Raw genomic sequence first — 144,179 nt, forward strand, 5'->3', positions numbered from 1 at the left:
TTGGAAAGTGAGATTCATTCATGTATCCATGTTATTTATGTTAACATCAATTCTTGGTTGAACTTTCATTTGGGAAATGTCATGAACATTAATTGTCCGTTATGTTGTCTGCTTATGAGGCAAAATCTTGTGCAAGTAATGCCAAAGTCGTTGAGGTAATTATGTCAACATTTGGTATATCATCGAAACATTTAGTATGTATTGTGAGATTTATTTTCATAATTTATTCTCTCTAAAATAACATCATATAAACTTTTACATATGAAATGGCTTTCTTGAAGTTCACTTGTTTGTCTTGTATGTTTCGATATTTGTTACTCAAAGTTAATATGTAGTCCATCTTAATGGCTATTTTATTTTAAACAATAATGCATATTATTTATTCTCTATGGTAATTTGGATGAAACTTGTGTAATTAGATAGTAAAAAAATATATGCTAGATCACTGGAAAAAGAAAAAGAAAAAGAAAAAGATATTGTGCAAGATGTTTGTGATGTGGCCCAATGGCTCTAGGATTATTCTCGCTTGACTTTGTCCCACTTAGAAGTCAGCCAATAAGGTAGTAGCCAAATTTTATTGTTCCCATTCTCAAGTTTTGTATTCATGATCCAACAAGATTCTTGGAGCGTGTATGGCTCATAATAACGTGTTGATATAGATGGATATGAGTAGGGATGTAACTAGTCCGATTCGGTCCAGTTTTGTACACTTTTTAGAATTGAACCGGTATATACCAGTTTTGAAATTTCAAGAATCGATACTAAACTAATTCATTACTGAAATTGGACATTTTGATTTTCCTAATTTCGATCAAGTCTGGTTTATTTTTTCAGTTTTATAGATTATCTATGTTGGTAATAATATAAACTTTATATATACTAAACTATTAGTCTATTTATATTATAGTACAAGTATATTATTTTATAATAATTAACACATTTATTATGTCAAAAATGTATTTATCATATATATAAATATATATATATCAAAATTAAGTTTATATTAATAACTTAATATTAATGTCTATATTTAATTTTAAAATTTCATGTTATATTATAAGATTAACAGACGTGAATAATAAGATTAGAATTTTATATTATATTAACTATCAATTTAACATATAAATATATATACCTGTCCGGTTTGGTTTGAACCTGTTTTCAAAATATGAAAATTGGTATCCTATAGGTTTAAGACCAATTTTTATTATTCGGTACCGCTTTCTATTCGGTCTAGTCCCGTTCAACTAATTTTTCGGTTTCTTTTTACATCTCTAAATATGAGAGTGTTAGATATTTTATTAGATCATATCATTTATGAGGTTTTACTTGTACGTTCTTGCAAGCATGGGACCACAATCTTTATATTTTTGAATTTTAACCATATAAATAAGCTTGTCACTTAATTGGGCCTAAGATTGGGCCAGCATTGACAACCGAAAGTTTTTAAGAACATGTAATTTGTTTTTGATGAAATAGAACTTCAAAGGGTGATCTATTATTTAAAGTGAGATTAGGGAGTCTGTTGATGAGGAAAACCACAATGACAAAAGCATCGGACTAGTAAGAATGAGGTAAAGAAGAGTAAGCAAGAAATGCAAGACCTGTTTCCATAATATGTCTGTGTTTTCTTTCTACTGATCTATCTTGGGATTGAGCATATAGACAAGAAATTCGATGAGAAATACCAAAAGATTGTAACATGTGATTAAGAGATTGTAACAGGTGATCTAAAGGAAGTTTGACTATACGGAAGTTGATGGAGGTTGGCCTTGCAACATGAGGAACATAAACCCAAGGAAGAAGATGACTTTATAGGAAGAGATACTTGTGAAATTATTTTGTCAGCTAGTTGCATGGAGGGATGACCTAGCCGAATATGTCATTGGAAAGAGGAAACACGTTTACCAACATTAGCTCAAGGAGATGGAGATGTTTGAGGTAACGTATACATTCCATCTTTAGTAGGGCTTTGAAAAAGAACTTTCTTAGTTCATGAATCATTCACACAAAAAAATGAAGAGTGAAATTCAAAAAATATATAATTATCTTCACAAAACTTTCTGACAGAAATTAAATTCTTGGGAATTGAAGGGACATGATATGGTTTTGAGAAAATAAGATTTCCAAAGTGGAAGAGATGGTGGAACTGCCGACATGCTAAATTGGAAGAGAAGTACCGTCACCTACATGGACTTGTTCATCACCTTTATACTTAGATGGGTTAAAAGAAATGTTAGAAAAATTATATGTGAAATGATGTGTAGCTGCGGAATCAGGATACCAGTTAGGATCTGTAGGAGTAGAAGTTGGTTGAGTGTAGTGTGGTCCTGAGGTGCAATGTGTGGATAGGGAGGATTGAGGAGGGGATTGAAAACTGAAATCAAACTTGTGATAGCATGTGTTGGCCGTATGGCCTTGCTTATGACACACTTGACAAGTGGGTCGGTTAGTGTAAAGAAGGGTGGGGAAGGGGGAAAACTACGACCACCATTCCTGCCACGACTACCACACCTTCTGAAACTTCCCTTGCCATGAGAGAAACCGTAACCTCGAGATGAATTGTTGCTTGAGTGTTTCTAAGTGGTGTTAGCTGAGAATTCAGGAGATGCCGTAAGAGCAGTGCTTTGATGATTTAATCCGAACTCATGAGTAAGGAGATGACTATAGACTTAAGCTAGGGTGAGGGGATCCACAAGAGTTGTAATGGAAGTAACTACTGAATCGTAGTCTATGCCTAAGCCTGCCAAGAGAAAAGTGATAAATTTAGAGGGTGGTAAGATTTTGCCAGCCATGGCAAGAGTGTCTTGAAGAAGCTTGGCACGTCTATAGTATTCTGCAATAGAGTCTGAACGCTTTTTAACGGTAGTGAGTTGCAGCTGCACTTGCATGATGCGAGCTTGTGATTTTCCAGCAAATAGTTTTTTGAGAATATCCCATATTTCACGAGAAGATGATGCCCCGAGAACATGTGCAATTAAAGGTTCAGATAGAGAGGAAATAAGGATACTCATGATAGCTTGATCATGTTGTTACCAAGCTAGAAATGCTAGTTTGGAACTTTCATCGAGCAGTTGAGGGGGAACGATAGTCCCATCAACATACTCGAATAGGTTTTGTCCTCTCAGATAAGGCATGATTTGTGCCTTTCACAAAATATAATTTTCATTGTTTAATTTGACAGTAATCAAGTTGGGAGAGGAAGGGGAGGAAAGGGCAACATTAGAAGGTTGTTTTGGAGAGAGTGGTGCGACAGGGGTTACTTTAGGTATTTCAGCCATGAGAACAAAAGCGTGGAAAGCTTGTGAACCGAAAACCCAAGAAGATGGAGTCCTTAAAAGCTCTAATTACCATAATAAAAATAGAATATACGCAAAGAGTAGAAATGGAATTGATTGTTTTCTTCATTGATTTTGTATTCGGTACAGGTTGTTATTTATACACATAAAATAGAATATTCTTTTTGTAATAGATTTTATCACTACAAATAGAAGCATTACACGTGTACAACAAAAAATCATTCTTGAACATTCTGGCTTGGCACATCTTCAATATTTCTTGATGAGGTATCCTTTGAGAGCTGATCATGTGTGGTAGTATTGCTAATATCCCCCACCTTTGTTGCTGGGTGGGCGCCCACCCGTTTGATGCGGGCGAGTAACCCATGCCTACGATTTTGACTAGTATGACTTATACTCTTAAGATTAATCGAGACATCCAGTGTTAATAAAAAAAAAATCATAAAATAAGAATTATCTTTTGATTAATATTTGAGTACAATATTTATTGCAGAGTTTGTTTTCTAATGATTTACCATCTTTAATATATTTTTGCTATTTGAGTTTAGGGATAAGCAATGCTTTCTTCTGGTTCACTTGAGTTTAGTGACCGGTGCAAAACTGCAAGTGCACAGTATCGTAGTTTTATAGTAAAGTAATAAGTAGAGTATCGTCCTCAGGGATTGGTACCTTACTCTTGCCAAATACCAAAATTATACTAATCTCAATTTTATCTAGAGGAATCACTAAGGTTTTTGTAGTTTCAAATAAACTTAGATCAACTCAAAGAGAAATAAGCAAAGAAAATAAAACTGACTTTCAAAGATCAAATTCAATAGGGAAGAAAACTTCTAGGAAATCGATTTCACCATAATTCTTCACTATGCTTTTCTAATCCAGCTAATTTAACTTAAACCTCTTTTGTCTATTAGCAAATCTCTAATTCATCCAAAAGCCTCTTTTGATAGTCAATTGGAAGTAATTCTAGTTTATCAATTCACACAAGAGTATGCAAATTAAATAATCAAGAACGCAATAAGACCAATAATTTAATTACTACACAGGTTCATACAAGTCTTTCGATCTCTATACTTACCTATGCTGAAATATCCAAGATCTACCCTATGACTCCCTCTTTCGATAGCAAATCACAAGATTAATAATCATCTAATCAATGGCCAGTTAACTAGAAGCATTAAACTCAGAATAAATCAGATAAACAAAGAGAGAATTGCATTAAATTAGCATGGACAAACAAGCATAGTTCGGAATTATGTTACATCGTTTTCCTAGAAAGAAGAAAATTTAGCTCATGCTAGAAATTGAATTCAACATAAACGAATTCACCATAATTGTTCTGAGAAGATGGGAAGAAGAAAATAAACACTGAAAAATCCTCCTTGCAGCCTCAACTCGTCGTCAAAAGCTCAAGGGAACGATTCAACGCTTTTCTCCCGTCCGTGCTCGTGTATGAATCCAACGTACGTGCAATAAATTGGAATTCCGTCTCCAAAACAAATGATTTGAATCCCTCTAACTATGTTTTGCTCTCCCAAAGAGTGTTCTCCAGTCAAAACTCGCGGCTCTAGAGTGAAAAATGGCTTTTATATGGTCCCACGGCGGAAAACCTAAAATCTGTCAAAATACGATGTTCGCTCGAGCGAGGTGTCGAGCGCGCGTCGAGCGTTCGACTCTGCCTGATTTCGCTCGAGCGTCCTATCGAGCGCACATCGAGCGTTCGACTCTGCCTGATTTCGCTCAAGCGGCCAATGTCTCTGCTCGAGCGATCTTCGTTTTTCAGCAACCCGCTCGAGCTCCCTGTCGAGCGGCAGTCGAGCGTTTGAATCTGCCTGAATTCGCTCGAGCGGCCAAAAGCCTCCGCTCTAGCGAACTTGTAAAATCTGCAATATGAAATTTTGCAAGCCATCATTTAGATACCAAATCTAAATAGTTTCTAAACTATTAGTGTCCACACATCTTGAAACCAATCAATACCGACTGTTGAATTCCGGCTGGTTCTCTCTCTCTCCCTGTCAGCCAATTTCGATTAGTACTAGCATCCTAAAAATATGTTGGTACAGTTTCAGTTTTGGACCAAAACCGCACCGATACATTCAATTTTCAACCCTAATTCTTTGACTAGAGTTATTTTATTATCAAAATAGTTTGTAGAGCACATCATCAACATTACTTAAAGGATCAAATTTGATTTATAAAATTTAGATTTTAAAATTTTAAATCAAGTCATATTAGGTAAGTAGTGTGTGATATAGAGACCCTAGAGTACTCATTTGACAATCTTTTCAAATCATAAGATGTTGAAATTACTTATTGATAGATATTTATGGAAGTAATTGATCCGTCTACAAATATATACTCAACTTTTTAAACAATTTTCAACTAAATAAGACAACAAACCAATGGTCTTCACTCTTCTATCCGCATGGCACCACCCATGTCCCTTAGATCGATAAATATATTACTTAATGTTACGGCTCATGTCCCTTAAAAAAATTGCACAAATGAAAAACCTCAAATCAACAAATTAATCAAAAGAAAACAATTACAAAGAGTGGAATTGACAGTTGTATTAGAACCGCATACTGAGGAAGGACAGCTCATATTTAAACTAATTCCCCAACTATTTAAATTACGCTCTTAACCCTCTTGACTTCTAGTTATTACATCACCACCCCTGCACAGGCCACCGCTTTTGAGGATCGGGAAGCCACGATGACCGTTTCTTCTTCTTCTTGACATTCTCCGGCCCCCGTTTGGCTTCTACGTTGGCGAAGGCTTTTCTGAAGCTGAAGACCTTGCCGAGAAGCCCCCAATCTTTGTCTTTTTTATTATTTTGGCCTGTACTGTACTCGTTACTCAGCCTCATGGAATTTGAGAGCCTCTCGTAGCTGGCGTTCTCGACACATTCCGGCGGTATAGTCTCCGACACTAGCGCTGAGCTGTACGACCTCACGATTCGTAAGGAAGATCCTCTCTGGAGCCTGAAACTTCTGCTAGGCTCCATTTAGCCACCAGCCTCGTCGTTTCGTTTGGTTTGAGTTTCTAGTATTGCGGTGAAGTACGATTTGAGGGAGGGGGGCCTTTGGTTGTTATGGAAGCCGGGATAGGTTCGTGAGTTATCTTTCTTGATACACGAGTGGGGTCATCTAGTTCAGGAGAATGAAATCCTACAGGGTGTCGCGCAACATAAACTTGAAGAAAATACTGCACGGATGGTGACGGATCTCGCTTACCATTTTTTTGTTTTTTTAAAAGAGAAATTATAATCTTTTCACACCATATATCATATTTTATTTTATTTTTAATCTTTTTATTTTATTCATATTAAATTAATTAAATTCTTTTACTCATCATTTATATGTCACATATTTGATAAAATAATATAGTGTATGAGGATAATGAATAGAATTTTTCAAATTATAAACTGATATAATTTTGTATTATAGATTATGAAAAATAATATTATGTCCTCTAAGTTTGTCCCTTCAATTTGATCCCTCATATATTTTATTTAATAATTAAGAAAGTGATTATTAATCTATTGATTTTTTTAAATATTTAAAAAAAAAGTAAAAAAATATATAATTTGCACTAAGGGCACACCAAGTAGATAAGTTTAGGTGGCATAGTAGCACTGCTTATAGATTATATCTACTTTATAATAAAATAATTTTATAATTTAATATATTATATCAAGTCAAATCGATTTATAAATTTTTTTTCTCTAAAGTTGTCACGTATAGAAATTGTCAATATTTTCTCATTCTCACCTCTAAAAGGAAGGTGGAAAATTTCTTAAAAAGTTGAAAATATAGGAAAGTTTTTTATAAAGGGTTAATATATTCTGAAGTTGGTGTATGAAGTATATTATCTACATGACTTAAACAATAATATTTTATTGGTAAGATTTAGATTTTAAAACTTATTTTATAAATTAAATTATGCAATATAAATATTTTATTAGGTAAGTTATCCATACCGTCTTACAAATAGAATATTTATTCTCTAAAATGATAAAAATCTGGTGTTGATTTTGTAAGTAGTTCAAAATATAAAGACAATAATTTTTTATTGCTCAAGTTTTGTTCGATACATAGAAGGAGGATTTCACTAGATTCGCACGGGCTCCCATTGATCGTGAGGGAGCATGTGTGAATTCAATGAAATCTTCCAATGCTTTATGAGCTCGCAGTCGCACATATCGATAATATTGTAGCTTTTGTTCACAAACTTAGCTATGTTAACACTGTGTTTTGTATGTCTGAACAAGGCTCTAGCAATTCGGGTCGGAATTTTCACCCATGAATGCAAAGAAGAGTGTGGACTTAGAATGGTCTGGCAAACCTCCAATACTTAAGTCAGTCTTTCATATTTTTGGATATTAGCTTTAGAATAATTGAGTTTAGAGAGCTTTTTCTATACCTGGAATGTGGCTTTTATATGAAGTCTCCAAGAAATATTTTGTTTCATGTGTCAGGGTTAAGTCGTCAGGCCTGCATCTGTATTAATTTAGGCATTTAATGTGATCTGGTCTTTTGAGGCAAAGCCATCCATGTGGCGTGGCTCTTGGGATGATGCTTTTAATGGCATGGCTCCCAAGATGTCTCGACAGTGGGTGAATGGCACAATTACTTCTGGTCCCTTCCGTCAGAGAATGGAGGGTCGTCCGCATCTTTCTTTTATCTACTGACGTAATTTCTTGATGCTAGGTGTAATAGGGGATGCCAGAGTCGGCAAGTTCCTCCCATCTATTCCTTCTATATGGCTTCTCGCGTCTTGCATTATTCTTTATCTAATGTGATCTTGAGGGTTAGACCCTTCTGATGTGATCTAGGGCCTCAGAATGGTGAGACTCAGGCTAGATTGGGACCCAATGTTAGTCTCAGGCCCAATTAAAATGGGTTGAGTGGAAAATACCCATCCCAGTTAGCATATCAGTTAATGCCATTGAAGTCTAATTAAGTAAACTAAAAATAGTGGTGTAGTTGAGTTCAGAAAATAATCAAGTATGGAAGTTAACATGATGCTCCACCCATGCATTCCTTTTTCAATTCTCATTCACACTAACACACTTTTTCAACGTTATTTGGGCATGCATCATCCTTAAATTTGAATTTTAAGTTTATCTCCTTGTACACATGGAGACTGATTTGTAGAAACTCGGAGTACATGGCACTACCACCCATGGCCATAGAAGGTTGCTCAGCCTCAAACAGCCACTCTCGTGGGCTTTTATAGGCGGCTGCGTGCCACTTACTGTTAGTCGGTCGGTCACGTTATTTTTAAAAACATTTAAGTTTCACCAGCCGAAGGAACTTAAAAATTAGTTTGGTCCAAGATTGATAGAATTTCTTGGTACCGACAGTTAAAAAATACTAATCTTGAACAAAAAAAAAAAAAAAACACTATAAAATTCGACTCATTAAATTTAAAATAATGATCAATATGGAGTTTTTAAAGTAATAATGTGTTGTGGAGTTCCTAAAATCTGACGCGTCATTTTTAAGTTTAATGTTTAAGATATAAACACCCACCAAATCTTCTTTATAATACTTATCAGTTTAATTATTTATTTAACATGTTTGGTAAAGTCATGAATACTCGTATACTTAAAATAAAAGTCACATCTCAATCACTCAATTTGAATATATATTATATATGCCGGTGAGCATATTGAAACCATCCAATTTGAAACTAGAAGGTAATATATCTTAATAATTGATCTAAAAAATTATTGATTAATATGCTCATCTCAACCAAAAACTCGTCTATAGATGACCCAAAGCCTATGCCCAACAAGTATTTATATAAGAACCTTCAATATTAGAAAGGTACGTTCGTGAAGATATAGATTCCTATAAATTATATCTCGACTCTTAGGTCTTGAGTAAAAAGCTCTTACACATATAAAGTGGGTTCCACGTTATTAATTGAGCATTTGATATTATTTAAAGAATTTATTCAAATTTATAAATATCATGGAATTATTTATCTCTATCGCTCAACTTTTTTTTTAAATAAAATATATTGCATTAATTAATAACATACATTACAATTTTGACCTAAAATATACATTACAAGTCAGTTACAATATTAATAGCTTTCCAGTACACAACTATAACTGATATAGTCTAATCCATGCTGCAAAACCTTTACAGACCATCGTTTGAGAGACAACTATGTCTAAGACATAGTTAATAAACTCATACTCTGTCTAAGACGAAATAGATGACACACTCTATGGACAAAAGTCCAAAAGATTATATGTTTTTTCTCTAAAACAAAAGATATAATAGAAATTAAAGATACATAGAAAAAAATGAATTACAACTTAGAAAGATATAGATTCGCATTTTTAACTTTGGAGGAAAAAAATTACAAATAAAGAGATTGTGATGGTGCGTGAGAGCCATACGCCATCCTGGGAGTATGACAGCAGTCAAGTTTTAAGTAACTGATGGTCCTAGACTTAGAAAAGTAGTGCGTAACGGTAGAAGAGTACCCTTAGCAGTGGTGCGTGGATTTCACGCACCCACATTGGACCACGCTTGTAGCTCACACGCAACGCTATTTGGAGAAATTCTGTGCTCATTTGAAGGATTTGCGTCTTGGAAAACTTGCAATAGGGTGTGTGGTGGTCGCCAGATGCCGAAGAGCAACAGCTTGGCCTTCCGCCATACTTAGCCCTGAAAAAACAACCAAAGGAAAAAACTAGAGAGGAGATGGAGGAGGGATGGAGGAGAAAGGGTTTCAAGGGAAGGTTTTGAAACTAGGTTTTGATTTGGTAGTGATTTCTAGAAAAAATGAGGAGTCTCTCTCTCTAAACTAGGGTCGCATCCTCTATCACTCAACTTAGTTGTGCTTGTAGCGGCACGATTTAATAATCCGACTTGATAAGGGTTTCAATTTTTAGTACATTTTCAATAAGACTTGAGTCATAAAGCTGAAGCTTGGGCTCATTACCCCAAGTCGGAGTGAAATGTTAATTAGGGTTTACTATGTATTATATTAATTGACTCATGTACCTTTGTCGTATTGTATGATATTTGATTTTCATATAAATAAAATCATCCATAGATATGTGAATATAGGCATATTGCTTAACGACATACACCATATGTTGTGTGCCATTGATTTTATCTTTTTGTTTCCGTTTTTCCGTTATCATTTCTGCTAACAAGATATACGACTATAAAACCAAGCACATGTGTGACATTCGAAATAGAGACGAAAGGAGTAACAAGTAGAGGCAAAGGAATAAGCCATCTGATATTCTTTCCTTAAGTACTCCTTGAAAGAGCAAGTCAGATGATCGTCACCGTAACTTGGGTAAACAACATTTGGTATATTGTATATTTTTTATTTTAGGGGTGTGCATATGGGTCCGAATTTGGACATCTGAAAATATTCAGATTTAGATTCGATTTTGTAAAAACGGATGGATATCCATCCAGATAGACTTGATTAAAACATGCGCGGATGTCTAGATTTCAGCCTAATTTAAATGGGTATCCGGGAATTTTATATCCAATTTTTTATTTTAAGTTTTTTATTTTAAATTTTTTTAAACAATTTTAAAAGAACTTTTAAAAAAAGGACACATAAATCAGGAACAGGCCAATACAAGTTTGAAATATCAGGGCCATCATTGATCATACTTCTACCTGAACACGTTATCGCTACATATCAAAATAGAAACTAAAATATCCAGAATAATAAGATCGTCTTCCTATAGTAGGAAAATCAAAGCTTTGCCATAGGATTTGACCATGTGGATCTTTTTACAGCAAGGTTTCCAGTATCCAAGAGCTCAGCACTCCCAACATCAGCGGAGCTGGCCGGTGTTTGTCTCCCACACCTTCAAGTCGTCGACATCGGTAAGGACGAATGCTCCGTCTCGCTGCAATGAAATTTTGGATCCTTGGCCATTGACGAGTCTATCTTTGTTGGCCATCCAAACGAGTTTTGAATTTTGTACCGTACCAGCCGATACGGCTTGTATTTCTTGTACTGGAATTGTGAGCAGTACAGAAAATGTATTTATTTTGTATCCGGTCAAATACCGGCTATACCGGTACATTTTGGTCAATACCGACTGATTTTCAATGTACCAATCGTACTAGTACAGGTTAAAATTAGTAAATTTTTGTAATTAATATAAAAATTTTAATTTTTTCTTAATCTTCATTCCAATTCTCACGTGTAAAGACTATTTTCTTAAATTAGAAGTATTATTGAGTTTTATAAATATGTGTTTTAACTTTTTAGAGCTTGTATAGATATATTTTGAAATATAATTTATACTTATATAATTAAATAATTTATTATATATAGACTATTCTAAAATAGTACCGATATCGAATTATTTCGTTCCAGTGCCTTAACTGAAACCGCTACCAAAATGGTATTCAAAACATTGAGATTCCAAACAACGTTTCTCTCCCATTTTCTCCCACCTCATAGAAGCCACAGGTAAATGACTTGTCTTGGGAGGTTAGGAGGTCTGTTGCAACCTCAACTGTGTAAGAAGACCCTCCTTGCAAAAATTCATGGTTTGCTAAAGTTGCAAAAGAGAAGAAGAAAATGGAAATAAGAAAATTGACGAATAAAAGAAGATGATGATGAGAAAGATGATGGTCTCTGAGATTGAGATGAAGATTGGAGATTTGTGCGGTTTGGATAGTGAAATAAAATAACATAGTTTTAAATAAAAATTAAAAGTTTAATAAAATATTATTAGAAAATTATTTTTTAATGTTATTATTATTTTAAAATTTGAAAATGTTAAATTATTTATTATATTTTGTATAAAAATTTAAAAAATTATAATAATAAAATAAAATGAGATAAAATAATTTTGCCATCTAAACGGGCCTTCAACCTTGATGCTAACAATGAATTCAGACCCTTAGAATTATTCTACCTTTACAATTGAGCGTACCTAGAGAATTGGTTTTGATTACTTTTGTTCTATACGAGGAAATTCTATTTGTTGCTTTGTTTAATCAAATAGGAGGAAGAAGGTAAAGAATGCTGCTTTCTTCGCTTGCAAAAGATTTCATTCCCATTCTCATAAGCTATTACAAATATAAAAACTAGAACCAAAGACAACGTGGAGTGGTGGCGGAGTCGCAAAGGAGTGCTGCTGACCTTCTTATGTGACGAGGAGGTGGGTCGCAAAGAAAGAATCTCGTCTTCCCTTCTCTGTGAAGGATCTGACACTTTGGTTAGAGGTGGGTTTGTAGTTTGCACATTGAAATAGAGTAACAAAGAAACACCTTCGGCAAGTCGATTGGATCTGGGTTGAAGTTTGCACACGGGTTTCTCACTGGAGCAGTCATGTTTTTTCTTCTTCGTGTTTTTCTCCTCTTCTTTTTTAATAAAATAAGTGTTGACGTGCCACGTCATATTCCTGCACATCTTTCGTGCACAAAATTGCTTTTAAACGAAATTATAACCGTTAAATTATTTTAGAAATCAAATATTATGATGTTTGGAAACTTTATCCTCTTTACCGATTGATATGACATGTTTTCCATATTTGTAGACTCTATTACATCAATAGTTTATTTAATAGGTCAATAATCAGCGTTGCAAATATTTATATTTTCCTTGCTTAAAAACAATTAAGACAGCCAACGAATTTGTTGGCAAGAGCATCAATCCTTTCCCACGTTGACAGCCAACTTTAGCCATGAACGATACTCATGATTTGAAGATAGAAATCTCAACTTATTTAGAAATAGAAAAATAAAATAAAAAAAACAAGATCATACGAATCACATACAATATTGTTGGTACGTAGAGCAACACTGTCCACGCCTCCCATGATCATGAGGCTTGCTGGCGCCAGATCATATGATGATAATTATACGTTTTCCATCTTTGGTCAACGCCTAAATTGGATCAATTGGAATCAAGTGTTCGCTTGCTTTGCTGGACAATTTGCATAACCGAGACTTTGTGTTCAAACTAATCCCTCTAAATCACTTTGTCAAAGTTTTTGGACTAAAAGTGAGATGAAAATGATTTGAAATGGATTTATAACTTTCATAACAAATTAAGTATGACTTATTGTTGGAGTAAGTAATGGTGAAATCTCAATATGCCAAACCTAAATATATTAGGTTCAAAGATACAGATTCTCTAAGATTTATGGAAAGTTAAAAAATTAGTAAATCTTATTAATGATTAATTTGAAATGAGTTTAAGATGAAAACCTAATACTAAAACAGTATCCAAACCATCTATCGTACGACCGAATTTAAGTCGCTAAGATTTTGGACTCCCTCATGAATCATGAGTTCTGAGTATGAATACAAAATTAACGCATGACGATGCTTGTAGGGCCCAATGTAAGGATTGTATATGAGCCCAATAAGAGAAGAAAAATGATATTTGCAGTCGTGATTGTGTAAGCGGCATGCAGTCACTTTGCAAAAAATGAATTAATATGGGACCCACATGAAAAAAAAAACTAACTTTTTAATCGTGGACCTCACTCTTTTTCAAAGCGATTACGCGGCATTTGCAATTCTACGACTATATGTAGCATTGCTCATAAGAGAATAAGCACGCGATGATGCATATATGTCGTACAGGGAACATCACGAGAATATTAATTAATAAAGAACTGTTGTATACATAAATAGATTATATAAAATAAATTTATAAATTGACGTGATTTATAAAATTTATAAAATTTATTTTATAATAAAAATAATTTTATAATTGGACATACCATATCAAATCATATTAATTTGTATATTTATTTTTGTGTAATTCTTTTATAGTTAAAATATTTTCTTTATTGAGATGATTGACGTGGAAGGCTTCATATTAATGGCGTTTTAAATATTTTAAAAAAATAAACTTGCAAATAGATTATTTTTACTTAAAAATGCTCACTTTCTAATTTGATTAAAAGTAAAATTTAAAAACATTGCATACTGACAAAGCACTAACAATGATATTACTGTAAACAAGAAATCATTGAGTCCGAAAAATTCTTCAAATTTATGAATGGAAAATGCTAGGATAACTCTTAAATGTGACTACTAAATATACTAACTTATATATTTTAATTTTTTGAAAATTTTTTTCTTAACAGTTAAGAAAGTAATTATTAATAAATTTATATTTTATTTATTTATTTTTAATGTTTATAGATATTTAAAATAAAAAGAAAAAGACCATTTACACTAAACATGCAATAAAATGTTTAAAAACCATCGTGCTTTATGAATTTGAGAGTCTTGATTAAAAGAGAACATGGGTGAAAACCAACCATTTGGCGCGGTTTTCGACCAAAATTAACGTCAATTGATGGAAGGGATTTGCATGGAACAACCAACTATACCGATTGATGAAGAGGAGAAATATCGGCCGTATCAACTCCGACAGTTCTCTGTCTCTCTAACTGTGAGGTTTGTCTGAGAGGGTAAAGAGAGAGTGTTGCAGAGGAGAGAGATAGAGAATGAGAGAAATTGAGAGGAGGGGAAGAAGACGATCTCATCTCAAAACGACATCGTTTGATTTAAAATCAATGAACGTCATTCTATTTATATTTTTTATAATACATTATGTATAAAACAAAGCCGTTTGGTTTAAGACCAAATGGCGTTGTTTCACTTGTGTTTTTTTTTTGTATATTTAAGGTATAAAATGATGTCATTTTATTTAAATTTAAATGAAATGATGTTATTTTAACTACGGTATATATATTTATTTAATCGATCAATTCAATTAGTTCAACCCGGAATTGAATCGTCCAACATCGATTTTATTTATTTTCTATCCCAACCGGCCATTTTTCCCTTGATTTTGGCTTGTTACTAACTCTATCGGCGTAGGTTAATCTAATCGTTTCTGTTCACCTCTAAAAGAGAAATAGATATATAAAAATAATATTTAATATTCAATAAAATATTGTATCACTCCGTTGACTGAGGAGGTAGAGACTCAGTTTTTGTCCCAACTCCTGAGAGAATCTTAACAATAATCACCCGAATCTGAACTAGTGAACTTTATATGCAATAGGTCCTAAATAATTGTTGTGTGTAGTTGAAAGACGATATAATATTGACAGTATGGATTAAATTTTTGCAAGATTATTGGTGGAATACGGCATGCAGTAATATATATATATACATATATATATATATATATATATATATATATATTTATTATTCAACAGAAGTGGAGAGTTTTAAATCCAAAATATTCATCTTGGAGAACCGGACTGTAGGCAGTCAACCTATTCGCCGCTACTACTTCTTAACCTTACCTAATACGCATTAAAAATGAAAGAGTACTGAAGTTATTCTTAGAATTCTTTTTTATTTTTGACGAAGTGCAATAAAAAAAAATTAAATTAATTATAAATCGAAAATATGGGTTTCCACGTATACAATAAAATTATGAATTATGGTATTTCGCGTGCCATTCAGAATCTGCCAATATATTCTAGATGAACTGTTAAGAAGAACAATCAGAACTCGTTTTTACTTTTTGATCGCTAATGTGCCAACAATTTTTTTTGTTTTGTTTTTTAACTTCTGATAATTTATAAATATTTTTATAAAGAGACTTGCTACTTATAATCATTTCTACACACACCATATGCTTTACATTATAATTATTTTTATTTAATTTTTAATTTTTTTGTCTTAGTTTTTAAATTAATTGAATTCTTCTTTTCTTTATCTATACAGTATATTAAGAAAAAAAATTGAAAAATGATACGTGGTGTGAGATAATTTGAATACTAAACAAAGAAGAATAAATACGAAGAAAATTAATAAATGCTCGTGGCTCTGAATTAATGTGCATGTTTGACTGGGTTTATTGATTTCTGACAACTGGATAATGAAGATTGTGGCTGCTCCGTTATTGGACCTTAGAGGAAGAGCACTAACATTGGCTTCATCAAAAGTCAATGCATTTTTAAATTTTGATGAATTTATTTAAAATAAACCTACATTGGATTCATCAAATAGGTATTTGGGAACCTTTGAGCTACAGTAATTGTTGCTCTTCCTTCAAATTTGAAGGTCTACTATTCCACATTCAAACTAATATTTTATTCTAATTTTAATATGTAATGGTTTTATTTTATTTTATTCTAAATTAGTTGGAAATAAATTATTTAAGTACTAAATTAAACTATTAATGTCCATATGGCTAGTATAATTACAAAATATGAAGAAAAAAAATTAAAAATATTATTATTAAGAAAATAATATTATATTATTATTTTGATGAATTTAATGGCTAATCCAATGTGGAATTATAGATATGAAGGTTTTGAATTTATGAAAAATGTGTACTTTTCATCAAATTTTGAAGATAAATTTGATGAGTCCAATGCTAATGCTCTTAGGACCGAGCGAAAAAAAAAAGAGAAGAAGAAGAAAACAAAAAAAGCCGGCATTAGAAATATCTTCACGTTTCTTGAATCTCTTGTTGCGTTTCATTTTATCAATACCATGCTATCTAATGAAAAAGTACATGGAAATAAAAGAAAACAAAATTAACAAATTAAATGCAATTCGACAATTAGCTCATGTTCACAGATCTTGAGTAACAAATTTAAATAATTTAATTGGCCCATCGTTTTGAGATCTTTTATAATCTTTTATTCACATGTTTTGTTAAGACTGTTTAAAGCAATAGAGTCCACATGTTGTTTTTATTTATTTTAGAATTATAAAAAGTGTTTGAGTTAATAAAGTTATAGAAAATCATAAGTTGTCTTACAATAATAATTTATTTTTATTTTTAATTTTTTCCTTTTTACAAAAGGGGAGTTGGGGGCAGTTAACATGGTAACTCTCATTAGGCGTGACTATAGGAACTATTTATTATTTTAAAATATCCCATCTTCAAAATATTCAGTTAGTCCAAAACTCATCTCATAATAAAAAAATCAAGTTTTACTATCATAAGTGATTTTAATGTATGTTCTAATTTGAACACTTAAAATATCAACTCAGTAAAATTGAACTATAACCTTGTTGGCAATTACTTTTATTTCTTACACAAGCACAGTTGAATGACTTAATTAATTTTCAATATCACGAAATGAGTTCAAAATATTTTAGGATGTTTTTGTTTTGGTTATATCATGATCAAGATTTCTTATAATTCTTTAACTTGATAATTTCATTAATTCCAATAGTAGTATTTGAAACAATATTTAATGACGTGAAATCTAAATAATTTATTTATCTCCCTTTAAACTGTAGAACATATTTGTGAGAAGGGACATGCTACGCCCACCGTTGGGGCTCCTATTAAGTAATTTCCAAATTTTTTATTTTTATTTTTTATATCATTTGTTAAATATTTTTAAATATTTTTTCCAATCATCACATGTTACAGAATAGTTTAGGGTCCACCCAAAGAGACCTGACTTCGAGGGAAGAGCTTGGAAAACGAGGCTTCGAGTTGCTTTCCTTCGGGAATATGGTCATATTTTTGCAGCTACGCTAATTCAAAGTTGCAACAAGGCCACTTTCAACCGAAGTGACCCTAAATCAATTTTCTTTTATTATTTTCTTGTTCGGGTAACGTAATCGACACATCCCTTAAAATAACTGAAACGTTGGCAGCTAATGACTTACAAATTCTTTTCATTAGTCAATCCTGATGTTCCAGGGTAAAACAGATGAGAATTCCCACGAGGTAATGGGGGAATTCCGTATTATAATGGTTGTTGAGTTCTGCGTGAGACATATGTTTGTAGGAGTCTAGTGCACGCTGGACATATTGGAGATCTCGAGATGTCATGACTCATGGAATGTGAAAACCTCTAGTAATCTCAATAATGGAAGACGACGTTTTTTTTCTTTTTCTTTTTCTTTTTCTTTTTTTTAATAATAATAATAATAATAATAATAACAGAGACGTCTAGAGAACTCTTCACCTGCTTTGATTCTAGACGCATTGAATATTTGATCACTCGGAGAAAAAGCCTCCAGAATCTAGAAAGGTTAAAGTTGATTTTTCTTTTTTTTTTTTTCCTAAGCAAATTTGGATTTAAATTAAAATAGAAAATATGAAACGAGTGCGAATCCCAATAAAAATTATATATCAGTCCATATATAACGCGAAAAAGATAAATAATGAAGGAAATTGAGTTGTAAATATTTTAAATATGGTATATTTATTTTTTATTAAAATGTGCAAAGAAAATTACTTTGTTAGTGAAATCTACTTTTTTCTTTTTTTAAGTAAAAGATAGAGTTACATACTTTAAACTTATAACTAAATTCTCGTTTTGATAATGAGATGAGTTAAAATAAAAATTAAATGTTAAATAAAATATTATTAAAATATTATTTTTAATATTATTATCATTTAAAAAATTTTAAAAAGTTATTATATTTTATATAAAAATTAAAAAAAATTATAATAATAAGATAAGATAAGATAAAATGAAATAATTCTTTTATCCAAATTCCAAATGGACCTAATATTACTCATAAATTTGATCTATGATTCCAAACAGCTGAACGAAACCAAAAATAGATTCTGGTTTTTGAATCTCTTCGAGCGTCAAACACTTTAGCTTTATGACACCGAGCTAAATGAAAGATGACGAAATGCTGATCAATCAAAGTGAAAAACACAGTTAAAAAACTAATAAGTCTTATGTGCAAGAACAAAAAATCCATTAAAGAAATTCATAAATTAATAATCATCTTTTTTATATTAAAATACAATTTAGTGTATCATAATGTGTATGAATTTATCCCATAATCTCCAAAACTTATCCTATAGTCAAAAGGCCAAACTTTACTGTCACAAATAGTTTAACTTATATTATGATTTAAACTCTTGAAATATTAATTGGTAAAACTGAATTGCCACCTTGTGGCAATTCCAATAGTAATATTTGATACAATATTTAATGACGCAAAATATAAATATTTTATTTATTTATCTCTATTCAAACTGTAAAACAAATTTGTGAGAAATTCCAATCGTCACATATTACATAATAGTTTAGGGTCGACGCAAAGAGGATTTGACTTCGAGGAAACAGCTGGAAAAACGAGGCTTCGAGTTGCTTTCTTTCGGGAATTTGGTCATATTTTTGCAGTTAATTCAAAGTTGCAGCCAGCCCACTTTCAACCGAAGTGGCCATAAATCAATTTTTTAGAATTTTATTATGTATAAATACAGTCGTGTATTAATTTATATATTAATATTAATTTATTTATATTTAAAATTTAAATTAATATTATTTTTAATAAAATTTATTTTTTGACTAATCATATCACATTAATATATAAATTAATACATAATTATACTTACAACTATATTTTTCCTTTCTTTTATTATTTTCTTATTCGGGTAACGTAATCGACACATACATAACAGAAACCTTGGCAGCTAATGACTGATTCAAATTCTTTCGTTAGTCAATCCTGACGTTCCACGTAAAAGATAAGGGAATTCTCTTCTTTTTCGATTTTTGATTATTTTCTTTTAAATATTTTTTTAATATCTTTAATCATTAAGTAAAAATTAAAAAAAATAAAAAATTTATTAATAATTAATTCTTTAATCATTAAGTAAAAAATTGAAAAACATTAAAAAAATAATAAAATAATAAAAAGAATGAAAATAGGATAGCAAGCGGAATTCCTTATTATAATGTTTGTTGAGTTCTGCGTGAAACATAGTTTGTAGGAGTCTAGGACACGCGGGAGATAATGGAGATCTTGAGATGTCGTGACTTGGAAAGTAAAACCCTCTATATCAATAAAGAAAAATTTAAAATATAAGTCTATATACTACACATTATATATATATATATATAAATTAAATATTTAATATATAGATAATAAATAAAAAAATTCAATTAATTTAAGAATAAAAAATTTTAAAAAATATAATATATAATGTGTAGATTTATATGTAACAAAGCTCCTCTTAAAAGTTTTTTTTTTAAGACAATAATAATAATAATAATAATAATAATAATAGAGCATGTTTAGAAAACTCAATTGAGTAAAGCTACAGCTATCCAAAAAAATTACCGAAAAAGTTATCAATTGCAGTATTTTTTTATTTTTTATTTTTTATTCAATTTTTTAAATTCTTAAATATTTTTTTCCTAAAAAGAGTTTACAACATTACTTAAAAAAATTTACTTAAACACTAAATAAAAAAATAAATTCGGTAAAAAAAACACTTCCCGAATTCGGTAACTTTAGCATTTCTCAACTCAATAATAAAGTGCACATCTAGAAAACTCCTCACCTGCTTTGTTGCTAGACGCGTTGAATATTGATCACTCAGAGAAAAAGTCTCCAAAAAAGGGAGCCGTTCATCATTTTTCCTGTCCTCAAGTTTGGATTTAAATTAAAATAGAAAAGATGAGGGAGTGAGAATCCCAATAAAAATTCTCTATCAGTCCATACATAACGCGAAAAACATAAATAATGAAAGAAGTTGACATTAGTAATGAGTTGTAAACATTTTAAATATAGTATATTTATTTTTTTATTAAAAAGTTTAAAGAAAATTACTTTTTTAATGAAATCTATTTTTTATTTTTTTTATAAAATTAAAATATTATTTTTAATATTATTGTTATTTAAAGATTTAAAAAAATTAAATTATTGATTATATTTTATAAAAAAATTTAAAAAACTTATAATAATAATATAAGATAAGATAAAATGAAATAATTCTTTTATCTAAATTCCAAATGGACCTAATATTACTCATAAATTTGATCTATGATCCCAAACAGCTTAACGAAACCAAAAATAAATTCTGGTTTTTGAATATATTCGAGCATCAAACACTTTAGCTTTATCAAAGAAAAAACGCTTTCCATTATTATCTTTTATTTTCAGACTAGTCGTTATTTATAATAAAGTCCATTCATTTGCTCTACTTTTAAATTAATATTCTTTTATCAAAACGTAGTTGTCGCTTGCTTCTTAATTTCCATATTTTTTTCCTAACAATATTCCTTCTTGTAGTTTTAGTGCTTGACACTTGTGTGATTTGTATTTAATTTTGGTTGACGTTGATGCGGTAGTTGACACCGAGCTAAATGAAAGATGACGAAATACTGATCAATCAAAGTGAAAAACACAATTAAAATACTAATAAGTCTTATGTGCAAAAACAAAAAATCCATAAAAGAAATTCATAAATTAATAATCATCTTTTTTATATTAAAATACAATTTAATGTATCACATTAGGAAATTAATTTATTTTAATAAAATCTATTTGTGAACGAAACATTAAACAAGTAGTTTATGTTTAACATCCTAAACAAAGGGGGCATGAAATAAAAACAATAATATTTTCTTAAATAATTTTATATATAATTTTAAAATGTGTAAGATTCATATATTCGAATTGAAAAGAAAAACATTTTAAAAAAATAATTTTTCATATGAACTCAAGTTTACCCAATCGGAAAGAAAAAAGTTTTGTTACATATATTTATTTATATATATTTTTTATATATTTTTAATGTAATTGATTAAAATAATTATTTTAAATTAAAAAATAATGTAACTAATTATATTAGTAGAATGCATAAAAATGACGTGAAAGTTAGAATACATAATTATTATTATTATTATTTTTTTTTTAATTTTTTTTTTTTTAAATATGGCGAAGCTTGCACACAAATATCAGTTTCTATTTTCTTTCCTCCCTTTTGTATTTTCGTGTGCAATCGGAGACGAGAGGAGGTTAAGCTAAAAAAAACTTAAAAGCCTACGTTGAAGTCTGACATAGAGAACCAGTATTGTCCCTGCTTTCCCACCCACGCTATAAATCAAAAGCAAGACCTATGCAAAATGATCTCCCTCTCCGCTCCTCTCACGAGCCACGCCCCTAGCTAGCTCGGCGAGAGAATTCAATGCCGGTGTCACCCTCGTGAGGATAAAAATTATCCAAGAAAGAAGCGCGCGGGACGCACCCCCCGCCTTTCTCTGATCTTCTCGTACAAAATAAAGTTTTCGTAAGCAGCTAGCTAGCTCTCAGTCTCCTCTGCTTCGCAGGCCAGGTACGTTACCAGCTACCAGTTTCGTATTGAAAAAGCATATACATACACAATCCTTTGAGCCTTTTCCTGTTTGTTAATCTGCATGCGCACCTCTTGTCTCTGTGTTCGGAATGGATCTTTCACTTCTCTCGTGTCCTTGCCTTTTCTGGATCATTATTTATATGTTGTTTCTCTGATCAAGCATAGAGTTGAAAGTTTTACGTTTTATGGGTTAGATCTTGTGAATCTTTTCTTAGTTGTCAGGAAGTTGCTTAAGCACCTGTTTTTGGTGCTCAAGGATGTCTATATATTTCTTTAAGAATTGGATTTCAAAAGTCTCTGTTGAGTCGGAAAGCGTCTTTGTTATTTGATGAATAAGCAGGAAAGGTTTGGTTTCGTGTGATTCTCATGGCTGTATTTTTTTGAATCTGGTCAACTTTGGGATAGTTTTGGGGGTTTAAGAAAGTCCGTCTGACAAATTATTAGTTGCGTTTCTGGTTCTCGCTTTGCGATCCTTGATTGTTAACTTAAGGATCTTTGTGATCATTGTTTTCTCGAGAGACAGAGGCCGGAATGGCACTACTGGATTCGCTGCAATGAAGCAAAACCAAATTCTGTGACCCATATGGATTCAATTCGAGTAGGCTGATAAACTAATTAGTAAAAGAACTAGCCCTGATTAGTATATTACAATAATTAGAAAGAAGAAAGAAAGATTGAACGAAGAGACCTTAAAATAATCACAGCCAGTGGATTGCTTTCGGATGTGGCCAGTCAGGATAGGGGGCTGGTAATACCTAGACCGTGTTCTCACCAACTTCCTTCTTTCCTTATGCGTGGTTGATGACTTTAGGACTTATATTTGGACAGACGCAAAAATTGTGGTCTAATCCCAAATAATGTTATATGGACAACATTGAGGGAAATGCGGTGGAAAAAGAATGATACCAGAAAGTGTGTTCTGTGCACATGGTTAATGGAGATATAGAATTTCGCTAGATAAGATATTTCAGTTTCTGGCAGCTTTTTGCTTACAGCTAACACTTTCTTATGTTGTTTAAGCTTCTGGCTTCAGTACTCTCTCCAACTCAAAGTCCCAAATACAATTTTGCTGCTGATTTTCTGTATATTGTGGACACAATGATTACATTGGCCAAAGACAGTAAAAATATTTGTACAGGAGCATTTTATGTTGACTTGTTCAAATGTTATTTCCTGTAGGTGAACTCCTTTGGCTGTCAGCATGTATCTGCTGCGAAGGCAATCTCAGACTCATCAGGAGAATGACTCTTCACAGAAAGATGCCAAAGTAATCTTCTACTTGGACAGACATTCTAGGGCAGAACGCAATTTTTTAAGATAGAACTTATTTTATTTTTCTTGTTCCTTTTTATTGAAATGACCAAGTTTTCTCTCTACTATGGCGCTTCTATCCAAAAAGAGTGCAATTGCTTCTTAACGTATTGAAAATAGACTTACTGAGGCATATTTACGAACAGGTCAGTGAACTCAGGGATGCTCTTGGACCTCTATCTGGACGTAGTTTGAAGTTCTGCACTGATGCATGCCTGAGGAGATATTTAGAAGCTCGGAACTGGAATGTTGATAAGGCAAAGAAAATGTTGGAAGAGACACTCAAGTGGAGATCTACTTATAAGCCTGAAGAAATTCGTTGGGTAAGAATGATAAATTATTGACTAAATGTTTTCGATAACATGGAAAAACTAGAAGAACATCTAATGCCATTTTATGATATTTATTTTAATTACTTCTACTTTGACTTGGTGTGTTTTGTGTTCTTGGCTAATTGATAATCAATGTTAGAGTGTCCTGGCATATAGATGTTGTTATCTTCCACTTCTAATCATAAATTTGCGGACAGAATTATTTCAAAACCAGATGTTTGCTCCCGGCAATCTTGTTTACTGGTTCATTAATCTCAGTATTGTTGGTTTCTAAAAAATTATTTGCCCTGGAGATAGGCCTTTCCCTGCTCGAGGTGTAAAACGTTTATGCTGGAATTAATTTTAATACTGTTTCAAGTTCAACATTGGTATACACGTCAGTTCCAAAATGGCACAATTCAGATGAAAAATGTATTTAAATCGTGGTTGCGATAACCAGTAATTATTACCTTTAATACATGTATCACCTTCTGCACGACATGTATGTGATGACTGAGGCTAGACTCGTAGCACTTAATAATGTTATCATGTTAATATTTTCACGACCTTTCATTTTGTTTAAGCCTCCCCTTACATTAGAAAGATGTCATTGTGCAGCATGAAGTAGCCCATGAAGGTGAGACTGGCAAGGTGTCCAGAGCAGATTTTCATGATCGAGATGGAAGGACTGTTCTTATAATGAGGCCAGGGATGCAGGTTGGGACCACAATTTCTTTCATAAGGTGTGCCATTATCTCTTGGTTTTTTGTGAATCAATCTCTTAACCATTTTTTTTCCCATTGGTCAGAACACCCCATCAGGAGAAGATAATGTTCGCCACCTAGTCTATCTTTTGGAAAATTCTATCCTTAACCTTCCTGAAAGTCAAGAACAAATGTCGTGGTTGATAGATTTCACTGGATTCTCATTGAACACCAATGTCACTGTCAAAACAGCCCGTGACATTATTTACGTTTTGCAAAACCACTATCCGGAGAGGCTTGCTGTTGTATTTCTGTACAGTCCACCAAGGATTTTTCAGGCATTTTGGAAGGTTTGATCACCTGCTTTGTTTTCATTTCGTTTTCCATTACATAGATGCTTCGTTTTTGGTATCTTTGGATTGAAGTGTGACAATCACTGCTTCTTATTTCTTTCATGAAAAACTAAGACATGCCCATTCAATCATTGCATGGAAGCAAAGCCAATATATAAATTTATTGTCATTCTCGGAGAACTTCTCTTTAATCTTGGGCGAAGTACATTTTGCATTTGGCATTGCCCCTCCTCCCTTTGGCAGCATCCACTAATTCGTATCATACTCGGATTGATTAGAACCTGCATTACTTGTGTTGCTTTAGCTCGGACTTAATTTCTCTACTTATGCACTTAGTGTGCCATACCTAATTGTTGTGTTGACAAAGAATCTCCTACTATCAATCTACTAGCCACTCCATCCGTTGGAACAGTTTTTTTTTTTTCACTATTGTTCTCTCTGAGAGTAATTTTTCCTCTCTTTTCCCTTTTTCATTCTCCTTTTTTTCTAAGTGCAATTCTGGACCTGAATCTGCTAATTCCTTTTTTGAGGAGATATTCATAGCTTGCAGAATGACTAGATGCTGTTGTACCTTCAATTTTATCTTATTTATTGCATTGATTAAATTTGTGCTTTTTAATCTTTATAGGCTGTCAGGTACTTCGTGGATCCAAAGACATCTCAGAAGGTGAAGTTTGTATACCCCAAAATTAAAGACAGTATAGAGCTCATGAAGACATTTTTTGATATAGAAAACCTTCCGAGTGAGTTTGGAGGAAAAGCCACCCTAAAATATGACCACGAGGAGTTCTCCCGATTGATGGCCCAGGATGATGTAAAAACTGCTAAGTTCTGGGGTTTTGATGAGGAGCCCAACCACATCATCGATGCCAATGAGGAGCGCACACGCATTGCATCTCCAGCTAGCTGACTTTCTATAGATGAAGACTTTGGTATCAACCTTATGCCGGGAACAGGAATGATGCTCTTGTTCCTTCCTTGGGCTTGATAAAAATGTCGTTTTTTCTATTTCTAATCTTGTTCCTAATGTTACCAACCTCCAAAACAGCAAACTGACGTTTTATCATTTCCTATAATACAAATCTATTAGTTACTATTGTCTCGCTGAAAGATCTTTCTGGTCATATTTTCGACTCATCGACACGAGTATTGGCTCATGACAATCGTTGACACGAGCTACAAAATATATTGGATATCGCTTGTTTCTTGATGCATGTATTTTTTGGCAGAAACCTTGGGATTTTACTTGTGAATTATAGATCACGCGGTGTTTTATAAAGGTCATTATGTACTGCAAAACTTTAAGGCATTCATATTTACAATCTGAGTAGAAAGCTGTATCAGTAAAATCATGTTGGGGCTTAAAGAGACTAAGAGGAGCACAGCAAGTGTATGAAGAATTGCCTCTTAAGGGCTTGACATTTCTAAACGTAAATATTTTCCATGAATAGTTACAAGAGTTTGAGGCCCTATTTATACAACTCCAATCAGTGCATTTATCACTACATTTGAAGAGAATTTCACGTGAATTTGATAACAAACTGGGACCACTCTATTTGTTTAGGCATGAGCACGTCCAGAGGCACCTTCAGTGCCTTCTGGAATATTCTCTTTGGTCATTTGTTGAGGCAGCTTAGTTGTGGCCTTAATACTCTCCCGCGATCCAAGCATTAGTGGAACGATTGTGAGATTGGATCGAAGTTGAGCAAACCGAGAGGAAGAGAGGGGCTTGGTAAACACATATGCAACCTGATCTTTAGATGAGACAAAGGAGACTTGAAGAGATTTGTTAGCCACACGTTCTCGAACAAAATGATAATCAAGTTTAATGTGTATAGTTCTAGCATGAAGAACTGGATTATGAGAAAGATATGCGGCCCCTAAATTATCACACCAGAGTGTGGGGGCAGCCTTAAGGCTCACACCAAGCTCTTTGAAAAGAGATTGTAGCCAAATGAGTTCAGATGCAGTATTGGAAACTTTTTTGTATTCGGCCTTGGTTGAGGAACGTGCAATTGTTGGTTGTTTCTTAGAGCTCCAAGAAAGGAGGTGGGTACCAAAGAAAATGCAAAAACCTCCCGTAGATCGACGATCATCAGGGCAACCAGCCCAATCAGCATCAGAGAAAACATTTAAGTGGAAGGAAGACTGCGGACTGAAATGAAGACCATAATGCTGAGTATGATTAAGATAACGCAGAATTCTTTTAACGGCTTGCCAGTGGGGTAGTTGTGGATAATGCATATATTGGCAGACCCTATTGACAACAAAAGAGATATTTGGCCTAGTAAATGCAAGATACTGAAGACTGCCTACCACACTGCGATAAAGATGAGGATCCTCAAAAGAGGAACCGTCCAGTGAATTGAGTTTAGTCGATGAACACATAGGGGTAGACACGGCTTTAGCTTGATGCATATTAGTTCGGACAAGGAGATCAGCAATATATTTAGATTAAGAGAGATATAAGCCAGATGGCTTTCAGGTGACTTCTATGCCCAAAAAATAACGCAACGGTCCAAGGTCTTTAACAGGAAACGTAGTACCAAGTTCAGAGATACATTTAGTGATCAAATGCATTAGAACAGGTGACTACAATGTCATTTACGTAGATTAAGACATACATGGAAACAGAGGCAGCACACCGTATGAACAATGAAGAGTCAGATTTTGAACAGTGAAAACCAAGTGAAAACAAACGATCAGTGAGTTTAGAGAACCAAGCTCGAGGGGCTTGTTTCAACCCATAAATAGATTTGGTTAACTTACATATATGAGTGGGGAGGTCTGGATTCACGAACCCGGATGGCTGTTGCATGTAAACATCTTCTTCGAGGTCACCATGCAAAAATGCATTCTGAATGTCCAGTTGATGCATCACCCAATTGGAAGTCACGGCCAGAGAAAGGATTAACCGAATCGTGACAGGCTTTACTACGGGACTGAAGGTCTCCGAGTAATCAATTCCAGGTTGCTAATGGAAGCCCTTAGCCACCAAACGAGCCTTCCGTCATTCTAGGGTTTCATCATCTCTTCATTTGGTCTTTAAGACCCATTTAGAGCCAAGGACATTTGTAGAGGAAGATTTAGGAACAAGAACCCAAGTATTGTTGGCTAGAAGAACTTGAAATTCGGCAGCCATCGTAGCTCGCCATTTAGGATATTTGGAAGCTTTAGTATATGAGGAAGGTTCTTCAGGAACCACTGGAGATGAGGACAGAGTGAGAGAAGCCGATGGCTTTTTGGGCGGCCAGGGAACGGTGCCATCTGTTCAGATTAGAGGGCAGTGAATGGAAGATTTCGATCGGGTTACCATAGGATGCAGGGATGAGTTTGAACGGTGAGAAGAAGATTCAGAAAGGATCGGGATTGAAGAGACATTTTCGGAGGGATGTAGCGTGGAACAGAGAGGCGACGTGGGAGAGTTAAGTATGTTAGGGTTGGGAATCAAAGGAGACGAGGAGGAGGCACTAAGTGGAGGTTGAAGTATGGGCAATGGGTCTGGTATTAGAGGCTGAGTCCGAGTGAGATGGGCTTAAGGGGGAATCTGGAGTGGAGGAATCTGAGAGGGATTGGGATGGACCAATATCTAGAGAAGGGCCTGGGCATGTGTTTAAGGTTGGGTCCGAATGAGAGTGGTCAGGTAAAATAAAAGGAGATGAGGGAGCGGGTGGGCTAGACGTAGAGAGGGCCGATTATGAGCTGAGTGTTGCGAAAGGAAATTCAGTTTCAGAAAATACAACATCACGAGATATATAGGTCCGGCCTGTAGGCAAGTGAAGACAAATATACCCTTTATGATCTAGGCTATAGCCCATGAAGACATAACGTTGAGAGCGAAGGTCCATTTTATGTTTATTGAAGGGTCGAAGATTGGGCCAGCGTGCCACACCAAAGACTCGTAAGAAGGTATAATCTGGAATTTTTTGAAACAATTTTTGAAAAGGGGATGAGTGATTAAGAATAGGTGATGGCATGCGATTAATTAAATAGACTGCTGTTTGAAACGCTTCGACCCAAAATTTTTGTGGAATAAAAGCATGAGCCATTAGAGATAATCCCGTCTCAACAATGTGACGGTAGCGTCTCTCAACGGTGCCATTTTGAGCATGAGAGTAGGGACAAGTGACTCTATGCGAAATTCCAAGAGAATGAAGGACAGATTTGAGAGGGTGAAATTCGCCCCCCCAATCTGATTGGACAACATAGATATTAGTAGAGAAAGTATTAGTAACATACTTGAGAAAAGCAAGAAAAATAGAGGGAACACTAGATTTGGTTTAAAGAGGAAACATCCAAATATATTTGCTAAAGTCATCCACTATTGAAAAATAAAAGCAACATCCTAAGGAGGAAATCACAAGCGCTGGTCCCCACAAATCTAAGAACAATAATTCAAAAGGCTTGGTAGAAACAGAGGGTGAAGGGGGATGAGGAAGATTGTGACTCTTAGCTTGAATTCATGAAGGGCAAGGGGAGATGAGGGAGCTGTGAGTAAAAGGAAGATGAAAGTGACTCAAGGTATATTGAGTAGTCTTATAGTTAGGATGTCTGAGACGAGCGTGCCAAATGGAGGAGGTGGTTCCTTCGCCCAAGTAGGCCATAGGAGAAGAAGTGACTTCCAATTTGGGTGACGGCACCGGTAGAACATAGAGTCCATTATCCACATTGCCCCGAAGAAGTTTCACCCGAGTACGAGAGTCCTTCACAACAAAAAAATGAGCATGAAATTCAAAGTAAATAGGATTGTCAAGACAAAATTGACACACGGAGAGAAGATTTTTAGTAATAGAGGGAACATGAAGTATTTTATTGAGAAAATACGTGCCAGAAGAAGTAAGAAATTGACTAGAACTAGTGTTATGAATCGGAAGTGATGAGCCATCCCCGATGCTGACACTGTCTGGACCACTGTATGGAGTCGATTCCAGGGAGAGATTAGCAAAATCAGAGGTGAAATGGTTGGTAGTAGCCGTGCTTGGGAACCAAGAATTTATGGAGGGTGACGGGTTGAAAGAAGTGGTGGTGAGATTGGCTATATAAGTGGAGGATGGCAGGACATTTCCTTCATACCGATGATAGCATGTGGCAGCAGTATGGCCTTGCTTGTAACAGACTTGACATGTTGGGCATGAGGAATTGAAAAATTGACCATTCCGCCCTCGGCCTCATTGACCACCTCTATTGGAAGTAGAATTTCGTCCATGGTTAGAGGAACGAAAGGATGTAGCATTAGCAGAAATAGAGGAACTAGAAAGTATTGTGTTGATGAGTCAAACGGGCTTCATGGTTCAGAAGATAGCTGTATATTTATTGTGGAGAAAGGGGGTCTGGTCGAGTGGTTATAGCAGAAACTACAGACTCATAATCGGAGCCAAGTCCTGCTAAAAGATATAAAGAAAATTGAGAGGGAGAAAGGGGGTGACCGGCCGCTGCAAGAGAAGCAACCATAGATATAGCTCGATTATAATAATCAGTAATGGATTTAGGGCCCTTCTTAAGAGTAGCTAATTGAAATTAGGTTTGGATCACATGGGCAGAGGACTGGGCAGCATAGAGATCCTGGAGAGTGAGCCAAATATGATGAGAAGAAGTGCAATCAAGCACATGGGAGAGAACAGAGTCTGTAGGGGAAGAGTAAAGGGCCGAAATTATAAGTTGATTGTGGTGGAGCCAACAAGCATGATGGGGATTAGGAGCATCATTAACAATGGGGGGTGGGGGTGGAATCGAGCCATCAATATGGGAATAAAGCTGATGAGCTTTGAGGAAGGCAACGACCTGCGCATGCCAGAGAAGGTAATTGTGATTAGATAACTTAATAGTTATGAAATGGGTAGCAGAAGAGACAATGGAGGAAGGGATAGAATCGGTGGTTGTTTTGGAGGTCATGTTGTAAAAAAAAAAAAAAAAAAAAATTGGACGTTTGTCCTAAGGGGCTCTAGATACCATAAAGAGACTAAGAGGAGCACAACAAGTGTATGAAGAATTGCCTCTTAAGGGCTTGACATTTCTAAACATAAATATTTTCCATGAATAGTTACAAGAGCCGGAAACCCTATTTATACAACTCAATCAGTGCATTTATTACTACATTTGAAGAGAATTTCATGTGAATTTGATAACAAACTGAGACCACTCTATTTATTTAGGCATGAGCACGTCCAGAGGCACCTTCAGTGTATTTTGGAATATTCTCTTTGGTCATTTTTGAGGTAGCTCAGTTGTTGCCTTAATAGGGCTTTAGCTGCTTGTTAAATTACAAACGACCTTAAAACTGACGCGAAAACGAAATCTTAAGGTATAGACTTCTGCAACGTGTAGAGTCTAGAATGATCTTATTTGCAATTGAAGATGGCCAACCACTTAGGATAATCAGAGTCTTATATTGATAGGGGCTTTGTGCATTAAGGAGTCTGCTATCAGCATGCAGTTCTAGGTACATCCATCGGTCCCAACAAATAGTAAGCACATACGCAAAGAGCTTCTAACATTAAGTAAATGTAGTTCATAATACAGAAAGAAAGAACAGTTCTTATTGCATTTGGCAACTGGTGAAGTTCACCCTGTACAGTGCAAAAGTGAACTTGGTCAAAGTTCATTGGAGTAGAGACACTCATCCACAAGTTGGCGAAGGTTGGGATTCTCCAAGGCAGCAGCAACTCGTTCCTTATCATTTAACTGCTTATTAACTACCACAAGGACATATTACACAATATCTGTATTAGCTATGGGGATTGGAGATTAAAATAACAGAGGAAATCATAATAACACTCAGGATTGAATATTAATTCTCTTGCAGCATAAACACTAAAAAATGAAGTAATAATGCATGATTTTTCAGTGAAGGTTGAATATATGTCACAATCGCATCTGAGCAAAGACATCTTCAGGGACAATATGTAGTCTGAGCAAAAAAAAAGGTTGATTATATGGATTGACAAATTCCACTATGACCTTGAGGGTTTCTCAATGGAATTTTTGGTTTCCTGCAATGATACAACACAGGATGCCAGATTTATAAAATATAGGAGCGTTTGCATGTCAATAAGCCCTTCAAGGTAGAATGGCTAGATTTCCATAGCACCTGACTTCTTGGAGAACAAAATTTTATTTAAATCTGAATAACATGATGTCCAGCAATCACCTGATTCTTCATTTGCATGAGATCCAGGAGATACTTTGATGTCTACCTGAAAATATGTATTGTCAACCAAATGATGAGAGAATAGCAAGAATAATATATCAGATGGTGATATTGCAAGTCAGGAAGAAAGACTGTGATTATATGATCCTTTATTATCATTCCAACTCTCTCTCAAAAGAAACCCAATGCTAAAAGCACATTGCTTTGAGACATGCAGATGATACCCCATCAGTTCTCTTGATTATTAATTCCAAACTATTCTCTCAAAAATTACCATAGCTTCAACATTATGTCTGAAACAGCAATCGGAGGACAAAAATAAAAAAAATAAATAAGACAGGACTTTCCACAATCAGTGTCAGATAAGAGGCCATTTACCTGTACATTATATAAAGATGATCTAACGAAAGCTGTAATCTTCTACTTCTGTAAGTAAAGTCGGAAGACATACTTGCATTCAAAGAACTTGTATATATTGCATTTAAGATTGCAATAAAGAGATTGTATTTGTCGAAAGGAGGCCGTGTGACCCAGATTAAGAGTACTCTTTCTAACTTACCTACATATTTCCTATCTTTATTCCCTATTCCAGCTTTCGTGGCAGTTCGGATAGAAAGATTGTACCGTGATTTCCTGTGGAGTGGGATGGGAGATGAATTCAAGTTTCACTTAATCAGTTGGGATAAGGTTTGCAGACCTATTTCCTCAGGTGGGTTGGGGATAAAGAACCTAAGAACTTTCAATTGAGCATTGCTCGGGAAATGGTTATGAGGATACAATATGGAACCGGAAGCATTATGGAAATTAGTTGTTGAGAGCAAACATGGCAGCCTATGGGGGGGATGGTGCACTAGAGAGGGGACTGGGCCTTGTGGGGTGGGGATTTGGAAGCATATAAGAAGAGGGTGGGGGGTTTTTGCCAACCATACGAAACTTTTGGTGGGGCAGGGCACACATATAAAATTTTGGAGAGATATATGGTGCGGGGAGGAGGCTTTGAAGGATTCCTTTATGTCGGTATTCCGAGTGGCTTGTGACCCAGAAGCTTCAGTGGCGGATCTTCTGGTTCGTTCTGCGGACCAAGTCCATTGGAATGTCATTTTTTGTAGAACAGCACAGGATTGGGAAGTAAACAGCTTCGCGGATTTTTTCAACCTAGTGTACTCTATGAAGATGAACGGAAGGCATGAAGATAAGCTGTGGTGGAAACCTGTGGATAAGGGTACTTTCTCGGTTCGCTCTTTTTATAATGCCCTTACAACTATACCAAATCCTCATTTCCCATGGAAAAGCTTGTGGAGGAATAAGGCACCTCCCAAATCACTTTTCTTCACTTGGACAACAGCGTTAGGAAAGATTTTGACTACCGATAATTTGCGTAAGTGTCGGATTATCATTAACAATTGGTGTTGTATGTGTAAGAAATTTGGTGAGTCAGTGAACCATCTCCTGTTACATTGTGAGACAAATAGAGCTTTGTGGTATGAAGTTTTCAGTCGAGTAGGGCTAAGCTAGGTAATGCCGGAGTCAGTGGTTGAGTTATTGGCCAGTTGGGGGGCGGAGACTCACAAATCAAAGCAATGTGGAAGATGATCCCTATTTGTACTATGTGGTGCATTTGGCAAGAGCGCAATGAGAGAACATTCGAAGATAAGGAGCGGACATCAGAGGAGCTTCGTTTCTATTTTTTCAGTACTTTATTCCTGTGGACTTTAGCTATAGACTTTAATGGATTAAATATTCGTGATTTCCTTGCGACTTCTATAGCAACCTAGATAGGTCTTATCTCTTGTATACCATCTTGTGTACTTGGACTATGCCTATTATTATTAATACTACCTTTTTGCTTATAAAAAAAAAAAAAAAAGATTTCAATAAACATATCACGAACCACCCACTACTATTAAAACTAGGGACAAGTAAAGAGAAAGGGTACAATGACTATAAAAAATCAACAAAATGTTCTTATGTTCTCAAAAGTGGTAAAAATCTTACAAAAAGCAGAGAAATTTGAGTTCGCCTCGGCAATTGAATATTCAAACAGACCTTATAATGCGGAGGGAAACAATGCTGCAGTTTCACTCTCAGGCATAGACCAATTACAGTTGCCATACTGCAGTGCTGGATGGTTGGTGTGAAAGTTATACTAAAATACACAATAAATAAATAAATTTCAGTCAATAAAGTAGTTTAAATTCACCAAAACTCAAAAAACAACAAGGTACAAATAATATCAGTGGAATCCCATTCCTCCCCGAAATTGACTTTCGCCATCAAAATATGATCAAATTGGAAATCAGAGAAATGCTTACAGAATTCGACCGAGCTTCTCATCGACGGTGATCGATTCCTCTGAAAGAACACTGAGCTGTTCCAAGGAGTATGGATGCTCTGGATCTCTTATATCCCTCACGAAATTTACCAATCGCAGTCAAAGATTCCAAATTTTTCTTTCCATATAAAAAAATCACAGAACCGATCCCAATACCTTGAGCCCAGCTACTAAATGGAAACCCAAGAGAAAACCCAGTAAAAAAAAAAAAAGCGAGAGAGAAAGAAAAAAGGATATCATAAATTTCAAGAGGATCAACGGCATCGTCTCCATGAGGATCTTCGGTACGAGCGACCCGTTCCTTCTTAGCGTGAACAACGGGGTTGGCGTTGATCAGACCCAGCGTCATCTTCTCTCTCTCTCTCACGGTCTCTCTCTTCTTTTTCTGTCTGTGTTTCTTCGTTGAAGCGTTCACGGACCAAGTGGTCTAGTCACTCGAGTTTCCCAACGGCGAATTACAATGTGAGTAATTTTACACCACTTTTTTTAAAGTTTCCTCAGAGAGACCGACACGTGTACATTCTTCTGGAGATCGCCATTGAGAACGCAGCACGTGTTGCTCGTTCGTGTACTGCGGCAGTGCCAAAATAAAAAGTAAAAAAAGACAGGCGGCGTCTTAACCTCAACAAGTGGCGGTGGCTTGTCGGATTAGGATTTCCATTAGCTGCAAATATTGCACGTTATCACGTAGTTGTGATGGTTTTGGTTGGCCCAAGATTCATAAAACCAGCAATGGGCTTCAAGCAACGATACTTCGGCTTTTATCTGTTCAACTAATATCATATATCATACCATATTGGTAAGTTTTGTTGTCCTTACTTTCTCCAATAATAAATTCATTATAAAACTATAAAGATTAAATAGATTATTATTTTAAGTCTTTTTATTTTCCCCTAACGTCAATATAGCATGCCTATTATATATATATATATATATATATTATATACTTATCATTGAAACAAAATTTTTTATATTTGAAGAAAGCTCAATCTTGTACTTCGATAGGCAAAAGAAGGTCTGTATTTTTAAAAAATACACAACGATAATTTCCATAAATTTGATGAACACATTCTTGACGATCAAACAGGCGATCAAAAATTGTTTGGTTGCCGATAATGTACTTAACATGTTCATACACTTGAGAAGGATTGATTGAAAATTTGTCATTGTATTGAACTTATAATATAAGGTCATTGAAATATTATGTCATATAAATGGTATGTGTTGTAAAAGCTTTCAAATAACACCGCCTAACTTTTGAATATATAATAAGGATCAGTTTTACCGGGAAGCTTAGTTATGAACTTGGTTTGAGAAAGATAAGGCGTCGTGATCGGACTCATGATCATCACCACGGCCGCATGCGGATACATGATTAATGCAACGCCTTCATGCATGAATTAAGGACTCCTCATGTCCTTTGAGCTTCCAATTAATATCTAATAAATTACAGTGCAAAATAGAATCAAATTACAGTAATGACTCGAGATCAATATAAACAAGCAAGTCATCTTCTTCTCCTTGTTCTGCGGTTACTGTTACAACTTTCGAGGCTCCAGATCATGAATCCGATGATCATCACTCCACCCCAGGGCTTCCAGCAAGTAAACTGCTCTGATCTCTATATAATACAACCCTTTCAGCTTCAATCTCTTTAATTGATCCCACAAATTATAAGTCTCTCAGAACTACTTCATTTCAAAACCATTAATTATTATTCAATGTACAAGCATGCGCGTACGCCCGGCCTCTATGAGTCCAGCTCGAACTCCAGTGCTGTTAATTAATATATCAGTTGATCTGCTTTAATTTCTCCCCTCGAGCTTTACGAGAGATATAACACAAAAGGCCATCCAGTACCCACACCCATATAAATAATAAACTACTTTCTTCATGCATAACGGGTCATTTTCTTTTGAGCTTCCTCAAAATATCAGACGAGTTCTCCTATTCAACTGACCACAAAGAAAAATAGGAGTTCACGCGCAGAACATTATGGAAGATAAAAGTTGCCATTCAACTAGCCATGCCGATATTGATTCAAATGGTGCTAGCTCTCTCTCTCTCTCTCTCTCTCTCTACAAATGTACATATATATGTATTTTTGTAAAGCGAATTAAATGTATAAGTTTTAGCATGCTTGATTCTTTAAAAAAAAAAAAAAGCATGCTTGATGTATATCTCAAGGAAACATGTTTTCTTAAATTTTGTTTTTGCAAGAATGATTTGTTTAGCCTCTGTTCGTGTTCATGTCATTACGTGCATGCATGTAAACTACGTACACAAAATCAAAATCTTACTCAATTTTTTATGTATCTTACATAGATATGCTAATTAATACGGAATAGATTATTATTCTAATCACTGCCAAGACATTTCAACTCTGTTTTGGACATTGATTGGAACCTCTTTAACCTTTGGTTAAATTGAGGATTCAATCACAGATCTGCTTTCTAACTCTGACGTCCGGTAGATGATCAATATAATGTTATTGGACATAGAATTATCGGAATAATTAGCATATATACTTATTTTTGCATGCCAATGTTCTTTTTTCTGTGTCTTAGGAATAGTAAGATCAGCTACTAGAAATCTTCCGCCAGCGCATTATACATTTCAAGTCAAGAATTTTTCCATAGTAAAGACTATTGATAAATGTGAATCAGCCCAGTTCGAAGTTGGCGGCTACCAATGGTGCGTTAATTTTGTAGATTCTCTGATCTCTTCTCAGTTATTAACTGTTTTCATTTTTTTGTTGGGTTTTAGAGTAAAAAAGATGGTACCATTTTTTTTTTTTTCTAGGAAATTGGTACTCCACCCAAATCAGAATAGAAATGGTAAAGACCAGAACGGTCATATCTCTTTGTACCTGTCTATTGAAGATACAGATGAGCTTTCACATGGCTGGGAGGTTAACACGTACATAAAATTCTTTGTGTTTGATCAAATCAGAGACAAGTACTTGTGTATCCAAGGTAACCTTACCCAAAGCTAATGATATAATTTTGGAATATTTAAATTTCGTTCATTTTTTTAAAAATAAAATAGATATATCATTAAAAAAATAATTTTTGTTATGTAATTTCAAAATTGCTTATTTTTTTAAGAGTAATACGTGAAACTTGCATACCTTTTCTCAATCTTTATTTGTCATGTATTATTCTATATATATTTTGTGCGAATATCATTAGAGGTTACAAATAATTTTAAAGCTCGATCCTCGTGCGTGCGGTTTTTGCATATATATTATGAATTGGGATTTGTTTTTTAACTACTGTCACTGCTAGCTGCTGATCAATTTTGATGACCTATATATAGATGCACATGGCAGTGTAAGACGCTTTCATAAGTTGAAGACTGAATGGGGTTTTGCACATCTATTTTCGCATGATACTCTGAATGATCCTTCAAATGGTTATCTTGTTGGTGACACTTGTGTTTTTGTTGGGAGCTGTTCTGACACAGAGACGATTCTAAATAAAGGAGGGACGAAATTTAACGTGGTTCGGCAATTGCCTACGTCCACAGCTGCTGTAATTTCACTATAAAACGATTTTTACAGAAAACTCTCTCACCCACTCTCTACACTGTCTGCACACACACGCAGCACACACCTTATTTTCACTCTGTTGCCCTCTCTGATGCTTAAGCTCTCCTATTTATAGGAGAGCAGATCAGTACTATGCAGCAAATTGCTGCATGATTTTTGGGAGGTGGGGAGGTGCCTAACAAAAGCACCGAACGGTGCCTTCGGTGCCTAATTTGCCAAAATAGTAAACGGTGAGCCATGCACCGTTTACTTCTTTGTCTCCATCTGCAACAATCTCCCACTTGGAGACAAATGAGTCTACATATCTTCATAGCAATTATCACAGCAACTTCAAATCATGCCTTTAAGTACGAAGGCCAACTGAAGCTATACACAGCTTCAGTTTGTCAGCAGTAACTACTTTTGTAAACATGTCTGCTGGGTTTTCTGCTCCTCGAATCTTCTCAAGTATCAGCTGTCCACTATCGAGAAGAGATCGGATAAAATGGTATCGCAATTGTATGTGTTTTGTTCTGGAATGAAAGGCTGGATTCTTTGCAAGAAAAATAGCACTCTGACTATCACTGTGCAAAATGCCTTTTTCATTCTTCTTTCCCAATTCCTCCAAGAATGACTGCAACCAAACCATTTCCTTCCCTGCTTCAGTTATAGCAACGTATTCAGCTTCTGTAGTTGAGAGAGCAACAATCTTCTGTAACTTAGAAGCCCACGATACAGCTGTACCACCCAGCGTATACACAAATCCAGTAGTACTTTTTCTGCTGTCAACGTCACCTGCTAAATCAGCATCTACATATCCCTGTAGCTTTAAACCTGTTTTCGTAAAGCATAGTGACATATCTGAAGAGCCTTGTAGATATCTCAAAATCCACTTAACTGCTTCCCAATGCTGCTTTCCTGGATTACTCATGTACCTGCTCACAGCTCCCACTGCTTGTGCAATATCTGGCCTTGTACAGACCATGGCGTACATAAGACTACCAATAGCAGATGCATAGGGTATTCTGTTTATGCATTCTTGCTCTTCCTCCGTCTTTGGCGACTGATCCTTAGTTAGTCGAAAGTGACTAGCTAAGGGTGTGCTCACTGGTTTCGCCTTGTCCATGTTAAACCTTTTGAGCACCTTCTTCACATACTCCTCCTGCGAGAGCTTGAGAGTATCATTAGACCTGTCTCTAATAATTCTCATACCAGGGATTTGTTTTGCAGCACCCAAATCCTTCATCTCAAATTGCTTTGACAACTGCTTCTTCAGTTTATTGATCTCCTCGATGCTTGACCCTGCAACGAGCATATCATCCACATACAACAGTAGGATAATATAAGAGTTGTCAAAGTTCTTCATATAGCAACAATGGTCAGCCTGCAGTCTTGTAAATCCATTACTGCACATGAAGTTGTCAAACTTCCGGTACCATTGTCGTGGAGCTTGTTTTAGGCCATACAAGCTCTTTTTCAGTTTGCAAACTAGATTCTCTTTTCCCTTCACTGAGAATCCTTGTGGCTGGTGCATATAAATATCTTCCTCCAAATCACCATGAAGGAATGCAGTCTTCACATCTAACTACTCAAGATGTAGATTCTCTGCAGCCACAATTGCCAACACTAGCCTGATCGTTGTTAATTTTACAACTGGGGAGAAAATGTCTGTGTAGTCGACACCTTCTTTTTGTTGAAACCCCTTCACGACCATTCTGGCTTTGTAGCGCTTGCTACCATTGTGCTCTTCCTTAATTCTGTACACCCATTTATTGTGCAAAGCCTTCTTGCCTTTTGGAAGCTTAGTTAGCTCCCATGTCTGATTTGACATCAGTGACTCCATCTCATCTTGCATGGCTTTCTCCTACTTGATCGAATCTTCAATTCGTAGAGCTTCATCATAACTTTCCGGTTCACCACTATCTGTTAGCAAGATGTAGTATAGAGATGGTGAGAACCGCTGTGGTGGCCTGATTGTCCTTGAAGATCTTCGAAAAACAGTGAGTGGTGTACGTTGTTCGATCTGTGGATCATCATTCTCTTGATCCTCGTTCTGATCAGTGTTGACTCGAGTAACATCAAAGTCAACAACCTCAGGTTTCTTTGGCTGCTCCTCAGGTTCAGCTTGTGACCTGGCTTTGTACAGAATCTGCTCATTGAAAATCACATTTCTACTTCTGATGATTTTACGATTTTTATCATCCCAAAATCGATAGCCAAATTCTTTATCACCATAACCGATGAAAAAACATTTTCTAGATTTGGCTTCTAACTTGTTACGATTAGTAGAATCTATGTGAACATATGATAAACAGCCAAAAACTTTCAAATGGGAAAGATTTACCTTCTTTCCGCTCCAGACTTCCTCTGGTAGATCGAACTTTAGGGGAACTGAAGGTCCCCGATTAATCAAATAGGCTGCAGTGTTAATTGCATCAGCCCAAAAACATTCAGGCAATCCTGAATTCAGCCTCATGCTTCTGGCACGTTCGTTGAGAGTTCTGTTCATGCGTTCAGCTATGCCATTCTGCTGCGGTGTCCCGGGAATAGTCTTCTGAAATCTAATCCCATTTGCAGCACAGAATTCTTTGAACCCTCCGTCGATGTACTCTCCTCCATTGTCTGACCTCAGACATTTTAACTTCAAGCCTGTTTCATTTTCAACCATGGCTTTCCACTTCTTGAAAGTATCAAATGTGTCAGATTTATTTTTCAAAAAATAAACCCATACTTTCCTGCTTGAGTCATCAATAAATGAAACATAGTACCGTGATCCTCCAAGAGAAGCGACTGGAGATGGCCCCCACAAATCTGTGTGCACTAACTCCAACTTTGTAGACTTTGGAGTTCTGCCATTTTTCAGGAAACTAACATTTTTTTGTTTCCCAAAAATGCAACCTTCACACATGTCGAAATCAGTTGATTCCAACTTTGGTAACTTCCCCTTGGATAATAGTACTTTCATTCATTTCTCACTCATGTGACCAAGCCTTTGATGCCATAGGTTGGCATTTGCATCAGCAATTGCAATAGTATCTCTAATACTTGAAGTCATGTATAGAGTACCTGTTTTTGTGCCTCGAGCTACTACCATAGCTCCTTTTGTTATCTTCCACGTGCCACCGGTAAATAGTACCGAATGCCCATCAGCGTCAAGTTGTCCTACAGAAAATTAGGTTCCTCATGAGCTTGGGAACATGTCGCACCTTCTGTAACAACCATGCACTTCCATTGGGCAGATTGATTGGTACATCTCCCATGCCTTCGATTTCCAACGCTTCACCATCTGCTAAGTACACCTTCCCGAAATCACCAGTGACATAATTCTGCATGATTTCTCGGTGTGCTGTAGTGTGGAACGAGGCTCCTGAATCTAACACCCAAGATTCAATTTGATTGTCGACTGAAAGAAGTAAGGCATCTTGGAGATCTTCTGTTGTGGCATTAACAGAGTCATGCTCATTCTTCTTCTTTGCTTCCTTGCAATTATTTTTGAAGTGGCCAATCTTGCCACAATTCCAGCACTGTACTTGTTTTCCGGACCTAGATTTGCTTCTGCCTCTTCGGGACTTCGATCTGCCCCGATTTGAACTTCTACTAGCTCCTCTACCTCTCGTCTCGAGGTTTAAGGCAGAATTGGAAGTTGATGCTTCTCCTGTATCTCTTCTGCGAACTTCCTCGCTAAGAATATGGTCCCGGATTTCTTGATACTTCATCTTTGTTTTGCCATAAGAATTGCTAATAGCTGTTCTCATGGCCTCCCAGCTTTTTGGCAATTGAGCCAGAGCAATCAGTGCACGTACTTCATCATCAAATTCAATCCCCACTGAAGCTAATTGATTGATGATGGTGTTGAACTCATTCAGATGCTGAATAACTGGAGTTCCTTCTGCCATTCTCAAGTAGAATAGCTTATACATCAAATGCACTTTGTTATTGGCTGATGGCTGCTCGTACATGTTCGATAGAGCTTTCATCAAATCTGCCGTGGTCTTTTCCTTTCCCACATTGTGTGCAACTGATCTTGACAGTGTTAGTCGAATGACTCCCAACACTTGTCTATCAAGGAGACTCCAATCTTCATTGCTCATGTCATCTGGCTTTCTTCCTAGGAGTGGAAGATGTAGTTTCTTCCCATAGAGATAATCCTCTATCTGCATTCTCCAGTAGCCAAAGTCTGTACCGTCAAATTTCTCGATACCAGCACCTTTAGCTTCTTCTCCAGCCATAACTTTATAAATGAGTTCAAATTTAAACAAACAAAGATTACCGCTGCGTCTGAAACACTCGAATTAGCTGGAAACGAGTCCGGAATGATCCAAATAGTTTGTCAGCACTATTTGATCGTCGCGATAGAACTCCAATTGGCGTGATCTAGCCCAAAATGATCTGCAACACGTGGATGGTTCAGATCCAATGTACTGATGCCGAATCTCAAATTTTCGACCGTACGGATGAGTCCGGAATGATCCAAATAGTTGGAAACCACTATTTGATCATCGAAATCGGACTCCGAATGGCTTAGATCTAGCCAAAAACAGATCTGAAAAAACGGACGGTTCTGATCTGTCTGGCGCGTGAGATACACGCGCTGTACAGTGCTAATGGCAAGCGCGTGGCGCGTGAGATGCACGCGCCTACAGTACTGTGCGCGTGGGGGAGCGTGTAGCGCGTGTGTTACACGCGCCGAACCTCTCTAGGGCGCGTGTGGGCGCTGGGCGCGTGTCCCTCACGCGTCTTCAACCTCTGGCGCGCGTGGGGGAGCGTGAGCGCGTGTGGTACACGCGTCTTCAACCTCTGGAGCGCGTGGGGGCGCATGAGTTGCAGCAGATGCACGCGCCGGTCTTCTAGGGGCGCGTGTAGCCTCGTCCGACCTCCGTTTTCGATTCCGTTTGCGGCAACGGATTCGTCTCGACGCGGGGAACACCGTGGAGTTGTCAAAAATTGATTTTGAACAACTTGAATTTTCAGACAGCTCGAACCGGTGCTCTGATACCAGTTGTTGGGAGCTGTTCTGACACAGAGACAATTCTAAATAAAGGAGGGACGAAATTTAACGTGGTTCGGCAATTGCCTACGTCCACAGCTGCTGTAATTTCACTATAAAACAATTTTTACAGAAAACTCTCTCACCCACTCTCTACACTGTCTGCACACACACGCAGCACACACCTTATTTTCACTCTGTTGCCCTCTCTGATGCTTAAGCTCTCCTATTTATAGGAGAGCAGATTAGTACTATGCAGCAAATTGCTGCATGATTTTTGGGAGGTGGGGAGGTGCCTAACAAAAGCACCAAACGGTGCCTTCGGTGCCTAATCTGCCAAAATAGTAAACGGTGAGCCATGCACCGTTTACTTCTTTGTCTCCATCTGCAACAGTTTTTGGGGTTGAAGTTTTTGTTATCAAAGGAACTTTCATGGGAGAGTGTTTTTCAATGATAAATGAACCTCAAATCAATTATTTCACATGGAGGATTTGGAAGTATTCAGCCCTGAAAGATGAGGAAAAACACTACTCCGATCAGTTCGTTGTTGGGGTGCATAAATGGTACGTACATTGTTGGCCGGAGTTCTGCAACGTGTATATATATATATATATTTATATATATATATATATATATATATATATATATATATATATATCAGTTGTAAGTACGTTGGCTTGTATCTAACAAGCTTTATATATACTTTGGATATAGGAGGTTGGTGCTCGTCAAAGAGACATGCCTAGATGAAAGGTATGGATCACAAATCACAAGCTTGTCTCTCTTCCTCAAATTTGATGGTTCAGATACTCTATTTTCTAAGAGAGGAGTGTATGCAAAATTCAAGCGCGCTGAGGATAAGGGATCAAGTAAACGGCCTCAAACACTGCGAACAAACATGTATGTCTGTTCTGTTTGTTTTCAGTAATATCAGCTTGGATTTACTTTTCCTTGCTTCGAGCACGAACAGGGAAAAAAAAAAATTCTCTCGATACATACATGTTAGTATTATTTTATGAAATCTGAAAGTTTGCATTTGTATTTATATTTAAATTTGATTTCCAAATTAACCATGATTTTAAAGATTTAAACCTAATTCTTCCTCTCTAAATTATTAATATTTTCTTGAAGTTGAGTCGAAATACCAACTGATCTTTGTCTTGCAGGTGGGTGTTGGTTCTCTGATCGCGTTACGTCAGGCATTCGAAAATTTCTCTCGCTGGGACATTTTTCGAGTTCCTTATCAAAGACCTACCTGGTGGGTGATTGTTTGATCGTGGAATGCAAAATTGATGTCGTATCTACAACGAAGGATTTTATCGTCGGCTAATATTAGTTATAATTATGCGCAAGTGGAGTTTTTGAATCTGAGGAGCTTGAACTAGTTGCAGTGTAAAAGAGCATATTTTGCGCTCACTTTGATATATATTAGTGAAAACAGTCAAATATTAACAGGAAAACGTGGTGCACATTGATATTGAAAGTCGTTAATTATCTTATTCCTTTTTTTCCGTCTATAATGGGAGTCAGTTGGGATCTCGCTTTGAGTCTTGCGCAGATGGCATAGTACATGTTTACAAAACAGAATCATATGATTTTTACTTGTCACATAGCTTCCTTAAACTCAACTTTGATGTGGTCATACCATTCCTACGCGCACTCAGTTATGGTTGCAGTTCATTGAACATGTTTTTTTTTTTCATCGACCTTTGATCTGTTAATCCTCTTTTGCTGTATTTTTTCCATATCTTCTCTATAATGAAAGCTTTTGGTAATGAACCAAAAATCCTTTGTTCAAGAGGAAAATCATTACTCCTGTTTCGTGAGATTCTCCTTTTTTTTTTTTCTTTTTTTTTCCAAATATCATTGATTAATTGCAAATGTGTCGTATGTTGATCGATATATATGTTCACAATTTTTTTCCCAGCTTGCAGTTATGATAATTTTATCTATGTATTTAGCTAAATATAGAAAAGTAACCATTTCTAAATTTATCATTGATAGTAACTTCAAATATCATATATAACACAATCTATACCATCCTTGATTGATCTGTAGTGATATAAATATTATGAGGTATGTTATATTCATTACGTACTATGATTTGATCACTTTCTTCTTATTTTGTAAATCATGTGACACTTTGTATTAATCTTTTAGATTATTTCTTAATGAATAATGCTAGGTTGATGGACATCAATGCCCGAGAGACATTTTGCGCATGTGTTTTTTTTTTTTTTTTTTTAAATGTTAAAAAAAAACACCAAATGGTCTATCGGGCACTTCATCAGACACTAGTGTCGGGCATATATATTGTAGCAGTGCCCTTTCTTAATTAAAGAAAAAATAATTTAAAAGTCAATCGGTAATGTCATTTTATTTTAACCGAACAAGAATATGAGATGATGGTATATTATATAGAATTTTTTTATTTAAAAAATTACAGTATTTTAACAATTTTTAATGTTATCTTTATGATTTGCCCAAATGTTTTTGTGTGCATGACATGTAAAAAAAATTGTAGGTCAGGCAACTTAGATCTACTTAATCTTGAAAATAGACACGAATTTTTTTATAGTAATATATCTTTATGGTATGGTTAAAAAATGGTTAAAACCGAACTAATAATTTAAGTGTTGTATTAATCGTTTATAAAATTTGGTTGGACCGGTACTGATCTATTTAATTCATGAAACCAGTCCAAACTGATTCAAAATGTATTTTTCTTAATTGAATTTGTCAAACAAATATTTTTTTCTTCTAAGAAAACCCTCGTGTTCGGTAAGAATGTAATTAGATTGATACTGCTCTTTTAGCTGAACTTATGCAGCCATGATGGCAGCTAGTACTTTCAGTGAAGATCCCGGGCTCCGGCACATGATCATTTTGGAAGGGGATGCACTTCAAGTTAAATAGCTTCCTCAAAAGAGTCCAAAAGCATTGGTAGTAGTTTATGCATTTTTATATACAAAATCATATTTTTTAAAAATTAATTTTGCATATGAAAAAAAAAACTCACATATTGAATTATGTATTTTTTTTAATCAAATAATAATAAAATATTAATTATTTTATAAATTTTTTTCCTATAAATTTGGATAGTCTATTTATGCATCTAGATGGTCTATTGTTAATCTGGATGGTCCAATAAATTCAAGTCAAATTCCACTACCAAGTCCAATAAATTCAATAGACCATCCAACTCAAATAAATTCAACCCCAAGTCCAATTAATTTCATACAAATTCAAAACTTAATATAATATAATTCCATACAAATTCAACTGCCAACTAAAATAAATTCAATACAGATTTAAATAAATCTCATGTATCAAAATCAACTTAAAATTCACAAAGTTGATTTTAATACAACTTGAGTTACATAAAGTTGGACTTGGCAGCTCCACAGCAGCAACCACCAGCTCTACAGCAGCTCTCAACAGTTTTCATATCATTGATAACAACTAGCAGTACAAAAAAATGATGAAATTTGGTACAACTAGCAGTATAAAAAGATCCAAAATATGTCACCACAGTAAAAAAATTTACAAAATACCCAAAATATGTTACCACAATTGGGGTGCTACCCGCATATGTGGGGGCAGGGGCACCCCTTCCCCGCATCCCGCCCCCTGCATATGCGCAGGGGGGTTGGTGTTTCCACCCTGCACCCCGCCCCGATGTTGGGTGCCGGGGCGAACATCCCATCCGCCCCACCTCCCGCCCACTTCAAGAACACTAATGCCTCATTGGGCCTAAAAATTATTTTTGAGTTTAAAAATATTTTTTTAAACCCAAATTATTATATAATTAAATCGTAAATTAAAACTTATATATATAATAATAATTTAAAAACTTATAACATAAAAATTATGTTATTAATTTTTAAATTTGTTAAATTTGTTCACAAGAATCACAAGAGTGTGAGTCTTTTTCACAATATCATACATGGTATGGGCACTCTAAGCCAACCTTATATAAACTCCAAGGCCATATAAGAGTTTTACTTGAGCAATGTGGGACTTAATGTAGTACGAGATATGGCTTTATTCTTTTGCTCCTCAATGATCTCCATTTGAAGATTATAGAAATACTTTTGTTGCATACCATTTATGGAATCAATATCCAATTTCATAATTTTCATATCAAATTTTCTCTTTTTAAGAGCTACTAAGTCAGATCTATATTTTTCAACCTTAATTTCCAAATCAAGTTCTCTTCTTAAGAAGTAGTAATTCAGATATTTCATTCTCATACTTAAATTGTTATTCTCTTCTTTCCATCATACAAGTTCTCCTATGTTATTCTCTTCTTTCCATCATACAAGTTCTCCTATCATCTGTCATTTGGATTAAGACCTCCTTAATTATTATATTTTATCTTTTGTTACATTTTCTTTCTTTCTATCTTGCTTTTTCAACCTTCTTATCCGGAGGTTTCTCACAATTAACGGACACATTTTCCATGTCTTCCCTTAAAGATATTGAGTTTGGAGTAATATCTGAACTTGACACATTTTTCTTTTTTATGAGGTACATGTGTGCTTGTCATTTCAGTTGGTGCCTCAATAGATTTCAACAATAATCCATGATAAAGTTATGTTTTTGGTTCTCTACATTTATGTGGATGATTGGTTCGTCCCTCGTATGGAGTCCATTCTAATGTTAAGTCAAGCTGAAACGATAAAAGTATCATCCTTTACATTAAATGACACATCCTACTAGGATTTTTGTTTCATTTTTTCTGTTGGGATTGTGTTGCTTGGACATCAACACTTGCATTGCCCATAGGGGGTTGTGAATATCATCTTCACCACTTTCCAACATTGTGGTAAAGAAAGGATCCTCATCAATTAAATAGTTCATTTTTCAACAAAATATTAAAAGATAAAGTGTTACTAAAACCACAAATGGGAAAAGCATGTATGCAGTACACATGGGAAAAACAAAATATATGGTACTGCATGCTGAATATTTTTGGAGATTATATTTTGTTTGGCAAGTGATGTGCATCTAGTACATTCTAAAGGCATACATAAATGTGCCTACCTTTTATTTGTATGCATCTAGTCTAAGGGCATACATAAACACGTTGTGCATATAGTCTAAAGGCAGACAAAAATATGGTTGCATACCTGCTGATTTTTTATTTATCTATTATAAGCTATTGAGTTTTAGATCTTCAAAAGGGAATGAATTGCCAATGTTTTGGCTGATTTTTATAGGAAGCTTTGCTTGTCATGGACAAAAATGTCTCAAATAACATTTTCACAAGATCAATTCACATTTGCTCTATGTATCTAGTCTAAAGGCATATACAAGATCATGAGAAATAAAAAAAAGCCGAAGAATCAAACCAGACTGCTCTATGTATCCCTATTCTTAGTTCAATATTAGGGGAAATCATATAAAAAAAATCCTAAAAACTTCTAATGAGGAGAAATTACACAAGAAAAATTTGTGAAATCAAAACAAGTGGCCAGCTTGCACGAAATCACATTTTCTAAGATTTTCAAATAGCCACATGAAATGGAGTGCCGGGCGAGAGAAGATGCCATCTTTGATGAAGGATTTGCTAGAAACTTGTGGGTGGTGCAGTTGAGTGAAGCTTTGGGCGATGGTGTAGTAGAGTAAAGAGATAAGGCGAGCGTAGTGTTTCTAAAATATTGTTGGTGTTGAAGAGAGCAGAGAGAGCAACGAGAGCAAACTTTTGAATACGAGAGAGAGAGAGCCATTTGGATAGAGAGAAAAAAAATATTAAAAATATTATTTGGAGAGTGAAAAGTACTTTTTCAAACTTGAAGAATCATTGTTTATGGTTATGCAAAAATTTAGAAATATATAAACCAATATAGATGATTTTAAAGACATATTATTCAAATTTAAATATGAAAATAAAGATAAATAAGTCAATACTAGTTGAGAGAGGGTTGTACTCAATTCATCATCCCACTGGTCAATTGATCAGCATGTCAAACGTGAAACTAATTGTGCTGCATGCTCATAATCTTGCAAAGATGCCCTATCTCTTCTTGCAGACTTGATAGAAAATGAGGATATTCTTTATTGTATTCTTTCAATTGTTTTGAAATTAGGAATGATGTAATCCTCTTTTTGAGCAATAATACTATCCCTCTATCAAAAAAGAAAAGAAAAGAAAGAATGATAGAAAAATTGAAAGATAAAATTTGGAACTCTTTACTTTATTTAGTCAAAGAAAAACTCTTTACTTTATGTTGTTTTGAAATTTGTGACTATATTCTTTTTAAAAAATTTTATGTGTAATTATTTTTACGTATTTTTTATACACTATATTGATATGATTGGTTGTATAATTCTTTTTTAATATAAATAACTATTTTAGCCAATCACATCAGTGGAGTGTGTAAAAAATATATAAAAATGACTCTATATAACATAATTTAAATACATGAATTATATGTTTATTAAAACTACTAGATTTATTTTATTAAAATAAATTCATATTTTAAATTATTTACATATAATTTTAAGTGCTTGAATTATAATTTATATTTATATAAATATATTTTCCTAACACTAAAATCACATTAATATAGTGTGTAAAAAATACGTAAAAATAATTATATGTAAGATAATTTAGATACATGAATTATACGTTTATTAAAACTACTAGATTTATTTTATTAAAATAAAATCATATTTTAAATTATTTACATATAATTTTAAGTGCTCGAATTATAATTTATATATATTTTACAAACACTAAAATATCTGAAGATTGGACAAATTAAATTATAAAATCCCTTGAATTGATTTTTATCTGATTGCAAATCTAGTTTTCGTATTTCCAACGTTAGTTTATTGTAGGTTTTGTAGGTTGTTCCTACACAGTTGAGACAAAAAAGGAAAAAGCCTGGGAAATAAAAGGACAGAAAAAAGAGGAAAAGAAGGAGCAAGCGGTGTCGTATTGCTTCAATAATAACATTCGTTACTGCTCGTTATTATAATAGGAAATTCCGATCGGAAAACGTCCGAGAGGGATTGACGACGAGAAGATGGTACACAGTGCCTATGATTCCTTCGAGCTCCTCAACAATTGCCCTTTCAAAATCGACGCCGTCGAATCCTATGGCTCAAAGCTCCTCCTCGGCTGCTCCGATGGATCCCTTAAGATCTACGTTCCCGAATACTCCGTGTCCGACCGCTCTCCACCGTCCGATTACCACTTACATGCCCATGAGCTGCGAAAGGAACCGTACGCACTAGAGAGAAACTTGTCTGGGTTCTCCAGGAGGCCCCTGCTCGCGATGGAGGTCTTGGAGTCGAGGGAGCTCCTTCTTTCGCTCTCGGAGTCGATCGCCTTCCATAAGCTCCCAAACTTGGAGACCAACGCTGTCATCACCAAGGCAAAGGGCGCGAATGTGTATTCTTGGGACGATCGGAGAGGGTTCTTGTGCTTCGCGAGGCAAAAGAGGGTCTGTATTTTCAGACACGACGGTAATTCCATGAATTCATGTTATCTCTTTCTCGGAATTAATTGCTTAAGTTATGTTTAAATTTTATTTTTGTTGTGTATCCGAGAAAGTGCGAGAAAGGATGTGAGAACATGCCAATTCTATGGAATTTTAGGTGGTCAGCGTGTTGTGGAAATTACGATCCCATATTGTAGAAAAATACAAAAACATGGCCTTTAATAACTTTATTTTTGTGTGCTGATTAGGCGGTCGAGGATTTGTAGAGGTGAAAGAATATAATGTGCCGGATACGGTAAAGTCGATGTCATGGTGCGGTGAGAATATATGTTTGGGTATTAGAAAAGAATACATGATATTGAACGCAACAAATGGTGCGTTGTCTGAAGTATTTCCTTCTGGGAGGCTGGCCCCGCCTTTGGTGATCTCTCTTCCCTCAGGAGAACTTCTTCTTGGGAAGGTATTCTTTTCTGTGTTGCCGTTTATATTCTGCTTTCCTGGACATGCATTGATAATTGAATGCATATTTTATAGTTGTTACACACATTTACACTAACAGACCCGTAAGGATACAAGCTCGTAGTCAATGGGAGGGCTTGGGATGAGCTGTAAACTCAGACATCTTTGGTTCAATTCTACACTAGGAGTTTTCCTGGATTATCACTGATGCACGGTTCTGACGGGTGGGGTTGCGAACCCAGGGTTTACTCCCCAAGGGTGTGTCCAAAAGGCCCTGCCTCAGTGAGGTTCCACGTCATTAGAAGAACATACATTACACTTTCTGATAAATAAGGATCATACATTTACACAAATCAAATGCTAAAGACAAAATATTTTCATGGAGGGAAATTATTTCCTTTGTGTGAATGCCACATTTATGTTGTGATGATCATATTCTTACTCCTATTTTCGAATGCTGCAAATGCAACTTGCTGCCTATAGGAGAACATTGGTGTCTTTGTGGACCAAAATGGGAAGCTGCTTCAGGAAGGTAGAATTTGTTGGTCAGAGGCCCCTGCAGAAGTTGTCATTCAGAAGCCATATGCAATAGCTTTATTACCAAGATATGTTGAGGTAACCTGAACATTTGCTAAGGAAGATCAACTTACCGATGTTTCTGAATTTAGTTGTGCCATATTCAGTTTCTTCTACTTTTGTTGTTCAGATTCGATCTCTTCGAGATCCATATCCATTGATACAGACTGTTGTTCTACGAAATGCCCGTCATCTTGGCCAAAGCAACAATTCCATAATCGTAGCATTAGAAAATTCTGTTTATGGGCTCTTCCCTGTTCCTCTTGGTGCACAGGTATTGATGCTGCATAGTTAGATATGAAGCTTCCTCTTATTTACTAATTAAAAAAAGAAGAAGAAGCTAGATATGAAGCTTCCTCTTTGGAAGCCTAAACTAGAGCAAGACCAAGCAAGATGCCGTTTTGGTCCAAGAACAAGTGTCAATTCTTGTTAATTAGGTCATTATTATTTTATGATCAATTGTGGCTTTCTCCTTGCTTCTTTGCAGCCCCAATTGAAGCCTTTCCCTTATGCTATTAAAACCCTGTGCAAGGAGGTCTTTCAATTCAGTCCTAATTCTCAGTTCCCGCAAATTTTACCCCACCAAGTTGCAAAGTTACAGTAGTTATTAATCTAACTTGAACTACAAACGTTAAATACCATTCAAGAGTATACATGGGCAGATTTGTAAAATAAGTCATGTGCAGGAAAATTTCTAAACCTGCCGTATGTGAGGCTGATTTCTAAATACCAATAAGTCTACATGCATTGCCTTCTTTTGAAGTGTATGCATGAGTTAGACATGTTGACACAAAATTTATCCATTCTTAATATTCCAGATGAATCATGTAGATCTATTATGTCCTGTTTCTTTTTGTCATTATATTATGCCCATAGATAGGTTTAATTGCATCATGCTTTCAGCAATGATATATGCCTAACTTAAAAAGCACATGATAATTTTATGCATTGGAAGTTTTTCAGCAATGATATATGCCTAACTTAAAAAACACATGATAATTTTATGCATTGGAAGTTTTGTGAGAGTTTTCAACTGTATTGCAGATTGTACAACTAACAGCATCTGGCAATTTTGATGAAGCCTTGGCGTTGTGTAAGCTGCTTCCCCCAGAAGATTCAAACCTTCGAGCTGCAAAGGAGGGATCGATTCATATAAGGTGGATGTTTTCCATAAAATAATCTAATCCTCTACTAATTCATTAAACAGATATTAATTTATGATCAGAACTTCTTTGGAGTTAATTTATATACGTCATGCAAGCATTTATGTAGAACTCACTTACTTAAGAATTTATATCATGAATTCAATATAACCTTTAGCGTGTATATAGTCTAAGTTTCATGTGGATGTTTAGGGCACGCTTTGGTGTAAGCAAATTTCTACTGGGCTTGATGTATGTAGAGGCCTAATAAAGTCTTGTGCCTATTTTGGTTCGTTAAATTTAGGTCTAGGTTGATAATGCTGAAGTAATTTAACTAGTGGCTTGTTGATGTTACCCTCTTCAACATGAAGCATTGACTTGCAACTTCCAGCTGTATTCAATATATGTGTGATGCTATTCATAGTTACTTAACAAGATGATAGAATGTTGTAAACTTACTTATAATGACCTTTGTTTCTAGTTTTTGTTTTGTGCAAGTTTTTGTTATATTAACCAGCCAGCGGATTTAAAGAATTCTCAATGGCCATAAGTCAATATGCATTGTATGCATAATTTAATCTAAAATATTTTTGTTGATAAGTATAAATTAATCAAGTATTTGATTTCAATGAGTTTGTCTCACTATGTTTCAGATACGCTCACTACCTATTTGATAATGAAAGCTATGAGGAGGCGATGGAGCATTTCTTGGCATCTCAGATAGATATGACCTATGTGCTTTCGTTGTATCCATCTATTATCCTTCCTAAAACAACCATGATTCCCGAGCCAGAAAAGCTGGTGGACATTTCTTGGGATGCTTCATATCTCTCAAGAGGTTCATCTGGTTTATCAGATGATATGGAAGCCTTACCATCACCACAACTATCAGAATCTGATGAGCATGCAGCACTTGAGTCCAAGAAAATGAGCCACAATACTCTCATGGCTCTGATTAAGTTCTTGCAGAAGAAAAGATATGGTATAATTGAAAAGGCCACTGCCGAGGGAACAGAAGAAGTTGTTTTAGATGCCGTTGGAGATAATTTTGCATCGTATGACTCTAGTAGGTTCAAGAAAACGACCAAGGTAGACTGATATTTTTCTTTTCTAGGTCTCAACTATTTTGGTGTAATGGGATCTATAGGGATTTAGACCCTTGTTTAATATGTTTGCATGGTCATAAGGATTGTACTTAATATTGAACTTAAACTTTTAGATTTTCTACGTTTATTGGACTCTATGTTATAGACTTTGAATGAGCTGCAAAATACTTGTTATTGAAAAATTGTTATTTAATATGGGTTACTTCTTTTTCTAAGGTGGGGATTTTTGTGTTATGCTGATTTTTTGTTTATATATTAAATAAATTTGATATTGCTCAAAAACTAGTTGGGTAATTTAACTAACGTGTTTGGATGGATAGGGTTTGATTAATGTATTGTGACCTCAGATGGTGAAATTCTATTTGTATGTGTTCTTATTTGATTCAATATTGTTTGCTCCTCAGGGGCGTGGTAACATCTCCATTAGCTCTGGTGCTCGGGAGATGGCAGCAATACTTGACACAGCACTACTCCAAGCTCTGCTTCTTACTGGACAGTCTTCAGTGGCTTTAGAGTTACTAAAAGGTCTTAACTATTGTGATGTGAAAATATGTGAGGAAATTATTCGAAAAAGAAATCATTATGCTGCTTTGTTAGAACTTTACAAGTGCAATTCAATGCACCGTGAAGCCCTTAAACTTCTACATCAATTGGTAGAAGAGTCAAAGGCAAACCAATCACTAGCAGAGCTTACCCAAAGGTTTGAGCCTGTGTCAATTATTGAATATCTCAAGGTAAGTTTTCTTACCTAATGCAATACTTATAAAAAAAAAAGTTTTCTTACCTATAGCCTTTTTATTTTCTCAATTTCTGTAAAGATAGTTATCCTTATGTTGTAGAAACCTGTATTATGTTTATTGATGATATGGAAGCATTCAACTACTGATTTTTCTGCATACTCTAATCTGGATGAACCATATAGTAGCTCTATGCACTGTTCTCCTGTGTATATTATTACTGTGAAGAGAAGTCGCGCTTTCCTCCAGACTAGGTTTTTTGATAAGTAGCCTTCCTCCAGAGTCCTTTCAATTTGTTGGCTAAAACTTTAATATCTAAGTTCTGAAAGTAATTTCTTCCATGGTCCTTGCCAAGTTCAGTGCTTGTTGGCATTTATTACTTAAGTTTTTACTTGCTTTTCCTTATGCCATTTACCTAAAACTGAAGAAGGTGATCCAGGGATTTTCTGGCTGGATTCTACTAAAGAATGCCCTAGTTAGATACAGCACTACTTTTTAGCATCCAGTGTAGAATTGCTTTATTCCAGGGGAAAATAGAGAAGTTGAAGTTTTGGTTAAGAGTTAATAGAGCTGGTGTGTTATACACCCAGTAAGATTTGATGAATGTACTCTATTCTTTTTCAGCCTCTCTGTGGGACTGATCCCATGCTTGTCCTTGAGTGCTCAATGCTGGTTCTTGAAAGCTGTCCAACACAAACTATTGAGCTGTATTTGTCTGGAAATATTCCGTCAGACTTGGTCAACTCTTATTTGAAGCAACATGCTCCAAGCATGCAGGCCAAGTACTTGGAGCTCATGCTTGCTATGAATGAGAATGGGATCTCAGGAAATCTGCAAAATGAAATGGTGAAGATCTTTTGCATTTCTTTCTGTAATGTTAAGGAACAGATATTTGTCACTTGAGAGTCACCAATAAAAATTAAACATAAATGAAAAGGATTGAAAATAAAAAGACTTGACAGAACAGATCTTTTTTTTTTTGGTAAGTAAAATAAATTATATTATCAAAAGAAGGCAAAAGCCTGATACAAAGATTAGAGACCACATCTAGGTATGAACAATGGATATAAGGAACTCATGTAGCCCCAACCCATTAAAATCAACCGACTTGACAGAACAGATCTGTTCTGCCAAATCAAATAACTTCATTGTTGTTATGGGTAGTGTAGGTGGTGATGGTAGTTTGGCTGATTTTACTGATAAATCCTTTTTACTTGTCATTTTTGTGCATGGTAGATACAAATATATCTCTCGGAAGTGCTTGATTGGTATTCAGATTTAGGCACTCAACAAAAATGGGACGAGAAAGCTTATTCCCCAACAAGGAAGAAATTATTGTCTGCTTTAGAGAGTATCTCAGGATATAATCCAGATGCTTTGTTGAAACGTCTTCCACCAGATGCGTTATATGAAGAGCGTGCAATATTGTTGGGTAAAATGAACCAACATGAGCTTGCCTTGTCTCTATATGTTCATAAGGTACTTTCTTACATTAATCAACATTTTTTCCTTTTTGTTATAAAATCTGCTGGCAAGGTGACATGAAACTGATTGGGAAAGTTGTTCAGTAGCCCTAGCCACCACAAAGTGCATTTGGTGAGGATATGCATAATAAGATAATATTGAATTAAGCTGTGCATTGTAACCAGGAAATGCTGTCAATTGGGCGGTTTTTTTGTTAATATATATGGGCAATTGAACAGGCTATTTCAATATGAGAGTCTTACGGGAAGGTGGAAAACCAGGGCTGGTATACTTGCTGTGTACACAGACTATGCATTTTGAGATTTTTTAATAACATCACGATTGCCGTGCTCGCATCTTGATCATATCCTCATTCTGGAGTGGTAGGTTTATGTGTGGTACCGGCATTGATAATGAATGCACTTATCAATTTTTTTTTTTTTTAATAAAATTTTCAATTGCTTATTAAAAAAATGCAATGGTGGAAAACCTTGATAGACCCTTCATATTTCCATCCTTCCAGTTTATTATATTTGGCTTAGAGTCATTTGAACTGGGTTTTAATCTTGTTGTTTAAGTTTAGTTATCTGTAGTAAAATTATAATGGCATACTATAATTTTACCATTCTTTTTCACATGCATGATCAGAAATGTTTTTACAGGCCTTGGATCTGTACCAGTTTTTTTCTATTTTATAAATAGTTGAATGACGGATATATGGTTCTCTGGAGTGAGTTTCATACTTCTTTTTTTTATTCTAAATATAAACAAAAACGAACTTAATAAATTTAGTGAATTTTTGCATGTCAATACTGGGACATTGGCTTTTACAAATGGATTGAATTTGGGATTGACTTTTTCCACCTCTTTTACATGTAGCCACTACTATTAGTGCTCCTTATGCAATTATGTACTCTTGTTATATGGTAATTATTTTAGTATGTAAGATAAGATACGCTGCTGTTCTGTGTTAAAAAATGCTCATCATTTTTGTTGTTTTCTATTGTTTATATTATTTGTATTACTTATAAAACAAAAAATGTTTGTCTTATTCGTCCATTGATTCTTATGAATACTCTCTGAGCATATCAATTTCTGTTGCATTTGTAGCTTCACGTTCCTGAACTTGCACTGGCCTATTGTGATCGGGTATATGAGTCTGTAGTTCATCAACCATCTATAAAATCCTCTGGCAATATATACCTTACTCTTTTGCAAATTTATCTTAATCCTCGGAGGACAACCAAGAATTTTGAGCAGCGAATCACCAATCTAGTATCACCTCATCATACGAGTATTCCAAAGGTTGGCTCAGGGTCTTCGATTAAAGCTAGAGGAGGCCGTGGAAGTAAGAAAATTGCTTCAATAGAGGGTGCAGAGGACATGAGAGTAAGTCAGAGTGGCACCGACAGTAGCCGGAGTGACGGTGATGCAGATGAATCTATTGGGGAAGGAGGTTCCACTATTATGCTTGATGAGATTCTTGACTTATTGAGCCAAAGGTGGGATAGATTAAATGGAGCTCAAGCTCTCAAACTCTTACCAAGGGAAACCAAACTACAGGTATCAACTATATTGATCGGGGACTAAAAAACTTCAAAAGAACTAGTTGTATTTTTTTTTGAGATAAAAAGGTAGTTATATTGATATCACACCCAAATAAAACTAGTGGTAATTACTAGGCTGTCTTGGAGAATGAACACATTGTATTCTCACCCTATCAAGATGCCATGCCATTAAAAACGGATGGTTATATAAGCAGTTTCAATGATATGGCATCATGTGATAGTGTAGGTGTATCGTATTGCCTCATCCGTACTTCAGGACTACCCAATATTTAGTTCCAAACTAGGTATCTTGATTGTCTACATGGTTATGCATATCCTTGCTACTGATGTCTGATCTACTTAAGGTATACTTCGTTTGTTATTTGCTTATTCTGATATACTCACTTCAACTTTTCCCTTCTCCCTGGTGTGAGAGAGTCTGGGAATTGAGGATATACGTATATGCCTGTTCTTGGTTTCATGCTAGTTCGTCAACATCATTGTGTTTTCTTTTCTTTGTTTGCCATCAGAATATCGGCTGTAAGTTGCTTTTCTAATGTTTGTTATTTTAACTGTTATTTGAAGAACTTGCTTCCATTTCTCGGACCTCTTCTGCGGAAATCCAGTGAAGCATACAGAAATCTTTCAGTGATCAAAAGTTTGAGACAGAGTGAAAACTTGCAGGTATGGTTTATTGTGTGTGGGACTTTTTAAGGCATGAACCTTAGCCTAAAACTCATTGCGACCCCAATCTGCAAATATCTCACATAGTATATTTTGCTGCCCATTTGTGTGTAATCTACTCTAATTACACATATATCAACAACTTTATGTTGCAATACAAGAATCCATAATCTAATTATCGAAAATAGTAGTCATAATAATTTCATGAAACAGGTGAAGGATGAACTCTACAACCAAAGACAAACAGTGGTGAAGATCACCAGCGATAGCATGTGCTCTCTTTGCAATAAGAAGATAGGGACAAGTGTTTTTGCTGTCTACCCAAATGGGAAGACACTCGTGCACTTTGTTTGCTTTAGAGACTCCCAGACTATGAAAGTTGTGGCCAAGGGCTCACCACGAAGGAAGCGATGATAATCAGTATCATGGTGGTTTGAACAAGATGTGCATTCCAGTTAAACCTAGCACATGACGATTTTTGTTTGACAATTTTGAGGTGTAAAAACAGGTACTAAAGGCACTTCTTCCAGCATCCAGAGATGGTAATGGTCTAATAGAGATGTAAAAAAGTGTGGCCCTGGGGTGAAATGCAAAACTGCTACAGAGATCCCAGAGATGACTGAAGACAATACAGGGTGTGATTTATCCACCTCTTGCCACAAGCGCACCGACGGAATCGAACTGGCAATTTTTGCCTTCGTGAAGATTGCTTTTATTAGGTTGATGATCATCTATATCAATTTGTGATCGTGTGGATGTGAGGTTAACTTTTGGTTTGAGTCTCTTTGTTTGTGAGGGTATCAATCAGGACACATGGTCTTGATTGCGTGTATAAGAAAATGTGATATTCCGCGTAATTTTTGCCTTAATTATATTAATATATTATGATCCAATTTCTGAAAGATTCATATACTTGGATCATCTCCACTCTAGAAATTGTATAACCATTCTATGATTCGTTAATTATTTCAGCCTCAAAAATCTTGAAAATTCAATATATGGCGACGACACGCGGAGGTGAGAATTTCTTGGCAAACAAACAAGCGAAACATTCTTGATCATGAAGAATTGCTTGCCGAGCTACCAGAATTCGAATTCATAAGCTTCTCAACAAACCGGTAAACAACCACTCCAACCCTACATCCCTCGGATGGACTATCCACGTGGAGAACCTCAACCTGAAACCGCTTCTTGGCTTTCTTGAAGAAAGCCGAGTCCTTCTTCCACCTCCTCAAATGGGCCATCACGAACGCCTTTGCTCTTCCGTTTTCACCCTCGCTGTCCAACAGCAACAGGCGCATTGTTTCGAGCAACGGATCGTACAAGTGATCATGGTAAACTACATCCGAGGCCAGAATTAGATCGAAATCCCGCCCAATCAGCTTCACGTCATCGGCCTCTCCCCACCTTAACGGCTCCACGCGTATGGCCCCTCCGTTCGCGGTTATAACGTCGGCGTTTGCCTCCGCATTGAACAGGAGGTTCGGAATGACGTGTGGGAGGTCGGTGACCGTGACATTAGCGCCGAGAGTGGCCGCGGCGGCGATCCCGACGAGACCGGTTCCGGAGCCGAGCTCGAGGATGTTGAGAGGGCGGCAATGACCGAGCAGGGTGGGAGATAGGGGGTTATTGGTAGGCTGACAGCGGTGTTGATCGAGTAGAGTGACAAGAGTGGTAGCGGCGGGCCAGAGCTGGAAGGAGAGGCCTTGGGAAGGGAGCTGCCTGATGAACAACGTTGAGTCGATTGAACGGACGTAATGCTGCTGTAGATGTTGCTCCGATACAACCTCTTGTATTGTACGGAATATCTTTGCATCGTCTTGCTCATCTGGTAGTATCATCGTGACGGGGTTTATGTCGTCTTCGTCATCGTCGTCGTGAGTAGCCATGTTCCCTTCTTCGTGTATATTTCCGCCGGCATCGAGCGAAGTTTTCGGCGTTTAGCCATTCCTTATAAAGGCCTAGTTTGACTTAGGGCTAGTTTGGCGCCGCATGTCATACGTTTTGTTTATGGGAAACGACAGCGTTTTCTAATGACCCGCTGTAAAAGAAATATACAACGACAACGGTGCAAAAAATTTGAGACTACTAAACGGCGACTCGTTAAATGCAAAATATAATGTGTATAGTAATATTGTATAAGCCTGTCGATTTGGAATTCGAGACCCTTCGATGCGTGTGGGTAAATTGAGCCGGTGAGCAAGATGATACGAGCGGTGATGGTGATGAATACGCAGGGCAAGCCCCGCCTTGCCAAATTTTACGATTCCGTGGTCTCTCTCTCCTCTCATTTTATACTTGTCTTGAATTCTAATTCTTGAAGATCATGGTACAACTCGTTGTAGGGGCTCCGATTGAATTAAATTCTTTGATTTCAGCCTGTCGACAAGCAGCAGGAGCTTATCCGCAGCGTTTTTGGAGGTTCTCCCTCTCTCTCACGCTCTCTCATGCATACCATACGCACAACATTTTTTTCTTGATTGGATCTCAGTATCACACTGACGTCGGTTCGACCACACAGTTCTAACTAAAATATTATCTATTTTTTTTTTTGGGTGCAATTACCATATTGAGCTCTTTTTGAGGTTTCGTTTGTTTTTGTTGTTCTTTACCCCTGAAATTTTGATTTGGTGCAGTCTTATGCAGTAGAGCTGAGAACGTAAGCAATTTTGTGGAGGCCGACTCTATTTTCGGTCCGGTAATATATTTTTTTCTCAGCTCTTACTTCCTCGTTCCTGTACTGTTGGGGTCCTTTTTACAAAAAGACATAGATATTTTGATAGCGACAGAGTTATTTCCTTTTCATAATCCGAATAATATTCATTACTAGAAGGGGTGCTTTTGTGCAATTATTCAGGCGCTTTCTTCAATTACTGTCTTAGTTCTCTTAAATGATATTCAATATTCATGTTATCCACAAAAGACTTCTAGGAGTTGCTGTGAAGGTATGCATTCCAGTCTGTTCCATTGTAGAACTCTCTATTTTAACTTTTATCTCTCCCTGCAGGATAGTCGCCTTGTATACAAGCACTATGCAACACTATACTTTGTTTTAGTATTTGATAGTTCTGAAAATGAGCTTGCCATGCTCGACTTGATACAAGGTACATTTTTTTAATAATTCACCTCTCTATTCTATACTATCTCTAGCGTTGAATGGTAGGGACAATGTGGCATGCTTGAGAAACAGGGTAGTAGTAAATGGATGTTGTAGCTTTGTTACAAATTATTTATTGCAAATGTATGCTTAAATACCATAGATAGGAGAAAATGATATTGCTGAAACATGTGAAGCAGATTGATTACAATGTAATCAATTATGATGGAACCAATATCCATCTTTGTGAATTTACCTAATTTTCAAGCTTTTCTGTACCTTCACTTGCTGCTTGATGACACATCAGACAAACTGAGCATTATTATTAAAGGTTAATTTGTGAAAATTTATCTAAGAATAAGTTAATAACGTATTGTTGTCTGAGGTTAGATTTGCTGATTTTAAGCTTTAGCACCTATCAAAAAAGCTTTAGCATCATGATTATGAAGGTCATTTGCCTCTTGGCCATGTTTAAATTATCATAAATTTATGCTGATGGATTGTGTTTGTCATGTATGCTGTATGTCATTGATAACTAAATGAGCTGAATGTAACAGTAAATAACCGATTTTATTTTTTATTTTTAATGAGTAAATAACTGATTTACGTAGTATACTCATATTACTTGTTTCTCATGAATTTTTTATTTAATTGGTATTCACTTACTTCTACCTTTGTGCCTTCAGTTCTTGTGGAAACGTTGGACAAATGCTTTAAAAATGTATGCGAGCTTGACTTGGTGTTCAACTATAGCAAGGTTTGTATCTCTTTAAAATGCTTGATATGGATGTATCAGAAGTTAGAATATGGAATCGGCAAATGGTATCTTATCTGTCTTCTTAGGCATGTGCCTTGGAGAAGTTGGTTATTTAACTTAATCACTGGGCTTCAGAAGATGTAGTCGGAAAAGCTCTTGTTTTGATATTTAGAAGTATCTTTTATCGGTATTTTAGACAACCTGATTAGGTCTTATAATCTACAACTCTACATTTTTGAAAAAGCACCATCTGATTGAAAGGTTCTTTATGGTGGGGAGGTGTCATTTGAGTTACATGAGCTAGTGAACATACCACTGGCAGTTTGTCATGCTGAGCATTGCCATTATGTAATATCTTCTCAGAATATTTTTAAGTCGACTTGGAGGTCAATCATTTCCTCTCTGAGTTAACCAATTTGATTATTTCTGTGGTTCTTGCTTCAACCTCCAACCTGATATAATGATGTTTTACTGAGATGCTATCTCTCCAATGTGCCTGAAATATGGTGATCTCTCAGAGTAGCCAGAGGGTTTCATTGAAGGGATCGAGGATACCTTCATTTACTACTCACAAATTGAACCGAGATGAGTTTAAGTTCTACTGAATCAGCATATTTATAATTATTGCAGACCGTTGCTTTTGTTTGTTAGCCTCATGTTTTCCCATAAATAAATACGCTCAAAATCTCCACCAGACTAGGCTTCAAACTTTTTTCTTTTCCTCTGTTTTGGGTAGATTCATACTATTCTGGATGAGATATTTTTTGGAGGCCAAGTGCTGGAAACAAGTTCTACAGAAGTCATGAAAGCTGTTGAAGAAATATCAAAGTGCGCTCTCTCTCTCTCTCTCTCTCTCTCTCTCTCTCTCTCTCTCTCTCTCTCTCTCTCTCTCTGTGTGGGTGGCTGGGGTTCTGAGTGGTGCATGCCTGTATCTCTGCATATGCATATTGATTAGTGGAAGCCGTTTACACATGATGCAGGTTGGAAAGTGCCTCCAATTCTATCAACCTTGTCCCCAAGTCTGTTTCTGGTTGGCGGGGTCGATAGCTTGTGGTTTTCAGATGAGTTGTTGAAATGATCACGATATTGAACTGTTACATTATCACTGTAAATCATCCGGCGGAAGATGTTTCAGCTATGAGCTCATAAAGATACCCCGTGAGTGGACGATCCCATTTAATCCATATTGTTTTTAGGATTTGGCATATAACAAATTATAAAACATCATATTGGCTTCTTGAAATCGATGAAGGTTGTATATTCTAAACTGCCACGGGCTGGGACCAAATTTCTGTTATCTTTCCATCTCTAACCAACTCTTGATTCTTTCTGACTAGGAATGATTTATCTCTTTCGGGATGAATACATTTTCCACCCTCAAATTATTAGAGATTTTAAAATCTAAGTTATTGAAACTAACACATTGCGTCCTTAAATTATAAGTAAAGAAATAAATACTTGTGTTCAATCGTCAAGATTGATCCAGGATGCAAACTATAGATATTTGATAGATGAGAAAATGTTATACATTTAGGTTCAGCTTTAATAGTTCAGGATGTAAAGCAATATTGTGAATTCCGTTCCGGTGTAGTGTCCGGTACATTATACCACTTTGATCTGTTTCATACCAATTCTGGCAATTCTAATCTCATTTCGTGAGTGTTTTGTTCCTCATTCCGTTTTAGATTATTTTTGTAATTTTCTTTTATGTAATTAGAATTTTTTAAAATTTTAAATCCAGATAGTATTTAATTAATTTTAGAATATAAAATATATTTATATAATTTTAATTTTTTTTGTAAATTTAAATATATGATATATCCCCTCATTCTCTTTTTTCAAATATCATTATTTTTAATAATTTATCTATTCTTTTAATTTATTTTATTTTATTTTTGTTTATGTGTCTCAACTCAAATTTGTGATTTTTTTAAAATATCTATTCATTTTATAACTTTTCAATTCTTCCAGACATGATACACACATTTATGTATCTATTCTATTAATTGTTAGTTTATATATAGGTATAAATATTTATATATAATATATAATTAATTCCGAAACGATACTAATACTGAAATATTTCGTTTTAGTGCTTTAATCAAAATGCTACCAAAGTATTCAAAACTTTGATGTAAAGTGCAAAATCTTTGATGGTTAAAAAATGCAAGTATGCTACTCCCTTCTCTTTAACAGCAAGGAAAAGATGCATGCAAATCCGGAAGCGTGTTGGTTGAGATTTGAAGTTCAAAGCCAATTTGGAAAACATGCTCACAAGTTAAGACGATCCTGGGTGACGCTGGAATGGTATTTATTTATATTTCTATTGATCGAAGATCAGTAGAAGATAAAATCCAACCCGCTTGAATCCTTTCACGCGGGGTTTGTATTTCTCTCTCTCTTGTTCCAGGATTTCACACTCGAGTCTAGCTTCTGAAAACCAGTTAGTCTAATGCCGAATGCAATTTGATCCGACCTTATTATTCTGTTGTATTAAAATACGCCGACAAAATTGACAGTCGATAGAATGCAACAGAAATCCTACAACAGGATAAAAGGAAATTGGTAACTTAAAAGCCTTCGGCTTCAGGACATATGGCTGAGTTACCGTGTTTCAATTCAATGGTGTCTTGACATCTTCAAGAATTAGACGAGCCGAATTACGTCCCGGTGCGCCCATCACGCCACCCCCCGGATGGGTCCCGCTTCCGCACAAGTACAGCCCTCGGAGTGGAGTCCTATGATTTGACCTTTGTTCCCAAAATAACATAAATCACATTGGATTTTAGTACTTTAACAAAGTAATGAAGATGGTAAGAAACGTCAAAATTAACAAATTTCTATGACGATCCCAATTGTAAAAACATTGTGTGCTTTATGAATTACCATCCTTTAACCGGTCGCATGAGGAAGAGAGAATCCAATCCCATAGCACCATGGAAGATATTCCCTCCTGTTGAGAATCATTTGTGTCAGGTATTTTCATGAGAGAATATATGATATTAGAATTTTTTAAGAAATAGAAACTTCGTGAAAATGTGTGATGAGCATATTTGGTAATCACACTTCTTAACCTTATTAGCTGGTTCAATTGAAGGTAACTTTTGGAGTAATGCTATACACCATACTTTCATAATATTTTTATCCTACTAAGTAAGATGTGACATATTCATCACCATTGGATCATAAGGAAGCATCCAATAAATGATCATTCAATAGTGATAAATGTGCCACATTTTACTTAAATGGGATGAAAGTAGGATGGTAGTGCGAAGTACAGAATTTTCCTTCCGTATATAGAAAAACTAACATTTTTTTGGAGGATTCTGACACTGAAAACATATATTTACGTAACCCAACCACCAGAAGTATAAACTTATCCCAATTCCAACATCCTGCCTAAGTTCCTAGCGTTATGATACCTGTCAGACCAATTTCCCTTTCAAGATCAGGCGGAGTCAACATGTCATAGCCAATGACTGATGAGCTGAATGCAGGGGCATATTCATCAATCAAGGCGAAACATTTTTTAGCAAATGATTCCTGCAATGAATATAATAATTACCCAGTTTTTCCAGGATTAATCAGACCAATGAAGATCTGCCATATTAGAGATATATAGAGACAAATTTAACTAGTGGGTACAAGAAAAGAACAACTGACTGCTGAATCATAGAGAAGTTTTATGTAAAAAGCAATACAATGCCAATGCATCAGTTACTAAAGTATAGCTTACTCTATAAGCAAGATCTCCCCAGCTACCATCCAATGGACTATAGGGTGTGTATTGAATAAATAGGTTGATCACATGCTTACCTATCAAAAACAACATGTTACTGAACTCCAATCTTATAAAGATTAAAGCTTTCCAAGCTGATACGGTAAAGAGATTTGGATGTCTGGCGGAAAAAGTAAATAGAAAGTCTATGATAATAAAAGATAATTAAAAAAAGAAGAAACGTAAAGGGAAAAATGAGCAAGCAGGAGAGTTAGCATGAAAACAGCTATGGATCCTGCCCAACTCCTAGTTTGTTACATCAAGGAACATCATTGAAAGAAACAAAAGCAAAAATAAATGGAAAGCATCATGGAAAAGGAAGCAAAATACTTATATGGCCTTTTTCTAACTGTAGTTGACAAGTGCAGTTAGGTTTTAACACAAAATAGCTTGTAGGCAACATCCTAACAACTTAATCTATTCATTTTATTTTTTATTTAAGAACCTCGGGTTTATTCTGTGACAACATCTAACTTTGAATGTCTGAACGAAGAAAAAAAAAGGTACAATGACCTGACAACACCTGACAGAAAGTTTGAGTGAAAATTACAAGGCAAAAACACATAAATCATTATTACTTATGAAAGAGTGAGATATGCGTTTTGCACATTAATGTAACACAGGCTAAAGAGGAAATATCTCTTCATGTGTGTGTGCATTAACTGCTGGAACAATAAGAGTTCTAAAATCAGTTTGGAGGACATACTTTCCATGAGCAATATGAAGAAGAATGACAAATTAGAGTTTCAGTTCACTTTCTATGCCTTTGGAAAAGAAAACCTTGAATGTGATCAGAACCCATCAACTTAACTACATATAAAAAAAAAAAAAACACACCAAGGAATAAGAAACCACAGATGCATCAAAGAAAAAGTAAGTACCAGGTGGGGATATAGTCTTGTCAAGAACAGAGGGGATTGTCATTTCAATAATTGGTCTTCGTGATGGTAATCCATTGGCAGCATCTTGAGATGCTGAGTGAATCTCTTCCATGCTTAAAAGGGTGACAGAACACAAAGAAGATTGCATTGGATTGTATTCAAATGGTAGAAGTTGAAAATAGAAGTTTAGGTGCAGAACTGAAATCTAAAGTTAAAACTGGAAGCCTGTTCCATTATAGTTTGCAAGAATTATACAACTTTGAAGGTTGTCCACCATGAAATGATAATATATCAAACAATTCAATAAAATCTGTTGTTGTAGTGAAAGGTAAGTAAAATCATGTTAAGAAAGTTAAACCAAACTGGTCAACAAAAGTTGATACCACAACGACTCTGTCTATTGGCATGCCGTAAGCACAACTCCTAAAGTTGTTTGTTGTAATGGGATAGAATCTAAAAGGATACCATCGTCATCAATAATTTGGTCAGCTATTCATATTCAGATATGCCTTTCACTCTATTCAAACAAATGGCCAAAGAATACCATAACCTTTTATTTCACTAGATACTTTATGGTTCATCTACTCTATTCGGTCTTGGGCTTGATCCTATGATTAAATATCAACAATCTTGACACCCAGACAAACTTTTAGCTGTCTTGTCTCGAAGAATTTACAAGAAAAAACTTGTGGACCGGAGCTTATATATTGTTAATACTGAGATAAAAGCATACCTTTCAGAACCAATATGAATGGTGCCAACATGCTGAGGACCAGCTTCAGGATGGCCTAATTTGCAACATTCAAACTGGGGCAATTTATCAACTGCTAAGTTTATTTTTGTAGTTCCCTGAGAGCCACATACAGAGGAAACCTTAAACTGCAGAGAAATAAATCCTACAATTTGCAGTTCATTTTTCTATGCTCCTTGTTACGAAGTGCTGTAAACTTTCAGTGTTTTTTTAACCTATCAAAAACTTTCAGTGTTTTTTTTTATACTTGCTAGAATTATAGAATATTACAGAGCTTGACTTTCATGTCTATTAGGTGACCTGAGGGATACTACCAGATAATTTTATGCAGGATGGCGAAAAACTAAAGCGCACAGAGTCCAGAAAGATTTTGTCAACTTATGTTTCTTGTGATCTTTATTTACTCTATCCTCATTCATTCAGTACACTTGCATGGTTTCTGTCAATCCGATGGATTGCAATTTCTTTCTTATTATAAAGTAATACAATGGCTTTCATACTGATAGGATCAATCAAGCCACAATATGCTGAAGGCAATCACCTCAAGTCTTTTCCAATGATCATGGTCATGTCATAACTAGCAATGTTTTATAGTTGGACCAAGTTTCATGTGATTTTGTAATGCCAGCTATCACACACGCTGGGCATTCTTCTTCATTAGACTACACACTACATAAGAATCTGGTTATGTATATGCATTATGCCTAAGTCTCCCAGTATATAGCAAATGAAGTGACACAGAATAGAAGGTGCGTGCTCTAGAGTGTCTAATGGTAAATAAGGTTGTATAGGGTGCTTACAGAACTGTAGTCAGAGTACTTAATAGCTCGGATGAAATCATCAGGAAGGACATTTTTAGGGACTAAATCCTGTGTCACATGAGCAAATACTAGAATCAACATTAAAATCCACATAGAATAGAGGGTGGAGAAATTTAACCTAAATGCATTTATATAATTGCAAAACGACTTGCGCACTCTTTCTGTAATTTCAAAATAAATCAGCAGTGTCCAATTTATACCATGAAAGTTCTATGAGGGGTTGCATTCGATAAAACAATTGAAGAATGCACCACTGTACCATCAGCCAGCGATACCTACATGATATTAGCCGTGTACAGAATAATTAGTTTAAACATACTTTGAAACCTGCTTCATTGAGGAAACCATGTAGCAACACTAACCCCGTCCACTGCACCAGAGTCTCCAATCAACAATTGTGAGACCTAATGTCAAAAGTAAAAAAAATCAAAGGTAGCAAAAGACAACTGAATAAAGTACAAAGGCAACAACTGAAGGATATAAAGAAAATCAATGAAGAAATAAAAATCAGATGAATTACTCCAAGTCTATTTTACAGTGATCCCTGAATTAAAAAAATAAATAAATAGAGAATGTTGTCTAAACTCATTATTACATCATTATCATCAGAATTCTTTAGGCGTTTGATGTGCTATTGTCTACATTATTTTGACCAGAAGCAATAAGAGACATACTTGAAGCTCATATCTCCCCTTTCTAAAGTGATCGATTGCATATGGTGAATGGTTAGAAAAAACTCTCAAGCTCAAGGTATTTCCTCTGTAGACACTCTGAGTCATAAGAGCACTTGGAATGTGCCTCTGCATCAGGGGCAAAGCTGGGCTGGGCCAAGTGGTGGAGGGAAGCAAGTGGGGAGGGAGCTATACCTCTGTCAGCATGTCGATGATATTTACTAGCACAAATTCAAAAAATATATTCTGCATAGTATTTTCATGACCTCGTAACTGCCAATCCATTTGAAAACATTTCATTGTCTCAATTGATTTGAACCAAGTACACAAATCTTTCAAAATTAGAAACAGTTTCTAGAATCTAAGATTTCCATGCCTATCTCAGTTGTACCTGAATCCAAAATGAAATCAAATAAATAGAATAATGACTAATTACTTCATAATGAGGGAGATGCACAATGGAAAGCTATTGAAGTGATTCCATAGAAATTTACCTCCGCACTCGTGACAATATGGGCCCCAGCTTCCCTAGCAGCATTACTGATAGCCATGGAAACTGAGCCCATCCCACCTTCCACATACCTACAAGAAATAATGGTGTTTTTAGTCCACCAGTACTCTACTAGGGAGGTTAAAGAAATAAGTCATACTAGTATAAATCTAAATGCACAATGGCTAACTCAATAACACCAAGCTAAGAAGGAAGTATTAATTTGGATTTTTAAAGGTCCTAAACCAATCTTGACCAACATATGAACTTAAGTAAATATATAAACCTTTAAATAAGCATAATGCTAGTGTTTCATCAAACTCAACTCTAAATTTGAATTTTGCCAAAGTCAATGGAAGTCACAAACCAATAATTATCACATATATTTTTGGAATCAAATTTATAAAGTTGATTTTTCATTGAGTTATTAAAGGATGTGCCATCCTTTCTTCTGCTTTCCAAAAGTAATGATGACATTGCTATTCTGTACTAGGCCATATTTTCTTGCCTTATATCATAGTGAAAACTGAAGAATTCTAGATTCCTTTTAAACAGGAAAGGGATCAGAGGCAATGTACAGTGCTGCTTCTTTGATGAACAAATACTCATCAAGCCATCATTAGAGATACATACGACCAAATTCCGCGATCGCCATCCATTTCGCCCATCACGTGATGAAGTAAAACATATCCACTTCCGGGTGTATGTACACTAGCCTATGGTACAGATTTTAGGAAGTCAAATGTCGATACCTATAATGTAGTAGAAAACGAGCCATATAGTTTTTGGGTTGTGTGTGTGTCTCTGTATTTGTGCCACATAAAAGGATTCTGCACTCAAATTAATGCTCCCCCACAAAATCTAACAATACTTACCGTAGTTCCTATTACAGCATCTGTTCCAAGGGTTGCTTTGAGAACATCTGTCTGTAAATATCAAAGATGTTGATAGAAATTCAATAAACTGTTGACCATAAAACTTCATTACTTTTACCGTTATAACCCTATCATAAGTATAGCCCCAAAAGCAGTATATTCCAATCACTGGGAGAATGGTTTGATTAATAGTGGTGAAACATAAGATGCAGAAATCACATAAATGGAACTAAATATGACTTCACTTTCATCACAAATGGAAATGATATATCTATTCAATAACTACAGTCCACAAATTCAAAGGATAAAATGAAAAGAAATCAAGATTTTAATGACAACCTCAAACCAGGTATTCAAAACCTTTGAAGCAGGTGACAATAAAAGGTCCATGAACTCCCTGTCAAGAGTCGACAAATACAAACCATTAAAAGGTTGAGACCGTAATTCACCATTTTTACATCATTCAAATGGACTTGGTTAGGGTAAATAACTCTAATATGCCACCTCCAGTTAAACGTAACGGTATAAACAAAGCAGCGCTTTAACGCAACAGGAAACAACTACACATCAAGATGAAAAACTCTTACACAATATCTTTTTGGCCTAACGTCATCGCCTGCCGCAGAAAACGAGCCCAAAAAGCTGATTTGTGCATTCTGTCCTTCAACTGATTCTTCAAAGAGAAAACTCCTTGCAAAGATTCAGGAGGCGCCGAATCCAACAGTGGATCCATGAATTTACAGAAGGTCTCTAGCTGATTTTCATATCTGTAAATTAAAGAGGAAAAATGCACAGAAATAATATAAGTTTTGACGTAACTGAATCGAATACCTACACCAGACATTTATTTTTGTAAGAAGCATGATTGGAGAACATTTAAAAAAAAAAAGACGCGCACGACTTTTATTAGAAGATTTATAAGACAATTCCAATTTGTTACTCTCAAAAAGTTGGATTCAATTTGACACTCAAATTATCAACATCAAAATCTTATGATCGCTTACACGATTACATCCTCTTCAAACTACCATCATGCAACTGAGCGGGCCATACAGTTCGTTGAGAAAGAAAAATGAAGGAGATCATGGCATAAACCTTGGATAGGCATCGGCATCTCGTTTAGAGAACTTGGAAATCTCCGAACGATTAAGGTCCTTATCAGGTCCCAGTAGAAGATAGCGTCCGTCCAAACAAGGCGTAAACGAAGAAGGACTCCTCTTCAACAGCCTCAATCCATGACGCCCTAGCTCTAACTCCCTTTGCATCCAACAAAAAAATAGAAAATAAAAAAATCAGGAAATAAAAACAGTTGCGAAATTTATTACTGATCGTTAAACGAAAAACACACACTCACTGATGACTCACAAGCACAGAGCTGGGGAATTAGATGGAACTGTGGGAACTACCTGATGATGGAGGGGCGGAGGAGGCTTTGGAGGTAGCTGCAGCGGGAGAATTTGAAGCCCGGGATCAGTTCTTCGGTAACTGCGGCGCCGCCGATCAAGTGACGGCGCTCGAGAACAGCGACGGAGAGGCCAGCGCGTGCGAGGTACGCGGCGGCCGTCAAGCCGTTATGGCCTCCGCCGATGATCAGAGCGTCCCATTTCTTGTCCTTCAACGCGCTCGTGGTGCTGCTAAAGCTTCTTCGCCACATTCTTCACTCTTATTCCTTACTCTGTCAGCATCTTCTATTGAGATCCAGGGAACGTCTAATATCAATCCAACAGTTGAAGTAAAAAAAATTTACTTGTACACCAGTAAAATCACGAATTAATCTATATTAATATTAATTTTTTTATATTTAAAATTTAAATTTATACAATTTTTAATAAAATCTATATGAGTCCACACTAACTCACAATTTCAAACGAAAAGAGAGGACATTTGGAGACCCACGCCCACCTTCAAATAACAAGAGTTGACACGTGTATTGAGTGATAAATTGTTGTATACGACCAGTAGTATTTTCTTGCGCCCTTCTGTCGGTTCATATTTTGTTATTTTTCTTCCCCTCATTATCTGTCCCTTCTCTCCAGGATCATTTACATTTGGGTCATTGACACGAATAAAATCTTCTTTTTGCCGTACCATGCCACGAGATTGCGTGTCCATATAAGGAATTTCTGATTTCTATGGTGTTAGCGACGCCAATTTAATTTTATTATTATTTATTTATTTAATTTCTATAATTATTACTTGAGAGATTTGATTTCCATTATTATCTTATTTCATTTTATAAATAGAAGTTTATGCTTTCTATTTAATGACAATTGAAAACAATAAAGATAAAATTCTCAATTTTATTTTTTAATTTTTTCTTCTTTATTTTTTTTCAATCTCTATCATACTGATAAATGGGCAATCAGGCTGTATTAATACTCTTAATATATTGAGTTAAGTAAACTTTATATGTTAAAAGAAGAGTTTTAAACAGATAATATGAATTAGTTCTTTCTAGCTTGTGAAATGACATTTTACCCCTTAAGTACATATATTTAAACTCATGTTATTGGACTGGCTAGCATTTGATTAAACTTACTATTAACCCATTGCAAGATTGAGGCCCGGAAATAGGTAAATCAACCAAAAGAAAAGAAGGGGTGCTTCTAGAAGAGAGTTTTGCTACAAATGAGCCACTATTCACATTACATATTCCATATTTATAACTTTTTATAGAATGTGGGAGTATTTTTTATAAGGTGTATGGATGTTTTTCATAAGATGTGGGATGTGGATGGTGAATAGTGGCAGATGAGCAGAATTATTATCAAGAAGAAAGACTCGAGACCAAGCAAATGATGGAGGAGAGAAAATCAATTATGCAGATGAAAGAGGCAAAATCTATGATAAGGAGAGAGAAGAAATGGAAGGGATTCGAGTATAAAAGAAAAGAAGATTTCGGAGAGATAGAGTTAGTTAGAGTTTTACGTTGTTTTTGTTCTTACATTTCTGAGAGGCATTTTCATGATTTAGAGGGTTTTATCATTTTGGGTATTTTTCTAGATTAACAATGGTGATGTTCGGCTAATTCAAAGGCTTGGGTTACGGTAAAACTTTTTATTGTTTTCCATTATTTGTTGGATTATCTGTAACTTTGATTTTCATACCTTGCTTTCTCTGAAACTGAATTCTTAAGAGGGAAAGTTAAAGAAATCTCTTACTCTTATTCTTATTTTGTTGCTAACACAAGACATAGCAGAATCTTAAATTTAATCAAAGGTTTTTATCAGTCGAGTGTTACATTAATTTTGGTTGATGCTTAGTGAGGATATCCTATTGTACGAAGTGGCATGTTTACTTGAACTTATATTTCTCACACTTTGTTTTATTAATATCTTGATTGGGTTAGTAAAAGATGAGTAGCAATCCTATTGTCAAATTTATTCTACAAATTTTGTTAACTTTTAGCTACTAAGTTGCAATTCTGTTTGTGTTTTGATAAAACTGAAATTACATTTTAGCATCTTTTGAACCATTTAATGTTTAGAAACCAAATAGTTCATGATTTAGTTCATCTTTCAAAACAAAAATCATAGATCCCAGATACTCCAAGCTCAACCATATATTTCATCGGCAACAAATCCTTCACATAACCATAAAAAATTTGTACATATCATTTTATTATCTCCCTTTTCACATTCAACATAAGATTTTTACAATATACTTTCAAAAAATGTTTTGATTTTCTTTTGTCTTTGTGGAATACGATTCTGGATTTATCTTTGATACAATTTAACACTTTCACACTTGGAAAATCCCATTTTAAATCACATCACATACCTATGTTGATGAATTGTTTTGATGAAAGTATTTGCCCTCACTTACTAAAGGTCTATCTAGAAATACAATAGTTATAAGGTATTATATTAAAAAAATTATATTCTAATAATATTTTATTCAACTTTCATTTTATCTATGTAACCAAACAAGACTAAGAGTTTATTATCGAGTTTCTAGCAAATCCTCTCCAACATGCAACAAAGCCTGAGAATTCTCTACTACTAAAAACTTCAAAAAATCTGAAAAAAATTTAGTTTAGAAGAAATAAAACCAAGAAAATTCGAGTATGTATACACATACGGGCAAAAGAATCATTGGTTTGTTTTTATAAATCATCATATCTCACCTTATTTCACCAAAAAATTATATATTTTTAAACTTCTAAATAAAATATAATAAACAATTCAATTTTTTAACATGGTAGAAGTATTCCTAGATAAGCTTTGTTACTCATCATTCACAAACACCACACAATACATTTATTTTTATTTATTTTATCTATTTTTTGTTTTATTCTTCTTAAACTTTTTGAATTTTTCTACTCATTATTCATACACCACATTTGATAAGAAAATAAAATAAAATAAAATGTGATGTGTAATATACGAAGATGATAAGTAGAATTTTTCTTCTTAGATATATTAATCATATTTTTGTACCCTATGGTCTTGCTTTTGGAAAAATGCTATTAAGACTAAATATTTTCTAATTTCATATTTTTAACATTTTTATTTTATCATTACTTAATCGTTAAATAAAATACAAAATTAATAAGATTTTTATTTTTAACAAACTTTAAAATAAAAATAATATTTAAATATTACATTCAAATATTTTTTTAACTTTATCTAATCACCTTCACAAATCTCAATACAATACTTAGTTTAAAATATAATTTTGTTTAATGTTTTTTTTTTCTTATTTTCCAAAACTTCAAAACTCAATAAAATATCTTCATTCTAATAATTTTATTACTATTTATAATATTTTAAGATAGTTTAAACATTTCCAAACAAAATTCCAATTTCTAGTCATACAGAATTGCAGAATCATAAAATTATTTGACAAAATTGTAGATGCAATTAGTACTGCCGGTAGTTGGAAGCATAATCCACAAAAAACTAATCCGCGTAGGTTCTGAAATATGAGTTATTCTACGGATACCGAATAATTTACTCGATAATTATTTTGAATAGTCTATTTTATTTATTTTTCTTTTTTTAATGTATTTTTTAATCATTATAAATATTTTTTTAAAAAATAAAAAAATTATAATATTATTTATTTAAAAATACTTACTTAATTACTAAAAGGAAAAAAATTCAGGATAGGACACTCATTTGGGACAAATAATATTTCTCCTGAAATATTCCTAGTACTTTTGGGTCTTCATACAGAAAAGTGGACTGGGCATGAACTGTGCTCAGCTAAGCATGTGCAATTATTATATATGCAACTTATGCTTAATTAATTTATAAACAAACCCTCTCTCTCTCATTTAGTGAGTAGTTTAATGATTATGTCGGCTTTTATGTTGATAGCCATAAAGGCATGCACTGCTTTAATTTGTAGCGTTATCCCTCTAAAAGTGGTCATTCTGTATTAATAATAAATCCAAGTCGTGAATCACATTAGTCAACAAACATGCATGTTCCTTACCAAGTGACGAGTAGAGACGTATTCATAAATTAAATAAATTGATGACCGAAAAATTTGTCCTAAAACAAGTTGATAAGAGGAGATAAATTTTATTATTTGTTTTAAATTTTAATATTCCTCTCATGTTGGTTAGACTTTTCTTTAATAGATAGTCTAATATGTAAAATATTTAAATAAATAGAATAAAATTTAGAATCATCTGCTCTAATATCATGTAAAATTTATGAACCTAATCCATCTCATAAAATCAGTTCTACAAGAAAGGATTGTATGCCTATATTTATAAACGTGTCCACAATCTTATCCAAAAGTTATATAGGATTCTATTCCTCAACAAAAAATGTCATTTTGTTCATTTGATATAAATATATATATATATATATATATATATATATATATATATATATATATATATATATAAATATATATGCATGCAGCTCCATATCCTCAATCCCCCTTATTAAAAAAAAGTAATTTTGTTGGTTATGTTATTTAAAATGAAATCCTAGGTAGCACTTGATTTTTTTTCGTTATCTTCCATCAATGTCCCGTTTTATTTAGCCTCATGCATGCCATAGTATTTTCATTGTTAGTACTGTATTAGTCTCACTATTTGTTGTATTATATATCAAGAACGTCTAGGATTGAGGCCAGAAGTTCCATCAGCTAGAAGGAAAAACGCTTATTCCTGGTTAAGTATTTGTGACGAAAACGATCATATGCGATGAGAATGAATTAATTTTTGTCTTAAATATCTGACCACGATTTAGGATTTTTCTTGTAGTGCATGCTCATACAATTCAACGAATTTTGTTGGTATTTCAACCAATGGAAGTATATATAAGGGGTGATTGTAAGTTGTAATTTCTGGAGTACCGGACAAAGAAAATTTTCCGACTATCAGAGCATCTTCTTCTTTTCCATTGACTTTAATATACATGCAACCATGCATGTTTAGCTAGTGTTCTAAGATCTCTTTTCAGGGAATGGAGGGTCGCATTAATTTGCATTGTCAATGGCGAGAATGGAACCAGATTCCAACCTGCTATGCCCTAGCATTTTAACATGCTCTGGATCCAACATTAACGACCAACAGCGACTATGGAATGCGACATAGTTACAAGAAAACAGCCTCTTCAACTGCAAAAACATATCTCAGCTAGGGCTCTTTGTAAATTGAGATGCAGATCAAACGTGAGAGAGAACGACAGTGTTTGATCTTCCTGGAATGTCAGCTAACATGATCAATATCTTTACAAATGCATATATTTGTATTTTTTAAGCATTTTTGGTCTTCCCATGTCCTTTTTGTGTTCATCTATGTTCACTGTTTGCATTAATAATAAAGGTAGTTAATTTGTAAAGATATTGATGTTCGGGAAAGCAAGAACAAATCAAAGACATGCATTATACTAACTGATATCTCATCATAGGATAGTGGGTTCATTGTCTTCAAGAACGTTTAAAACTCTTAAAATGCCCTCCCTCACATTGTTTATAAATAAGAGTAATGTTATATACAGTTATAGAGTTTGTAAGTGTTATGCAGTTAGTTTGAAAAAGAGTGAGATGTACTATTATAAAATCAATTTGTTTTCATATGAATCTTATATTTATTTATTTTTTTAAAAATGATTACACGACGTTTGCGTACTCACGACTATAACTATCATTTCTCTATATTATATTCGAAAATAGTACTCAAAATTACAGTAAAATTTTTATTTTTTTGTGTTCTTTTCATACCTCATTTAATATGCCAACTTGTACCACTCGCGTTTCCACTCTTGAGTAGTATTTCCAGGCACATTTTCTTTCCTATTCATTTCTTGACTTTTGAGCCTTCGAGTTTTCTATCTTCACTCTTTACACATGTTTCACGCTTTCTACACAGCAAGGGCTCTAGCTTCCCCATAAACCTTCCCTGCCTTTGGTTTCCATCCAATTTCTTCTTTCATTCTACCCATCACTCTGTCCTGCTCCTGCTCTGTATCTCTCAGTCTCAGCTCAAGAAAATGGGATCTAGCCCCCTTTCTTCCCCCAACTCCAATCTCCCATGGACTGCCAAGAAAAACAAACTGTTCGAAAATGCTTTGGCAATATATTGCAAGGAAACTCCAGACCGTTGGCACAATATAGCAAAAGTGATTGGAGGGACGACAGAAGAGGAAGTAAAGAGGCAATATGAGATCCTTTTGGAGGACATCAAGTGTATTGAGTCAGGGAAAGTGCCCTTTCCTAATTACGGGGAAATAGAAGCAAGCAATAATGGATTAAATGACATCAGAAATCAAGAATAGAGGTAACACATGCACTTTTCCTTAATTTTAGACCCTTTCCTCAACGTATATAATCCAAAACAAGTCCAAACATCTAAGATTTTCTCTTTTTGTGCTTGACTCGGTCAGTGTTCTTACCTATTATTTCAAATAAGGACTCACTAATGACACTTTGCTCCCTTTTGATTCCTTGTTTTCTTTTGGCCATGTAGGCTGAAGAACAAAGAGCTCGAATAGGGAAGTATTACCAGCAGTAGAGACCAGTTTTTTCATCTAGATATGGATGTAGGCCGTAACCATTGACTAGTATATTTTTTTTCCTTCTTATGTAAGCTTTCTCTTGTACTAAATATACCAAGGATATCCATGAAATCTATGCTTGAGTATTTGTTCATTCTCGCTCAAATATGAGTCAGAAACTAAAGTGCGCCTTACACGGCCTATTACCTAAAACATTTATCAGTCATTTCATGATATACAGAAAACCATGTATAGCAAGAAACTTGAATTTGTAGAAATGTGAAGAACTCCGAAAAGAAAATGGCTTTAATTGGCAGACTGGCCTAGCTAACTGCATAAATGAACATGTCTACTTTCAAACATAAAAGTTTCAGAATCTCACCTAATATTAATCCACGGCCAACTGATATCTAATGCACCCACGCGCTTCTCAGGAGAACGAATTTTGGAGGAGAGGGGGAGAGGGAAAAGGGGCTAAACCAAAAGATTAGCTACTCAGGGACGAAAGTGTCAATATGCCCAAATCGAATGCAGATACATGCATGCTGCCCCCATCAAGCTACATAGAACATTTAGATAACATATCGAGATATATACCTATATATGTGTGTGTCTATGCATATATACATGAGTTTTGATACAAAGACATGGGAAATTCATATGTTAGGGAAAAACTTTAGGATTTTGTTCTCCAATATACTTATGAGACCGGGATTAGAATAAGGCTGTAATGTGCTGGCTAATAAAGCTCATGTCAACACTTAGATTGTTATGTGCGAGTACTAATTTTTTTTTTTTTAATTTTTCTTTAGAAGTTATTAGAGGCGTATAGGAACTGATGGGACCAACTGTCGCCAAAGGGAACCAGCCACCAGAGTTAGGAACCGGTCGGAACCAATCGGCCCGCAGTAGGAAATATAAAAAACTGATGTCGGCCTATTTAGTCCTAATTTGAACTAGGTTCAAACTGCCGAACCGACTAATCTATATATATATGTATTAGGTAAAACGATACCATTTCACTTAAGTGATTTAAAGGGCATCGTTTTACACCAAACCTATAGAAAACAATATATAAGTGAAACAACACTGTTCAGTTTAATACACCAAATGATGTTGTTTAGATCTACGGTTTAATAATCCCTCTCCTCCCCATCCTCTTCTTCATCCCGATTGTCCTCTTTCTTTCTTCTCTCTCCTCTCTCACCCCACAGCCCTCCTCTCCCCTCTTCCATGCCGCTTGGTGTTTGGCTTGTACTTCATCTCTTTAAGATCTCTCATCCTCGGCCTATCTCTTAGCTATCTGAGCTCTCTCCTCTCTAAAACATTTCTTGGAGGTCGAGCGAGCTCTCTGTCGTTCATGCCAAGTTCTTTGAAACGTCCCTCACCTCTCTCGTTCTCCTCTCATCTCTCCCGTTCACCTCTCCTTCTGAGTCTTTGTTATGAATTTGTGATTTTGTTTTAAAGTTTTAAATTTGTTGCGAATTTTGGTTGATTTGTTTTGAATTTGTGATATGTATTTGTGGATGGATTAGCAACTGATGGACCGACTATGGAATAGATCGCCGTAAGATTCTGGTCGGTTCTCTCTATCCTTGCTGGGCGATTTAGGTTGGCACCACTCCCTTAAAAACTATCTCTCTTATTCAAATCTGAATGAGTTATAGTTCAAGTTTAAGACTACTACTAACTCTAGAGTAAAAATTATTGTTTCGCTAAGTGAAAGTTTAATGAGAGCATACTTTTATGATGCATAATTGTAATGCCCCAGTCCTGGAGGTCTGGAGAATTAGCTACTATTATCTAAAATTTTCTCCGATAAAACAATAATGTATACTCCATAGATTCCATAAAAATATTAACTTATTTGTTCAACACAAATATCCATATTTCTCCACATGGATACCAAAGAAATACCTCAATAAAATAAACTAAAATCTCTACAAAGACTCGAAAATATTCATTACTCAAAATACCAAAACAACATCAAATAATAAATCTAGGACTCTCCAATAAATACTTGTACCATTTGACACTTATTTCTCTACGATTATCAAACCTTGCTAACACTTCCTAGTTTTAACTTCTAGCTGAAGTATCAAAATTGTCTGAAAAAAAATTGTAGTGATAATCGGTGAGTTATCAACAACTCAGTAAGTAGAGAACATATAATAGTATGTAAACATGAACATTTATAGAGTTCATAATGCAAAACAAAACTTTTTTTTTTCAGAATATAAAATCAAAATATGTTATAAAAAATATCAGAGCGAAAGTTCAAAAATATTTTTATTCAAAATTCTTTTGATATAGTATAACTGAAATATCATATCAGAAATAGAATTCCATATTTAACTTCCGTGATAAGGTTGTGTAAAGCCCAACGGCCAACTAAGTAGAAATAGAATGTAAAATCTTCTCTTTATTCATTCTCAAAGCCCCAAGTTTGGACACAGAAAAGATCACGTAGAAAACCACATTGTTTACAAAGTGGGTGCACCAGAAACAGAAGTCACAGTTTTACACCCGTGGTAAGGTCAGAACATAACTAAAACAAAATGTCATGCTAAAGACTTTTTGAGATTATATTATATCATATCAAAGTATAGAGCATATTCAGAACACAATATAATTAGATCATCGTTATTTAATTATGTACAAATTTTCATATTCGCTCTTTTTGTATAATTCAAAAACAAAATGTCAAAAATAACTCATGTTTACACTTATCGTGACAGAAAATAGTTTTCTTTTTCTAAAATGGAATTTCATGCGAATGAAGGTAAAATTATCAAGGTTGTTTTCAAGTTTTATTTTCATAACAGAACATGCACATTTATCATAAAATTAACCTCAATCCAGTCGTTTTATGTAAAATCTAGTATAAAAATCTCACTTAAATTTTTTATTTTCTCTAAATTGTTTCACAACAGTATTAAGGAAATATTAATCGTTACGTATAAAAATTGTAACATAACTTGCGTAAATTTCCAATTCAAGACGTCTCTCCAAATAAACTATTGTTCATACAATTTCCCTAAAGTCTAAAAATCCTCGAATCCTAAATTATCGCCTCTCCAAATAAATGTTGTTCGTACAATTTCTTGAAATAATTAATTCACCTCAACACCATAAATTACGAAAGTCGGCTTTACGCGGGGAGAGAGAGAGAGAGAGAGAGAGAGAGAGAGAGAGAGTGTTTACGAATCATGCAACGTGGGGGCTGCGGACAGTGGTGCAGGACGTCAACTGGGCGGCGTCTGACGGTGGAGCCTTGTTCTCCTGCGTCTTCTGTTGCTGCTGGCGGTGGCGTCATGGCCTCAACTGTGGCTCTCGGTTTGGGGAACAATTGCTCTGTTTTTCTTGCTCAAAACAGACTCGTACGGTTCTTTTACGCAGGTGGTTGCTGGTGCTCGGCGTCTCACCTGGTGGCTTTCGATGCAGCTTTTCATGAGATAAGGGTGGTGGCGCACGGCGGGGTTTGGGCTTTGATGATGGTGGTTGATGCTCTGTGCTGTGTGATCCGTGTGCTTGGTATAAGGGGCGGCTACTGGTTGTTGCCGTGTGATTGAGGTGGCTTGTTGGCTCTCCAAGGTGGCAGCGGCGTGGTGTCTAGCGCAACGTGTATGGATGGGGAGTGTTTCATGGTGGTTGGCCGTGTCCTCGACGTGGTGAACATGCGAGTGCATGATGCTGCCATTTGGTCACGTTGCATGGTTGCTGGGCTTTTCCTGGAAGTGGAGGCGTGGAGATGCTGGTTGCGGTTTGGGGCGTAGGGTGGTTTTTAGGGAGGAACAGAGGTTTGTGGTTAGAGGGGAATTACAATGGCAACTGCTTGCTGGATGAAAGCTCACAACTCTAGGCACTTGAGGATGAAGAGGATTTACGTGCATGGGTCTAAAAGCAATGCTACCTTCAGTCTTCATTCGGGACTATAATACATAATTAAAAGTAATTTTATCTTTAAAATTTTTTAAAATTATTAAAATATCTCTCTTAAAATATATATATATATTTTTTCATTTAATAAAGACTCTATACATACAATTACAACTTTGAGACTACAGATAAAATTTCTCGTAGATGTAAATATATAGAAGGCAGTGGGTTTAAGGAATTTTATCAAGAAAGGGACTCAAAATTGTAACCAAATTGGACATGCTCAAGGGCTTAAGACTTCATTAATAAACTGGCCATAATCCTCATGTCCAAAATAGATCCATCGCGCAAATGATCTTCGGCCTTTAGAAAAAATTTGTTGGGCAAGTTCAAATTATATAGGCCCACTTGATCCCTGCTATAATAAAAAGACTTTTGTCCAATTAATGAATCAAAACTCTTATAATCTACCGTAAAAAAATTATGGCACGCAGTCTTTCCAAAATTTCCCGATTAATCTAATTTGAGCTTCTATGAATATTTACTCATTGATATTCTCCAAAATCAACTACACCTCATAGATTTAAAAATAAAATAAAATTTTGGCCTATGAGCCAAACTAAGCTTCAATAAATAATAATTTGTGGGCTTATTTACTATAGCTCATTTAATCTATTTTAGGTCTAATAATTTATCCATCTTTCATCTTAAATAAACTAAGTCGGGTCGTCACAATAATAATAATTTATTGTCTGAAAGTATCTCTCATATTATATTATTTTTATTATTAAAAAATAGTGAGGGAGTGTTAATATTTTTTTAATAAACATAACTTTTTTGTAAAAACCTTTTTTTAATTTCTAATAATGGCGGATTTTGAATTTCATTTAGTGATTAAGATTGAGAGGTAGTTAATCGTTTGCGTTTGAGTGCATATTAAAGTTCTCAGATCAGTTTTTTTTTTTTTAATAAATTTATTATTATTATTTTAAAATGATTATGTTGATGTTGGTTAACGTGTAAGCTGCTCTTTTTTTTTGAAACAAAAAGACCATATATTGATGTAGAAATGCAACGATAGATAAACACAGTCAATATTACATAGACTGTTCTAATTATACAGTCGACATAATCTGCATTAGACCATCTTCAATTCAGATTTGCTCATTCTCATAATCTAAAGCTAACTTTGCTAACTGGTGAGCAGCATAATTGGCCTCTCGAAAACAACTTGCCATTGAGGCCAAATTCTTAACATACTTCGAGCATTCAAGTAAAATTAATGTTCTTACTTTTATTGCCCATTACCCTTTTTTTAAATGTCCAATTAACTAGGCAACGATTTAACTCCTTCGGATTTCTTTCTCTTAAATTTTGGAGCAAGTCCTGGAACGTATATGGTATTAACTTTTTGGAATTCATGGAGTGGTTATAAAAAGGATCAGAAGTGTCCTTCAACGTTTAATTATTTTTTAAGAAACACTGTACGAGAAGTGTGTATTTTGAGATGTTTTGAAGGAAGTTCCGTGTGATAGAATATAAGAACAAAACAGAAAAACCTTGCTGAAAAAAATCTTTATTCAGTGGTGCCTATCTTTTCGTACGAGTGAGAAGAGTTTCGTGATAAGAGAAAGCTGGATTTATAGTGTGAATTTAAGCTCAATGCCGAGTTAGTTCGAACTATACGATAGTTAATTGAATTGTTATATCTTAAAAGAGATAAGTTAAGAGGAAGTCTGCCCTACCAGCTAATTTCAAATTTTTTATATCGTAGATGGTTTGAATTCTCCTTAAAGAGAACGAGGCTTCCGTCCTCAATCTAAATTGACTTTCATTTCCATTTTAATTTCATTATAATTTATATTTTATTATTGTGTATTTTAACGACAAATATTACGTACCAATTACCCTTTAGCACCCATGTGCACATTCTCCTCGTATGTGAGAAACTAGCCTCATTTATTCGTTTGGTATTGAGACCCGATCCCGTACAACGTTTTCTCAATCAATTTGAGACATGCAGTTTCTTTTGATCTTAGAAGACTAGTTTGAATATCATAGGCTTGTTTAATAGTTTCAGTGACTTGAATTTACTGCAACTTCTTAATTGATGTCTATATGCATATCCTTGCTGAAATTTCCAATGTATTCCTGTAAACTACAAAATTGTCTACCAATTTCTTTGAACAAATTAGTTAGATCTCAATTATCAAGATTATAAAACGAATAAAATATTTTAAAATAAATAATCAACTTTGTAAGACATAACGATTGGTTACAAAGGGAAACCCTTTAAAGAACTCTTTAAAGGTAAAATCCTATGGGGCAGCCAAACTCAAAAAAATCAATCTTATTATTTGAAGAACAATTACAAGCAATCATCAATCACAAAACGTTTGCAATTTGACTCTCTTACTTGCCTAGACAAACGACTCGTTTTTCTTCTACCGCAGTAACAGCCAGAACCTTTAGCGATCTTCAAATGTTGACTTCCCTTCTGGAACTCCAGATGCTGAAATCCAATCGATGTTACTTCACACTCAAAGCACGATTATACTCAAGAAGAGATGAAAAACCCAATGAAAATTTTCAAGTGAAATTTCTCTCATAAATGCTCAGAATATACTCTCTAGAATTCGTGACTCAACATTGTTTAGAGATAATTCTTGACTAATATCTGTTTAGCTTTCTTCTGGATAGATACAGATCTACCAGGACTCGATTTTAACCTCAACGACTTAACTAAACAACACCTAAGACTTCTATATAGACTTAACATTGTTTAGAGATAAATCAATAATTATTTTACATTCATCCAACAATTTCAAATATAATGAATGATAAGATAAGCCTTATCATATAGTCATCTAATTCTAGCCAATTTTTATCTCTACAATCTCCCCATTTGGCAGATTGGTGACAAAACCAACTTGATGAATGTAATATAAAATCTGTCAAAAGCATAAATAGCAAACCAAGAAACCGAGTAGAAATTCCAAGCAAATAATCAAGAATAAAAACTTATGCCCAGCAAAAATAAATTTTCTCCCCCTCAATAAATTCATTTTAGCAAATTTATTAAACTCCCCTTAAATTTTACAATACCAAAATATTTCAACATATTTCAATTTGGTCTTCCAATACTCCCACTTTTTGTTACTAATCTGACAAAACACAAAAGAGAATAAATATCACTTATGTGTGCCAAGATGAAGATACTAAGAAAGACATGATGAACAACTCTCATGTATCTCAACTTTTCATGTATTAAATGCACCTAATGTATGAGCATGAATGTATGTCAAACAATAAGTGATTAAGACAACTTAGTTGAAACAAAAAATCAAACACTTGGTGGGCATATTATGAAAACCAAATGACAAAGGCTAAGAACCCACTCAAAAAACGTCATCAATATATGCATAAAATAGATATAACAAAAAAACAACTCATTTACGGGCAACTCAGCTCAATAGAACAGCCCAATGCTTCTTATAAACAACCCACAACTCAGACTCCATCTATCTACATGACGAGCATAAAACTAGAAAAAGAGAAAAAAAAATCAGTGGTTTCAAGTAGACTTACCATGATGGTGGAAAATGAAGAGATGATGTATGTAATCTTGAGTAAAGAGAGACGAAAGGGAGTGAAAAAGGGCACCGTGAAATGGGTCTTGAGAATGACTTATGTTTCGGAGGCTGGGAGTAAATGAGAGAGGCAGCAGAGGTTTTAAGTCTTTAAATCCTTAAGGCTTTTAAGACCCGTGCACGTGCTAAGCCATAAAGTCCCACTAGGACTTATGCTATTGTTTCATAATACAATTTTCAGACTTATCCAATACCCCATATTGACGAAAAAAACTTTATATTCATATTTTTGTATTTATTTTATATAAACAAAAATAAATAGAGATTAGAAAAAGTAAAAATAACAAAAAATTTGAACTTTTTATTTTTATTTTTTATATATAAATATATAAATAAGCAATAGGGCAAGTAACATGCTTAGATGCATCTTAGTTCAAACATAGTGTAACTTACAAAACAAATTCAATAGAGTACACCCTCTTATTTGCAACAATTACTATGAATGTTCATTCCTCATAAGATTATCAATGTCAAAGTTCATGTGAGTGTGTGAGTAAGCAAATTTATTTAGGGTTGACCGGTGCAAAACTGCAAGTGCACAGTATCGTAGTTTTGTAGTAAAGTAATAAGAAGAATATCGTCCTCAGGGATTGGTACCTTACTCTTGCCAAATACCAAAATTATACTAATCTCAATTTTATCTAGAGGAATCGCTAAGGTTTTTGTAGTTGCAAATAAAACTAGATCAACTCAAAGAGAAATAAGCAAAGAAAATAAAACTGATGTTTGAAGATCAAATTCAATAGGGAAGAAAACTTCTAGGAAATCGATTTCACCTAATTCGTCACTATGCTTTTCTCATCCAGCTAACTTAATTTAACTCTCTTTTATTTATTAGCAAATCTCTAATTCATCCAAAAGCCTCTTTCGATAGTCAATTGGAAACGATTCTAGTTTATCAATTCACACAAGAGTATGCAAATTCAATAATCAAGAACGTAATAAGACCAATGATTTAATCACTACATAGGTTCATACAAGTCTTTCGATCTCTATACTTACCTATGCTGAAATATCCAAGATCTACCCTATGACTCCCTTTTTCGATAGCAAATCACAAGATTAATAATCATCTAATCAATGGCCAGTTAATTAGAAGCATTCAACTAAGAATAAATCAGATAAACAAAGAGAGAATTGCATTAAATTAGCATGGACAAACAAGCATAGTTCGGAATTAGGTTACATCGTTTTCCTAGAAAGAAGAAAATTTAGCTCATGCTAGAATTGGAATTCAACATAAACGAATTCACCATAATTGTTCTGAGAAGATGGGAAGAAGAAAATAAACACTGAAAAATCCTCCTTGCAGCCTCAACTGGTCGTCAAAAGCTCAAGGGAACGATTCAACGCTTTTCTCCCGTCCGTGCTCGTGTATGAATCCAACGTACGTGCAATAAATTGGAATTCCGTCTCCAAAACCAATGATTTGAATCCCTCTAGCTATGTTTTTCTCTCCCAAAGAGTGTTCTCCAGTCAAAAATCGCGGCTCTAGAGTGAAGAATGGCCTTTTATATGGTCCCATGGCGGAAAACCTAAAATCTGTCAAAATACGATGTTCGCTCGAGCGGGGTGTCGAGCGCGCGTCGAGCGTTCGACTCTGCCTGATTTCGCTTGAGCGTCCTATCGAGCGCATATCGAGCGTTCGACTCTGCCTGATTTCGCTCGAGCGGCCAATGTCTCCGCTCGAGCGATCTTCGTTTTTCAGCAATCTGCTCGAGCTCCCTGTCGAGCGGCAGTTGAGCGTTTGAATCTGCCTGAATTCGCTCGAGCGGCCAAAAGCCTCCGCTCGAGCGAACTTGTAAAATCTGCAATATGAAATTTTGCAAGCCATCAAATACCCCCAAACTTACAACTTTGTTTGTCCTCAAACAAAAAGAAAAACAAATGATAGTTTAGGCAATATCAACTCGACCCCAAAGAGAAGTATCATCACTCACCAAGCTTTTATGAATTTAGATTTCATCTCTAGTATCTTACTCTTTTAACATCAAAGATAGCAAGAAAATCAATCAAAAATTTTGCAATTTGTTAAGCAAGAGTTAGGCGTTTACTTCAACCTAAAGCTAAGACCTTGAGTGTGTGTGTGATATAGTCAATTTAACCTCAAACCACCTGCAAACTCAGATAAAAGTAGAACAACCAAAATCAGAAGCATTCTCCAAAACTTAACCCCATCAGTCCAATTTTCATAAATCCTCTCCACTAATGTAGTCAACACCAAAATCAAAGATCAAAAGGTCTTTATTAAGGTTGTAATGATAGGCCACAGGGTGAGGGTTAAGAAAGAACTGGATATGGGAAATTAAATCAAACTGGGAAAATACTTAGTGAAAAGAACATTAAAAGAGAAACTCACATGATTCAAATCATAGCTCTTTCTTGGCAGTATGCTCATACTTGTGGCATTATTATTGCTGTAATCACTGATGTAATACCAACTCTTCCCTTAACAAAATTTGAGGTAATTCACATTCCGCTTGGCTACTTCTTTTTCTTTTCTTTTCTTTTTCTTTTTCTTTTTTTTTTTTTTTTTTTTTTTTTTTTTTTCAATCACTTCCTTTCTTCTTCTTCTTTTTCTTTGATCAAACAGAGCAAACATAATACATTTCATCATGAAACCAATTTTCTCTTTCAAATGTAACTCTCCACCAAAGTATTTTCTCAAACTATCAACGGTAGATTCATTATTTTTCAGGCTTAGAGCGGGTATGGTTTATGTAGTTTAAAGAATCAATAAAGGCTCATGAAGGCTCAAGGGGGTTGACTATGGAAACACACCATGTAATGATGGTATGACATTTAGGACGGCTGGGAAAACTTTTTGGTTATGCCAAAGAAATGCCTAGATCATTTCTCTAATATTTGGTCTCGACTAGGATTTCGCCTCAAGGACCCATCAACGGATTCTAGCGCAAAGCAAAATCGAACCTCCCTCTTTCAATTAATTCAACTTCTTCTCTTCATAAGCAAAATGGAATAAGAGAAAAACGACTATGTGCTCAATTGTGTTCAAGGTCAAAGATTTAAACCAAAGTACCCACAAAACTTCACTTGACATAAAAGAAATTTTTGAAAATTTTTCTCAAAACCATCTTCAATCACAAATTTCAGAGTCATAGAGAATTCAATCTTACTCCAATGCATGCTTGGTAAGAGACTCAAACAACCCATCAACAACCCAAGACTTAGAAAACAAGAGGATCAAATAATTATAGAGTTTACACCCCCAAACTTAAACTAAACAATGTCCTCATTGTGATGCAAAAGTAAAAAGGATTGAAGAAATAAAGGAACTTCCCTGGTTTCATGGTGAACCTTCCGAGGTTTAAAAATTTTCCAGCTCTTTATTCTTGCTAAATAAACCTGCATCAAAAACCAATTTATTAAAACTTAAATAAATAAAGATGATAAAATAAATGAAAGAAATAAAGATAGATATATGAGTTGCCTCCCATAAGCGCTTGTTTTAAAGTCTACAGCCAGACTTTCCAATTTTCATCAATCGGGATCTCCAAAAGGAATAAGTGTACAGTTCCTCTCCACTTCATTGCTAAGTGATGTATCCTGCTGCAAGGCTTGTTCTAGGTGATTGGCTGGTGCATCTTCTTTAAAGGCCTTTTCTTCACATTGCTTAATGTCATCAACCCGAAAACAAGTGCTTGGCTCTTCTGGAATTCTCATGGCTTGGTAAATGTTGAACATAACTTCTTCCTTATTAACTCTCAATGTTAACTCACCCTTTTGAACATCAATCAAAGCTCTTCCCGTAGCCAAGAATGGTCGGCCAAGAATTAGTGGAACTTCTTCATCTTCTTCCATGTCTAACACCACAAAATCAGCAGGGAAGATAAATTTATTTACTTTTACCAATACGTCTTCTATGATTCCACGTGGATACTTGATGGACCGATCCGCTAGTTGCAAAGAAATTGTTGTAGGCTTCATCTCTTCAAGTCCTAATTTCCTGCAAACAGAAAGTGGCATAAGATTAATGCTAGCACCAAGATCACATAAAAATTTATCAAAAAATGAATTTCCAATAGTGCAAGGCAAAGTGAAACTCCCCGGATCTTTCAATTTTTGAGGCAATTTCTTTTGAAGAATAGCACTGCATTCTTCAGAAAGCTTCACTGTTTCAAACTCTTCCAATCTTCTCTTCTTGGAAATGATGTCCTTCAGGAATTTGACATAGTTTGGCATTTGTTCCAAGGCATCTGCAAAAGGAATATTAATGTGAATTTTCTTAAAGATATCCAAAAACTTAGAAAATTGCTTATCTAGTTTTTGCTTTTGAAAACGCTGAGGGTAAGGAAGTGGAGGAGCAAGAATAGGAGGATTGTCAGGAAATGAAATTGTAGGAGGCAAGTCGGTCTCCTCTAGTGTATCATTGACAATCTCCTCTTCTTCTACTTGATTTTTGCTTTGGCCATTGTTCGCAGCGGTAGGAGTGGACTTGCTCTCCTTTAATGGCGACCTCTCTATTTCTTTTCCACTCCTAAGTGTGATGGCCTTGCATTGTTCCTTTGGATTCACTTCAGTGTTGCTGGGAAAAGCTCCTCTTTGTTGGGCATTGATGGTAGTGGCTAGTTGTCCAATTTTCACTTCAATATTCTTTATAGCAGCTCCCATATTGCTACAATGAATCTCAATGTTGTCCAACCTTGAATCAGTCTTTTTAAACCTTGCATTAGTCTCTTGAACAAAGGAAACCATGGCATCCTCAAGTGACATCTTCTTCTCGCTTGGTTGGCTATCAAATCCTGGAGGATGTTGAGGTTGCAACACATTCTTGGTATTTCCATATGACAAATTCTCATGATTTCTAAGCCCTGGATGATAGTAATTTGGCATAGGATTACCACGATAGTTGTAGTTCCGATTGTTGACATATTGAACTTGTTTTTGACTCGCCTCATTGCTTGGAACTATCATACTTGTAGATGCTACATATTCTGTACTTTGTGGTATCCTTTGTGTTGTCAAGACTGAAATCTGATGAGATAGAGTAGCTACTTGAGCGGAAAGAGCTGCTATCGGCTCCAAGTCATGAATTCCAGCAACCTTCTTAGCCAAAGTCCTCTCAGTTGGCCATTGATAGTTGTTTGAGGCCATTTCCTCCAAAAGTGCAGTAGCACCTTCATCTGTCTTCGACATCAAAGTTCCACCAGAAGCAGCATCAACTATAGTTCGAGTTTGCCCATTTAACCCATTGTAGAACATCTGAACTTGCAACCAATCTGGCAATCCATGTTGTGGGCAACGTCGAATCAAGTCCTTATACCTTTCCCATGCTTCATAGAGTGACTCAAAATCATTTTGCTTGAACTGGCCAATCTCACTCCTGAGTTGGGCTGTTTTGGTAGGAGGAAAGAATTTAGCAAGAAACCTCTCAGCCATGTCCTGCCAATTAACAATGCTTCCCGGTTGTAGAGATTGTAGCCAACCTCTAGCCTTGTCCCTCAAAGAGAAAGGAAACAATCTCAGTCTAATGGTGTCTTCAGTAACACCATTGATCTTCACAGTATCACAAATCTCCAAGAACATAGCCAAGTGAATATTGGGATCATCAAGTGGCGATCCACTGAATTGAGCCTGCTGCACCATGCTAATCAAAGCTGGTTTGAGCTCAAAGTTGTTGGCATTTATTGGCTGGCGCATTATGCTCGAGTAATTTCCATTCACAACTGGCCGTACATAGTCCTTCAAGGTGCGTGGTAGTACCTCACGATCTTCTTCAGCCATGGCTAGTATCTTATTTCTTCTTAGTGATCTAAGAGTTCTTTCAATCTCCGGATCAACAGGAATAATATCACGAGATCTAGCACGGCGCATCCAACGTCAAAAACACACCTGTAGAACAAATTAAAACAAAATTCTAAATTAAAACCAAGATTACTTTGTATCGATATTGACAAAAAGAATAAGAATAAACCAATCCCCGGCAACGGCGCCAAAAACTTGACCGGTGCAAAACTGCAAGTGCACAGTATCGTAGTTTTATAGTAAAGTAATAAGAAGAGTATCGTCCTCAGGGATTGGTACCTTACTCTTGCCAAATACCAAAATTATACTAATCTCAATTTTATCTAGAGGAATCGCTAAGGTTTTTGTAGTTGCAAATAAAACTAGATCAACTCAAAGAGAAATAAGCAAAGAAAATAAAACTGATGTTTGAAGATCAAATTCAATAGGGAAGAAAACTTCTAGGAAATCGATTTCACCTAATTCGTCACTATGTTTTTCTCATCCAGCTAACTTAATTTAACTCTCTTTTATTTATTAGCAAATCTCTAATTCATCCAAAAGCCTCTTTCGATAGTCAATTGGAAACGATTCTAGTTTATCAATTCACACAAGAGTATGCAAATTCAATAATCAAGAATGCAATAAGACCAATGATTTAATCACTACATAGGTTCATACAAGTCTTTCGATCTCTATACTTACCTATGCTGAAATATCCAAGATCTACCCTATGACTCCCTCTTTCGATAGCAAATCACAAGATTAATAATCATCTAATCAATGGCCAGTTAATTAGAAGCATTCAACTCAGAATAAATCAGATAAACAAAGAGAGAATTGCATTAAATTAGCATGGACAAACAAGCATAGTTCGGAATTAGGTTACATCGTTTTCCTAGAAAGAAGAAAATTTAGCTCATGCTAGAATTGGAATTCAACATAAACGAATTCACCATAATTGTTCTGAGAAGATGGGAAGAAGAAAATAAACACTGAAAAATCCTCCTTGCAGCCTCAACTGGTCGTCAAAAGCTCAAGGGAACGATTCAACGCTTTTCTCCCGTCCGTGCTCGTGTATGAATCCAACGTACGTGCAATAAATTGGAATTCCGTCTCCAAAACCAATGATTTGAATCCCTCTAGCTATGTTTTTCTCTCCCAAAGAGTGTTCTCCAGTCAAAAATCGCGGCTCTAGAGTGAAGAATGGCCTTTTATATGGTCCCACGGCGGAAAACCTAAAATCTGTCAAAATACGATGTTCGCTCGAGCGGGGTGTCGAGCGCGCGTCGAGCGTTCGACTCTGCCTGATTTCGCTTGAGCGTCCTATCGAGCGCATATCGAGCGTTCGACTCTGCCTGATTTCGCTCGAGCGGCCAATGTCTCCGCTCGAGCGATCTTCGTTTTTCAGCAATCTGCTCGAGCTCCCTGTCGAGCGGCAGTTGAGCGTTTGAATCTGCCTGAATTCGCTCGAGCGGCCAAAAGCCTCCGCTCGAGCGAACTTGTAAAATCTGCAATATGAAATTTTGCAAGCCATCAAGGGTAGCAACTCTTTATTTTATATTTTTTTCAATATATTTTAATAATATTATCCATGAGTATTTTATTCTTATAGATGCTCTCAAGAGATTGTCACTCACTTCAAAAGTCAAACTTTATGCTAGGGCCTAAATACATGAGCATTTCCTCCAAACACTAGTTTGCACAATCCATTTTTTTTATGTCCATTTTTATTTCTCATCTTTTTCTACAATGATTAAAGCAACGATTCTTTCTATAAGGACTTAAGGAGATAGATCCGTGTAGGGTATTAGTCTTTTTCCTCAATGATTTAACACCGACTTTTTCTATATGGATCAATTCTTTGTGTTTGGCAAATGGAGAACTCTTTATAAATGTACTAGGTTCAACTAGTATTAGTCAATTCAAGGCATGAACTCTCTCTAAGATGAGCATCTTAATAACCAATATAAATTTCAATTATAATATGCATACATACAAGTTCATCACTGTGCATTGAAAATGAACTTTGCCAAAATGACTCATAGGGTTAGTATGCACAAAGTGAATTGCACAAAGTAGAGAGATGCATAGGTTCAAGAATTTACCATGTTAGAACACAAGTGCTCAAACTTTGACATATCAAACATGCACTTTCCTTAAAGAAAAGTTTTGAACCAAACCAGAAATTTTTTTTATATTATATATTTTTTTATTTAGAACTGAAAAACCGAAACATAAAAGCAAAACAGAAAAATAAAATGCATGTCCTAGACTAATGCAATAATATAAAGAATGCAAAAACATGCAAGTAGTCCTATCAATTAATGTGACATGGCATCTTCTTTGACCACCCAATTTGCTTTAAATTTTGGCCTATTCTTTTTATCAACATCACTTTGTATGATCTTTTCTTTATTTTGAAAGTAAAAATCTGCTAGTTCACCAAGTTTGAGACTTAAAAAATTGATTTGTTGACTCATATCACAAACTTGATTCTCTAGACTCTTTCATTTCCTTTTTGGATTTCTTTCACCTCCATTTTTCTTCACTTTATTCAAGTTAAAGCAATTTAGCTTTATATGACCAACAACACCACAATAATGACAATTAGGAATGAATTTACCATGCAGATTTTTTGAATAAACTGGCTTAGGTTCAGCATAATTTTGAAAACTTTTACCTTGACTTCTTTTAACAAAAACAATACCTTTGAAATTTGTGGCAGAGGATGATGAGACCAGTTTTTCTTTTCCCTTTGAAGTCGTGTACCCTAGGCTAGTTGTATCACTATTCATTTTTTGAACACTCAACATCTCTTCTGATTTTTGTGTTGCTGTTTTTTCTTGAATCTTTTCTAATTCATTTTCTAGTGCAATTTTTTGATCCTTTAATTTTGCTATTTCAATATCAGAAATTTTAATGCCTCAGACAAGTTATTTTTCTCTCTCTCCATATCAGTGAATTTCTTGTACAGTTTCATGTTGAGTTTCTTTAATTTGATCACTTTTTCACATACTTCATTGTAAGCTTCCTATAAACTCAGTTCTTGATTAGCATCAACAAGTGATACATCCGAATCACTGTAATCATAACTACTTTCAGATTTTGTTAGTGTAATTTCAGGAAAATTATTCACAATAGTAGAGAAAGCCATAAAAGATTTTTCACCATCAGAAGGTGAGTTTGAACTTTCAAAATCTGAACTATCGTTAAGTGTGACATTCAACACTTTTCATTTATTTTTCTTGAAATTTGGACACTCAATTTTTATATGACCATACCCAGAATATTCATGACACTATACCTTATCATTTTTCTCAGTTTTTTCTTTCTTCTAATTTTCAGATTCATTTTTCTTAAAAAAAAATATTTTTTCCTCGTTTTTGTTTACCACTCACCTTTTTATTAGACATAAATTTTCTGAATTTTCTCGCAAGCAGAGCAATCTCCTTATCATTTAGACTTTTTTTTATCAAAAAAATTCTCATGATTTTCTTCTATAGTTTTTAAGGCAATGGACTTACCTTTTTCTTACTTGAGGAAGTGAAGATTCATAAGTTTGTAAAGAACCTACTAGCTCTTCTACCCTCATTGCATCCAGATCTTTACTGTCTTCAATAGCAGTAACTTTGGGTCGAAATCTTTCAGATAAAGATCTTAGAATCTTCCTCACAATCCTTGAATCCTCCACCTTCTTGCCAAGGTTAAACCTAGAGTTCACAATATCATTCAGTTTAGTATAAAAATTATTAAAATTTTCGTCTTTCAACATTTTAATCTCTTCAAATTTTGAGATTTGCATCTGCAATTTCAAATTTTTTACTCTTCTTGTGCCTTCATGTGTAACCTCCAAAATATCTCAAACTTCTTTAGTAATCTCACACATGGAGATTTTTTTAAATTTTTCGGAGGATATATTGCCATGAAAATAGCGTTAAGTCCTTTGCTAGTCAAATTGCAATTGCTGATTTCATCTTTTGTCCAAGCATCTATAGATGTCATGGGTTTAGTCCATCCTCGTTCAACCGAATGCTATACACGTTCATCCAAAGACTTGAGAAAAGCCCTCATATGAACTTTCCAATAAGCATAGTTTTCTCCATCGAAGTATGGTGGAACATATAATGACGTCGACATGATCTACAAGGGCACGAATCATACTTGAATGAGTGAACCACGCTTTGATGCCAATTGAAATTCCCAATATACCCCTGTAAACCATGAAATTATCTACCAATTTCTTTGAACAAATTAGTTAGATCTCAATTATTAAGATTATAAAACGAATCAAATATTTTAAAATAAATAATCAACTTTGTAAGACACAACGATTGGTTACGAAGGTAAAACCCTAAGGGGTAGCCAAACCCAAGAAAGTCAATCTTATTATTTGAAGAACAATTACAAGCAATCATCAATTACAAAACCTTTGCAATTCAACTCTCTTACTTGCCTAGACAAACGACCCGTTTGTCTTCTACCACAGTAGCAACCAGAATCTCTGGCGATCTTCAAATGTTGACTTCCCTTCTAGAACTCTAGAGGCTGAAATCCAATCGATGTTACTTCACACTCAAAGCACGATCATACTCAAGAAGAGATGAAAATCCCAATGAAAATTCTCAAGTGAATTTTCTCTCATAAATGCTCAGAATATACTCTCTAGAATTCGTGGCTCAAACTTCTTATCGAGATACAAAACTGAATTCCTTTAAATAGAAACACTGGAAAAAGTTCCAGCCACAGTATGATTCTGCTGACGGTTAGCAACAGTCGCGAAGACGTGTTCCGACGGAGTGCTAACATTTCGTGATAACATTCTTCTGTCTTGACTAATCTCTGTTCAGTTTTCTTCTGGATAAATACAGATCTACGAGGACTCAATTTTAATCTCAATGAATTATCTAAACAATACCTAAGATTTTTAGATAGACTCAACATTGTTTAGAGATAAATCAATAATTATTTTACATTCATCCAATAATTTCAAATATAATGATAAGATAAGTGTTATCATATAGTCATCTAATTCTAACCAATTTTTGCCTCTATATTGGCTAATCTTAAATTTGACTAAAAAGTTATTAATTAGAAGCAATTTGGCTTTGCCACGGCAAGAAGAAATTAGTTTTAATTTGATGATAACTGCAATCTCGTCATGTTCTTGACGTCACATATTAATTTTTAGGAAAGAAGAGAAGCAAGCCACTCGAAAGCAGAAGGAATTGAAGCCTTTTGAGGTAGACGGTTGGTTAATATTGCATGGAAAAGAATCAATGATGCCATTTTTTTTTTAAAGGTAAAATCTTCTTCATTCAAATCACCAACTCGTAACAAATGAATAATACATAAACGAACCTCCTCCATATCTACAATCACATCAGATACAAAAATAGAAAGAGCATTTCTAACTAGAGTGTGTGCAACAATGTTAATATCCCTCTTGACGTGGTGTGCATACAGATCAATGAGCAAAGGACTGTAACTGGTCCTTGATGTCACTGATAAGCAATCCTGTTTTTGACCAAGCTGATTCCTTTTCCCTTTGAATTGCTTGGACAATCATATTTGCAGTGAATCCCCTTCTAAAATGATCTTGGTGAGTCCTAGTTGTAGACCAAACTGACACTTCAAAAGCTCCAGCAGCTTCTGCATGCCAACAGGATCAGGGTTATAAAATAAAAGAGAAATGAAAAGCATTGTAAAAGAAACATAAAAGGAGAATTGTCATTCTGCAGAAAAATGTTCTTAGACGTGTTTGCTTCATTAGTGTTCATGCCTTTATATAGGCAATCGGTTACATAGTAGACAAATAGAGACAGAAAATATAAAGGAATATTACAGCTGGAAGGGAATATTACAACTGTAAAAATAACAAACTCTACAGGAGAAAGAATATTCTTTAGCATTCCGTTTGTGCTGCTTCCTCTGAGGTGGAATTCTTTGCTTTATTTTTCTACTATGGTGCATTGGGTAGACATAGGTTAATACACCCCTGTGAGTCCAATGGGGTGTCAAGGACATTGAGACTCATCCTCAAAACAGAGAATCGATCAACAACTAGTGGCTTAGTAAAGTCATAAGCCAGTTGGTCTTTCCTGCTACAAAAACAGACTTGGAGAGTCTTGGCGGCCACCTTGTCACGTACAAAATGAAAGTCTATATCCATGTATTTTGTACATAAGTGATAGACAGGATTGGAGGTGAGGTATGTTGCGCCCAAGTTATCACACCATAAAACAGGCAGCTTGAAGAGAGGAAATCCAAGTTCTTTTATCAAAGTTTGAAGCCATATTATTTTAGCAGTGGTATTGGCTGGAGACTTGTACTCAGCCTCAGTGCTTGATCTTGCCACTGTGTGCTGCTTGTGTGAACTCCAGGAGATAAGGTGATTACCCAGAAAGATGCAAAAACCTTTTGTAAATCTTCGGTCATCTGGACAGCCAGCCCAATCTGCATCTGAGTAGGCATGTTAAGTAAAACTATATTTCTTTGCAAAAAACAGACCATGATTGATGAAGGATTTTAAATATCTCATAATTCTTTTGATAGCAGTCCAATGAGTGATTTTTGGGTCATGCATGAATTGACAGACCTTGTTAACAGAGAATGCAATGTCTGGTCTAGTTAGGGATAAGTACTGAAGATTGCCAACAACACTCCTAAAGAGTGTAGGATTGTCAAATGAAGGGGAATCAAACTTTGAGAGTTTACTGGAAGCAGACATAGGAGAAGAGATGGAATTGGCTGCAGTCATGTTGATTTTTCGAAGGAGGTCAAAAATATATTTTCGTTGGGAAAGCAGCATGCAATGAGGTAAGTAGTCTAATTGCAACCCAAGAAAATATGAGAGTCGACCTAAGTCTTTTACTGGAAATGCATGACTAAAATCATTGAGAAAGTTGTCAATTGCAACAGACGTGGGAGATGTAATTACCATGTCATCTACATACACCAGTGTGAAAATGTAGATTTTTGAATTCTTCAAGATAAACAATGATAGATCTCCTTGAGAGGTAACAAAACCATAGTTGAGAAGCCACTTGCTTAACCGTGAGAACTAGGCATGAGGTGCTTATTTTAAGCCGTAGATGACCTTGTGTAATTGACACACATAATTCGGATATTAAGGATCAACAAAGCCAGGGGGTTGTTGCATAAAAACAGTCTCATTGAGACTTCCATGAAGGAAGACATTTTGGATATCTATTTGCCTCATAGACCAATTTTGAGCACAAAGGAGAGAGCTAACCGAATAGTGGTGGGCTTAACAACTGGACTGAAGGTTTCATTGTAGTCGACTCCAGGTTGTTGGTGGAAATCTTTTGCAACAAGCCGAGCTTTCCTCCGTTCAATTGAACCATCTGAGTGAAGTTTGGTGCGGAACACCCACCTGCAACGAACAAGATTAGAGGCAATTTGAGGGGGAACAAGAGTCTAGGTCTGGGTTTGAATTAGGGCATCATACTCTCTGTTCATAACCTCTTTCCACTCATAACATTTTGAGGCTATGGTAAAGGAGTATGGTTCGTCGGGTACGGTTTTGGTGGAAATTGAACAAGTTCAAGATGGGTAAGGGATTGTCCTATCAGTGAAGACTCGAGGTAGGGATGATCAAGTCATGGATCGTGTTATTATGGGTGCCCGTGGAGGAACAAGGCAGGTGGTGTTTGGATGAGAAGTAGAAGAAGAGGGTTCAGTTGCAGGAGGAGGAGAGGAAATTATCGGGGAAGAAGATGTAGGTGAGGGGTTGGGCTAAGAGGACTGAATTGGGCCAGGTGTTGTTTGAATTGGGCTTGGGAAGGAACCAGAGGAAGTTTGACGAGGAGAATTAGATGGACTTGACAAAGAATTAGGTGTTGGGCCAAAAATGGATGGGGTGAAGACAGGTAACGGAACAACAGTAGTGTTGGGCTCAGATGAAGGAGTGGAAATGTGTTTCGAGTAAGGAAATGCATGTTCATAAAAAAAGACATCTCGAGAGATGTACATGTGCTTTGTGTTGAGATCAAGACACTTGTACCCTTTGTGTGATGAATTGTACCCAATAAAAATACATGGAGTGAATCGAAAATTGATTTTGTGACGATTATATGGTCGTAAATTTGGCCAACATAAGCATCCAAATTTTTTTAAAAAAGAATAATCTGGTAATTTGTGATGCACCCTAAAATAAGGACATTTATTTTGAAGCACTGGAGTAGGAAGTAAGTTTATTAAGTAAGTGGCCGTTTCAAAAGCATCTTCCCAAAATGAAAGAGGAAGTGAGGCATGAGCCAATAAGGTCAGTCCAGTTTCGACGATATGACAGTGTTTTTGTTAAATGAACCCATTTTGTTGATGGGTGTATGAACAAGAGAGGTGATGAATTATGACAAGATTGTTGCAGAGTGAGGTAAGAGGACGAAATTCACCTCCACCATCAGTTTGAAGAGTTTTAATTTTTGAATTAAAAAAGCGTTCAACACACTGAATAAATGAAGTAAAAAATTGTAGAACATCAGATTTGAATCTCAAGGGAAATATCCAAGAAAATCTAGTGAAATGATAAACAATAAACAAGTAGCATTTGAATCCATTTCTTGATAAAACAGGAGCTGAGCCCTAAACATCAGCCCAAATTATTTCTAAAGGCTCATTAGCGAGTGTTGTGCTGGAAGAGAAAGGCAGTTGTTATGCCTTGGCAAGAGGACAGTCGAGGTAGGTGAATTAGGCATCATTGGGAAAAAAAGGCAAGCAGTTGGAATGCACTATTCTGGAAACAAGATTGAGAGAAGGATGACTGAGACGTCTGTGCCATTGTGCGATAGAAGTTCTTTCACCAAGAGCAAATGACGGAGGGGAGGAGAAGGCAGGTGGAGGAAACCGGTACAGTCCATCATGGAGGGGGCCGTTGATGAGGAGCTTCCTGATCTTTTGGTCCTTAATAGAAAAATGATGTGCATGGAATTCAAAGAAACAACTATCGTCAGAACAAAATTGAAATACAAAAACTAAATTTTTGGTAATGGAGGGTACATGAAGTAAGTTATGAAGATGAAAAGAACATGAGTTTGAAAGAAAAGAAGAGTCACCGATGTTGTTGATGGGCAGTCCATGTCCATTACCCACTCGAATTTGTTCATTTCCAGAGTATGGTTTGGATGTGAGATTAAGTTGAGAGAGGTCATGGGTTATATGGTTTGTGGCTGTCGAGTCAGGATACCAAGTTTGGTCAACAATGGAGGATGGGGCAGTGTAATGAGCCGAGAAAGACTGTGGTAGTTCATGTTGGTATGCATGATCGAATTTGTAGTGACATTGGAGGGTTGTGTGTCTTGGTTTTGGCAAACTTGACAGGTAGGTCAGTTTGAGGTTGTGGAATAAGAGGAATTTGAAGAGTTTGGGTGGGTAGAGAATCTACCTCTGGTGAAAGGTCTGGTTCGTCCTCTGGTATTTTTGTTCCCCCTATAATTTCCTCTACCAAGTTGATCACGGAAGGAGTTACCAGTACTCACATTCACAGATGGTGTAAATGAATTGAGGGAGCTGGTGTTGCGTGAGTTATGAGACATTCTGCTTTCATGAATAAGTAAGAGATGATAAAGTTCATGAGAAGTAATTGGGTCAGATCTTGTTGTAATGGATGTAACAAATAACTCATAAGATGGACCAAGACCATTTAGAAGATAAGTTACAAAATCTTTGTCTGAAAGTGGATTACCAGTGGCTGATAGAGTATCGGCAAGCATTCTCACTTTGGTAAAATATTCAGATATGGATTACTCTCCTCTAGACAAATTGGTAAGTTGAAATTTGACTTGAAACTCCTTTGCTTGGGAGTGGGAACTGAACATTGATTCAAGGCAGGCCATATTTCTCTTGAGGTTCCAGCTGAAATGACATTGCCAACAACCGATTCAGAAATTGAAGAAAACAAAATACTAAGTATCATTTGATCTGATTTTTGCCATGAGAGAAAGGCATGATTATTTTTGGGTTGAGACACTGAGTCTGTGGGAAGAAATTTTGGAGGTACAGTCTGTGTACCATCAACGAAAGAAAACAAGTCTTGGCCTCTTAGGTAGGTAGAAATTTGAACTTACCATATTAAGTAATTATCATGAGTTAACTTGATAGAAACAATGTGAGAAAAGGATGAGGGAATAGATGATGAGGGAGAAAGCGAATTCGTGGATTGTGTGGTCATGATGGAAGAAGGATCAAGAGACTGCTAGTCAGCAGCTCTGATACCATGATAAAATAAAAGAGAAATGAAAAGCATTGTAAAAGAAACAGAAAAGGAGAATTGTCATTCTGCAGAAAATGTTCTCAGACGTGTTTGCTTCATTAGTGTTCATGCCTTTATATAGGCAATCGGTTACATAGCAGACCAATGGAGAAATTAGAAAATATAAAGGAATATTACAGCCGGAAGGTAATATTACATTAACGGGAAAAATATCAAACTCTGCAGGAGAAAGAATATTCTTTAGCATTCTGTTTGTTTTGCTTCCTCTGAGGTGGAATTCTTTGCTTTATTTTCCTGCTGTGTTGCATTGGTTAGACATAGGTTAATACCGGGAACGATGCCATTAGCAATAGATAATGGGGATACCTTACTATGGGCGCAGCCCGTCAGATAAGGACGTGACGACGTATAGTAAAATAGGTAATCATATCAATCCAGACCTTCTAATTAGCTTGAATGAAATTAACTTCCCATGATGAATGTTAACTTAATTTGGTGAGGACATAAATTTCTAAAGGCCTTGGTTTTTCGAGATTAATTTAACAAGCTGTAAGTACCATGATTGACAAGTATATTTGTTTTCCTCTAAATGCATGTAAGCGTTCGTTCGGACCTTTATGTCCTTAATGTTGTCGAATCAATATTATCTTGATTTGATTTTTATAATGTTTAAGATACTTATCTTGAGTATTTTTTCACTTTCAACCGGTACAAAAAAGTCCTCTCTCTGGGAGTTGAGGTTTTCTCTCTATGCTCTTTAGAACATAGAGTTTGTCTCTTGGATCTCGTTGATCCATAGAGTGTCAGTTTAGTGCTCGTTTGTTGGTAGTTTCCTCCCCATTAAAGGTTTAGTTCTACAATGGAGGAAGAACTTTCTTATCTATGTAAGGGTTTAAGACTCACGGAGGAGGAACAACAAGAAATACTACTCCCGAAGGAAGAACTTTTAATTGCACAGGATATCAGTAACGTGTGTCTTGCTGCACTGGTGGTATCGGAAAGGGAAGTAAATAAAGGTGCCTTCAAAGCAACTATGACCAGGATATGGAATGCCGAAGGGGGTCTATCTTTCAAAGACTTTGGCAGAAACAAATTCCTCATTGAATTTCACAACCTCTCTGTGAAAAACAAGGTGCTGGCTGGCCGACCATGGTCTTTTGATAAAAGCTTAATCTGCCTTCAAGAATGCAAAGGAAAGCAAGCCTTGAAAGACATCCAGTTCGAGTTAGAACCTTTCTGGATCCAACTACATGACCTCCCTTTTGCAGGTCTAAACAGAACTATGGGTGAAAAATTGGGAGGAAGTGCTGGCAAGGTCCTTACTGTAGAGGTGGACGGAAAAGGAAGAGCATGGGGGGGAGTCCTGCGGGTAAAGGTTCTCATCAACATTTCCAAACCTCTGGCAAGGGGAAGACTAGTAACTGTTGAGAACAACAGGATCTGGATACCCTTCAAATACGAAAGACTCCCATCTTTCTGCTACCTTTGTGGAACAATTTTGCATTCCCATTCCGGCTGCTCAAGGCAGGCTTTAGATGAAAGTCAACCCTCCACAACACAAGCACAATATGGATCCTGGCTCAGAGCCACTGCACTTCTTAAACTTTCAAGCCACAAACCTCAGGCAGGCAGTCCAGTGGGGAGGGCCTCAGGCAAGGGGCATTATGGTAGCTTAGAAGAACAAAGTGCAGATTTTGGCGGGAACAATTGCTCTAGAAAGTCAAATGATGTCAGGGAAACAGTACCTATTGACCCTGTGCTATCAGAGGGTGATGTGGAGGAGGTAAGGGGAGTTGGTACCTCTCAGACTCAAAAGTACAATGAAAGTCTTCAAAAGTCAGAAAAGGAAGCTTCTCACAGTCTCGAGGTGTCTGATGCAGCAGCTATCACAACCATCCCTCCCAAGGACCAAGTAGCCTACCTGGCAGCAGATACCAACATGGCTACTGCAGTGGAAAATCTACAAGTATGTTCCTCTCTCCTTAATACCCAGATAGGCCCAAAACCTCAGCTTCTTAACCCTCTTTTGACAAATTGGAAAAGGAGAGCCCGTGGCAAACTAAACCCAAGTGATAGCCCATCCATGTCTCTTTTCACCTCCTACCATGTCATTAGTAAAAACAAAAAGAGAAGCTTACCCCTATTTTCAAAGCCCACGAGATCCTCAAAAAGACTCAAGCATAGTAACAAGGCAGAGGCTATTAGACAGCCCTGCCCATCCCATGAATGCCCTGTGTTGGAACTGCCGAGGGCTTGGGAACCCTCGGACAGTTAGAGAACTCCACAGTTTAGTGAGAGATAAGTCCCCATCTTTGGTGTTCCTTATGGAAACCAAATGCAGGAGAGAGAAAGTAGAAACCATCAGAAATAAGCTAGGCTTTGACTGTAGTTTTGTTGTGGACTGCATTGGTCGAAGTGGAGGATTAGCATTCTTTTGGAAACATCAAACACAAGCTAATCTGGTCTCCTACTCCCTCAGGCATATATCCCTTCAAGTTCAATTCTCTAATTTCCCAAATCTCTTCATGGTTACTGGTTTTTATGGTCACCCTATAGCAGCAAAAAGAAAGGAAAGTTGGGCCCTTCTTAGACATCTTAAACCTGACCAATTCACCCCCTGGATGTGTATGGGAGACTTTAATGAGATTACTTCCCATGGTGATAAGTGGGGTGGCCTGCCCAGATCTTTTAGACAGATGGAAGAATTCAGACAGTCCCTTGCGTTTTGCAATCTTGGTGACATTGGTTATGTGGGCTCTCATTATACTTGGTGCAACAACCGTGATGGGACCAGTTTTACTAAGGAAAGATTGGACAGGGGACTAGTAAACTGTGCATGGCATGATTATTTTGATTTAAAATTAGTCACCATTCTACCTTCAATATGCTCTGATCACAACCCTCTCCATATCTCAAGCAGGGTTACAGACCCTACCCCTCACACCCATAGGAAAATACTGAGGCCTCTTAGGCTAAGCAAGATGAGTGCCTGGCAGTGATTAAGAGGGCCTGGCAGGGATCCCTACAAACAGGTTCAAGGGTAGATGTCACTAGAAGAAGTCTTGAGAGATGCAGATTCCAATTAAGAGAGTGGAGTAACATCAGCAGAAAAGCTCACCAGCAGGAACTGACCCATAAGAATGAACTTTTAAGAACCCTGCAAGCTGCCAATACTGGCCTGGATAATGATCAAATCAAATCCTTACAAAAGGAGTTGAACTCCTCACTAGAGCAGACTGACCTGAAGTGGAGGCAAAGAGCCAAACAAAGGTGGCTCCAAGATGGTGACAGGAATACCAAATACTTTCACAAGTGTGCCTCGGTTAGAAAACAGAAGAATATAATTCAGAAACTTCACACTGAGGAGGGCCAGGTTTTGACATCCCCTGAGGACATAGGGTCTGAATTCCAAGCTGTGTTTTTGGACCTTTTCACATCCTCCAACCCCAATGTTTCCAACTCCATTTTGGATGTCCTCAATCCCACGGTCACCTCTAAAATGAATCTGTCTCTTACTAAGGCATACACCAGGGAGGAGATCGAGCTGGCTATACATAATATGAATCCACTGGGCTCACCTGGTCCAGATGGTTTTCCAGCAATTTTGTTTCAAAGCCACTGGATCACGGTAGGCAAAGATGTAACAGATGCAGTATTAGAGCACCTTAACACAAAGGCTGGCTTTCAAGCTATCAATCACACCTTTATAACCCTCATTCCAAAGAAGAATTCCCCTATGAAGGTCAGTGACTAGCCTCTGTAATGTGTACTACAAGATCATAGCAAAGGTTCTTGCAAACAGGTTGAAGACCATCTTGCCAAAGATAATATCTGACACACAAAGTGCATTTGTTCCAGGAAGAATGATCTCAGACAATACTATAGTTGCTTATGAACTCCTACACTCAATGCAAAACAGAAGAAAGAATGGTAGGGAAGCTTACATGGCCCTCAAGCTTGATATGAGCAAGGCCTATGATAGGCTAGAGTGGCCTTTCATTCACAAAGTGCTCCAGCAAATGGGCTTTGACAGAGAGTGGACTGATCTGATCATGCAATGTATAGGAACAGTGTCTTACTCAATCCTAGTTAATGGCATCCCTCAACCCTCTTTCAAACCATCAAGAGGAATACGACAAGGAGACCCCCTCTCCCCATATTTGTTTATACTGTGCTCAGAAGTTCTCTCATTGGCTCTGAATTTGGCTGAACAGCAAGGCTCTATCTCGGGTTTCCCTCTTTCAAGAGGCTCTATAACAGTCAACCACTTATTTTTTTACAGACGATAGTATGGTCTTCTGCAAGGCACATCAGCAGGAATGGACCCAACTTCAGCTCATACTCAATTCTTATGAAGCAAGCTCTGGTCAGAGGCTCAACCTGGAGAAGTCTTCAATTTACTTCAGCAAGAACACAAGCCAAGTGGCCCAATCTTCCATTCTAAACATGGCTGGTATGAAGGCATCGGGTCCCTTTGAGAAGTACTTAGGCCTACCCTCTTCTATTGGAAAAAACAAGAGCAGAGCTTTTAATCCTATATTGGACAGAATCAGAACTCAGATGAGCAATTGGAAAACAAACCTCTTGTCCTCAGCAGGGAAAGAAGTCTTGCTAAAGTCAGTCATTCAATCCATTCCCACATATTGCATGGGAATCTTCCTAATTCCCAAAGGAATCCTGAGAAACATAAATAAGCTGATGCAATCCTTCTGGTGGGGGATTAACAACCAAAAGTCCAAAATGCACTGGCTTAGTTGGAAAGGAATTGGTAAGGGCAAGCAAGTTGGGGGCCTGGGTTTTAGAGACTTTGAAGACTTCAATAAAGCCATGCTAGCCAAGCAAGGGTGGATGCTTCTCACCAACACCCAATCCCTTGCCTCCAAGGTTCTCAAAGCCAAATACTTTCACTCTGGTGATTTTCTCTCGGCTAAAGTCAGAGAGAGTGATTCCTTTGTATGGAAAAGCATAGCAGCAGCCAGGCCTTTGTTGGACGAAGGTCTCATCTGGAAGATTGGAAATGGCAATTCAGTGAGGATTTGGTCAGACCGATGGCTGCCTACCCCTACCTCTTTCAAGGTCCAATCTCCTCTCAAGATCCTCAATTCAGGAGCTACTGTAAACTCTCTAATAGATCAAGATACTCACTCCTGGAATCTGGCTCTCATACAAGAGGTCTTCACTCCTGAGGAAGCAGCAGTCATATCCAAGCTACACGTCAGCCCTTGCAGTAGCAGTGATAAACTAACTTGGAGATGCACCACAAATGGCTTGCTCTCAGTAAAATTAGCATACCACCTCCAGGTTTCCATGAATGAAAGCAGGCATGGACAGGGCTCTCAACCGCCTAACCAGGGGGCCCTATGGAAGCAATTGTGGAAGCTTAAAGTGCCAAATAAAGTTAAAGTGTTTTTGTGGAGAGCAGCAAAGGACATCCTTCCCACCAAAGCAAACTTGTTTAGAAGGAAGATTGTTGAATCTCCTTTATGCCCCATCTGTCACTCCTTTCCAGAGACCACAGCTCATGCTCTATGGTCATGCACGGCAGCCCATGATGTTTGGAGCTATGGCTCGAGAAGACTCCAAAAGTGCAGATCAGAGGAACTACCATACCATGAACTACTTGCAGGCCAGCTCTCTCTTCTCCCTGCTGAGGAACATATGGAGCTGGCTCTTACAGCCTCTGAATTGTGGCACAGGAGAAACAAGTTTGTTTTTGAATCTAGCTTCAGCTCCCCTCTGCAGGTCTCCAAGTCTGTCACCTCGAGAAGGAGTGAACTGGAAGAGTTCAACAGTCAACCAAAGGAGCAACCTTTCCCAACTCGGGGACCAGTCGAGTGGTGCAGGCCTCCTACAGGTTTCTACAAAATAAACTGGGATGCAGCCATTGACAGGGTGAATTGCATGGTGAGAGTTGGAGTGGTAGTCAGAGATTGGAATGGTCTTGTCACAGCCACACTTAGAAGTCTTAAAAACTCCTTCCCTGATCCTCTTCTGGGAGAGGCTTTGGCTGCATTGCGAGCTGTGCAGTTGAGTCTAGAGATTGGCCTCCATAATGTCATTTTTGAAGGGGACTCTAAGCTAGTGGTCAGTGGGATTAACAGTGGTGCTGAGGACTGGAGCACTGCAGGCATGATCTTCCTTGACATTAAGAAAATTTTGCTTTCCTACCAATCTTGGTCTTTTAGGCATGTACCTAGACAGGTCAATGTAGTGGCTCACTCCCTAGCTAAAAGCTCTTTGGAGCTTGGTGAGGAGTCTATTCTGATAGAGGATTATCCTCAATGCATTTGTAACCTTCTTCACTCATAGTCTTAATATGAAGCTCCCATCTTCTAAAAAAAAAAAAAAAAGATACTTATCTTATTTTATCTCAATATAATTTTTCTATAATTAGAAATACATGCCTTGTATTAAGTAAAATTGAGAAAGCAAAAATGTAGCCCTCAAAATCATATCTCCCTCCTTCTCTTTTCTTCATCGTCTTTTCTATTATATTTTCTTTTCCATCAAGGGTATCAATTAGGAGATCTATCAAATCTACGCTTGGGTCTTTATTCTTTCTCACTCAAATATTAGTCAGAAACTAAAGTACTGCGCCTTACTCGATCGGCCTATTTTACTCAAAACATATATCACTCGATCATTTCATGATATACAGATCAAAACCATAGCAGGAAACTTGGATTTGAAGATATTTAAAGAACTCACAAAAAAATTGACTTTGGCAGACTGGCCTAGCTAACTGCATAAATTAACATGATGTTTTACTTTCAAATGATATCTAATGCAGAATCTCACCTAATATGGATCCACGTCAAACTGATATCTAATGCAGGCCACAAGCTTCTCAGGAGAAGGGATGGAGGAGGCCGGCAGGGGGACTTGAGGGAAAAGGGGCTAAACCAGGATTAGCTACGTACTCAAGAACGAGTGTCAATATACCCAAATCTAATGCAGACACATGCTACGCCCATCAAGCTACATATATAGAACATTTATATAACATATCGAGATATAATATATTTATATATTTATAATATTTATAGGGGTTTTGATATAAACACTCGGGAAATTCTGTGGCAAAATTTTTACAAATAATTACATCTAACACTTCTCATTAGTTTAACCTCTTGGGACAAATAATAATTTTATAAGGTATCGGAACAGTTCGAAGTCTGACTCTACATATTACCCATTTAATTAAATTGAGGGACGAGTAGCGATTTTACCGTCTTAAATTCATGACATAGGCAATGGCAATCAGGCATCAAATAAAACAAATTAAAGCGATCATTAATTAGTTCTATATGCCATGAAAAAAATATTTCTGAACTACTTTCAACTCCTATATACAAGAACGATAGTTCCCAGTTTGAGAGGGATTGACCACAACCTAGCTAGATATGCCTATCATACATTACCCCTGTTAACTGGCTGTTAATTATTATTACAGGAAGCCATATGAGGAGTGGAAGGGATATTTGAGTCCCCACAACTTTAACTAAGAGATAAAATCAAGAAGAGATAAGACAGATCGACTCACTCTCCTAAGAGGAAACAGACTTAGATTCCTAACAGAAGATAGATTCCTACTCCTAGAAGGGAATTGCTTCACATGACTTAGACTCCTAGAAGGAAAAGGCTTCACAAGGCTAATTAGACTCTTATCACTCCAAGAAAATAACCTCTATAAATAGCCTACAGGAGGTAACAAATCCTTAACTTGATTGACTACACACTCTTACTCTCATATTATATTTCTGACTTTGGCATCGGAGTTTCCACAGGATAACTAGTTCTGCCCCTTCATTCGTGTGATCCGTGTGGTAGGTGGCGGTGAAACATGTCCTTAACAGTGTCGCCATTTGTGGGATATATATTTCCTGCAACCAGCGTGCTTTTCACATGCCTACTACTACTCGATCACAAGCAACTAGAGACCAAGAAGTGAACGCAACAGAGATGGAGGCGAGGTGGGCAGATATGGAAGAAAAACTGAAGAAGGCGACAAATCTAGTAGAGCAACTGCAGAAAGAAAACGAGGAGTTAAGACGACAGCATGTTGCTACGCCGCCAGTTGATGGACAAACGGAAGAGGATGCCCATAGTGTGGGCAGGGTCGATACTGAGGAGCTGGAAAAGAAGAAATTGCACGATGAGCTCAAAAGTCTTGCTGACAAATATGAAGAGATGGAGAGGAAGATGGGAGGATCTTCCTCGGTAGAACAGTTGCTGAACCGTACAGACCTCCCCCACAGTGACGAAGTTATGGCAGTGCCCCTCCCGCCTAAATTCAAGATTCCCCAGATTGACGTGTACGATGGGTCCAAAGACCCAGTGGAACACTTGGAGAACTTTAAGGCGCATATCACACTCCACGGCTTCCCTGGGTGGGAATGACGAGAGGGTGGTTTAGAACCCTCCGACCAGGATCAATCAACAGCTTAATTCGAGGAATTGGCTAAGCAGTTCTTAACACAATTTATGCCAAGTAGAAGGCGATGGCACCCATCGGCATACCTTTTAACAGTTAAGCAGAGAGAAGAAGAGAATCTGAAGACATACCCCACCTATTTTAATATAGAGAGGTTGACAACTGAAGATTAAGACGAGAAGATCACTCTGGCCGCCTTCCTAGGTGGGATTTGGCCGCGCAGCCCTTTTATGGCCGAGTTAGCCAGGAGGACCCCATCTACTCTGAGGGAGTTCATGGACAGGGCAGATGACTTCGTAAATGCTGAAGATACACTGCAAACCCTTGTAGACCCGAGAAGAGATGAGCAAAGGGGAGAACATAAGACCAACCTAGGCGACAAGAAACTTACGTTAGGTCATCGGGATAGAAGACAAGAAAGGCGACCAGAGCACGACAATAGATTGATGTACAACAATCTATATGTGCAAGAAAGGGAGGAGCCGGATAGAGATATCGCTAGTCTAGAGCAGGCAATCGTTATTGCAAATACCACTAGACAGGTTCGCATTGGACAGAAGATTGCACGACCATGAAGAAAAGGGTCACTGAACTGGCAGGCACGAGAGAGTTAGAGCGAATGGTCGCAGAACGCTCAAAGCCTAAGAGACGGTATGAATGAGAACACAGCTAGCAAAGAGAGGACAGCCCAGGTAGGCAGCAAGATACTCGTGGCAGCAGTAGAGGCGGAGTGCTCTCAAATGATGATAGGGACAGGGCGCCCCGAGGTGAAATCATATGAAGTTTCTCGACCGACGGCAGGACAAGAGAAACATATGGCGAGTAGCTTTCCTACCTTAGGAATGCAGAGCACTTGGAGAAACCTTACCCATGATAACACATTTTTTTATTTTCTATTGGATTTATTGTTTTATTGATGAGACTCTTTTTGCATATTTCTGGAACATCTGGCAAACATTAAAATTAACAATTCTATTTGTATGTTGAATAAAGTGCCCCTTACAGATCAGTCTCGCTTTACCCATAGAAGCGGATGGCGGTCAAGTCTTCACGACATTGTAAAAGGGAAATGTCAGGGACTGCCCGACCATTAAACACCAATGACGAGTTATCACACTCGCGGTGCCATGTAAAAAGGGTGCGGAGGTCAGTAGACCATGCCACCCTAAACACCAATGACGAACAATTAGCCTCGTGGTGCCATGTAAAATGGCGGGAAAGGTCAGGGACTGCTCGACCATTAAACACCAATGACAAGTTATCACACTCGCGGTACCATGTAAAAAGGGCGTGGAGGTCAGTAGACCATGCCACCCCTAAACACCAAAGACGAGCTATTAGTCTCGCAGTGCCATGTAAAAAAGGTGGGAAAGGTCAAGGACCACCCGACCATTAAACACCAATGACAAGTTATCACACTCGCGGTGCCATGTAAAAAGGGCGTGGAGGTTAGTAGACTACACCATCCTTAAACACCAATGACAAGCAATCAGCCTCGCAGTGCCATGTAAAAGGGTGGGAAAGCTCAGGGACCACCCAACCATTAAACACTAATGGCGAACTATCAGCCTTGCAGTGCCATGTACAAAGGAAACTCCTCGATGCCCAAGTTAATCTTCTCGCTAGGAAGCCCATCGCCACCAGAGCAAGGCTTAGGTATTTAAATCTCAACTTTGTACATTTTTATTATACTAACCAATTTTGTTTTTAGTAAACCAACGCCTTTGGGAGAGCAACAACACAAACGTCTATAGGCGAGCAAGAATACAGACGCCTCTAGGCGGTCAACTATACATACGCCTCTGGGCGGTCAACTATACAAACGCCTCCAGGTGAGCAACCATACAAACGCCTCTAGGCAAGCAAAATGACAAATGCTTTTAGGCGAGCAACACGACCAACAACTCTGGGCGAGCAAGTAGTTAGCAGTCTCAACCGGGCAAAGATATTATTACAAAAGCACTCAAGGATAAACAGTTTTTCCATGCAATAAACAGTCTCTCAGGCAAACGTCCACATACTCAAAACTGAGCTCCACGCTCACACTCAATGCGGTTGAGTACATCTCCCGCCTATCTCTCCAAGCTGAGCCACTCACTGCTTAGCATGAAACAAACAAAGAACCAAGGACTGGACAACAATCTAGGGATCGAACGGGATACCAGTGACCAAGTTTCTAAATTTATTTTGTAAATTATTGACTTGAAGATTCTCAAGGCCTTCTAAGGCTTCACAGCTACCCGAACTGCTTTTTCTGCAGGTTGCATCAATTACGGTTGGCTTGAAGACTCCAAGACAACTAAAGGGCTGAGCTACCAAAGGTCGAGCCTCGTGCACGGTGCAGCCAACTGATAGCTAACCAAAAGGAAGTGAAGACACCCACACACACTAACTAGCATGGATCCTCGACGGGGTAGGGAAAAATAAAAGCAAACGAATGGCCATCAGCCGATAGGGTAAAAGGCAGATACAAAGAATGCAAAGTATTTAATTTCCCACGTGATAATCACGAAGGAAATTAGTGGGGTAACTGGAAGGGATATTTGAGTCCCCACAACTTTAGCTAAGAGATAAAATCAAGAAGAGATAAGACAGATCGACTCACTCTCCTAAGAGGAAACAGACTCAGATTCCTAACATGAGATAGACTCCTACTCCTAGAAGGGAACTGCTTCACATGACTTAGACTCCTACAAGGAAAAGGCTTCACAAGGCTAATTAGACTCCTATCACTCCAAAGAAATAACCTCTATAAATAGTCTATAGGAGGTGACAAATCCTTAACTTGATTGACTATACACTCTTACTCTCATATTATATTTCTGACTTTGGCATCGGAGTTTCCACAGGACAACTAGTGCCAACCTTTCATTTGTTGCAGGTGATCCGTGTGGTAGGTGGCGGTGAAATACGTCCTTAACAAGGAGAATTAATATGAAATAATGTGCATAAATTGAATGGCTCATTTTAATTTTTGTCCTAAAGAGGACAAAGCATCATGTCCTTTGGTAAACGCTGGAGTACCAGAATTATATGGAAGATTTCCCTTGAGTTCGAGTAAGAACTTAAGCTAGACCACAAGTACTGAGAGAGTAAAATACACAGATTTGGGCCCGTATCTTTCCCATTTGAGATTCTTTTAAGTTTTGACAAGAATTTGAAAACATCTTTCTATGAGTTGTATAGTATCCTCTGATTTTAGACCCGTATCTCTTTGCAATTTCTATCCACAAGGGATCCAGCTCCATGTGTAGGTGGCACTGTTGGTACCCTACTAGCTTGCATCTTTTCATCGATATGTTTGATTCTTTTTTAAGGGTCGATTCCATTAGAGTAGCTTGCAATCCCAGAAAACGAATCTCATCTCTTTTTTTTCTCTCCCCATTTTCCCCATGTCCACTTTCTCCTGATCTTCTGTACTGAGAAACTAAGCCACATTTATCCGTTTGGTATTAAGAATCGATCACACCGTTTTCTCAATCAATTCCAGACAATTTCTTTTTATTGATGACTAGTTTGATTATCATAGGCTTGTTAAATAGGTCAACGTGACATGTAATCCACTGCTTGCAACTTGCTGTCTATATGCTTGTCGTGCCTAATCTTAAATTTGACTAAAAAATCTTTCATTTGCAGGCTTTGCTACGGCAAGAAGAAATTAGTTTTTGATGATTTTATATTCACTGCATTCTCGTGTTCTAAACTCCACATATTTTCCAGGAGAGAAATTAAAACATAAGCAAGCCATTCGAAATCAGAGGGAATTGAAGCCTTTTGACGTAGATGGTTGGGTACATATATACTAGCAAATGGGGATATCTTAATATGCAACCCGTCAGATAAGGATGTAATTAACGTATATTAAAATAGGAAATCATATCAAACCAGACTTTTTGAGTTTTGACTTCAATGAATCCAACAGATCGATGATGAATGTTACGAACTTAGTTTGGTGAGAGCACACAATTCTATAGGCGTTGGTTCTTCGAAATTATATTTTCTAAAAAAATTGAAAGGGAAAAAAAAAAAAAAAAAAACCTTGTTTGCCACATGAATTAGGATTTTTGAGTTAGTGGAATATAAATAAATGTATGGAGGGAAATCTGCAGTATTTATTACTGTTAGTACGTATAAGCACTTGTTTGGAAAGTGAGATGATTTTGTTTAGCCATCTCATCTTGTCCTACGGTACACGGCATTGGATAGGCAATTCTAGAATCCGTGGGAAACCGAAAAGTTTCTTTCCAAACAATTTCTTGCAGTTTATAGCCAAATAAAGGGTCATATTTCTGTGGGAATGTGTTCTTTGGAAAATGAAAGGCTTGATATGAGAGAGAACAATTTGACTGGACATATACCATTCACGTACAATTTGGGGTTTGGAAAGATTACAAAGACTTTATCTTTATAATAATAAAATTGAAGGATTGTTATAAAATAAATAAGAAAATTTATCTCTTCTTATTGGCTCAAATTTTTAAGATAAGTGATAATTTCATATAATATCAGAGAGAATTCTTAAATTCAAATTTTAATTCTACACTTTATTTTATTTGAATAAATATTCTACGTGTTAGCCATCTATTGAGAGAGAATATTAAGATATAAAATAAATAATAAAATATATTTCTTTTCGTTACTTTAAAATTTTAGAATAAGTGATAATTTCATATATTCATTTCAGAAATATGTCAATTAAGGAACTTGGGAGTGTTGAGACTCAAACAATAGAATCTCTGGATCCATCCCGATTACCAAATTGAAATTCAAGCCTCAGTCATCTAATTCCCCACGACTACGTCAATTCTAATTCCCTAACTTGCTTTTCCGAGTGATTTCGTCTGTTTTCACTGGCGCACGTAGTTTTATTTTACCGTAGCCACTAGCCCGAGGATCATTTGAATGACTTTTAGCAAAATTTCTGAAGCCCGACTCTGGAATTCTCTGGAATTCTCAATTAGGGGAATATTTGGGAATAAGATGAAATTAAAAAATTAAAAGATAATTTATGAATAATAATAAAAATAATGAGTTAATAATTTAGATAATAATAGGTGTACTATCTCTTACTACCTATTTATTACTCTATAGTGTATTTGAAACTTTTATTTTTTTATTATTTCCTTTTAAGTATATTTTTTAACATCCTTAATTGTTACAAAAAAATTAAAAAAATATACAATTTCACTAATAATCATCAATTTAACCATTATGTAAAAAATTATTTTTTAAAAAAAGGAATAGTAAACAGATGGTAGGAGGTAGTAAGCCTATCATTATCTTAATATTTTATGGAATTTTGAAAATGAAAGAGAAAAAATTAAATAAAAAAATATTATAAAATTAAAATATTATTAGAATAGAATTTTTAATGTTATTTTTATTTTGAGTTTTAAAAAAATTTCAATTGTTTAATATTTTTGTTTGAAAGTTTGAAAAAATTGTAATAAATAATTTGAAAAATTTGTAATGATTAGGGCATGTTTGGCAAGTGGGATGAGAGACAAAATTCTAATCTCATTTTATTTTATCATTACAACCTTTTTAAATTTTCATACAAAATATAATAAACAATTTAACTTTTTCAAATTATAAAACAATAATAATGTTAAAAAAATAATATTTTAAACTTTTACCTAAAATTAAAAGAAAAAAGCTAGTTTGCCGCCTAATACATGATGCCGCTCCAGTTGATTGCGAGTCAAATATATATATATATATATATATATATATATATATATTTTCACCTAATAATTAAGGAAGTGATTTTAAGTGTATTGATATATTTTTTTTATCTTTTAAAAATATTTAAATATACTAAATAAATATGAAAAGAAAAATGAAAAAAAAAAGGTTCAAAAAGCAACTAGCGGTAACAATGAGCGGTGTGCTATGTACTCAGGTGGCAAAGTAGCATTGCTCAAATTAAAAATTCTCATCTCATTATCCAAAGTTACCAATGATATTTGGGAAGGAAATGAGATGAGATGAGATAAAATAATAACTATTTCTAAACATAAGCTAGCCACATGGGAATCGATGCTTTTGCAGATGAAATTGGACTAACAAGCCACATTTAGCTATTCATATTTTTAATAAAGAAAAAATTTTTGCTACACATAAATTGATGCGTTAACATACCACTTATAATGAGACACAATATAATTATAAAAAATAAAAATAAAAATATCAATAAGTTTTTAGTATAGCTAATGTGAATCAGTAGTGTGCTGAGTGTGTAAAAAATAAGACTTCTAAATAATTTTTTTTATAAAAAAGTTAAATAAAAAATAGTAATACACATACAATTATTTTTACAATTTCTTTTATATTTATGTTTTAAAATTTGAGTATTCATATAAAGTGATATTAATTTTGTAAATTATTTTAAAAAATACTTTTATTTAATATATAGTTGTGTAAAAAATCTTAAAAAACGTTGTATGCCTATAATTTTTCAAATAAAAATAATCCGGATCAGCAGATTTTAAAACAACCTTACATACTTCTTAACCCATTTGAATCTTCATCGTATTAAGGTTATCACTGTTGACTTCATGATCAGTAAAGCTAAATTTAATTATTTTATTTATATGTTAATTAACACTCCTCTAATGTCTAGATTAGATTACTATAATCAAATAAGTTAACAAATATGTGGAATATTTATTTAAATTGAATAATGTAGTAGAAGTACTAGGACTCAACGTTAACTCAGTACCTCTACCTATATGATACTGTGTTGAATCACCACTCTAACGATAGATTTTATTACTTAAATTATACCTTAAAAATCACTAAATTATATCTTAAATTTTGTTTTGAGATTCTAAATAATCTAACCTAAGTGGTAAGCCATGTTCACGAAATGTGAAACATGACAAATTATGAATCACTTATGACCATAGGTTAATCTAATTACTACCCAGAGGATGATGAACGCGTTATGACCATTTCACCGCAGCCAAGATGTACCGACTAATTGTTTACGTTGAAGGCTTTATAAAATTAAAAAAAAAAAATGCTCGATCTAATTTTTTTTTTGTAAAATAGAAATATGGATATATTTAATTCTAGCTTTAACATTCTGTCGAAGTAACTATTTTGGAAAATTTAGTTGATCTGCATTTTAGAAGAACGGGTTTTGTAGGATACAAGATCAAAACCCAATTAAACGACATTGACGGACCAATTCTAATAACTACAAATGATCATAGCTAATAGCGGGACCTATATTGACTTGCATGAGCAATGGTTGACTTCACTTCCATTATATAAGTTGCTTAACACCCGCTATTATACTCACTACTGTCATCATTTCACGCTTCTTCATAAACATTCTCATCCTAATTCTATCTCCTGCACTCATGGTGCTTATAGGAAATCTGTTCCCTCTAATGCTATTGAGTTTTCTGTTTGTGCAGTACTCATGCATGTTTCAATTGATCAAACCAGCTTTTAACAATTTTACTGACCAATCTGCTCTCATTGCCTTCAAATCTCGTATCAGTTCTAGTCCAAATGAAACCCGCTTGGATACTAACTGGTCCACTGCTCCAAACTCGATTTGCAATTGGATTGGGGTCTCGTGCAGTCGACGTAGGCAAAGAGTCACTGCTTTAGACCTTTCCTACATGGGTCTCCAAGGCAATATTTCTCCTCACATTGGTAACCTCTCCTTCCTAGTCTCACTTGATCTTTCTTTCAACAACTTCTTTGGTTTTATTCCGCATGAGATCAGTCGTTTACATCGCTTGAGAATACTCTTGTTGGCATCCAACCAATTGGAAGGAAGCATCCCTCCTTCCATTCATAATTGTCGAAAGCTTCGTGTGGTAAGTTTTGATACAAACCGTCTTATTGGTGCAATTCCATTGTCCCTCGGCAATTTGTCAATGTTGAAGTTCTTGAATTTGCAACGTAATAGTCTCATTGCTCCATTTCCTCTGGTCATCTTTAACATATCTTCTCTAAACACTTTTGCTGTTACGGCTAATCACATCTCGGGAGCTCTTCCGAATGATCTTTGTGTCCACTGTCCCAATCTTGGGATACTTTATATATCAAGTAACAAATTTGGCGGTCAACTCCATTCGCAATTTAATAATTGTCGGGAGCTTGTACGTTTAGGTTTGTCATACAATAAATTCGATGGGAGTATTTCAAAAGCTCTAATTGGCAATTTACAAAACCTTCAAGTGTTGGCTCTTGGGGGTAACAATTTCACTGGTATCATACCTCATACCATATGCAATTTATCAGCGTTGCATACATTTGGGATTGAGGATAACCACATCCAAGGAAGCATTCCCACTTATCTGTGGAATCTTCAGAAGCTAGTTGCTTTGGTTTTGGGAAGGAATAACTTCAAAGGGGAAGTACCTCAAAAAATTTACAACCTTTCTTCTTTAGAACGTATCTCCATCGAGCATAATTCCCTCTCTGGATATCTTCCAATACCGGATATGGGGCAATCTTGCCCTAATCTAGAAGAAATTATACTTAGTATCAACAAACTTAGTGGTCATATCCCATCCTATCTTGCAAATTGTTCCAAGCTCATTAAAGTAGACTTTGCTGGAAACTTATTCTCCGGACCAATTCCCAAAAGTCTTGGAAACTTGAAGTACCTCCAACATCTTTTTTTGGGTTCAAATCAGCTAATAGGCCGAGAGGCTAGAGAGCAAGAGACCAATTTCATTTCATCTTTATCCAATTGTAGATTTTTGACAAGTTTATACTTAAGCAATAATCCATTGGATATAACAATTCCAGGTTCTGTTCAAAACTTTTCTGCTTCCTTTCAAATCTTTGTTGCAGACAATTGCCAAATAAGGGGTCATATTCCTATGGGAATGGGTTTTTTGAAAGGCTTGATCTGGCTTAATTTGGGAGGTAACAATTTGATTGGAAATATCCCTTTCACATTCGGTGGTTTGGAAAGATTACAAAGATTGCATCTTTACAGTAACAAGATTGAAGGATTGATTTTAGAAGAAATATGCCAATTAAGAAATTTGGGAGAGTTGGATCTTTCAAACAACAGAATCTCTGGATTCATCCCAACTTGCATTTCAAACCTCAGTGTTCTAGTAAAGTTAAACTTGAGTTCTAATAGACTCGAATCATCAATTCCATTGAATATATGGAGCCTTGAAAATCTATTTTTATTGGATTTGTCATTGAATTCCCTTGGTGAACATTTGTCTTCTAACCTGAAAAAATTGGACACTCTTGAATATCTGGATTTATCAAGAAATCAAATTACTGGAGAAATTCCAAGCATCATTGGAGCATTTGAAAGCTTGAGGTATCTTGACTTTTCAAACAATTCCTTTCAAGGAGGCATTCCGCAATCTTTTGGGAACTTAAAAGGGTTAGATATCTTAAATCTTTCTTACAACAATCTTTCTGGTGCAATACCTAAATCCCTTGAGGCACTTCCATATCTCAAATACTTGAATTTATCTTTCAACAAGCTTGTAGGAGAGATTCCATCTAGTGGTCCTTTTGTGAACTTCACGGCGGAATCATTTTCAGGAAATAATGCACTTTGTGGGAATCCAATTTTTGGAGTTCCACCTTGTCCAACGATTCCTACCAACCAACGATCAAAGATGAAAGATATTTTGCTTAAATATATTCTTCCTACGACTGTGGCAATTATAGCTTTCATAATGTTGGTTTATTTGCTGAGAAGATGTCGGAAAAGTAACATGGAGATACCCACTTCACTTAATCCATTGCCTGCACTGGAACATAGAATGATATCATATCAAGAGCTTTGCCAAGGGACAAACGACTTTTGTGAAAGCAACTTGCTTGGAGCAGGAGGTTTTGGTTCAGTGTACAAAGGAATACTTTCTGACAGGACAATTGTTGCAGTAAAAGTTCTACATTTGCAATTATTGGGTGCTTTCAAAAGTTTTGACACAGAATGCAAGGTGCTACGGAAAATTCGACATAGAAATCTTGTTAAGGTCATAACTACATGCACTAATCCTGAGTTTAGAGCGTTGGTATTGGAATACATGTCGAAGGGCAACCTTGAAAGATGGTTATACTCTCATAACTATTGCTTGGATCTTCTACAAAGAATAAATATTTTAGTTGATGTTGCTTCAGCCTTAGACTATCTCCACCATGGCCAATTAGAATCTATATTGCATTGTGACTTGAAGCCTAAAAATATCCTTTTGGATGAGAACATGGTTGCACATGTTGGCGATTTCGGCATTGCAAAGATTTTAGCCAAAAATAAAGATGCAACACACACCAAAACTCTTGGTACTATTGGCTACATCGCACCAGGTACGTACGTATATGAGTTTACCCTCATTGTTTAATTATCAAAAAGCTAAATAATAGTTTGCTGTTCTTAGAAATTTTTGGTAACAACATGCATGACAACTTTCCTCATCTTAGCTAGTCTTATGGTCCATAAACTCACATGATTATGAACTAACAAATTCATGCGACTTGAATCCAACAAATCTAACTAGGTGAAACTTAATTTTAGTACTTCGGTTTGGCATTGTGCAACTTTTTTACTTTTTTAGAAATAATCATATGGAATTCTTTATTAGAAAAAAAATGTGCTATATATGTTAGTTTTTTTGTCCATCAACAATAACAAAAAATTCATGGCCCAATCATAGAGTTGTGAATTGCGGCTCGCTTTGGCCACCATGTGAATGGCTCTATTCTGGCAACTTGAGAACCGCCATGGTGGCCTTCTATAAATTCCTTCGTGAAAAAACCTCATTTGATCTACTGAAACTTTAACAGCCTATCAATGAACTCACTAGTAGGGGTGTCTAAGTTGGTTTTGGAGTTCAAAGATTAGATACAGACCTATTCATCTAATAAATTGAAACTTTCGACTTTTTCGATTTCTCTTCAATTTTGTTTAGTTTACCGGTGTAATTTGATTTTGGGCTAGTTGGTTTTTCTAACCCAAAAGATTTTTTTTTTTTACCCCAAATATGATAGAGTCCAAAATATTATTTTTAAAAACAGCATGCATTTAACTAATTAACCAAATAAACACAATCTAAAAAAATATACACTAAAAGAATTGCAAAGATAACCACCAAAGTAAAAGGTCCAACTGCAAAGTATATGAAACAAGTTACGTACAAAATAATTAATTACCAACTACTTAGCTTAAAACATTAAAATTACATATTATATATAATGTACTCTTATACTTATATATATATATATCATATTATATTGTAAGTATGTAATTTAATATATAAGGATAAATAATAACATGTTAGCAACTTAATATTTATATTTAAGAGTAAGTTTATATCAAGGAAGCATAAACAATAAGTTCACTAAAATTTTGTCTTATATTAATTTTATAATATTTATAATATATAGCATAAAAATTAAAAAAATTATAATATATAATACAAAACATTAAATATATATACTTCACTTCGGTTTGGTCCAATTTAGTTTTCAAATCTTAAAAATGGGTACCGAACTGTCTTTTAATTGGTTTTTGCTCTTAAGAACCGAAACTAACCGAATTGGTATTGAACCGGACTGAACCGATTAATGAGCTCATTGATTCTATCATGTCTGGTTAGTTCGGTCGACATTTCAGTTTTTTACTTACACCCCTAACACACTATTAATGAACTCACTGATTCTTTAAGAAAATGATGATAAAAAGATTAAGAAGGTGATGGTATGTGCAAAAGGAGAGAAATCAACTTTGCTTTTAATGCTAAATGTCACAAGGTGTTCTTTCATCAAAAAATATGTATTTATGAAAATAATGCCTAAGACCTTCAAAAAATCTTGGAGGACAAGTAAATCTGATTCATAAACCAGTTTTAAATAAAGTTAGGAAAGTTTGCTCGACTACTAGCTAGGATGTCTCATGGTTCTAGCGATTTAGTTCGTTTGACCAAGTAACCTAGCTCATATGCATGTTTAGTGATAAGCACAATATGGTCCTTGCATGACCGAACCAGCTCTTACGAGACGTTTAGCAAGATTTCTGTGCAAGTTGGGGGAGTTTGCAAACTCACAATGACTTAAAAGTTTTATTCAATTTGAAAGCAAACTCTTTTCAAAGCATGAATAATAACTCAATTGGATTTAGCATTGTTATTAAAATATGCCAAACATAACTTTTACAGTATCGTTATTGTCAATTATTGATCTACCAACATTGAAAAGAAATACTTGCATCAAAGTAAATTGCCTTATATGCATATTCCAATCAAGGCTAATACAATGAATTCCACGTATAATATGGTAATTACTTTCAATTTTGGGCTTGTAAATATTGTAGTCACTATTCTTTATTTTTGGATAATATATTAAAAATATATATATAGCCAGGCTAAAAGGAAGGGAAAGGAAGCTGGCAAAGACTACAAAATAGTATCTATAGTAGAAAGGGGAAAAAATAGTTTTTGGATGGCCATGTGAATTATTACTTAATAATTGCATCATTTTAATAAGACACAAGTTGCTAACTTAATGCCTTGTTGACAATTGTGAGTACTTTTAGAATATGGATTTGAAGGAAAGGTATCCATCAAAACCGATGTCTACAGCTATGGTATAGTGTTGTTGGAGATGATCACGAGGAAGAAACCCACTGACGAAATGTTTGCTGGAGACTTTACTTTGAGGCAGTTGGTGAATGCATCCATTCCAGATAGAATGATGGAAGTTGTGGATGAAGGTTTACTCATAATAGAAGATGGAAGAGACACCATTGCTTTGCAAAGTATTCTTTCATCAATCTTGGACTTAGGCTTGAGGTGTTCTGAAGAATTACCATATGCAAGAATGGAAATCAGAGATGTGCTTGTTAAGCTTAATAAAATCAAGTCGACTCTGTTTTAGAATAGGAACAGGGTTACTAGACATATTTGACCTTTGTTTCGCATGGTTATGTCTTTTGAATCTCGTGAAGTAATTATGAGTGGTATGTATGTAATATGTTTGTGTCAACATTCATGCTTAAAGAAATGGCTTGAGACTCTACTCTTCTTCCATCTCAGTACAGTTTTCATTGAGCTCATTTCCTTTACCACCTCTCCAAGATGGTGCTCAACCAACATTCTTTTGTTTAAATTATGTTTCTATTACTCTTAATGACCAAAAAAAAAACAAAGAAAGAAAGAAGAAAAGTATATTTATGAAAACAAAAGTAACTTTTTTACATTGAAAATACAAAGTTGCCAGTGAAATTTCTTTAACCAGGAGAGCTGTCCTCACATGGGTTGAAACTAGAAGTGGTAATCTTTACGCTACCTTCTACTTCTTGTTGAATTCCAAAATTCCCACAAAATTAAACAAAGAAATGGAATTGAATTCGAAAAGGGTTTCAGAGAAGAGAGCAAAGCAAAGCAATCCAAATTGAATGAGAATGACTATTGATCACTTTCTAATTTCCAAGTAAGAGAGAGAGAGAGAGAGAGAGAGAGAGAGAGAGAGAGAGAGAGAGAGAGAGTATATACTTTTATTGGGAGAATTTTAGGGATTGTATTGTTACATGCACAAATTGGAGAGAAAAAATTAGAACAATTCTTTCTTCCAGATGCTTTTTGGCTAAGAAGATATCCCCGCATCCAGCATATACAATTTGTATCTGTAACATGCCCAATAGTTTGATAGTAAATCAAATGAAATATCCCACTTCGAGGGTAAGAAAACCTCCTAGAATTTTACAGGGAAGAAGAAAATAGAAATGCTTTGTATTAGTTTCTGTTTGCCATTACGAGAGGAGTGTTCTCTACATATATCACAGATCTCTCCTAACTCATATGAGCTAAGGGCCTAAAATGGGGCCAAAATGACCCTCTATGATGGGATTTTACCTATATGAAAATCGATGGATCTGTTAAGTCTCTCCGATCTCCCTGTATGGTTCTTCCCGATTGTAATAATAAAAATTATTATGAACCTTGGAATTGGAATGAAATGTAATAAGGGAAAATGCTTTGTAAATAAGAAACTAGAATTGTATCCATAAAAAGAACATAACGAGATTGATAGAGGGAATCCCAGCCTCTAGAGATGGCTCCTTACAAATGCCATTTGATGACTCTCTTTCTCTGCTTACATTTCTTATATATTCTAGTAACTGCCTACTTGCTCCTATGTGTAAAATTACAACCAGTAATACTAGAGACGAAAGAAAGATACCAATAGACATAACTAATTAAAGGCATCGTTTCGATCATAAGGCCAGATGACACACATGCCCTTATTTAAACGGCCGCGTATTGTCTTCTTGTCCGCGATGTCGTTTCATCACTTCAGCACTTGGCTTCTTTTTACCTTCCAAAATCATCACCATAACACGTGGCTTCATAACAGGATCTGACTTGAGACTACTGAGGAAATAGATGGAGCTTACAGTACTTGAGTTTGCTTTATGGCATGATCAATTGCTTGGCTCAGAGAGGTAGAACGAATTTTTCCTAGAGTAAGCCCGGTACTTCTAATAGATTCTGAAAGCTTTCATAAACTAAACCTGGTACTAACTTGCTGCTGCTCACTGTCTTTCCCCCAAATGGTCCAAAACCAAAATAATGAAATCGGAACATATATAATTACTACTTTACCCGTTCCCTTTTGTTAAATACAAATACTTAAATCTACTTATTCTCATTAGCTTAAATATGGTACGAAGTAATTTCCTACATATAGTACTTGATCCTGTCTCTGTATTATTCCTTCCATACAGTTAAGTATTCAATAAATTGGGCTGATTTAACAGGGCATCACAAGATTCACCGGGCTTGTGAATTAGAGTCATGCATGCAGACAGAGACGAGGAAGTCATTAGGAGGAAAAAGCCATGCAGCAGATTTGGTAATGGCTCTAACTGAAGCGAAGGTATATTTAATTGTTAGCTCTCTCAGTCTATCTAGCTATTGAATCTCTAGGAATTGGAGCTTAGAACTGTGAAATATTTTATGATAAAATGATCATGTGAGACAGAACCCAGGTCATTTTTATCTGTTGCGATTTCTCTGTGTCATTAAAAGTCTCCAATGGAATGTACGTGAATTATGGTTAGATCATGCTTCAAACTGATATGATAATAAGAATACTTTCCAATTTTGCAATTCAAACATAGGCATGCTGAAACCTTTGTTTCCTGCAAAACCTTTAGTACTTTTCGGACTTATTTATTTCAAGGATGAATTCTTAATAACATACGTACGAGATCACTTAATTTGTGTGGATATTACATATCGATCATTTATATATATATTAACTTGAATATTGTTCAAGCACTAGTGATCAGTCCCATATTATATATTGTTGCAATATTTTGCAAATTTTGGGAGAAAACAAAAATAGGAAAAACATGCAGTATCTACAGTCCATGCAGCATGCACTGGTCATTACTGATCTATTTTATCACTGTTTTAATAGTTTTATATTAGACCTCTAGGTCTACCTTGTGTGAAGTTCCTCGTCATTAATATTAATACTCCCTTAAAAAATTTATTTATTGTGTAGTGAGCTAAATTACATATAACTTTTTATATTAAACTTATCTATTAGCTAGGTGTATGATTAATTTCTATTATTAAATTTTAAAAAGTAACCTTAAAATTTACGGCAAATAATCAATATCTTATAATTATTATTATTATTTTTTTCAGTTTTTGCTAAATGAAAAAGATAGGAAGAGGCACTACGTGTGATTGTAAACTAAATTTATCCAAAGTAAATTCATATTCAGATCTAAACCAAAATATGGTGCAAACTAAATCAAACCTTTGAAATACCACCTTAGAGCACTGGTATTGGCTTAGCCAAATGTCAGTGAAAGTTATAATTTAACTAATGCCTCTTAAATTTTATCTACATTGAATTAGTTAAATAAAAGTTATCGTAGATATATATATATATATATATTTGCCACAGTATATCTATCTTTCAAGTCATATACGAAGAGTACTGTAGCTAATTCAAATGAACTCTTTGTCAATCTTTTCTCTTTCCAGTCCCACGGCTGCTCCTTTCCTTTCTCTTTCCCGCAACTCTTCTCTTTCTTCCCGCCTTCTCTATCGCACGGTTCTCTTCTCCAACAACTTGCACGTCTCCTTTTGCCTTGCTAGTCTCTTTCCGGTAGCCACTGCCTAGCAAATTTTGTTAGCTAGGCCTTTCCTGCAGTTCCATCTCCATTAGTGAGGTCCAAATTTGGTCCTAGCAACACATAAAATGATCTGTCCTAGCACTCGATCCCTAACATTCAGATTTGGATTGTTCCGTTGTTTGATTTTTCCTTTTTGTTTTACAAGTTTTATTTGGGAAATTTTGTAGATCTGGGTTTTCATTCGTGTCCTTATTTTTCTTGAACGTTTTCTCTCTCTCTCTGTCTCTCTCTCTCTCTCTCTCTCTCTTTGACGGTTCTAGAGATATAAGGTTGCTATTATGATGCTGTGGAAAAAATGCATAAAGAATGAGAGGTGGTTGAGAATGGTTGTGACAAGTCTGTTGAAGGAGGGACTTGCTCATGAAAGAAGGAGAGGGAAAAAGAGAGTCGTTGTATTTTTTCTTTCTTCAAATTTTTAGAGCGGCAATGCAAAACTAAAGAAAAAAATTGTACTAAAAAATATATTTAAAAAATAATAATATTTTATTATTATAGAAAATGTGATGTTTAATCCAACGTGGAGTGGAAGTTTTGATTCATTAATCAAAAGCCAAAAAGTCATCATATTAGCCAAATTTTGACTTGGAGATAGCTAATCCATGAATGTGGATGCTCTTAGTGCTATCATCAATTCATTTACACATGTTAATAACCATTTCATCTATTAAGGTAGTTCACAATATTTTGCGGTTAGCTGTATATCTCATTGGCTGTAGTCATTTCTTTTAGTCAGTCCTTCTTTTTTGCTCCTTTGCCACCGTTGATATTGCCAAGAAGCACAACCTCTACTGCCATTGTGAAGGACTACCATATTCAAGAACCTGTCTCTCTGTTTACATCAGATCTCTAGGTGCACGCTGTTAGGGATAAAATGAAATAGACCAGGCCAGCCTACTAAGAAAGGATCACTAGAAGCGGAAGGAAGAGAAACAAAAGACAAAAAGAGTTTAACTACTCCTTGGAGGCCTCGATAAAGGGGGGTTTTCCTACAAACACCATCAACTTCTTAGAATCCTCTGGGCTGCAGAGACATTATCATCTTTCTCTAGGCAAAAGGGTTTTCAACCTTTATTGTATTGGCAGATACGTGAGGTCATGAGAAACTGTAAAAGTCACCAAACATAGTATGGATTAAAGATTTTGATTACCATAGAAATTTGAGTAATGGGTTTTGGTTATGTGTACTGAAAATCCAGATAATAAAGCAGTACAATGGGATGAATACACGCTAATTTGCTTTTGTGACAATCACATCTGCCTAAGAAGCTCAGGCGTGATTGTAAATTTGACTCTCATGTAAGTTGTTTTGTTATTTATTCCATCTATGTGTGTTTTACATTTGGTTATATGAAATATTAGTTGATACAAATACTCTATATTATATGTTTAAACTAATTTATTTGTGCAGGTTACACTAATGTACAGTCACTTATGGAATATATATATGGCTTAAGATTGCGATTTTGGAGATATTGAAGTTGTCAATGAAAAATCAAGGGATTCTAAAAATCCATAGAAATAGATCTCTCTTTCACATGTAATAATAATATTATATATATATATAGTAACTGTTATTAAATCACTATCATGTGATTTGATTTGTAATTTTTTTCTCTATTACATAAATATTAATGACTCATTATATTATCTTTATTTTTAATTTTTTTTATTGTGTTATATCCTATTACCGGCATGTTTTTCGATCAACACCAACAACGTAAATATTAATGTGACCTTTATTTAAAGTTCAAGATATGCTCATAAAAGTCAATAACTACGTACTATTTGGTGACCCTTACTAAATGCCAAGAAAATATAACTAGTACTAGCATTTATATAATGCACCGACAATGTACAAGTATCGGTATTTAGATAAACAATTAATTTGTACAAAAAAGCCGTTAATTAATGAGTTTTTCATAATATGGCATTTGTTCAAACGCTGACAACTTACTAGCTGCGATGTTTAATTAAATGTTGTTAATTTATACAATGCAGTGGCAAGATACTAGTGGCAGTGTTTAGATAAACACCGTTAATGCTGGTAATGAATTTTTCAAGTCCTGACGTTTGGGCAAATGCTGGAACACGTAAATAGTGACCACCCGGCACCCAGTATTGGCATTTGGTTGACCCGGTAAATAAACACCGTTAATAGACTAGCAGCATTTATTTTAACCCTTGCCATCACTTTTCAAAAGCAGACAAATCACGGTTTTTTTTGTATTAATTTCTCAATTCTAGAGGGGATTAATGTTCGCAACCTAGTTATGCCAATTAATCATACATCAACCCTGTTAAATCCCTGTTAATTCATTATTACAAGAAGCCATATCATGAAGAGAATAAACATGAAATACTGTGCATAAATTCAATGGCTTTAATTCTTAATTCTCTATCCGAAAGAGGACAAAGCAAGGTCGACGCTGGAGTACGCGAATTGTGTGGAATAAGATCAGCTCCTTAAGTTCGGCTAAGAACTTATGCAAGACCTCAAGTACTGAGAGAGTACTAAATTCATAAATTCGGGCTCATGTTTTTCCCAATTTGGAAATTGGGACTCTTGAGTTTTGGCAAGAAATTGAGGGGACCTTTTCTATGGGTATTATGGTACCTTTTGATTTGAGCCTCTCTGTGTAATTTCTATCCATTGGGGGGATATATGCTGGTATGTACTCTACTAGCTAGCTTGCGCGCATATCTTCAGCTAGAGACATGTTTGATTGTTTCAGGGTCAGTTCCATTACAGTAGCTTACAATCCCCGAAAATGAATCCTAGTTTTCCCCGTGTACTTTTTCGTTTACTACACCGAGAAACTTAGCCTCATTTATCCGATTGGTATTAAGAGTCCGTCACATGAACATTTTCTCAATCAATTTGAGAAAATTACTCGTTTTAGATGACTAGTTTGGTTATCATAGGCTTGAATCGCCATGATTCTATTCAGCTCTCTGAACCTTTAAATTAATGTTTAATAGTTTGACATGACTTGTAATCCACTGCTTGCAACTTGCGATCTATATATGCATGATTTCCTGGCTAATCTTCAACTTGCTAAAAAGTCATTAATTAGAAGCAATTTGGTTTTGCTAAGGCAAGAATAATTTAGTTTTTGAAGATTTTATATTCACTACATTCTCGTACGTGTTTTCAACATCACATATTTTCCAGGAGAGTAAACAGAGGGAATTGAAACCTCTTGACGTAGATAAGGATCAATATGTAATGTAGATCAAAATAGGTAATCATATCAAACTAGACTTTCTGATCACTTGAGTCTTAGAATGAATCCAACAGATGATGATTGTTACGAACTTAGTCTGGTCATGCATGAGAGCACATAAATTTCTACAGGCGTTGGTTCTTCGAGATTTATATTAGGATTTTTTACTTAAAAGTGGGGATAAATAAACATATGGATCGAGTGAGTTTTGCAGTATTTATTATTGTTAAGTGTGAGTCTCTCAAGGAACATTAAATAATCAATAAATATGGTGAACCTATTATATATATGTATTGATCATCTTGTTCTTTTACTCAAATCCTTAAAGGTGGAGCGAAAAATCTTCATCCTACTATAACTGTTATATAGTGAGAGAGCGGCCAGCAATATCATTTTTTTTTTTTTTTATAAGAAGAATATCCCTTCAAACGATGATGCATCACTTTCTAAAATAAGAAGAGAAAACATCACATAATCTAATATCATAAATCAAAGCTAACTCTGATCCCCACAAACATTCAAGAGCAAAAGCATGATATGAATACCATGCAACTCATAACATATGGCTTAAATATGGTTCATATATACATATACAACATTTATATATTGACTTTTAATTTAATATGTTTGTAGAATTACATGGTAAACTTTACATTATATATGTGTTTATCTCTCTCGCTCCAAACTCTAAAGTTCAAATAGATCACAATCAAACATTTTCTTTTTTTCAAGTTCTGATCAAATTAATAGTATGACCTCTGAATTAACTCGATCGACTAATATGCCAATTAATGGCCACGTTTACACTTTCCACTAATTAACCTAGTACATGACCATAAGGCTCCTAGCTAGTTTAGTTGCGTCTGTTTTGTGTCACTCCAACGCCAGGCATCAATACCAGGAGAATGTTGTGAAAATCACCAAAAATTCATTCAAAGTTTTTAGATAACTAGTCATTAGGTGAAAACATAAACAATAGCTATATATTATGCTAATTAATGGCCACGTTTACACTTTCCCACTAACTTCATACATCATAAGGCTCCAAGCTTCTTCAGTCCCCTTTGCTTTCGAGTTTAGTTGCGTCAGTGGATTAATACAAGTCAGGTAGATCGAGAGCTACTCATCATATATACTTTTATTAATAAAACTCTGGGACGCATGCACATTATTTTAAATGTTTTTGAATACTCAAAATATCATATTGATGCTCATATAAAAATGGCTGATTTAATGGTGTGGAGATTTACAGGGTTATATGGTCATCCAGAAGCATCACGTAGATCATCTACTTGGAATCTCGTTAGAACTCTTAATTCTATTGAGCAAATTCCATGGTTATTGGGGGGAGATCTTAACAAATTTTTACACCCATATGAGAAAAGAGGTGGAAGATTTAGACCTATTTCTCATATTGAGGCTTTTCGAGAGGTGCTAACCGAGTGCGAGTTGAGGGATTTGGGGTACACAGAAGTTCACTTGGTGGAATGGGAGTGAAGGAAATGCTCATATTTTAGAGCGATTGGATAGGTTTTTGGGAAATGATTTGTTGGCTCAATTATTTCCACATTTGGTGGTTCAACATGGAACTGTTGCACACTCGGATCATTTACCAATTTTGTTTGAGTCTTCTAGCTTTAAGCCTGTGCCGAGGAGACCTAAACAATTCCGCTTTGAAGCCATGTGGGTGGGCGAGGTGCAGTGTGAGAGTATTATTGAACAAGTTTGGAGCAATAGAGGAGGTAACCGGGGTATGCAAGAACTGATTAGCCTTATTCAAGGTTGTGGACAACAGCTTAAGATATGGAACAGAGACTCTTTTGGGTTTGTTAAGAAGAAGCTGAATGAAGCTAGAGCCAAGCTTGAGAAAGTGCAATTTATTCATTCTTAGGACCTGGATCCTGGAGGGCTTAGTCAAGCTAGAAGGGAAGTTCAATTGTGGCTTGAGAGGGAAGAGGTGATGTGGCGCCAAAGATCAAGGATACAGTGGTTAAAAGAGGGCGATCAAAACACATGGTTCTTCCATTCTAATGCATCTACTCGAAGGAAAAGGAATGCCATAAGAGGTCTCAAGGATGAGAGGGGAAATTTGGCAGAAGGTGCACAAAGGGATAAACTGGTTGTTTATTTTTTCAAAGATCTTTTCACTTCTACTACGCAGGGTGATCAAGAAGAAGTGTTGAGCTTTGTTGATAGAAGAGTCGCTGCATAAATGAATTCTGATCTTTCCAAGCCCTTTGTTGCAGATGAAGTAAAGTTAGCTTTGGATCAAATGCAACCAACCAAGGCGCCGGGACCTGATGGAATGTCTGCTGTGTTTTTTCAATCCTACTGGCACATAGTAGGTGATTCTATCACAACGATGGTTTTGGATTCCCTTAACTCAGGTACAATGCCATCTCAACTAAATCATACACTCATTTGTTTAATTCCAAAGAAGAAAACTTGTGAGTTTGTCTTTGATTACTGCCCAATCAGCTTTTGTAATGTAGTTTACAAGCTTATTTCTAAGGTCATTGTTAATAGATTGAAGGCTGTTTTACCTGCCATTATTTTTGAATCTCAGTGTGCTTTTGTTTTTGGGGGGCGGGAGGTTAATTAGTGACAATGTTTTGATAGCCTATGAGTTGGTAAATTACCTGCGAAATAAACGCCACGGCAAGAAAGGGTATATGTCTATTAAATTAGATATGAGTAAGGCGTATGACAGAGTTGAATGGGGTTTCTTAGAGAAAATCATGCTCAAGTTGGGTTTTGCTCATAGATTTGTTAACCTTATTATGGAGTGTATTAAAACTGTCACTTTTTCAGTTTTAATAAATGGACATACTCATGGAACTATTACGCCTACAAGGGGTATTAGGCAAGGGGATCCACTATCCCCTTACCTTTTTCTCTTTTGTAGTGAAGGTTTAATAGCTTTATTGAAAGATGCTGAGGTGCAGAGAAATTTGATAGTGTAAAAATTTGTAGATGGGCTCTAATGGTAACTCACCTACTCTTTGTTGATGATAGTATATTTTTCTATCGGGCTAATGTTGAAACAACCACATTTATTCAAGGTCTGTTGACAAAATATGAGATGGCTTCAGGGAAAAAGGTGAATAAAGGGAAAACATCTATGATTTTTTCAAAAAATGTAGATGCCAATAAACAGGGAGAGTTGTTGCAATTATGGGGCATTATAACTTTCCAGCAGTACGATAAATATTTAGGCCTGCCAAGTTTTATGGGGAGGTCTAAATATAGATCTTTTGAGGGCATTAAGACAAGGGTATGGTCAAAGTTACAAAGCTGGAAAGAGAAACTTCTTTCTCAAGGGGGGAGAGAGGTTCTTATTAAAGCAATTGCCTTATCTATACCTACTTATTCTATGAGCTGCTTTAAGTTACCTGTGACCTTATGCCGAGATTTAGAAAGGATGATGGCAAGGTTTTGGTAGGGACAAAGGAGTGAGGAGAGTAAAATCCATTGGTAAAGTTGGAAAAATTTATGTGTGACCAAATTTAGAGGTGGGATGGGGTTTCGTGATTTACACTTCTTTAATATGTCATTATTGGCTAAGTAAGGGTGGCGACTTCTGCAACATGAGAATTCACTGATGTAGAGACTTTTCAAGGCCAAGTACTATACCAATTGTTCTTTTTTTAAAGCATCTTTAGGGAACAATCCTTCTTATGCACGGAAAGGAATTTTTGGAGCAAGGAGATGGTTGCTGAAAGGCTGTAGGTGGCGGGTGGGAAATGGTGATTTGGTGAAGATTTGGAAGGATCCTTGGTTACCTGGACCCAGAATTTTACAACTTGAGTTGGATAGAAGCACTGGATCAAAAATTGATGAAGAAGCAACAGTGGATATTTTATTAGAACTCTCTTTAATCCAAGAACAGCTGAGGAGATCCTAAAGGTTTGATTATCATCAATTCCTTATATGGATAGGTGGATTTGGGACAGGGAAGTAAATGGCAGGTTTACTGTTAAAAGTGCATACAAATTAATTCATAACACTGGGGCTGGTAGAGATGGGGAAACTTCTATGCAGATGCAAGATAGGAATCTTTGGAAGAAAGTTTGGCATATGAAAGTTCCAAGGAAGATCAAAATATTTGCTTGGAGAGCTTGTAAGGACATTTTGCCCACTCTCGTGAACCTTAGGAGGAAAAAGGAGGTGGTGGAATCTCTCTATGTTGTTTTTGTTTGGATAATGAGGAAGATATTACTCATGCTTTGTTAATTTGTCCTACTAATCAAATTGTTTGGCAAAAATTCTTCCCATTGTTCAAGTTTTTTCATTCATCTCTCAACTTTCTTCAAACTGTCTGAAGGATTCAGATGCAAGGTAGTGAGGAAGATTTCACCCTATTCTTTGTCCTCCGTTGGAGCTTATGGTACAGAAGAAATCAAATGCAAATAGAGCAAACTATCATCCAACCTGTGCAAGCTGTTGAGAATGCTATATCAACCTGCAAGGCATTCAATGATGTGCGAGCTACTACATCACGGTAGCAACTACAACAGTTATCTAAGTGGCAAGCTCCACCAGATGGGTTTCTTAAAGTTAATGTAGATGGAGCAATTTTTGCGGATCAAAGGAGAGCTGGCATTGGAGTTGTTTTGCGGGATAAAAATGGAGTTGTGTTGATGGCTACAAGCAAAACTGAGATGGAGGTGGATGAGGTAGCAACGATTGAAGCCATTGCTGTTTTGAGAGGGATACAACTTTGCCTTCCACTTGGCATCCCAAAATTGATCATTGAAACAGATTGTTTTAGTGTGGTTCAAGAGTTGCAGTCCTCTGAAGCCTCGTATGCTAGTGCTGAGAATTTACTTGTTGAGATTAAGCATCTATTGCTGTGTTTTCAGGAAGTACAAGTGGCACATGTTAATAGGACAGGGAATGGGGTAGCTCATTCTTTAGCTAGATATGCTTGGAATATTGAGAATATTAATATTTGGTGGGAGCAGATCCCTTCTTTTGTTCACCATCTTTATGGTTTTACAACAGTTGATGCATTGGTATTTTTTTAATGAAGTTTCTGTTTATCAAAAAAAAAAAAAAAGAATTGGGTATTTGATTATTAGACCTAGCTTAAAATTAAATTAAACTGTTGAGTTCAATAATCAAACGGGGCCTTAATACCCGAGTTTAAGAAAATCAACAATTAGCTAGGTACTTTCGTCAATCTCTTGTTAGAAAACTAACAGGAGGCCACGTATCATTTTAGATTGGTTGACACGTCGTGTCAATATATATGTCATGTGGCAATCTTCTTATATTTTCTAGCAAGTGATTGACAGAGATCATATCTTATTATTGGTTGTTTGAACTAAAAAAAATTCATTTTGTAAAAGTTAAAAACAAAGGGTTTCATGAATTGTGATTAAAAATGTAAAAACTTGAATACTGATCTTGCAATTAACGTAAATTTATTATAAAGATCTTACAAAGTTATAATTAACGTCAGCGATGGCGTATAATTGATGGAATAAGTAGTGCATGCAATAGTACTACACAAAATTTATGTTCAATGCTATCAATCGGCACCAAACATGTTGACCTCTTCTTAAGTCTTACCTGTTAATTCCAGCCCTCTCCACAAACACAAACCTCAAACCTCAAGGACAGAAAGGTAATTTTCCATCAAACACAAACTACTGTTCACGTGATGATATTTGGTTTTATAATATAAATGATATATATATATATATATATACGCACACACTAGTACTAAGGGTTCTATGTGCAAGACACTTATGCCCTGTTGAACACACTACCATTGAAAATAAAACGGTGGATATATGTGATAATTAAATTAAATTGAAACCTAAAAGTAAGAATTACATTCTGAAAAATTATAACAATATTATTCCAACGACTACTATTTATTTTGATGAATTATTGTAGAAAATAGGATGAAGATAATTTTTATTTTTTTTCCAAACAATATAAATAGGAATGATAATAATATTATTAGATTTAAAAAGAAATATAAATAAATCTATCTTGTGAATTATTATTCATATAAATAAATATGGTGAACCTATTTTATATATGTATCGATCATCTTGTTCTTTTACTCAAATCCTTAAAGCTGGTGGAGCGAAAAAATCTTCATCCTACTATAAGTACTGTTGTATAGTACGTAAGAGAGCGGAAAGCATGATATCAATTTTTCTTCTTCTTCTTTTTATTTATTTATGTATTTTATTTTACTTTTAAGAAGAATTGCCCTTCAAACGATGATGCATGACTTTCTAAAATAAGTAGAGAAAACATTCACATAATCTTATATCATAAATCAAAGCTAACTCTGATCCCCACAAACACTCAAGCGCAAGAACATGATATGAATACCGTGCAACTTATAAAATATAGCTTAAATATGGTTCATATATACAACTTTTATTGACTTTTAATTTAATATGGTTGTAGAATTACATGGTAAACTTTACATTATATATGTCATGTTTATCTCTCTCGCTCCAAACTCTAGAGTTCAAATAGATCACAATCATTGTTTTGTTTTTTTCAAGTTCTGATCAAGTAGTATGACCTCTGAATTAACTCGATCGACTAATATGCCAACTCATGGCCACGTTTACACTTTCCACTAATTAACCTAAGACATGATCATAAGGTTCCTAGCTAGTTAGTTGCGTCTGTTTTGTGTCACCCCAACGCCTGGCATCAATACCAGGAGAATGTTGTGAAAATCACCAAAAATTCATTCAGAGTTTTTAGATAACTAGTCATTAGGTGAAAACATAAAAAATAGCTATATATTATGCTAATTAATGGCCACGTTTACACTTTCCCACTAACTTCATACATCATAAGGCTCCAAGCTACTTCAGTCCCATTTGCTTTCGAGTTTATAGTTGCGTCAGTGGATTAATACAAGTAAGGTAGATCGAGAACTACTCATCATATATACTTTTATTAATAAAAATCTGGGACGCATGCGCATTATTTTAAATGTTTTTGAATACTCAAAAGCATGTTGGAAGATTAGAAATCAAAACTATATAGAGGGACGAAGCTGCTAAGAATTAAACCTTATAAGGGGATTGTCGCAGTACCAATATATTATTTGGTGCTTGAATTCCAGTCTATCTGATCATAATTAAAAGGTAAATTACAGTGTATTATTTCCACACATATTCAAGTGTACAGTTGATCATGTAATATATATAAAGATTAAAAAACGTTGACCATATATGCTATACTAGCTAGGAAAATAGATGGACGTTGGCCCTGATTCACGATTGCTGGACTCTCGAGGATGTTGAGGCTTGATTTCAAGCATGCTATTGTACAGTATCTTAATTTACAGCTTAATTTCACCTTTGATATTTTTGTGTCAATATATATTTGGTGCGGTTTCATTCTTGACAGCATTGATTGGTGCTTTAATAATAATAATTAATGTTTGGCATTGTAACACTTGGAAATTAAGAAAAGAAAGAAAAGGTTAATGTAGTGGACAGCGCATTTGGGAAAAAAATTGGCATGATCGGAATCAGCATTGATCAGACTCTCAAACAACAGAATCTGTTCTGGATCCATCTCAAATTGCATGCATTTCAAACCTCATCAGTCATCTAATCCAAATTCTAATCCCCTAATTTGCTTTTTTGAGTGACTTAGCGCCTAACCAACTGCCGCACATAACACGATAATATTAAAAACAGAGTCGATCACCAAAAATATCATTTATAGTCTTTGAATGACTTTCAACAAAATAAGAGTTCTTCTATTCTTATACTTAGTAACTTTCCACCACACATCTGTTGAGAAAAAGTAAGTGTGTGCTGTAAAGTTGTTAATAAATTTTTTCTTGTGATAAGGACGTATATAAATTCACAAAATGTTTATATTGGATGAACATATCGCAAACTCATGATCAAAGGCCTGTTCTATTAGATCAGGAACATCTTGCAATCCCTAAAAACGATGTCTGCAGTTTTCCTTCTCCATGTCGACTTTCTCCTCTCCTGTGGGGAGACTTGGGCAAGTTTGGCAAACAAGAAAGTATATTAAAATTATTAGAATTTTTAAAATTTTTCATAACTTCTTTCTTAAATATCACTTAAATACAAAACACTTTTAAATTTTAAATTTTCAACATTTATCTGATTTTACACTCAAATACAAAAATCAATACAACTTTTACAAACTTTAAAACAAAAATTATATTCAAACATCTTCTTAACTTTATCTATTTATCTTATTCAAATGGAAATCAAAGATATTATTGTTCGGCCATACCATGCTTTAATACAGTTTATATAGTAAACCCTAATTACTAGGTCAGGTCAGATTAGTAAACCCTAATCGACAGATCGATTCAGACCAAGAGCCAAAACGTGTTAATTGCTCCATAGCTTGAGCCTCATTGAAAATTTATCAAAAAACTGTAACGAATCTTTATCAAATCGAATTATCAAACCGGACCGTACACAAATAGAATCAAGCTCCGTGAATATTCACTCCAACCCGTTTTCCTAACCGATTCTGGTAAGTACAACGTTAAATATATAACAAAAATGCTAACAAGTTTTGTAGAAAGAAAGAAAGAAAAAAAAATCTGTCAACTGGATTACAGATTACTAGTACTATCGGACAATATCATCACGCGGCCATGCACTACATACGCATTTCACTTTCCAAAAAACATATTATAATTAATTTATTATTAATCTTTTTTTCATTTTACGGCTTAGGCTTTTATTTTTCATATATTCATTTGCCTTTATTTTTCTATATTAAATTAAAGAAATTCCAAATCATTTGCCTATAAACTACAACTTTCACAAAATTCCAAAGAAATCTCTTATAAAAACTTTATCTTATACAAAAGGAATATAATATTTTCTTATACAAATAATTTCCCATTTTTCTTAATTACCTGTTAGAATATTACCATACTTATGATAAAATACAGTCAAGAAATTTTAACATGTACATGTGGTAATATAACTTATTTTCTACCATATTTAGTTTTTGTATAAATCAATTAGTATCACTTATAAATAGGGGCAAATGTTAGGTATTCGATCAATTACAATCAATAACAATTGAGTCTATTGAGAATAGTAAAGATATGGTTCTCAAATTCTCTCAACATCCTTCTCTTCCCATCTCATTTTCTTTCTATTATATTTTCTAACATGGTATTAAAGAGGACATCATTCGGGTGCCTCTAGTCGATAATATTGTCAGTGACACATCTTGTAGCAGCCGTTGCAGTTCCCTTAATTGAGCTTTGAAATAATTTACATTCATTTTAAAACATGATTATAATAAAATAATTATAAAAATGAATTCATGTGTGTATCATTAATACTTATTTTTATTTACTGAATTATGAGTAGTTAAACGTGTCGACTAATTGTCCCGCCACATTCCACTCCAGCCAAATGTAATCTCTTTTCATCTGCGAAAGCATCGATCCATATGGGGCTACCTATATATCCTTTAGCACAATATTCTAACATTTTACTTAAAAGTCATTCAAATGACCACGAGCTACGGCAAAGACTTTGAAATTTTTGGTGATGTGTAATAAAGCAGGGGCGCCCTTAGTGGGCATGCCCCTGCCTCTTACCTTTTTTGAGATGCTGGCATTACTCCAGGCGTTATGCCTGGAGTCAAGGGCCGTAACTTTGGCTGGCCATAAATGGCCAGCCAACGGTTACCATATGAAGGGGCGCGGACGACTGATAAATGCCTCCTTCCATACCTTGGCAGAGGTAACTCTCTCTTGGAAAAGTCTCTCTCTGTCTGTGAGTGAAAATACTTAGGCTGTGGGCATTTTGAATGTGTCTCTAGATTCATCTACGTAGCACATTCACCGCACTGAGTGGAGAAAACTATTTGAACACTGGATTCACTCGTGGAACAACTATACAGACTATTCTTGAGGTATTTCTTCCGCTGTGTATGTTTATATAATTGCTTACATTGGTATCAGAGCATTACGTTAGTTGTTCCCAGTGAAATATGTCTCTGTTTCTTGTTCATGTAATGTATATATTTTTTTTTTCTTACGTTCTGTGAATATGATCATGTTTATAAATATTGGGTTTAGTCTCTGTTTATTAAAACATGTATGAGACTGTTAGAAATGCCATGATCTATTATCGTAAGTTTTTATATATGATCTCTGTTTACATGAGCATCACACTATATTGCTAGATGTGTTTTAACAGTTTTCTTTTTATGCATTGAGAATATGTATTATATTGTTTTTTTTTAAATACAATATATATATATATATGTTGAGCACTGTGTGATACTGCGCATGGCAGTGTATTTGCCATGCGCAGAGGCACGGAGCGCACCATGGTGGTGGCTGGGCAACCACATGGTTGCTGCTAGCACCACACGGGTGGTCCTCGCACCACATGGTGCCGAGGACACCTCCATGGGTGGCAAGCACCCACTGGTGCACCGAGCACCATTTTTTTGGTGCTGAGCGCACACGGTGCTGCAGCCCACACCGTGGTGCCTATCGCACCATGGTGCTGCGGGCTCGCACCGTGGTGCTGCTCACACCGTGGTGCCACTGGCACCACGTGGTGATGCTGGCACCGAGTGGTGCTGCCCAACCGAGATGGGCAGCATACACCACGGCTGCCGCATGCCAAGGAGTGGTGCTGCACAATGGGAGCAGCCCACTCCGGCTGCTGCAGCCCGTGGTGTTCAGAGCACTCCGGTGAGTGCTCTACCACCAAGCCCACCGGCGGAGGCTGCCTAAAATGGTGGCTTTAAGCCACTGTTTTTTTTCTGATACTGTTCACATGAACAGTACCCATTCCGGAGGTTGAAGAAGGTTTAAAAAAAAAAAAAAAAAAAAAACTTACGGGCTGAGGATTTAAAACTAATGGGCTGTTCAAAGCTTGAACTTGGCCCAATTGTTTTATTTTTTTTTATCTCTAGCCCAATTGTTTTCTGGCCCAACCCGGAGGTTTTTTCACTAAAATGGCAGAAATTGTTTTTCTTGTGTTTAGAACCCATGACCAAGTGGGAGTTAAGATGAAAGCGCACCATTGGGCTGCTGCTTCTCCTGGTAATAGGTGGGGGTTCTATTTTTTTTATGATCTAATTGTGCTAAAAAAATAAATAAATAAATAAATAAATAAATAATAAAAAAAAAAACCTTTCTGTTTTATTTTTTATTTTTTTTGGCATGATTATTTCTTTAAATACATGATTAGTTATTATATTATCACTAAATTAGTAAGTTTTTTTTGTGATAATTAGTGGATGTATGGTTGAATTTTTTTTGAAATTTCCCATGCAATTTAAAATTGCGCGAAAATTGAGTTAATAAGTTAATAATTGGGCATTGTGGCGTAAGAGATGATTAGGAAGCTTAGCGAATTTTCGATCTTGTGAAATGTCTAGATTATTTTCTCTTTAACTTAGATAAACGCGGCATTTTTTTTGGTGTGTGTATATATCTAATTTGTGCATTTTTGTAGTGAAATGGCATCGAAAAGTATTGTTGCCGATTTGAACAAAGGAGAAAAACTGGATGGGGAAAATTACGACATTTGGCATCGTAAGATCCAGTATGTCCTGAATGAGCAAGAGGTCTTGGAGACCTTAACTCACTCCCTAACTGAGCCTGAAAAAGGGAACTCTGAACAACACCGAAAGGATCATGAGGTTTTTGAGAATTGGCTCAAAAAGGATCGGTGCACGCGCTTTACTATGTTAAGCAGCATGCACAATGACCTTATCGGTGAGTTCGAGGAGTATAACACTGCTCAAAGTATGTGGGAAGCACTGAAAGTGAAGTTCGGGGGAACTTCTGCCACGAGATTGCGCGGACTGACTATGAAGTTTGACTCTTATAAGATGCGCTTTGAACACACGATAAAGCAGCATCTTAGAACGATGTCATCAATGATCCGTGAACTCAAAGTGGCTGGAAACAATCTGACGGATGAGCAGCAAGTCCAAGCGGTTATACGCTCACTACCCAATTCATGGGAAGCCATGTGCCAAAATTTGACGCACAATGAGAACATCAAAACTTTTGATGATGTGTCGCGTCATTTGGAGCTTGAGGCAGAGCGCCTAGAGGCTATTAAGCCTAAACATTCATCCTATGTGGCTGAATTTGGCTCGCGTAAGGCAATTAGGCCTAAACGCAAGAATAATAAGCTTGGGGTATCCACTGGACGTGTGCAAAAAGAGTCAGGAACTTTCAAACGCACCAAGAGAGGGAAGCGTGGAAAGAACAAGTCCAATATGGATTGTTTTAACTGTGGAAAGAAAGGCCACTTCGCTCGTGACTGTACTGAGCCGAAGAAGGTACAATCTGACTATTCTCTTTCTGTTTATGTAACAAGTCATGTGATGGTTGCTCACTCATATCCTATGTGGACTGTTGATTCAGGAGCGACCGAGCACATAGCAAGAGACAGAATCGGATTTGTCGAGTATCGTCGAATTCCAGTTGGGAGTCGTGATATCAAGGTGGGGAATGGAGCTAGTGTCGAGGTGCTTGGAGTTGGTACCTACAAGCTAGTATTACGAGGCGGTCGCATTCTGTTACTCCATCATGTGTTATACGCTCTCGGAATACGACGAAATTTACTTTCCGTAGTTACTTTAATCAGACTTGGTTTCCGCATTTTATTTGAAAACAATGGTGTTTCCCTATTTTTGGGTAATGTTTTTTATGGTTCTGCTTTTCTTTCAGACGGTTTTATGATAATGGATTTGGATTATTCAAATGTGAATGAATCTACTATTTTTATCACTGAATCTGATAATTTAGATTTGAATACATGGTATGCTAGACTTGGCCATGTTGGGCAAGAGAGGATGACACGGTTGGCTAGAGAAGGCCTAATAGGCAATCTCGCTAAAGTCACGTTGCCCACTTGTGAACATTGTTTGATGGGAAAATCAAAAAGAAAACCGTTTGGAAAAGCAGCAAGAGCATCTTCTCTGTTGCAATTAATCCACTCAGATATTTGTGGCCCAATGAGTGTGAGGGCAAGACACGAGGCTTTATATTTCATCACATTCATAGATGATTATTCACGATATGGTCATGTTTATTTGATCTCCCATAAGTCTGAAGCATTGGATTGCTTTAGACGATACATGAGTTTGGTTGAGAATCAATTAGACAGGAGTATAAAAGCTCTAAGAACAGACCGTGGACGTGAATATTTATCTGAGCAATTTAAAAGGCTCTGTGATGAAAAGGGAATTAAAAGGCAGTTGACAATGCCATATACGCCACAACAAAATGGCGTGGCAGAAAGAAGAAATCGGACACTGCTTGAGATGGTTAGATCGATGATGGCGCAAGCAAACCTACTAATATCATATTGGGGGGATGCACTTTTGACTGCAGCCTATATCCTTAACCGAGTGCCCTCCAAATCGGTGCCGTCCACCCCGTATGAACTTTGGACCGGTGAGAAACCCAACTTGAATAACTTGCGGCCATGGGGTTCAACGGGCTTCGTTCATGATTCTTTCCATAAATATGGAAAGTTGGGTCCTAGAGGAAAGAAGTGTATCTTTATAAGGTACCCTGATCACTCTAAGGGATATGTATTAATCGGTGAACAACCTGATGGGACGGTATCTGAAATTGAGTCACGAGATGTGAATTTCATCGAGGATGAATTTCCAATTAGAGGCGAGGTTGATAGGAGTTTGGAACTCCAAGAACTTGTGGATCAAGAGGAAATCACTCCAAATGTCGTAGTTGAGAATGATGAAATTTCTCAAGCTCTTAGAAACAGTGGGAGTGATTTAGCTCTGAGCAACGAAACACCACTTGTTGATTATTCACAACAGTTTCAACCACGTAGAAGCTCACGCAGAAATATTCCCCGTCGTCGATTTGAGATTGAAGGGGAGATTTTCATGGTGGGACTGCAAGATGATGATGAGCCTAGAACCATCCAAGAGGCTTTCTCATCTTCTACTAAAGATGAGTGGATAAAAGCACTAAACGATGAGATGGAGTCTATGAGGACTAATCAGGTCTGGGATCTGGTAGACCTACCGCCAGGACGAAAGGCCATTGGGAACAAATGGGTTCTAAAGGTCAAACGTAAAGCGGATGGGTCAATAGAAAGGCATAAAGCTCGCCTAGTAGCGAAAGGATATACCCAACAAGAGGGTATAGACTATGAGGAAACCTTTTCTCCAGTAGTAAGGTTTGCCTCAATTCGCTTGATTCTAGCCATTGTAGCACAATTGGACTTAGAACTCTATCAAATGGACGTTAAGACAGCTTTTCTCAATGGAGAACTAGATGAAGAGATCTATATGGATCAACCCACGGGCTTTGTGGTCAAAGGTCAAGAGCGCAAAGTGTGCAAGCTCAAACGATCTATATATGGCCTAAAGCAATCATCTAGACAGTGGTACCTCCGATTCCATCAAGCCATTCTTTTGAATGAGTTTACGATGATCGCAGAAGACCACTGTGTTTATATAAAACGGTCCAAAACGAGTTTTGTGTTATTATCATTATATGTTGATGATATTTTAATGGCTGGAAATGATAAGGGGATGATTGTCGCCACTAAA

The 144,179-nt window shown here is 35.8% G+C and overlaps 9 protein-coding genes and 1 non-coding gene across 13 annotated transcripts; 7 read left to right on the plus strand and 3 right to left on the minus strand.

Annotated features, from left to right (window-relative positions):
• The first annotated feature begins 21,999 nt into the window (after window positions 1–21,999).
• LOC122307546 (phosphatidylinositol transfer protein 3-like) lies at window positions 22,000–26,142 on the plus strand. The gene is made up of 6 exons (XM_043120475.1): window positions 22,000–22,346; window positions 23,547–23,634; window positions 23,825–24,001; window positions 24,608–24,706; window positions 24,798–25,043; window positions 25,675–26,142. Exons 2-6 carry the CDS (start codon window positions 23,569–23,571, stop codon window positions 25,954–25,956), a joined length of 870 nt encoding a protein of 289 aa, XP_042976409.1. The 5' UTR covers window positions 22,000–22,346; window positions 23,547–23,568; the 3' UTR covers window positions 25,957–26,142.
• Window positions 26,143–31,412: 5,270 nt separating this feature from the next.
• LOC122307556 (protein AE7-like 1) lies at window positions 31,413–34,966 on the minus strand. Its single transcript, XM_043120486.1, has 5 exons — window positions 34,763–34,966; window positions 34,506–34,611; window positions 34,240–34,339; window positions 32,194–32,239; window positions 31,413–31,738 (listed from the first exon to the last, which is right to left on the minus strand). The coding sequence occupies exons 1-5, from the start codon at window positions 34,872–34,874 to the stop codon at window positions 31,638–31,640; spliced, it is 465 nt and encodes a 154-aa protein (XP_042976420.1). The 5' UTR covers window positions 34,875–34,966; the 3' UTR covers window positions 31,413–31,637.
• A 1,554-nt stretch (window positions 34,967–36,520) lies between these two features.
• On the plus strand, window positions 36,521–44,315 carry LOC122315280. Its single transcript, XM_043131450.1, has 6 exons — window positions 36,521–36,572; window positions 37,093–37,219; window positions 37,328–37,500; window positions 43,436–43,604; window positions 43,756–43,954; window positions 44,208–44,315. The coding sequence occupies exons 1-6, from the start codon at window positions 36,521–36,523 to the stop codon at window positions 44,313–44,315; spliced, it is 828 nt and encodes a 275-aa protein (XP_042987384.1).
• A 5,659-nt stretch (window positions 44,316–49,974) lies between these two features.
• On the plus strand, window positions 49,975–59,109 carry LOC122307567 (vacuolar sorting protein 39). Of its 2 annotated transcripts, XM_043120498.1 has the most exons (12): window positions 49,976–50,517; window positions 50,741–50,952; window positions 51,435–51,566; window positions 51,658–51,801; window positions 52,572–52,684; window positions 53,323–53,758; window positions 54,180–54,509; window positions 55,137–55,358; window positions 55,749–55,991; window positions 57,087–57,539; window positions 58,109–58,207; window positions 58,421–59,109. In XM_043120498.1, exons 1-12 carry the CDS (start codon window positions 50,076–50,078, stop codon window positions 58,619–58,621), a joined length of 3,027 nt encoding a protein of 1,008 aa, XP_042976432.1. In that variant the 5' UTR covers window positions 49,976–50,075; the 3' UTR covers window positions 58,622–59,109. The 2 variants fall into 2 exon arrangements, with proteins under 2 accessions (XP_042976440.1, XP_042976432.1); XM_043120506.1 differs by lacking the exon at window positions 51,658–51,801 and having other exon boundaries at window positions 49,975–50,517.
• Window positions 59,110–59,159: 50 nt separating this feature from the next.
• LOC122307588 (protein N-lysine methyltransferase METTL21A-like) lies at window positions 59,160–60,150 on the minus strand. Its single transcript, XM_043120548.1, has one exon. The coding sequence runs from the start codon at window positions 60,094–60,096 to the stop codon at window positions 59,266–59,268; it is 831 nt and encodes a 276-aa protein (XP_042976482.1). The 5' UTR covers window positions 60,097–60,150; the 3' UTR covers window positions 59,160–59,265.
• LOC122307594 (AP-3 complex subunit sigma) lies at window positions 60,120–63,304 on the plus strand. The gene is made up of 7 exons (XM_043120561.1): window positions 60,120–60,480; window positions 60,586–60,628; window positions 60,844–60,905; window positions 61,215–61,311; window positions 61,991–62,061; window positions 62,798–62,889; window positions 63,042–63,304. Exons 1-7 carry the CDS (start codon window positions 60,412–60,414, stop codon window positions 63,106–63,108), a joined length of 501 nt encoding a protein of 166 aa, XP_042976495.1. The 5' UTR covers window positions 60,120–60,411; the 3' UTR covers window positions 63,109–63,304.
• Window positions 63,305–64,505: 1,201 nt separating this feature from the next.
• Window positions 64,506–72,047, minus strand: LOC122307577 (pyridine nucleotide-disulfide oxidoreductase domain-containing protein 2). Of its 3 annotated transcripts, XM_043120518.1 has the most exons (16): window positions 71,735–72,043; window positions 71,424–71,585; window positions 70,916–71,095; window positions 70,668–70,725; window positions 70,329–70,379; window positions 70,087–70,169; window positions 69,458–69,545; window positions 68,655–68,696; window positions 68,493–68,567; window positions 68,272–68,340; window positions 67,454–67,569; window positions 66,721–66,833; window positions 65,798–65,877; window positions 65,484–65,604; window positions 64,948–65,014; window positions 64,506–64,811 (listed from the first exon to the last, which is right to left on the minus strand). In XM_043120518.1, exons 1-16 carry the CDS (start codon window positions 71,980–71,982, stop codon window positions 64,676–64,678), a joined length of 1,689 nt encoding a protein of 562 aa, XP_042976452.1. In that variant the 5' UTR covers window positions 71,983–72,043; the 3' UTR covers window positions 64,506–64,675. The 3 variants fall into 3 exon arrangements, with proteins under 3 accessions (XP_042976452.1, XP_042976460.1, XP_042976470.1); XM_043120526.1 differs by lacking the exon at window positions 65,484–65,604 and having other exon boundaries at window positions 71,735–72,047; XM_043120536.1 differs by lacking the exon at window positions 71,735–72,043 and having other exon boundaries at window positions 71,333–71,474.
• A 5,596-nt stretch (window positions 72,048–77,643) lies between these two features.
• Window positions 77,644–78,452, plus strand: LOC122301596 (protein RADIALIS-like 3). Its single transcript, XM_043113007.1, has 2 exons — window positions 77,644–78,069; window positions 78,259–78,452. The coding sequence occupies exon 1, from the start codon at window positions 77,783–77,785 to the stop codon at window positions 78,065–78,067; it is 285 nt and encodes a 94-aa protein (XP_042968941.1). The 5' UTR covers window positions 77,644–77,782; the 3' UTR covers window positions 78,068–78,069; window positions 78,259–78,452.
• A 12,608-nt stretch (window positions 78,453–91,060) lies between these two features.
• Window positions 91,061–91,167, plus strand: LOC122294136. The gene has a single exon (XR_006237531.1). It is a non-coding gene; the product is annotated as a small nucleolar RNA R71 (small nucleolar RNA).
• A 19,291-nt stretch (window positions 91,168–110,458) lies between these two features.
• LOC122316495 (probable LRR receptor-like serine/threonine-protein kinase At3g47570) lies at window positions 110,459–123,104 on the plus strand. Its single transcript, XM_043133472.1, has 3 exons — window positions 110,459–110,770; window positions 117,653–120,539; window positions 122,764–123,104. The coding sequence occupies exons 1-3, from the start codon at window positions 110,459–110,461 to the stop codon at window positions 123,102–123,104; spliced, it is 3,540 nt and encodes a 1,179-aa protein (XP_042989406.1).
• Window positions 123,105–144,179: the final 21,075 nt, after the last annotated feature.

This window comes from Carya illinoinensis, chromosome 1, assembly GCF_018687715.1.
Source record: "Carya illinoinensis cultivar Pawnee chromosome 1, C.illinoinensisPawnee_v1, whole genome shotgun sequence".
NCBI classification, from domain to species: domain Eukaryota; kingdom Viridiplantae; phylum Streptophyta; class Magnoliopsida; order Fagales; family Juglandaceae; genus Carya; species Carya illinoinensis.

What these genes read in the sequence shown, in the direction of transcription:
- LOC122307546 (XM_043120475.1), top strand. Translation starts at nt 23,569, where the DNA reads ATGTATCTGCTGCGAAGGCAATCTCAGACTCATCAGGAGAATGACTCT. An exon ending in TAATGAGGCCAGGGATGCAG is followed by an intron (nt 24,707 to 24,797) that starts GTTGGGACCACA and finishes CCCATTGGTCAG; the next exon opens with AACACCCCATCAGGAGAAGA. An exon ending in TTTTTCAGGCATTTTGGAAG is followed by an intron (nt 25,044 to 25,674) that starts GTTTGATCACCT and finishes TAATCTTTATAG; the next exon opens with GCTGTCAGGTACTTCGTGGA.
- LOC122307567 (XM_043120498.1), top strand. Translation starts at nt 50,076, where the DNA reads ATGGTACACAGTGCCTATGATTCCTTCGAGCTCCTCAACAATTGCCCT. An exon ending in CAATTATTGAATATCTCAAG is followed by an intron (nt 54,510 to 55,136) that starts GTAAGTTTTCTT and finishes ATTCTTTTTCAG; the next exon opens with CCTCTCTGTGGGACTGATCC. An exon ending in TGTCTCTATATGTTCATAAG is followed by an intron (nt 55,992 to 57,086) that starts GTACTTTCTTAC and finishes TTGCATTTGTAG; the next exon opens with CTTCACGTTCCTGAACTTGC.
- LOC122301596 (XM_043113007.1), top strand. Translation starts at nt 77,783, where the DNA reads ATGGGATCTAGCCCCCTTTCTTCCCCCAACTCCAATCTCCCATGGACT.
- LOC122315280 (XM_043131450.1), top strand. Translation starts at nt 36,521, where the DNA reads ATGGAAGATAAAAGTTGCCATTCAACTAGCCATGCCGATATTGATTCA. An exon ending in GAAGTTGGCGGCTACCAATG is followed by an intron (nt 37,220 to 37,327) that starts GTGCGTTAATTT and finishes TTTTTTTTCTAG; the next exon opens with GAAATTGGTACTCCACCCAA. An exon ending in CAAACATGTATGTCTGTTCT is followed by an intron (nt 43,955 to 44,207) that starts GTTTGTTTTCAG and finishes TTTGTCTTGCAG; the next exon opens with GTGGGTGTTGGTTCTCTGAT.
- LOC122307588 (XM_043120548.1), bottom strand. Translation starts at nt 60,096, where the DNA reads ATGGCTACTCACGACGACGATGACGAAGACGACATAAACCCCGTCACG.
- LOC122316495 (XM_043133472.1), top strand. Translation starts at nt 110,459, where the DNA reads ATGGCCGAGTTAGCCAGGAGGACCCCATCTACTCTGAGGGAGTTCATG. An exon ending in TTGCAAATACCACTAGACAG is followed by an intron (nt 110,771 to 117,652) that starts GTTCGCATTGGA and finishes CTGTTTGTGCAG; the next exon opens with TACTCATGCATGTTTCAATT. An exon ending in TATTGGCTACATCGCACCAG is followed by an intron (nt 120,540 to 122,763) that starts GTACGTACGTAT and finishes GAGTACTTTTAG; the next exon opens with AATATGGATTTGAAGGAAAG.
- LOC122307577 (XM_043120518.1), bottom strand. Translation starts at nt 71,982, where the DNA reads ATGTGGCGAAGAAGCTTTAGCAGCACCACGAGCGCGTTGAAGGACAAG. An exon ending in ATGCTGTAATAGGAACTACG is followed by an intron (nt 70,170 to 70,328) that starts GTAAGTATTGTT and finishes TCTGTACCATAG; the next exon opens with GCTAGTGTACATACACCCGG. An exon ending in GGGGAGATCTTGCTTATAGA is followed by an intron (nt 65,605 to 65,797) that starts GTAAGCTATACT and finishes TATTCATTGCAG; the next exon opens with GAATCATTTGCTAAAAAATG.
- LOC122307556 (XM_043120486.1), bottom strand. Translation starts at nt 34,874, where the DNA reads ATGACGCTGGGTCTGATCAACGCCAACCCCGTTGTTCACGCTAAGAAG. An exon ending in GAGAAGCTCGGTCGAATTCT is followed by an intron (nt 34,340 to 34,505) that starts GTAAGCATTTCT and finishes TGTGTATTTTAG; the next exon opens with TATAACTTTCACACCAACCA. An exon ending in GTTTCCCTCCGCATTATAAG is followed by an intron (nt 32,240 to 34,239) that starts GTCTGTTTGAAT and finishes ACATATTTTCAG; the next exon opens with GTAGACATCAAAGTATCTCC.
- LOC122307594 (XM_043120561.1), top strand. Translation starts at nt 60,412, where the DNA reads ATGATACGAGCGGTGATGGTGATGAATACGCAGGGCAAGCCCCGCCTT. An exon ending in TGGTGTTCAACTATAGCAAG is followed by an intron (nt 62,062 to 62,797) that starts GTTTGTATCTCT and finishes TGTTTTGGGTAG; the next exon opens with ATTCATACTATTCTGGATGA. An exon ending in GCTGTTGAAGAAATATCAAA is followed by an intron (nt 62,890 to 63,041) that starts GTGCGCTCTCTC and finishes CACATGATGCAG; the next exon opens with GTTGGAAAGTGCCTCCAATT.